General features: G+C 42.1%; 3 protein-coding genes across 4 annotated transcripts; 1 reads left to right on the top strand and 2 right to left on the bottom strand.

The window, feature by feature from the left end:
* Nucleotides 1–482: 482 nt before the first annotated feature.
* On the bottom strand, nt 483–35,217 carry DECR1 (2,4-dienoyl-CoA reductase 1). Its single transcript, XM_065399093.1, has 10 exons — nt 35,114–35,217; nt 19,112–19,314; nt 15,070–15,127; nt 14,853–14,939; nt 9,925–10,072; nt 4,925–5,024; nt 3,733–3,805; nt 1,677–1,823; nt 779–841; nt 483–674 (listed from the first exon to the last, which is right to left on the bottom strand). Exons 1-10 carry the CDS (start codon nt 35,183–35,185, stop codon nt 615–617), a joined length of 1,011 nt encoding a protein of 336 aa, XP_065255165.1. The 5' UTR covers nt 35,186–35,217; the 3' UTR covers nt 483–614.
* A 6,166-nt stretch (nt 35,218–41,383) lies between these two features.
* NBN (nibrin) lies at nt 41,384–101,211 on the top strand. The gene is made up of 16 exons (XM_065398709.1): nt 41,384–41,499; nt 45,304–45,437; nt 46,998–47,146; nt 53,420–53,579; nt 57,694–57,797; nt 70,924–71,041; nt 73,818–74,008; nt 76,248–76,345; nt 82,756–82,891; nt 83,368–83,649; nt 84,213–84,684; nt 87,753–87,824; nt 89,785–89,940; nt 91,148–91,261; nt 93,844–93,893; nt 101,041–101,211. The coding sequence occupies exons 1-16, from the start codon at nt 41,457–41,459 to the stop codon at nt 101,069–101,071; spliced, it is 2,310 nt and encodes a 769-aa protein (XP_065254781.1). The 5' UTR covers nt 41,384–41,456; the 3' UTR covers nt 101,072–101,211.
* An 11,446-nt stretch (nt 101,212–112,657) lies between these two features.
* Nucleotides 112,658–142,578, bottom strand: OSGIN2 (oxidative stress induced growth inhibitor family member 2). Of its 2 annotated transcripts, none has more exons than XM_065399806.1 (6): nt 142,535–142,578; nt 136,727–136,881; nt 129,353–129,489; nt 126,912–127,103; nt 118,302–118,393; nt 112,658–113,711 (listed from the first exon to the last, which is right to left on the bottom strand). In XM_065399806.1, exons 1-6 carry the CDS (start codon nt 142,576–142,578, stop codon nt 112,658–112,660), a joined length of 1,674 nt encoding a protein of 557 aa, XP_065255878.1. The 2 variants fall into 2 exon arrangements, with proteins under 2 accessions (XP_065255878.1, XP_065255877.1); XM_065399805.1 differs by lacking the exon at nt 142,535–142,578 and adding an exon at nt 140,978–141,027.
* Between the last annotated feature and the right edge of the window lie 1,601 nt (nt 142,579–144,179).

A 144,179-nucleotide genomic window follows, 5' to 3' on the forward strand; every position in this document is an offset into this window, starting at 1 on the left:
AAATATCTGAACAACTGAGAAAAAAACATTGAAATATAGGTTTGTCTACATGATGTTTTAATGTACTCCAGCTGGGATGTAAATTCTAGCGCCCATCAGTATGTCACGCACTAACTGACCTATATGGATCCTGCTAGCACGCACTAAAGGTTCCCTACTTCCTGTAGTACTGTTTGAAATGGGACTTTGTTAATGGAGATTAGGGAACTTTTAGTGTGCGCCAGCCGGGTCCCACATGGACCAATTAGTGCTGGTGCACACTAGAAATTACACCCCAGCTGGTGCACGCTATCACACCATGTAGACCAGCCCACATTAAAACAAGCTGAGAAGGGGAACTAATTCCACAGCATGGCATAGACATTTTTACTCAAAGCTGTAGAAAATTTTATGTACCTAATCAAAAGACTTCATTTGTCTATGGGAACAAAACAGTCAAATTAAGGGGTAAGTATAAATGACTCATTCAAAACATATTACAATTTCAAAATGTTTTATTAGAATTGTCAGATAAAATATTTAACAAGATTATTTCTTAATGTGTGAGAGATTTACAGCTAATGGTACTTTTCCAGTGATACTTTCTGTAAGGAAGATGATAAGACAAGAGTATTTTAAGAGCCTTTTGTTTTCCTGATTAATGCTTCCATCATATCCCACTGCTCATTGGTAACCTACATAATATAAGAAGAAATAGCATTTCACTTGGGTCTGTATACAATTTTATATAAATTTTTAAATATGTTTGTATTTAAATAGTATGCATGTAACTTATTACCTTTTTCAGATCATTGAACTCTCCAGCCATAGAAACATATTCTCCACCATCCATTCTAATAACCTAGGGGAAAAGGAAGCAATGCACTTAAGATTGGTGCTTTTTTATTAAGCTCCTGTATCATTAGCATTCACATATATCAGGGTTCCCCAACCTCAACTTGTACAAATTCAGATTTAAAAAATACACTCAAAATAAATGAATGCAACACTTTTTATAAGAATAGGCTCTGTGCTTTAAAACCATGCAGGGGTCTCAAACACGCGGCCCACGGGCCGAGTTATTTCCTGCGGCCCGCCATAGCTCCACTCACCTGCAGTCCTCTCCACCCCCCGCCTCAGCCCGAGCACTCCGCATCCCTGCTCCTCCCCGCCTCCCCACTCCTGGAAAGTCCTAAGCACCTCCTAAGCACCTTAGGTCCTAAGTCCTAAGCACCTTAGGACTCTCCAGGAAGGAGGGGGGGAGGAGCAGGGATGCCGCACGCTCATGGGAGGAGGCGGAGAAGAGGTGGCTGGGAGCTGCAGGGTACCCCCGCCACATGGGGCGGTTTGGAGCTCCGGGGGCTGCCAGAGGCAGCAGTGTACACTGCTGCTCCTGGCCCCCACGGGCAGCAGCAGACCCTGCAGCTCCCGAGTGCCACAGGCTGAAGTCACGCAGGTCACTGGAAGTCACGGATTCTGTGACTTCGCAACCTCCGTTACAAAATCGTAGCCTTAAATATAATCAACTGACTAGGTTAAAAATGAACCTAAGGTTTTCAAATTAGCAATTTCTTTTGCTTAAGTTCTCAAATACTCTACAGCACCTAAAGCTTCTTTAAAAATTCTCAACACCGCTAAGAACATCATCTATAAGCTTAATACTGCTGACAGCATGAACTAGAATAACGAAAACTTACTGCTCCAGTAACCCAACTTGCATATTCACTACAGAGGTATGTGGCAAGATTTGCAATTTCTTCTACAGTTCCCAGACGGCCACAGGGAATCCTCCCAATCATTTCTTTCTCAAATGTACCTGTTGGGTCAAGACGGGTAAAAGCACCCTACAGAATTAAAAAAAGACAAAAACATTCAGCAAAATGTTATGAGTAACTAGTAAATAAATTCAAACTAAGATCTAATTCCTGGTTTCAGACTTAATACATAATCTGACAGTTAGTAGGAGTGTTGTGACAATCACATGCTTATTAGTGGGGTGGGTTAAGAGAGAACAGGAGACAAAGGTCAAATTCTGGTGTAAATTCAGTCAACCAGTTACACCAGAATTTAACACAGCAGTTCATGGTGTTCAGCAGTGACCCTTCTACACAATTATAGAGCAGTAAAGAGAGGCTCTAGTAAGCGTCTTGTACACTTTTTGTGAAAACTTGCAGGATAAAGGTTTGAGAAAAATGGGACTGCCTCAGAGCTACTATAGAAATGTAGAGGAAACTTAAAAATAAACCAAAATCATACATAGCACAGAATAACCAAACTGAAAAGCAAGTATCCTTTAATCTGGTTGAATAGGAACAATGAACAGAATAAATCTAGATAGCTTTGGGCTTTAAAGTGCATTTGAATATCTGGGGACAGTGCAAGACATGGGTGAGCCTGGGGAGAAAAACCTCACTCAAATGGACTCTTTTACTAACAGGAATAAACTTTACTGAGCAAAATCAGAAACCTAAGAAAACATATGTGAAGTCAAGCAAGCATAGGGCATCTAAGCCCACTTGAGAGGAAGCCAAGGCCAAGAACTGTGATTAACATAGTTAATGAGTGTGAAACTGTGTTTTAGAGAAAAAAATTAATGTCACCACTTAGCACATGCAACTAGAACTAAAAATCGCTGTGAAGTGATACTGTAAACTTGAAAATTAATGTTTTATTTCAGTTTTAAATAATAAAATAACTTGTATTCAATCGTCAAGCATTCAGTATTGACTAGGGAGTTGCACACTTTGTTGTATCTGTAGGCCAAGCACCCTGTATCCACTTGGGGCTCCTTGCATTGCTCCATTACCCCTACAAGCTCCCTGTTTGTCAGCCTCCCTGCAAATCCCCCACTCCATCATTCATACCAGGGGCTCTGTGTGCTCCCCAGGTCTCCCTTCGCCCATGCCACTGTCTCTCATGCCAGGGGCTCTATGCATCCCCTATTCTCTCCCTCTCCCATGCTTTCCCTTTCTCCCTTCTTTTCCATACCAGGGACCTCCTGTTTTCCTCCCTGGGAAAAGTTCCCCTACCAGCTACTGAGGGAGTGGCACCGGGGCAGTGAATGAGAAGACTGTCTAGGACTGTTGGTGGTCTGAACCCCGGAAGGGGGAACACTGAATGACCTAGCTGGAGGGGTAAGTCACAAAGAAGATGCTGCGGGTCCTAGAATGAGAGGAGCTGCAGACCAGAGTCAGAGTGCTGGCATGCAAACTGTGGACAGGAGCACTAGCCTTGAGAGTTAATCCCCAGAGTGACCAGGATGAGGCGCTAGACCAGCGATGAGTGAAGCACTCCATGACAACATCAATTTCACTGTACACACACAAACCGAATAAAATATATTTCCATCAATTATCAAAATTTACAGATAGGCAAAGTAAAAGAAATGCTGCTTGAGAACTCTCTGGAGTTTGATTTAAGACTATTTATTTTGTATATTTTGATATGGTGACAACTTGTGTTAACAGTTATAAAGCTTTAACTTTTTAAATCTCAACATCTAATGTAATTAAATAATTATTGTATGACTGCCATAAGTTCCCACAATTGTGAAAATTTAAGAGAAAAAAATAAGAAAAGCTGAAAAAAAAAAATTTGTGCAACTGTGAAAATATTAATCAATAAAAATATATAAAATGCTTTAAAATAAACATTAATATTTTCCATCAAAATTATTACAAAAATAAAAATCAATTTCTACCAGGCCTAAGCACATGTAAGGTCATGTCTCACTTTTTAATGACAGAAATGTACCTTTGTTCTTATTGGACCTGGTTGGATCACATTGAATCTCATGCCATATCTACCCCATTCAGCTGCAAGAGACCTAAAAATTTATTAATAGAGTGCATAAATATTTCAAACAGCATGTTGCCTAATGTTATTCAGGACATAATTTAGAATCAAAACTGGAAAGTATATATGTCGAATTTATAAACACTTTAACATCTGAATCCTGACCTATGTACTCGTAGATTTTTTTGAAATATTTTCCTTTTTTTTTGTTATTGTTATTGAATTTTAATCTTCTCACACATGGATCTGATGTTATATGAATTAGCCAACTGACAAATACAGTAACACCAATTTGAAGTATATACTGCGTATAAAGCATACATTCATGACAATCATTGGGAGTTAGGTACCTATCTCCCTTAGGCATTTTAGAAAATCCCACCAGTATACACTTGTGGCAGATCTTCAATATAATTCTCAAACCAAGTGTTTTAGGAAAAATAAGATAACCAAACCCCAACTTCTAAAATATTTTACAAAGCAGAGTAAGCAGTGCAGTTTTCCTTTTATGAACAATATTATCTTTGCATATGCTCTTTCTTTAAAGGTGCTAAAACATCTGGTGTGGTAAATGAATAAGGTGGCTAGTCTTTGAAATACACACTTTTAAGTAATACACACTCAACTTGTATGAAAAAAGTGTACACAGAACAAAGCAGAAGTATCCCTATTTGCTTTCTGTTTTTCTGGAGAAATAATCACACCTGACCTACTTATATTTTCAAACATTTCCATTTGATTATCTCTACTGAAGTGTAGCGGCTGAACTGACTGTTAGTATCATCTATTCCCCTATAGCTGCTAATCACAGATGTCTTTGTTTGGGGAATGAATGTGGATATCTGTGTAATGCTATTAAAGGAATTATTGCAGATAGTCCTGATAAAAATCTAAGCAGCAGAATTCCATGGAATTGAGTAAACTTCTACCCTAGTAAGATGGCAAAAGTAATAAAACTGAAATACTTCTTTCCATGACAAGCTGTGATAGTAGCAACTGCTTTCTTGTTATGTAAAATGGAAGCTAAGGAGTTCATTCATGATCCAGTCAACTAGCTTCCTTTTGCCAGACTGACAGGATGTGGATAAAGAACCAATCAGCCCAATCTGGGAAATGTGAAGATAAAGCATTGGTATGCTCAACTACTCACTTGCACATTGCATCTACCCCAGCTTTGGCAGAGGCACTTGGTGACACAAATCCAGACCCACTCTCTGCATAGATTGTTGTAATAGCCAAGAATGCTGCCCCTGTAAAATGCAAGAAGATAACATTTTTAAACATGCCGGACGAGCTACAAATCTTAAAATTAACAATAACAAGTATCAGAACAGTACTGGTGTTTGCATCATCTCTGTTTTCAGGGATTTAACTTTCAGCTGTAAAAATGAACTCAAATAAGTTTGGCTCCAGCTGTTCTTTTCACTTTCGGTTCTCCCTATCCCTGAAATGAAAGTTATATTCCATATATTCGAATGCTTTTTCTTGGTGGTACTATAAGTCCCAATACTGCATTTGGAATTGTGCAAGTAGGCTTTTGCACCCACAGAGTCCCACTGAAGCTGAAATTATACCAGTAAACCCCTTCTAGTGTACACAAGGCAGGAGCCAGGTTACTATACTCATGATACTTCTTGCTGCCCAGGCCTTTAGGCACATATCTATTCTGCAATTAGAGCTGTAATTTCCAGCTTGGGTAGATGTACACATGCTAGCTTTTCTTGTGCTAGTGTTGTACAACCAGTGGCATAGATGCGATGGCACAGGCGAGTGCTTGGGCCAGCTGCCTGAGTACAATCCCATCTGAGACCCTAGCTATGGACTCTGGCGGCTAGCTCGAGCCACTGCTCATGCTGCTGTGGCTGCACTGATACTTTTAGCTTGATGAAAGCTAGCGCGGGGGTCATCCCAAACTGGGAATTATACCTCCATCTGCAGTGCAGGAATACAGTCAGTTCTCAGGCAGCTGTTTTTGCTACAGCTTCCATCAGTTCCCCACACTTCCTGGCTGAAAGGGCAGGACAGAAAACATCAATATGAACAATTATTCATTTCAGCACAGTTTTAAATGATTATGAATGGCAGTAGGGGTCTTGAGGCTGAAATTGAAGTTTATTCTAGTGCCCAGAGATCTCTTTCTTAGCAGATTACAGTAACTCATACTACAGCAGAAAATATACCCAAGTTAATCTTGACAATTGTACTAATCTTGCTATTAGTGCCATAATGAGGTCTCATAACAAAGACTGTTATTTTTATAAAATACATTAACAGACATTCAGTTAGAATAGCAATTATCAACATAAATGAATGATATAATATATTTTTTGTTTGTTCACTCATTTTCTTTTGTAATATTCAGTAACTCAAAATAGCTTGCCCAATCATTAGTGTGTACCTACTGTAGTTGAGAAAGGGAACAAAACATTAGCTGTAAGTCCCTGGTAAAGAGACTACCAGTTCCTTATGCTAGTGAATGTAAAACTAAAATATTAAAAAAAATACTATAGGTAGAATAATGATTTTAATTAGGATTGTTGCCCAATGGACATCACTAACATTTTATGTTTTGGGGATAGCCCATATACAGAGTAAAGTAACTCAGTTAAATATTTATGGTGAGAAAAATTCACAGGAGAATTAAAATAAAAACCAACAACATAAGCTAAATGGGTATTAACAGATATGCCTGAGGATATCCTGCAACAATTAGCCTTAGAGAAATGAAATTCTCCATACAGAGACTTTGAACAGAAAAAGAGACAACCTCCCCCCCCCCCAAAAAAAACCTAATTTTAAAATCTATTTTGATGTGGATATAAATTATGCATAGTTAGTAGACTTACAAGGAATAGGTTTATTAAATGCATGGTAAGTAAAACCAGGTGCCCCCAGCTTAGAAGCAGCAAGACTGATATTTACCAGGTATTGTTAAGGCTCATCAAAGTTTTATTTATATGTATTTCAGTTCACGCTTACAAGGTGTATGTGTAAATGTATCAGTTCATTAAAAGGCCATTATCTAATTGTTTTTGCTATCTCATGTGTTAAAATTTAAAATAATGTTTAAATAAAGAGGCAATGGACTGGCAGATTACTATTAGTAATTTGTATTACAGTAACACTTATATGCCCCAACAGAGATTGGGACCCCACTGTGCTAAATAGAATACAAATGCACAGTAAGACATTTCCTGCAACAAAGAGCTTAAAACTAAATAAAGCGTGTACTATTTACAAAAATAGTTTTAATGTAAATCACATTTTGGACCTAAAATACATCAGTGTCCCTGTAACAGCTGAGATGTATGCTAGCATACTATTATTAAATATTTGTTTACAGTAGCACTCACAATGTCCTATGTGCATCCCAAACATTCAAGAAAGAATGGTCCCTGCTCCAAGGAGCTCATAGTGTAAGGACAGGCAAGTAGACATAGGTTAGGGGAAGGGAAACAACAAATAGGGAATTTTTAAAAATATAAATATATGAGATTCACTGAAGGTAGCATGGCAGAAGTGGGTCTCTTAAGAGGGCCTTAAATGTGAACAGGCCTTGCATGCAGGGGCCATGAAGAAGAAAGCAAAACTGTGAAAGACGATGACTAACTGGTGGCCAAGGGTGTGGACACTATTAGAATGGAGAGGGAAGGTAGAGGGATGCCATGAAACTTAATAAGGATATATAGAGATGGAAAGAAGTACATGGAGCTTTGAAGGAGGCAAGAAGCTTAAATTTAATGGGATATGAGATGGGGAGCCAGGGAAGGTAATTGAAGAGGACATTGACAAGTTCCTATTGTGAGACAAGGAAGCTGACTTTAATGGCTGCAATGTGTATTGACTAAAGGGAAGCAAGGTATATGTTTGGAAGGCTAGAAAAGAAGCTACTGCAGTAAAATAGGCAGGACATTAAGAGGTCCCAACAGAAATTTGTCTGTGAGGATGGATCTTGGAGATGCTGAGTAGGAAGAAGATATTAGTACCTAAGTGTTATTGGACTGACTGTACATTTCTAGAATGCACTGCATGTGGCACATGAAAATACCATTTGACCAGAGACCGTAACATACTCTAAAGAGTCTATACACAGCTTTGTAACTTTAAACTATAGTCATCAATATACAGCAATGGCACAGCAAATTCAAAGCATCGTGGATACTTTTTGGAGTAAAGTTGTACTACGCTATTAAAAGGCTGCAATCTCAATAAATCTGACCAGATTCGCATTTTTTGTAATTATGACTGTAGTAAGAGATTTTTGTTCAGGTAAAATATAGGAACAGGCCTATATGCATGCTATTAATTTTCATGATCTAGATGTGGCTTCTTCCAGAATGCTTTTCCTATATCCTTCTGGAATAAATGTATATTTTGGGTAATGGAGGAAGAGAAATAGTCAAAAGATGAGGTGGCTCACATATGTAAAGTGAACTACTCAATATTCATGTACAGTGAAAAGACTATGAATTTTCATTATAATTATCACAAAAACAAAGGAAGATGATGTAACTCATTCTTGAATTAAACCTATATTCTACTGGCAATTTACTATTTTAAATGTTCCCCAGGAAAAATCCAATAGAAATTAAAATACCTTATTCTCAAGGATTCCCTGAAGCACAAAAAAGAGGCAGTTATATGCAGATACATTAAAAAGATCATAATGAAGCAAAATATATGAAGAGATGATTTTGGCTATTTAAAGACTAATTTTAAAACTACAATCTAATGAGCAGTAAATATGGTTTCAGGTACGAAAGGCAGAGCCTGACACAGTGATTGAACAATAATTAAGAACATATTTGGGAAAGTTTAATATTAGAAAGGAAACACTTTTTGCTGCTTTTACATAATTGCAGACTGTGTTAAAGCAACAAAAATCTGAAACCTTAGAATGAACAAATCCATCTGATCAGGCAGCTAGAGAAATGCAATACAAATAGGCTTTGCAGAATTCAATTTTTATTGTTTATATGTGACAGATCATATCAATGATTATTTTTAAGCATTTTTTATTTTTATCAATTGAAATGTTCACCGTTGTGTGAAATTATGGGGTGTGGTCAGACAATTTTTTAGTGACAGTAGATAATGAAATTCAAAAAGTTAAAGCTTCATATAACTCTTAAAACACAAATTGTCAACGTCACATGTCAAAATATACAAAGTAAATGTAATTAAATCAAACTTTTAAATTCTCAATCAGCATTTTGCTTATATGTAAATTTCTATCATCACTGATGGAAATACTTTTTGTTGGTTTGTGTGCGTACAGTGAAATTGACGTTTACCAACATTTACCTATAAAAAGCTAATCTATCTAAATACAAGTCAGGACAATTCTAGGCTCTTATCTAGTGTGAACTACTGACTCAATGTGCACCCTTGTGCCTTAATACATCTGGAAAAGTGATAATAAAAATGGGATCATATGGAAAACCATACCCAGGAACTTGCAGCTACTAGCCAAAACATCACAGCCTGGAACTTGAAAAATGACTGGAAACTGACTAGAAAGAAGACTGAAACCAACATGTCTACTTTTATTGGTGAAGTAGAGGGAAATGCAGAAAGTCTTCAAATGTAGTGAAAAGCAAGTTAGATGTTTGCAGTTCTTTTACTTTAAATAAATCTAAGGTGCTGATAGTAACACTAATGGTATTTTTTTGGGGGGGCGGGCAGGGGGGGAGGAATAACCTACCATGATTTTTAACCTAACTGAATCCAGTTAAAAGAATGCCACATAGTTCATTGCTTAATTAAAGGAAAATGGAGAAAGGACAGAGGAGATGAGTAATAGCACTATTTGTAATTTAAAGAAAAGTCTTGTTTTTAATAATTTACAGATAAGGTCCAAAACCTGCAATCAGATTTATGTAGGCAGCATCATTCACTTTGGATCTGATTGCAGGATCAGGTCCTAAAATAAAATTACGGATTCTGCAAGGTAGTGCTGTGTTGTATAGAGATGTTTGCACTATACAAAAGTTTCTTCTTGCAAACCTGTACAGCATTAAAACTCATTTATCAAAATGTTTATTTAAAGCATCAAAACTTGCTATTGTACACAAGTGTTAAAGCAAGGACAGTAAATGGTAATGAGATGTTACAATCCTTAGGTATTGTTTAGCTTTAAGTATAACTTACCTTTTTGTACTTTAATTAGTTCCTTTCCAATTTCCAGAGTTACGAAGGCAGTACCATTAAGAACAATATCAACTATTGTTTTCCACGCATTAGCAGAAAGACGTTCAGTAGGAGAAACAAAGTTTCCAGCTGCATTGTTTATCACAACCTAAAACAAGAGAAAACAAGCCGAAAAAGTTACATGGAAATTAGTTCACCACAGCACTTAAGAGGTATAAGAAACCTTTTGGCATTGCTAGAGATAGAAGTAAAAATGTTCCCATCAAATGAAGTACAGTTTAGACAGACACAGGAAATAATCCATCATAAACTGCAGAGGAAGGCCACCATATAGACTCATAGAATATCAGGGCTGGAAGTGACCTTAGGAGGTCATCTAGTCCAACCCCCTGCTCAAAACAGGACCAATCACCAACTAAATCATCCCAGCCAGGGCTTTGTCAAGCTTGACCTTAAAAACCTCTAAGGAAGGAGGTTCCACCACCTCCCTAGGTACCTCATTCCAGTGCTTCACCACCCTCCTAATGAAAAAGTTTTTCCTAATATCCAACCTAAATCTCCCCGACTGCAACTTGAGACCATTACTCCTTGTTCTGTCATCTGCTACCACTGAGAATGGTCTAGATCCATCCTCTTTGGAACCCCCTCTCAGGTAGTTGAAAGCAGCTATCAAATCCCCCCTCATTCTTCAATTCTGCAGACTAAATAACCCCAGTTCCCTCAGCCTCTCCTCATAAGTCATGTGCTCCAGCCCCCTAATCATTTTTGTTGCCATCCGCTGGACTCTTTCCAATTTTTCCACATCCTTCTTGTAGTGTGGGGCCCAAAACAGGACACAGTACTCCAGATGAGGCCTCACCAATGCCGAATAGAGGGGAATGATCATGTCCCTTGATCTGCTGGCAATGCTCCTACTTATACAGACCAAAATGCTGTTAGCCTTCTTGGCAACAAGGGCACACTGTTGACTCATATGCAGCTTCTTGTCCACTGTAACTCCTAGGTCCTTTTCTGCAGAAGTGCTGCCTAGCCACTCGGTCCCTAGTCTGTAGCAGTGCATGGGATTCTTCCATCCTAAGTGCAGGACTCTGCACTTGTCCTTGTTGAACCTCATCAGGTTTCTTTTGGCCCAATCCTCTAATTTGTCTAGATCCCCCTGTATCCTATCCCTACCCTCCAACATATCTACCACTCCTCCCAGTTTAGTGTCATCTGCAAACTTGCTGAGGGTGCAATCCACGCCATCCTCCAGATGATTAATGAAGATATTGAAGAAAACCGGCCCCAGGACCGACCCTTGGGGCACTCCCCTTGATACCAGCTGCCAACTAGACATGGAGCCATTGATCACTACCCGTTGAGCTCGATAATCTAGCCAGCTTTCTATCCATCTTATAGTCCATTCATCCAGCTCCTACTTCTTTAACTTGCTGGCAAAAATACTGTGGGAGACTATATCAAAAGCTTTGCTAAAGTCATGGAATAACATGTCCACTGCTTTCCCTTCATCCACAGAGCCAGTTATCTCATCATAGAATGCAATTAGGTTAGTCGGGCATGACTTGCCCTTGGTGAATCCATGCTGACTGTTCCTGATTGCTTTCCTCTCCTCGAAGTGCTTCAAAATTGATTCTTTGAGGACCTGCTCCATGATTTTTCCAGGGATTGAGGTGAGGCTGACTGGCCTGTAGTTCCCCGGATCCTCCTTCCCTTTTTTAAAGATGGGCACTACATTAGCCTTTTTCCAGTCATCTGGGACCTCCCCAATCGCCATGTGTTTTCAAAGATAATGGCCAATGGCTCTGCAATTACATCAGCCAACTCCCTCAGCACCCTCGGATGCAGTGCATCTGGCCGCATGGACTTGTGCTTGTCCAGCTTTTCTAAATAGTACTGAACCACTTCTTTCTCCACAGAGGGCTGGTCACCTCCTCCCCATACTGTGCTGCCCAGTGCAGTAGTCTGGGAGCTGACCTTGTTCGTGAAGACAGAGGCAAAAAAAGCATTGAGTACATTAGCTTTTTCCACATCCTCTGTCACTAGGTTGCCTCCCCCATTCAGTAAGGGTCCCACACTTTCCCTGACCACCTTCTTCTTGCTAACATACCTGTAGAAACCCTTCTTGTTACTCTTAACATCCCTTGCTAGCTGCAACTCCAATTGTGATTTGGCCTTCCTGATTTCACTCCTGCATGCCTGAGCAATATTTTTGTACTCCTCCCTGGTCATTTGTCCAATCTTCCACTTCTTGTAAGCTTCTTTTCTGGGTTTAAGATCAGCAAGGATTTCACTGTTAAGCCAAGCTGGTCACCTGACATATTTACTATTCTTTCTACACATCGGGATGATTTGTTCCTGCAACCTCAATAAGGATTCTTTAAAATACAGCCAGCTCTCCTGGACTCCTTTCCCCTCATGTTATTCTCCCAGGATATCCTGCCCATCAGTTCCCTGAGGGAGTCAAAGTCTGCTTTTCTGAAGACCCGGGCCCGTATTTTGCTGCTCTCCTTTCTTCCTTTTGTCAGGATCCTGAACTCTACATCTCATGGTCACTGCTGCCCAGGTTCCCATCCACTTTTGCTTCCCCTATTAATTATTCCCTGTTTGTGAACAGCAGGTCAAGAAGCACACTGCCCCTAGTTGGTTCCTTCAGCACTTCCACCACGAAGTTGTCCCCTACATTTTCCAAAAACTTCCTGGATTGTCTGTGTACTGCTGTATTGCTCTCCCAGCAGATATCGGGGTGATTGAAGTCCCCCATGAGAACCAGAGCCTGTGATCTAGTAACTTCTGTTAGTTGCCTGAAGAAAGCCTCGTCCACCTCATCCCCCTTGTCTGGTGGTCTATAGCAGACTCCCACTACGACATCACTCTTGTTGCTCACGCTGGCCACTAGGCTACACACAGGGCTGGCTCCAGGGTTTTGGCCGCCCCAAGCAGCCAAAAAAAACAACAACAAAAAAAGCCGCGATCGCGATCTGCGGTGGCAATTCGGCGGGAGGTCCTTCGCTCCGAGGCGGAGTGAGAGACCGTCCGCCGAATTGCTGCCGAATACCTGGACGTGCCGCCCCTCTCCGGAGCGGCCGCCCAAAGCACCTGCTTGACAAGCTGGTGCCTGGAGCCGGCCCTGGCTACACAGCCCTGACTAAGGAGGCAGCCATATTGACTCTGGCCACTAGGCCTGGCAGAGGAGGGCTGCCATATTATCACTGGCCATTAGGCTACGCAGCCCTAAGGGGGTAGCCATATTGACCCTGGCCACTAGGCCATGCAATCCTGCAGCCATTTTGACTCCAGCCATTAGGCCATTCTGCCTGAGGCTAGGGTGGTCATTTGGACTCAGGCACAGGGCTATAGCACCCTTCTCCCCTCCCCAATGGATGACGGGGTGTCCCCATGACATTCTCCCATAGTACTAGAATGAAAGCTATTCTGGACAGGTAACTTGGTAGAATTTTAGGTGGTCAAACTCAGAGATCTTTACGAATAGTTCAAACAATGACCCACAGATCTAATATTCCCTAAATTGCTAATATCAGTGTTCATTGATCCTGACTGTTATATCCCATTGAGGACAAGTGGGTATAAAAGAATAAATGTTTTAAACAGACTCACTGTCAAGTGGTTTTGTAACATATAGTACTGAAGCAGGATACAGAACTCCAAGTGAAAAAAATGTATATATTTTCTTTTTCTCATGAGATTTTTTCCCCTGACTTCTGACCTATGCTGTCTCCCTCCTCCGCTTTATCTCATTTTTGTCCTGACCACCTCCTTTATATCCCCTGCTCTATTCTCTTGCCAAGTTATTTCCTTCTTTCATTTCTTGTGCTTTTGGTATCTCTCTCCTCCAAGTTCTGCCCTCTGATGGCCCTACAACACTGCATTAAGCTATACCGGCAAAAGCAGTTTTGCCAGTTTAAGCTGTGTCCACACTTTGAGTGCTTTGATATGGAATACCACTACAGCTATACTGGCAAAGCCCTTCCAAGTGCCAGCCTGACCCTAAGTTTTTAACAGATATGCCCTGTCTCCCAAAACTGAACAGGCTAGTTCTCCTACAACTCTAACCAGCTTGGGACCTGTCTACTTCAGACACTGCCCATCTCCCTTTTCCATAATGCGACACTGGATACCTCTGGACTTAAAAGAGAGGGACTGGGGATAAAGAATCCTACGTGAACAGCCCTTCGCTTTGGAACCAGCTCCCTTAGCTTTGGTCCAAAATAGCCTTATTTGTTCATCTTCTGGGCACAGTGAAAGGCTTATCTTTTTTATTCAGGCTTTATGGAAGTTGACATGTTGTGAGTAGAGTTCTGATTTGTTTAGCTGACAGTGAGTTGCTGAGGGCTATGTGCAGGTTATTGGAGCGTGTTTACCTGCTAGGTTTAGTTGTTAATTTCTTTACATGTTCGTTTTCAAAATAGGTACCTTTTTTGTATATTTTGTATACACCAAAAAAAAGGCAAGGAAGGATGAAAGAGAGACAGTGTTACTGTTATTTCTGCTTTTAATTTGGAAGACACTCTGATAGGTGACAAGTGTCATAAGTACAGGGATAAATAAAATCATTCTTGTATGGCTACATTCTGCTCACTTCACTCACACAAGTAATTCCACTCTTATAGCAATGGAACTATATGAATAAGTAAGGGGACAGGATTTGGTCCATTTGGCTATTGAACCATTCAATAGCTACACAAAACTGAGTAGATACTCTGCGGATAGGCACTGTAGAAAACTAAGATAAACAGATAAATCACTAGTTTTATGCTGCACTACTGCTGTATTAGTAGCTGTCTTTTTCCTGCTGGGTTTCTGTATGCAGAGCTGCTTTTCTACGATATATCACTTTTGTTCCCACATACTATTCAGGGTATTTTCACCACTGAAGATTGAAGTCCTTGCATCATAACTATCATACTTACATCAGGATGTCCTGCCACCTTGATTAATTCAGCAACAGCATTCTTAACTGAAGATGGGTCTCTCACATCACACTGGATTGCATGAACCTATATATTAATGGAGAAAAAGGCAATTGTAAGACTTTCTAAAAGTATAACTCATGATATAAAGAATTTAAAAAAATTCTTTACAATGCATTAAAAAATAATAAAAATACAAACGTATTTACAAATGTACCTTGTTTCCTGTTTTAGAAGAAATTTCTTCAGCAGTTTGTTTCAAAACATCGATCTTCCTAAAAATAATTATAAATTTTAGCATGAATTCTGAGTTTCCACTAAATGCATCTATGTTACAAATCATTACACTTTGAAACATTAAAATCTTTCTATGAATTCCATTTGTGTGTTGGTGATTTTAGTGCAAAATTTACCTTTGAAATAAAAATAATTTAGGGGCTTGGTATTTCAATTTAGCTTCTGAAAAAACCTCTCTCAAGTAAAATGGAGCTTTAAAGAAATTCCAAGTTATGTCCAACAAAATAATCTTCTCTCATATTATCAGCTAAAAGCAAGTCAGACGGGACTTAAAAAAGAGATACTTTTGATAGTAAAACACCGCAGGTGATATTTAACAAAAAATGCCTTCATCCTGGGCACAATGAAATTTAGCAAAGACAAATGTAAGGTGCTACCCTTAGGGAAGAAAAACCAAATGCAAAAATACAGAACAAAGGATAACTGGGTTGGCAGCAGCATTGCTGAGAAGGATCTGGGAGTTGTGGAGGATCACAAGCTCAACATGATTCAACAATGCAATGCTGCTGCAAAAAAAGCAAACGCAGTTTTAGGTTGCATTAACAGAGGCATAGCATGTAAATTTCATTTAGAAATGGGAGGTGATAGTAATGCTCTACTCAGCAGTGGTTAGGCCTCAACTGGAGTACTGTGTCCAATTTTGATCATCAATGGATAGAAAGGATGTAGAGAAAGTGTAAAGTATCCAAAGGCAAATGACAAAGATGATCAAAGGGATGGAATGTAGACCATATGAGCAAAGGCTGAAAGAACTGGGTATGTTTAGTTTGGAAAAGAGGAGATGAAGGGGGGGAACATGACAATGGTCTTCAAATACTTGAAAGGCTGCCATAAAAATGATGAGAAAAGTTATTCTCTTGCCACAGAGGGCAGAACTAGAGGAAATAGGTTCAAACTACAGCATGGCAGATTTAGATTAAATCTCAGGAAAAATTTCCTAATGGTAAGAACAGCAGGACAATGGAACAGACCTCCTAGGGAGGTTGTGGAAGCTCCTTCACTAGACTTTTCAAAAGGAGGCTGGATAGCCATCTGTCTTGGACAGTTTAGACAACACAAATCCTCCATAACACATTTGGCACCTAAACGACATGTTGGCAGGGGGTTATAGTAGACTGTTCTATGATTCTAAGTATTTTATTTAGGGCTGTCAATTAATCGCAGTTAACGCCTGCGATTAACTGAAGACACGTTAATCGCATACCTTTGGGCAGGGAGGGAGGATTCAGCGGTGGCCCCAGCTCAGAGCGTCGGGTGGGCTGGAGGGGAGTGGGTTCCAGCCCGGAGCTCTGGAGGTGGGGAGGCATGGCGGTTGGGCCGGAGCCCCGCGCCCTGAGAGCAACTGAAGCCCGGTACCCTCACGGAGGCTGGAGCCCGGAGCCCACACGGGGGACTCGAGCCTGGAGCCCTGCACACCAAGGGGGGCTGAAGCCCAGAGCCCCCAAGCCTATTTTTGAAAATACAGGAAACCTAAAAAATATTTAAATAAATGGTATTCTATTATTGTTTAGCAGTGCGATTAAAACTGCGAAGAATCGCAATTAATTTTTTTAATCTCGCAATTAGTCACATTTGTGTTAACTTGAAGGATGAGATTATTTGCTCCTATTATGCGGGAAATCTTAGAAAGATCATTTTTAATAATGGGAATTATGCTAGGGCTGCTGTAAAATCCTGATGTTTAAAAGAAATACTAGCTATAGGAAATAATAAAAAAAAACTTGATAAGAAAGATAATTCTAATGATAAAATCACAATGGCCATTGCTGCCCATTTAAAAAGAAATGTGTTGACTTATCATTTTGTAAGCATCTAGATGATCATAGCCAACATAAATTTGTCAAGAATAAATCATGCCAAACCAACTTCATTTCCTTTTTTGACAGGGTTATTGGCCTAGTGGATAAGGGGGAAGCTGCAATGTGATATACCTTTATTTTAATAAGGGTTTTGACAGTCCCACATGACATTATCATAAACAAACTATGGAAATTTAGTCTAAATGAAATAAATATAAGGTGGATGCACAACTGGTTAAAAGACTGTATTCAAAGCAGGGTGGATAAAAATCAATGATTTTTTTTTTTCAATAAAAAAATTGGATTTTTATGATTTAAATCGGATTTTTTTGATAAAATGCTTTTTGAGGAAAAAACCTATCTGAAGACTGACAAGAATGTACTTTTATGTAGAAATCCATGATTAAATCAAGTCTTCCTGACTAGTGATTTAAATCAAATCCACCGATTCAAAGAGTAGTTATCAACAGTTCGCTGTCACACTGGAGAGGACATATCGAGTGGAGGTCCGGAAGAGGTCTGTCCTGGGTCTGGTACTATTCAATATTTTCATTAATGACTTGGATAATGGAGTAAAGAGTATGTTTATAAAATATGCAGATGATACCAGGTTGGGAGCATTGCTAGCAGTTTAGAAGACAGGATTAGAATTCAAAATGACCTTGACAAATTGGAGAACTGGTCTCAAATCAACAAGAAGAAATTCAGTAAAGACAAGTGCAAAGTACTACACTTAGGAAAGACAAATCAAGTGCATAACTATAAAATGGGGAATAACTGGCTAGGCAGTAGTACAGATGTAAAAGATCTGGCATTTATAGTAGATCACAAATTTAATGAGAGTCAATGTGATGCAGTTGCAAATAAGGCCAATATCATCCAAAGGAGAGCAATAAAACTGATAAAAGGTTTAGAAAACCTGACCTACGAGGAAAGGTTAAAAAAACTGGGCATGTTTTGTCTTGAGATAAGAAGACTGAGTGGGGACCTGATAACAGTCTTCAAGTATGCTAAGGGCTGTTTTAAAGAGGATGGTAATCAATTATTCTCCATGTCCACTGAAGGAATGGGCATAATCTGCAGCAAGGGAGATTTATATTAGATATTAGGAAAAACTTTCTAACCATAAGGATACTTAAGCACTGGAGAAGGTTTTCAAGGGAAGATGTGGAATCCCCGTCATTGGAAATTTTTAAGAACAGGCTGGACAAACACCTGTCAGGGATGGTCTAGGTCAGTGGTCCCCAACCTTTCTGTTGCAATAGCATATTCATGTTCCCAGAAGAGTGTGGCGGGCGCTGGACGACCAGCCGCCAAAATGCCGCCGAGAAGCAGCGTCATCGAGAAGCGTCGCCGCCGAAATGCCGCCGAGAACCGGCATCATCAAGAAGCGTCGCCGCCGAAATGCGGTGTCATCGAGAAGCGTCGCCGCCGAAATGCCACCGAGAAGCAGCGGCATTTCGGCAGCAATGCTTCTCGGCGTTGCCACTTCTCGGTGGCATTTCGGCGGCTGGTTGTCCGGTGGCTGCACTCCTCGGCGGCGGGTTGTCCGGCAGAAGCGCTCCCTTGTCAGTAGGTGGGCGCACATAAATGCCCCGGCGGGCACCATGGCGCCTGCGGGCACCGCATTGGGGACCACTGGTCTAGGTATACTTGGTCCTGCCATAGGGCAGGAGGCTGGACTAGATGACCTCCTGAGGTTCCCTTCCTGTCTACATTTCTATTATTCTATTTTTTGCCTCTCTTCTCCCCACCCATTGGATTTGCAATAGAGGTGAAGTGTACCTGGCTTTTTTTGTTTTACTATACTTTCTGATTGTGGACTATCATTATGACTTTAACTTGTATTTCATCTCATTGAAGGCTATGCAGCAGTCAAGCACAAGACATTACAGGTCTTACATAAATACTAACAATTTTAAATATATTTATATTCTGCAATGTGTTTGTGTATGTTTCAGAGCAGCTTTTTAAAATTTAGCACATCAGATTATAATTAAAATGGTACTGCAGGTTAAGAGACAGACCTAAATTACATGTCTGTAGCTATGAATAAAAATATGTATCTTTATGTATTGTTTATGAAGGAACAGGGAAGCAGATCAATGCAGCTTTCAATACTAAATTTAAAAAGATTTTTTAGGTTTGATTATTAGTATTTACCTGCTTGATATAACACATTCGGCACCTAAACTGGACAGAGCTGTTGTCATTCCTTTGCCAAGCCCAGTACCTCCACCAGTAATAAAAGCCACTTTTCCTTGAAAGGCATTTGGTGGTAACATCATTTTTTGAAGAGGTGGAAAGAAGCTAGCTTGAGGTACGTTGCTACTTTGACTTAATACATTTGATCCATGACTGAAAAACTGAAACAAAAAAATAAAATTATTTATTACTGCTTATATACATGGATTCCCACAACTATCATAAGAAAATTAAGTCTTCAGTCTCGGAATTATAATAATAAATATTTTCACAATTGACACAAATTCACTGTGAGCAATAATTTTATATTTATTGCATCACAATACACATGAATACTTTTAAACAAATATGAATATTAAAGTAATTTTAATTTTTAGGGTAAGTTAATAGACTGCAGTAATTTCCACTACATTTTCAAATGAAATAAATAAAATATGTTTTTCAACAGTTAAGTGATTTTTGTTCTTTTGAACATTGTGCCCAGTCCTGCAATGATTACTCACGTAGGCCCCAATCCTACACTGGGATTCATTAGTGTAGACCCATCAGCTGTCTGTAGATCCCAAAGCAGGATTGAAGTCTTAGACCCTGATCCTGCAAAGACTTCTGTATGTGTTTAACTATATGCATTGTGAGTAGCTTCACTAAGTCAACAGGACTACTCATGGTATGTAAAGATAAGCAGATGTATAAGTCTTTGCAAAATTGGGGCCTGCAGTAGTAGCTACCCAAGGCCTTGATCCTGCACCATTGAAGTAAATGGAATTCTCATTATTGGCTTCAACGGGAACAGGATCAAGTCCCATACAACTAATCCCATTGGTTAATGGAACTACTTGTATGAGTAAGGCTTTTATGACTAGAACCTTTATTATAGGTGGAGCAGGTATCACTGCCTATTATTAAAGTTGTCTGACACATCCCATTATAACACCCTTTTATGAGTTGCTTATAATTTTGCCAGTTTTAACAGTTTGAGATGAAAATTTTTATGCTGGGTGTCTGCTTCAAGCTGAAGGTTTTTGTAAAATTTCAGCCAAAACAGTTCAACTATTTCTGAGAATGAGACTAGGAGAAAATATGATTTTTAACATTAGAGCATGGACTTGAAATTTTGCAGGGGAGCGGCCTTTGTGTCAGGGATGTGCTGAATCACAGTTCACACATGCTCTGTAAAGACTTGCTAGAGCTTAACAACTAACATATCTGAAGATTCCATCCTCAATAAGCATGCTCCATCCCTTCACAGCTCCCACATTTGACTAGACTGTACATGCACCAGCCCCATACAACAACTGAATATGCTCCATCCCCTCACAGGTTCTGCATGTGACTGGACTGTGCATGAACCAATTCCATCCAGCAACTGAGCATGCTTCAGCCTAGGCTGCAGAGCAAAGCTGGACTTCCCCTGTATTGGCTGCTTCCAGCAGCTGGGGTGGGACCACAGGGCACCGAAACTGAGAGCAGGCAGCCTGTTGACCCCCAAGTGGCATGGAGGAAGAAGCCATCTGGTTCAAGTGCAGAGGGGACAAGAACCACATCTAAGGAATTATGGAGGAGAGCTGTGGGAATAGATTGAGAGAAGGAGCCTGAGTCAGGAGAGTAGGACTGGAGGCTGCCTGTGGATGTAGACTAGGGACTGGTTGGGCAAGGAGCCAAGGAGAGAAATGGGGTTGGGAGAAGACAGAGAACCAGTGCTTGGGAAGGTGGGGGGAGGAGGTGGAGTTGAGATCAGATGAAGAGACAGTAGGGGGAGACTGGGACTATCAGGGCAAGGAGCCAGTGGAGATAGGGAATCTGGGGTGGGCGGGAGTGGTGAGGAGAAGGGGCAACTGGAGGCCATATCATAATTAAAGCTAAGATTTTGTCACATGCATTTTTAGTAAAAGTCATGGACAGGACGCGGGCAATAAACAATAAATCATGGAAGCCCAAGCCCTGGCGCCGACAACCCGAGCCCTGGCACCCAGGGCCGAAGTTGCAGAGGTCATGTAAAATCAGGGAATCTGTGACCTCCGTGACTGACTCGTAGCCTTAATCATAATGCATACACACAAGATTGCATAGGCAACCTTAATTCTGGCATTTCCAACTTTTGAGTGTTTGACTTTGCAACCCTTAATAATGTCCTTTTAACATATATTTTCCAAGTAATTTGTATAACAAAGGATGTATTGTAAATACTTGTAGATTTTTAAAAATTAATCATCACTAAGGCAATGCATAGAAGATGGTCAGTCATCATTTATGTAGATTTCCACAGTTTTCTAGCTGAAAATTAAAGAAATTAAGTTCTTGTTCTTGTATAAATATCATTTTCATTATTAAATTACATTAAAACTGGTTAGTTTTAATAAACACATATTTTTAAAAACCCTCAAATACTCAGTTTTTTAAAATATGAAAATCAAAACAGTTTAAACTAGAAAATTAATTCTTGTGCTGAATCTCATGTTATCCATGGCAATGCTTAATGTTTCAGTAACCAACAAACACCAATTAAAATGAACTATGATTATAACTGCGCTTCAGTAATATGAATCCACTTTACAGTGAGTCTTAGAAGTCCCAAATCAGGATTGGGGACCCATCATGCTAGACCCTATACTATACCCAATAATCTCCTAAATTTAAAGCCTCTCTTATCTACTCCAATGCAGAAACATGCCCAGGGTTATGCCAGTCTTATGTAACCCAGATGGCAGGAAGACTATCAATGAGAGGCTGAAGTTGCCTGCTATCTCCCTATCACAGGGGAGCATGAAGAATGTCAATAGGGGCTCAGACTAGCCTCAAAATTGGGTGGTGCTGGCCAGTGGGGGCAGAACCACATTGGCTGCTCCTGGACCTACCAATGGAAACTAAAATTGCAGTCCCGAATAGTCCATGTTAGAGGTTAGATGACAGCTGTAACCTGCCTCAGCAGCAATGCTTTCAAGACTTTCTGTAAGACTGGTTCTGACCAGGGTGGATAAAAATCAATGATTTTAAAAAAGAATTAAAAAAATCGTTTTTTATTTAAATCAGATTTTTTTGATAAAATGCTTTTTGAGGAAAAAACCTATCTAAAGATAGTTTTAATTAAGATACATTATAGCTCAAAGAGATCTCATCATGGAATAGGGATTATAAATTCTAATTCTATAGTATGAGACAATGTATTCATGTAATGTTTAAGAAAGGTTTTGTAAATGAATTCCAGTAGTTCATGGATTAGGGACCCAATCTTATGGGTTCCAGGGGCTTCTGTATAGATTATTTAGGTTAATCTTTCTATCTACCCAATGGGACTCAGTGCTCAGTCTAGAAGATACCATCAGAGATGCTTAATTTTGCAGTTTTCAAACTGTGGATTTGTGTCTCCAGAGATAACATGCTTGTTAACAGCAAAAATGTTCTTAAATAAATAATATATAGAGGTGTGAAATAACAGACCGCAACCCTATTGTCCCTCTGCAAATTTGTGTACACAAAGTCAATCCCTTACCTCTCGCTAAAAGTGAAAGTTTCAAAAAGTTCAATGAATAGAAGATTGTTGGGGGCGGAATAGATCTGGACAAGGAGAAGAAGTCTGGAGATAAATGTGAGAAGGGAGGGACAGGCAGTAGAAACAAAAGTGAAACTGTTTGAGCAGCATATTCCAGAAGTCTTGAGGTCTTTCTGAGTATAGCCTTCATTGATTTGAGATCTACCATACCATTCTCTCACTAGAAGGGAAAACCTATAATGGCAGCAGGCTGTAAAAGAGACCCAATTTGGGAATATTTTAATGAAGTTCCTCTACCTGTGGGTCAGACAGGCATGCGTGCAAAATGCAAACAGTCCAACAAAGAAATGTAAGACCTGGTTGCCCGAATGAAACAACATCATGAGAAGTGTTCCCTCTCAGGAGGAAGCTACGTTGAAGAAAGGAACATATCTGAATATGCAGGATATTTAGGTTGGATAACTTTTTTATTTCATATTTCTTTCTTAAGGACTGCCTGTCTTCCTTCTGGACTATTCTTGAATTCTCATGTTTGAGCAAAAAATATAGTTGTTACTCTATGGTACTATCATTTTAGATGCAGTTGTGATAAAAAAATAAATAGCTGAAATAGATAGATCTTCCTTTTACAATTTCACCTTTAAAGCAGTACTGAGTGTCAGTGAATGCAATGAGTAATACTAAATGAGCAGTATGGTAATAATAATTAAATAACTGCATTGACTTATTTTGTTTTGGAGAATCCACCCTCAACATACTGGATTCTGAAGACTATCCACCTTCAAGATCACCATCATTTTCTATAGTTTCAGAGTTATCTGCCAATGATAGTGTTTCAGTCACATCATGTATGTCACATAGCCACAGTATATCACCTGTGGCAAAAAGAAAAAAAAAATCTCCATCATCCAGAAACAACCAGAGATAAGTGTTTGATAAGAACCAGCAGATTACAAAAAGAGGTAATTGATGAAAAAATTGCTTGCTTTGTTTATGCAACAAACTCTCCTTTCTGTATGATTGAGAACCCAGACTTCATTAACATGGTTCAGTCACTCAGGATACAGACCAGGATACAGTCCACCCAACAGAGCAGATGTCGCAGGCAAATTGCTTGATAAAGTGTATGAAAGAGAAATTGAGCAGTGTGCAAAAGGTCTAGAGGGTGAAATTGTTAACCTGAGTCTTGATGGGTGGAGCAATGTCCACAATGATCCTGTTGTATGTGCTTGTGTGACAACAGAAAAAGGGAATGTCTTCCTTACAGAAACAATTGATACATCAGGAAATGCACACACAGCAGAATACTTACAAGAAGTAGCAGTAAAAGCTATAACAAACTGTGAAAAAAAATTAAAATGTCTAGTACGTGGCTTGGTCACACACAATGCCACAAATGTATCCAAGATGAGAAGAAATTATTTAGAAGAGAGTTCCAAGTTAAGAACATATGGTTGCAGTGCTCATTTGATGCACCTCCTAGCCAAAGACTTCAGTGTTCCAGAAATAAAGGCTAATGTTGTTGAAATTGCAAAATACTTCTGTAACAACCACTTGACAGCAGCTGCTCTGAAAAAAGTGAGAGGAACCAAGCTATCTCTCCCAGAAGAGGTGCAATGGAACTCAGTAGTGGACTGTTTTGAGGACTATATCAAGAACTGGCCTAATCTGATGACAGTTTGTGAACAAAATCGTGAAAAAATAGATGGCACTGTCACAGCCAAAATTCTCAACATTGGGCTTAAGAGAAATGTTGAACACATGCTGAGTATCCTGAAGCCTATTTTTGTAGCCTTGAACAAAATGCAGGGAAATAGCTGTTTTATTGCTGACACTGTTGAAATTCGGAAGGAACTGAGTGAGATCTTAAAAAGAGAAATATGCAGTGACAGAGTTAAATTATAAGCATTAAAAAAAATGAATGGGACAAGCACTATCGCCAGCTCATCTTCTTGCAAATATTCTCAAATATTCTCAGGGTCAAATCTTAACTGCTGAAGAAGAGGAATTGGCTATGACATGGACATCCAGCAATCATCCCTCCATAATGCCAACTATAATAAACTTCAGAGCTAAGGGTGAACCACTCAAGAAATCTATGTTTGCTGATGATGTTTTAAAGGAAGTCACACCAGTGAATTGGTGGAAGTCACTTAAGCACGTGGATTCAGAGACTGTTGAAGTGATAATCTCACTTTTAACAGCAGTTGCTTTTTCTGCTGGTGTAGAAAGAATATTTTCTTCCTTTGGACTAGTTCATTCCAAATTGAGAAATTGTTTGGGACCTGAAAAAGCAGGAAAGCTTGTTTTTCTTTTCCAGATTATGAACAAACAGGAAAATGAAGATGAAGATGACTGAGTTAGCTGCAGAAGCCAATATTTTAAGTTTCTCATGTTGACCTGGCTGACATGGTCATTTTTTTTTAATATTTCATTTAACTATTTTAGTTAAAAACAATTTTAACAAAAACAAACCTGATTTTAAAAAACTTGAATGTTTAACTAAATTCAAAAATTCATATGCTTGTTTTGTTAAAATATTGTATGTTTGCTGTTGAAGAAAAAAATCCAGAATATATAACGTTGTTCTTTTAGTTAAATAAAACAATTTAAATGTCTGTCTGGTGATGTTCTCCTCCTAATAAAGCATGGCAAGAAAATCCTCCAAATATTAATGATTAGCCTATTGAATTGGAGATAGTTCACCTCCCAATGACTTCATAAATATCTGCTTCATTTACCTTCTAAAAATGAAACCTACATCTATTTCTGAGTTGTAAAGAATATATATTAAGGTTATAACAACCAACAAGAATGCACTTTTATGTAGAAATCCATGATCAAATCAAGTCTTCCTGACTAGTGATTTAAATCAATTTCATTTTGATTTTAAATTAAATCCACCCTGGTTCTGACCAGAAGAAAAAGTGTCTTTACTTGGTTATAAGTTTGTTTTAAAGAAAAGGAAATCTTATATTCCTGAAGTAAATCTGGTGATCGAAGTAACAAGTAAAAAAGAACACAGTGAGGCAAAGAAAAGAATTCAATATTATAAAGAAAGTCTGTGGCAGAAAATATCTGCACACTTATCACCATGAAAATCTAGATTACATACTAAAGTAAATATTCTGGGGCAGTTTGCAGTCTGCCTGGTAAATAATATCAAAATTTAGAACTCCTCCACAGCAGAGCTTGTGGAAATGTTTTTGTAATCATATAAGTTAATGTTTTGCTTTTTCAGTTAGCTATTTACTAGTTGTTTCATTTTGGCAAAGTATTTTTCTCTTTTTTTCCCCATACACAATGAATTAACCAAACTACAATAATCTTTTTCCATATCAAAGACAGTTTTACTATCTGACTGCCATCCACTTCCAGAACTTTTACATGAAGATAATAAAAGTCAAATGCTTTTGCATAGGATGACATTTTCACCACTCACTTCTCAATCCTAAGAGTCTCAACCTGCATCAGAACCAAACACCAAAAAACTATCATCTTACCTCGTTGGAAAGATCACGCACATTCAGGAAGCCTTCTCAAACAACATGGATCCACTCCACCTATCACCACCAGCCCACATGCATTCCTAGAGTTCAGTACATTCACTCATCAAGAAGTTCTGGACATTGCATGAGTGTCAACCTGAAACTTGTGAATCCAACCCATGATCTTCCTGGCTTGTGAAAGAGTCAAGAGCAACTGGTACCATCCCTGACTGAAATAAGCCAATGTCTCATTCAGAAAAGGAATCTTTCCTTCCTACTTCAAACATACAACAGTCCAACCAACACTGAAGAAACCTACCCTGGACACATCAGTTCTAGCCAACTACTGCCCAGCGTTAAATCTCCCATCCCCCCAAGAAAACTCACAGAGAAGCTAGCTAAAGGCCAACTACAATCTCATGTAATTGAAGCTAATATTCTAGACACAGCACAATCTGGATTCAGGCCAGGCCATGGAACTGAAATTGTTTTGGTGGCACTGATCTCGTCAATGGATAGGACAGACATCTATTCTCATCCTATAGGACCTCTCAGCAGAATTCAACATTGTTGACAATAAGATGCTCCTGTCTCACCTGAGAGAGGTGACAGAAGTCCAGGGTAATGCACTAAAATAGTTTAAATCCTTCTTGGAGGGACACATCCAATGAGTCGAGATAGGAAACTGCAACTCCGCCACTCAACCCCCTCACTTGTCAAGTCTCACAAGGATTAATTTTCAATCTGGTCCTTTCCAGCTTCTACCTGCAGTCACTAAGTGAACTATTCAGAAAACACAGACTTAAGTGCCAGCAATATGCTGATGACACACAGATACACATATAACCACACCCCTACCATCAAGATGGCCATGATGGATGCAAGATGGCTCCTGGATGCGAACAACTGGCTGAAGCAGAACCTGAGCAAGGCAGAGGTGATGCTAGCGGGCAGAAGAAAATATTTTCAAGAGTTTTCAGCCATGGTGAAGTCTCCTTTGGTTGAAGGTACATACCCACAATTGCTCAATTCAGTCTGATGTTTAGGAGTACTTTTAGATTGCTTGTTGACACTAAACTTTCACATAGCAGCATCCACAAACAACACTTCCTTGCCATCTCCAGTTGGTTGTGTCCCATTCTGGTGGACAATGACCTGGCCTTAGTTATTCATGCTTTCAGGATCTCTTGGCTAGATTACAGCAATGCATAATACCTGGGCATGAAACCTTCAGTGCTCAGGAAACTCCAGCTGCTATAGAAAGCTGTAATACATCTCCTCAGTAACATAGGCTACTACAAATACATTAAAACCTGTACTACCCTTAAAATCTCAAATCAAGTTCAAGGTTTCAGTCCTTATCTTCAAGACACTCCATGATTTGGGCCCAGGGTATCTCCAAGATGAAGACCATAGTCAACAACTTCACTCCTTTGACACAATGGACCTCTCTACAAAGAAGATAAAGCTCGTTTGTGTGAAAGACAACTTTCTTGGGGGCCAGACTGAGACTGTGGAATGAACTCCCCCCCAGGAATTAAGGACCATCACAAACTTCACATTTCTTTGACCTTGCCTAAACTAACATAAATACATAGCAACATGTATATTAAAAACATCCTAGCAAAATAAGACTCTCCACTGTATGCATTTCTCCCTCTGGGGAGCAGATGAGAGAACACACAATACATGGCAGATGGTAGTTACATCACTAAATGCACCACTGGAAAGTGATCAGATACTACTGTGATGAGGAGTGTGGCACACAAACCCATGTAGAATACAATGTTCTTGCAAAATCTTCATATTCAATGTATATTACAATGTAGCGAAGGGTTCATTGTAACTGCACTTGCAACAACATACTAAGCATTACGTTAGTGTTATCTCATCTGACTTTTGTGGTTTCTCAACCTCAGGAAGACCAATTACAGACCTAATTATTCTCTTACCCATTCCACTCAACAACAAATGGTGAACCTATGCCCTCTTATTCCATAGACAAATGTACTTAATATTTATCCATTATCTCTAATATTACTCCTGGGGAATTGTGTGCCAAAAAATTTAAACTGCCCAGTCCATCCCCTCCACCCCAGGAGCAATTTAAATTTCTATCAGCTGCTCCGGGCGCCCAAACCAACCTGCCTGCACTTCCGGGGAGGGATGCGTGATCACTCGTGTCTCTTCCCTTTGCTTCCCTGTCAGAAGTCAATTTTCTGTGGGGAAGGAAAGAAATCTGCGGAGGACATGAATTCTCCACACGCGCTGTGACGCAGAATTCCCCCAGGAGAATAATTTATCAGTGTCCATTTGCACATTGTACTGAGGCACTGGAAAATGTCTCATCAGAAGAAACATACTGGAAGGGTAAAACCTGGTAAAAGTCAAGTGGAGAGCTAGTGGCTGCTGCTTCTGGTTAGAGCCCTCTGAGCTCTGATCTGGTTTTGTTCACTTTTACACAGCTGTTTAAAGGGAGAGAGACAGATGGGTTTGTTTCAAGATTTGTAGGTTTCATATAAAACAGGTTTTATGAAACCTAGTACTATAGGAATGTTTGAGAAATTGTGCTTAAAATATTACCAACATAGGTAAGCTTGAATTTGAACATTCCACATTTTCCACCTACATATTTTTTACAACCCACAGAGTGCAGCATTGGGCTAATGTAAAAGCACTAATAAGTGAAAATAACTGGTCTATTTCTATTTTCTGAATATAAAACAAAAAGAAAAAAATCATGAATGATTAAAAGTATTTTATTTTTATAAAGACATTAATAACAATAATCTAAAATAATATTTTCTTGCTAATGTTACTATTTCTTTTTATTTGTAATGAGTCCTTTTAAATATAAGCTCCCAATATGATTTTAAGAAGTCAGTTTGGGCCATTTTCACTATATAGAAGTTGTCAACTAAAATATATTAACTTTAGATACTTTGTGCTCCCATTGCATGTGCACACATCAGCAAGGTGGAGTAAAACAGCCACCAGAAAGAAACTTTTATGTATTATAGGACATTAAGAAAAAATATATTGCCAATCCTATATATCCTTGCCTCACAGAGCCTACATTCAGATGAAATGACTAACATCTGATGACAATCAAAAGGCCTCCTCCACAAATTTGTGAGTAACACAATACACACTATTCATTCTTTTGCCAGGAGATATCCCATCACTCTAGTGGAGCTCTAGGCACCTAACCTAATATGGAGGAGCTCAATATTAGATTCAACGCTAGATCTACTATGAAAGCAAAACAGTATTTCGATATTTACATTAAACTGCACATTTCAGATATTCCTGCTAAAACTCAGACATCTCAGTAATATACATGAAACAACACAGAACTCTTTAGAGATGATTTTGAGAAATTCAAGAAACTCAAATCAAGATTTTGTTCAGAATCAACTGAGAATCAATAAAATTTTCCCAGACTGTGTGTTTTCTGAAGCACCAAAATCCTGGTAATCAGAGTTGTAACAGAATATCCCCGTATACAGACTTATTTTTTACATTTTTTCTAATGCATACCAGATTTTCAGATTTTTACCTGATGCACTGTCAATTCTTAAACTTTTTCTGGAAGAAATTATTTCAAAAATAATGCTAGCAAAGCTCTTTTTTTCTTTCCTTATGAACGCCAAAGCTTTAAAACGCTCAAACTCTCTACCTCACAAACTGCCTTCAATGACCACTTTCCTGATTTTCTTTTACATATCTTGGTTACAAAAAGCTAAGTGAGATGCTCAAAACCTAATCTAATATATATACCCTAAAAATAGAACATAAGAAGTGACATTTTGACCGTGAATCTTTTTCAGGGCTGAAAGGAAGAGAAATAAAACTAGACTAGCTGAATTTTAAAAAGGAATTTCAGAGAAAATGTGAAGATGGGAAAATGAAAGGCAAGTAGACTGGGAGAAAACAAAACTGGGAGAGTGGGCACATTTAGAACATGGGTTTAATATACTTTGGCCACATCCAGGCTTGCCAGCCAAACGGAAACAGTAACTGGTTTTGATTAAAGTATGTCTAATGCTTAGAATCTTAGCTCCCAACCAAATGTATATGGGACTTTCAAGTCTTATTGGGCCCAATGTTCAGAACTGCCTCCACGCAAGCACACATACAATTGCAGTAACTGCTTATGTCCAAACAGTCAGTTATACATCTATGTAATTACTTATGCATGCTAGCACCAACTGTCTTTGTGCCACCCATGTAACGCTGTGTGCAATCACAGTAAACACATGTACAGTTAAGCTTGTAAATTGTTCTGGAGCTCTTGGGTACTGAACAGAAAAGTTAAATAAAATAAAATGTTATTATGGTGGAGCAGTAGCTAACAATCAGAAACTAGAAAATGGTAGAGAATGTAAGAGTTGGTATAAGGAGTGTGAAATGTAAACAAGAATGGTCATATTAATGAAGAAACACTGGGTAAATAATATTTACACAAAGGTAGAAGTAGTGAGGATTTTGACAGATGACGTAGCGGGCTTGGAGAATCCACTACTTCAGACTCATTTATTAAGTTCAAACTTATTCATAGATTAATAGACTTTAAGATCAGAAGGGACTATTATGATCATCTAGTCCAGGGATCGGCAATGTTTGGCATGGTTTGTTTACCTGCCGCATCTGCAGGTTCGGCCGATTGCGGCTCCCACTGGCCGCGGTTAGCCACTCCATGCCAATGGGGGCTGCGGGAAGCAGCGTGGGCCGAGGGATGTGCTGGCCACCGCTTCCCGCAGCCCCCATTGGCCTGGGACAGCGAACCGCGGCCAGTGGGAGCCGCGATCGGCCAAACCTGCGGACGCGGCAAGTAAACAAACCGGCCCGGCCCGCCAGTGGGCTTACTCTGGTGGGTCGCGTGCCAAACATTGCCAATCCCTGGTCTACTCTGACCTCCTGCACAATGCAGGCCACAGAATCTCACCCACCCATTCCTGTAATAAACCCCTAACCTATGTCTGAGCTATTGAAGTCCTCAAATCATAGTTTAAAGACTTCAAGGTGCAGAGAATCCTCCAGCAAGTGACCCATTCCCCACGCTGCAGAGGAAAGCGAAAAACCACCAGGGCCTCTGCCAGTCTGCCCTGGAGGAAAATTCCTTCCCGACCCCAAATATGGCGATCAGCTAAAACCTGAGCATGTAGGCAAGACTCACCAGCCAGACACCCAGGAAAGAATTCTCTGTAGTAACTCAGATCCCACCCCATCTAACATCCCATCATAGGCCATTGGGCATATTTACCGCTAATAGTCAAAGATCAATTAATTGCCCAAATTAGGCTATCCCATCATACCATCCCCTCCATAAACTTATCAAGCTTAGTCTTGAAGCCAAATATGTCCTTTGCCCCCACTGCTCCCCTTGGAAGGCTGTTTCAGAACTTCACTCCTCTGATAGTTTATACTTCTTTATAGAACAGTTAGCCCCACAAACCAACTACCTTGAAAAATAAAATATTTAAATAAGTTAAATTAAGTCTATACACTAAACAAGACAAGGTATTAAAAATGCTGTCCAAGGCCATGTATAGGTCACAGAAGTCACCATGATGTTTGATGATGTGGGAAATAATACGCTTGAGGTGATTTCCACTTATAACTGCTTCAGTGTTTTCACTGAATTCATCTACAAACCTTCCTTATGTTTACACACTCTACTTCTGCTATAAAATATATAGTGAAGATTTTCCAAGAAGCACAAAGGAAGCTCTGATTACTTGGAAAAAAACTAATGGACTCCACCTATAGGTTATATTCAGATTAATTTGGATGTGATACAACAAATTCTGTAAGATGTGGCGGAAGTGTGAAGATAAATGAAATAGTAGTTTGAAGTTATGTGGTCTAAACCAAGCAAAAATGGACTATAAGAGTTTAAATGACTATACAGAGAATCAGACAAAATTAGCATTACAAAAAGTTACACAGAAAAATCTAAGAGAGAAGTTATTAAGGGAGACAGTCATATAGGGACTAGAACAGGAGACTGGGAATCAGGAGACCAGGATTTTTATTCCACGCCTGCTATTGACTCATTATATGACCATTAGCAAGTAACTTAATTTCTGTATCTCAGCTGTACAGTCTTTAAAATAGGAATAATCCACCCTGGTAAAGTGCATTGAAAGAGTAAAATTACTATTTGCTTGATAAATTGACAAATCAGGTGCGTACATTTGCCACAAAATAATAAACGTGTTTTTCTTTCTTTACTTAAATGCAGTAATACATTTAAGGTTTTAAAACTATGTGCAAAGTTTTCAGGGGATACATAGACTTGTAGGCACTTTATATAACTGTTCTATAGAGATCTGATTGGTCCTTCAAGTGAGATTTGCAAGCAAGGCTGACAAAGAAAAAACACCTAAAATAAAAGAGACCAGGATGCTTGAGCAGCTATATATTTTCCCTGTGCCAGAGCTGGCCTTGCCTATTCTGATCTAGCAAGATACTGAGCACATTACAGAAGGGGCTGAGAAGTTACAGGACAGACCCTCTGAATGGACAGCTGATTTGGAGAGTCAAAGGAGGACACAGCGTCCCAGGTACAACACTGGAATTCTAACTGTGGCATATTAAAGAAAAAAACCAATTAAAAAAAAGACAAAACTAGAAACCAATTAGAGTCAAAAGAGTAAAGGACTGAACACAGCAGCAAAAAATATGTATTAGTAAAAGACAAACATACAGCTGATTTCTAGGGGCAGGAGAACAGAACAGGCTCATTATAGGACAAGAGCAGCAAAGTTGTTCAGAGGAGTCACAGTAGTGGGAATTGTCACAAACCACAATGGTTTTAGGCTGAAAAAATCTAATACTCAGTTCTATATTGGGACACGGGTGCCAGACACTAGTGTAGATACGCTGCAATTATATAAACCATAATTTGCATGCAGATAGTGCAGTTTTCCTCAGTTTGAAACTGGGCTGATACAAGTCACTTTTTACATGGGTGAATGCAATGTTGTCTACATTAAGTGGTTTCCACCAGTGTGCAACTACATCAGTCAGCTACACCAGTACAAACAACCCACATGTAAACATGGGTTAAAAATCAAACTAAACTGAAAACATGCCCAGGAACAAGCTAAAAATAAGCTAGGTAACTGAAGGAGGAGGGCAGAGAAATCATGACGTTACCCCCACTTGTAGGAATAACACAGCAAGTCTTTTCTGAACAGTAAGTGCTGCGTCTGGACAAAACTCTTCCAAAACATGGTCTGCAAAAGTACCATAAGTAAACAGACCAATCTATTTTGTTGCTCTGACTGTAAACTGTAAGCTATTTTAGTTAAACTGTATTGAATAGTACTGCTCCCAAGACCAAAGGTTGGTAAAAGCCTTGCTGTGCACCAGCAATATTTATCCAGCTAGAGAATGGAAGGTTCCACTGACTGCTTGGGAGGAGGGGGATAAAAATTACACCATGTATGTATGGTGAGGTGAAGGTGACTCTGCCTATGGAAGTTATACTGGGTTGGTAGAGAGGGAAATGGAGGGCTTTCACTGTGTTCCTGGAGGAGAGAGGAGAGAAATGGAGTGTGTTTCCAGTATTGTAAACTCTCACAATTTTATCACAAGTCTCATGATATCTGTTGGCATTTTTTCTAAAGCCCTAGCAGCTACTGAAATCAAGACATTCCATGAGAATCCCAACTTTAATTAAAAAGTAAATTTCTAGCCCTCAAGGTGGCAGAGAAAAACATGAAACAATTAAGCAAGTGCACCCTAAAGGCTAAGAAACCAAGAGGCAAATAAAAAGAAACCACAACTTATTTATTTTTTTAAATTTCATTATTATAAGCAAATCTCATGATTATTTTAAACACTTGGTGGGACTGGCAATGCTGGAGGTCACTGTGTTTTAAGGGGAAAATGGAGCAAGGGTTAGCACTGCATCCAGAGAGAGGGGAGATGAGTTGGGTTATGCTGGTTCCTGAGATACAGTTACACAGTGTGCCCTGTGGGGAAGGAGAATGGAAGATGGGGATGGGTTACCCCATGCCACAGCCACAATAGCAGCATGCGTGTGCCAGAAGACAGCAAGGGTACACTGTTTCCTAGCCATGGGGGTAGCATGTGTGTGCCAGTGGAAGAGGCGTTACACACTGTGCTCGGGAAATGGGGGCAGCCTGTGGGTGTGGGGTGTGACATGCTGTGCACTGGCCATAGGGACAGCTTGTGGTTGTGGGTGCAGGGTGTGTGAGACACGCTGTGCCTTGGCCATGGGGGCAGCCTGTGGGAGCAGAGTGACACGCTGTGCCCCGGGCCATGGGGGCAGCCTGTGGGTGTGGGGTGTGTATGTGTGTGTGACACGCTGTGCACTGGCCACAAGGATAGCCTGTGGGTGCAGGGTGCGTGTGTGTGTGTGTGTGAGAGACACGCTGTGCCCTGGCCATGGGGGCAGCCTATGGGTGCGGGGGAAGGGAGGTGACACACTGTGCCCAGTGGATGCGGGGGGATGACACACTGTACCCTGGCCATGGGGCAGCCTGTGGGTGCGGGGGAAGGGAGGTGACACACTGTGCCCTGAGGGTGCGGGGCGGGTGTGACACGCTGTGCCCTGGCCAGGGGGGTGGCCTGTGGGTGCGGGTGAAGGGAGGTGACACGCTGTGCCCTGAGGGTGCGGGGCGGGTGTGACACGCTGTGCCCTGACCAGGGGGGTGGCCTGTGGGTGCGGGTGAAGGGAGGTGACACGCTGTGCCCTGAGGGTGCGGGGCGGATGTGACACGCTGTGCCCTGGCCAGGGGGGCGGCCTGTGGGTGCGGGGGGAAGTGACACGCTGTGCCCTGGCCAGGGGGGTGGCCTGTGGGTGCGGGGGGAAGTGACACGCTGTGCTCGGGCGGAGACGCGGGGGTGACACCGGCCGGCTGCGTCGACGCGGGAGGGGAGGGAAGCGAAGCATCGACTCCCCGGCCGGCCGGGAGCTCCGCAGGGGCGGGGAGGGGGTCGCCTTACCCGCGACGTGGGAGGGAAACGCGCGGCCGCACCAGCCCACTGGCCGCACCACCACCCCGCCCGGACCGCCATGGCCCCAACGCTGCCGCTCCCTCGGCCTCCGCCGAACTACTGGAATGAGGCCCTCCTCGCTGGGACCGTGGGCGCATGCGGAAGGGGCGGGGCTTGAGCTCAGCCCTGGCCCCGCCCCCTCTGGTCTCCTGTCTCCTGCGCGGGGCGGAAAGGACGGAGAGCCGCGTGCTCGCTCCAGGGCGGTGGGGCGGAACTGCCCCTCGCTGGGGCTGCGCGCGCCTCACTCACCTGAAGCCCCCCCAGCGGCTTAGCGGAGACGGAGTCAGGCTTGGGCCTGTGCGAGGGCGGCAGGGATCGCAGGCACTGGGCCGCGCGCTCCTTTTTTCACCCGTCACGGATAATTATTATATATTGGTGAAATGTTATTACCCATTTAAGAGCCAGCGGTGCCCAAGTAGCTGGCAGGAGCCTGATGCAGACTGGATCAGCCTCGTGTCCGCCTGTCTGGCCACTCCCAACCCTGTCTACACTTAGGCTATGTCCTTACTACGGGGGGTGTCGATTTAAGATACGCAAATTCAGCTACGCTATGACGTATCGGAGCCGACTTACCCCGCTGTGAGGACGACGGCAAATCGACCTCCGCGGCTCCCCCGTCGACGGCGCTTACTGCTACCTCCGCTGGTGGAGTAGAAGTGTCGATTCGGGGATCGATTGTCGCGTCCCGACGAGACGCGATAATTCAATCCCCGAGAGATCGATTTCTACCCGCCGATTCAGGCAGGTAGTGTAGACCTGCCCACAGACACAAGTTCTCTGATACAGGCACAGGCTGAGGCTCAGCCTGCGCTGACCTGTTCTCCTTCCACCACCGCAGCAGGGGATATTTTGGTGGGTCAGCCAAAGTGGCCTCCCATGCCTCCTTTTCCTCTGAGTAGCTGATTTCTAGAGCCCAACATGGATACAAAATCTATATCTGTATCTGATCCGCAAACACGGTACATGGCTATAAAGCGGATGTCCGCAGATTTGCAGGGCTCTACTGATTTCATCCAGACAGACTTAGTACAGTCTTTTGTTCCCATCCATTGTAAGGGGCAGAATTTGCTGACAAGAAAGCCAATTGATTGTCCAGGACTGGTGTGGAGTGTTGTGGCAGCCTTGTTGGTTCCAGAATATGAGAGAGAGAAGATGGGGGAGGTAATATCTTTTATTGGACCAACTTCTGTTGGTGAGAGAGACAAGCTTTTGAGCTTACACAGAGCTCGTCTAGTTCCAGTAAAAAAATATTCTCACCTATCTTGTATCTCTCATATTAAACTTGAGTAGGCAATAAGAAAACATTGGGTCAGTTCTCACAGGAGACTATCAATGCCTACCTGAGGGCATGCAAGTTGTCAGGGGTCCTCAATCTTGCCAACTTTTTACCTGTATCACATCAGTTATTGAGAAACATAACTGTGGCAAATAATTTTTTTTAGAATCTGGGATTCTCAAATCTCCTTGACCCTATTCAGTCTGGATATGTTAAAGAAAGTGCATTTGCTGATCTAATCACAGAAGAAGATAAGGTATCCACACTTGTTCCTTTAAATATGTCACCTATATTTGATACCACTGACTACGGGCTGGTCTACACTAGAAAATTAGATCAACCCTTACCCATGAAAGCTTATGCCCAAATAAATCTGTTAGTCTTTAAGGTGCCATCTCCTTGTTGTTTTTGTAGATACAGACTAACACGGCTACCCCCTGATACTTGGTCCCCTGAACAATGTAGTTAAGCCAACCTAAATCCCTGTGTAGACAGCACCAGATTGATGGAAGAATTCTTCCATTGATTTGGGTACTGCACCTCGGAGAGATGGATTATCTATGCTGATGGCAGAATGTCAGCATAGGTAGTGTCTAAACTGAAGTGCTACAGTGTCACTGTAGGGTTTCAAGAGTAGACAAGCCCTGTATGTTGGAATAAGGGTTAATTGAATCATTTTTCAGTGGCTCTACTCCTTTCTTTCAAGTCAAACACTGTAAATGTACTTGCAAGGATCAAGAAGGAGTCCCACCCTATTGTGAAGTATAGGTGAACTAGAATACATTGCAATGGACAAAGACCTTGATATAATAAGCATTATGGAAACTTGGTGGCATGACAAAAATTAACAGGATACTGTAATACTTGGTTACAAACTATACATGAATGCCAGGCTAGACCAAAGATGTGTCGGAGGAGTGTTGTAGCTAAAGGATTCCATAAAATCTAGAGAATTAAAAAAGAGAGGGCCACTCACTATGTATCCATTCTATAGGGTACAAATCCCAAGGTGTAAACATATTAGTATAGCTATACTACCAGCCTCTAGATCAAGAAAAGGAAATTGAATATACCTGTTATGAGAAACCAGATAGGCAACAAAATCTAACACAGTGATAATAAGGTATTTCAACTACCCACATACTAACTGGTCAAATGACACAACAAGAGAAAGCCTAGAGAAACAATTTCTTGACACTTCAGTGATTGTTTTTTTGGAACAGCTAGTTATAGAGTTAATTCAAGAAGTGACAGTAGCTGAGCCACATAATAATTAGATCCAACATCCAAGGAGCATACCCAAAAGTGACACAGTGACATCAAACTTTAGAAAGGAGATTTCAATAAAATGAGGTCACTCAAAAAAGGCCCTGAAGTTAAAATTAAATAAAGTAAAATACTTAAAAAACAAAGAAACAAAAAATAGAGTCTCAGTAGCCCAGGAGTAAACTAAGATTACTAAATGGGAAAGTTTAAGAGGCTATTCAAGCCAAACAGATATCCTTCTAAATTTGGAAATCTGAACCTAGTGAAGCCAATAAACAGCAACATAAATCATAGCAAGCCACAAGTAAGAGGGCAATAAGAAGGATTTTGAGGAGTAAACAGCAAAAGGTGTAAAAACAAACAACAAAAGATTCTTTAAGTACTGTACAGCAAAAATAGGAAGCCTGTGAAAATGGATCACAATGGCTTAAAGCGAGCCATTGAGGAAGATAAGGACACTGCTGAGAAGCTAAATGATTTCTTTGAATCAGTTCACTGAAGAGAATGTTGGAGAGCTTCCTATCCTGAACCTGCTCTTTTCTGGTAAAAGGTGAGTTACTCTCTGAGAATGATGTCAGAAGAGGAGGTTCTGAAATAAATGCATATTTTAAAAAGTAATAAATCAGGGCCAGAAAAGTTACATCCAAGAGTTCTGAAAGAGTTAAGTGTGAAGAAAATGAGCTGTTAACACAAATATGCATATTCTCATTTAAAACACCCACTGTTCTAGAGGATTGGAGGGTGGCAAATGTGCTAGGGGAATTATAGACCAGTATGTCCTACATCTGTATCTGAAAAATTGATTGAAATAATAATTAAAAATCCCCTCCCCCCCCCGAAGAGCATGATATGACAGAGTCTAACCGGTATTATTTCTGCAAAGAAAAATTATGTCTCACTAATCTATTAGAATTCTTTGACTGAGTCAAAGTGGTGGATAGAGAACCAGTCAACATAATTTATTTACACTTACAAAAGGCCTTTGATAAGGTCCCATACAAGAGTCAACTAAAAAAGTAGTAGGAGAGGCAACATTTTAATGGATCAAAAACTGTCTAGGAGACAAAGCATGGTAGATGGTTAATTTTCATCAAGACGAAGATTAACAGTGGAGTGCCTCAAGGTTCTGTACTCAATCCTGTTTAATATATTTATTAATTTCCTGGCAAGGGAAATGGGTAGTGAGGCAGCAAAAGTACTCCACTTTCATGTACTAAAGTTGCTGAGATTTCTGGTAAAAACTATATTTCCATATTTCTTTCTTTATGTTATTTAATCCCCATGTGTAATGGCTTTAAATGTGGTAAAGTGCTTTTTGGCCATGAAATTTTAATTATTTATTTAAAGCAAATACTATAAAAAGAGTATAATAAAAGACTTTTTACAAGATAAAAAGCAGTAAGATAAGTAGAAACAATATTACAAAAGAAAAAAAGTGAATTTTATTGCTGGTGAAATATGCTGAATGAACAATTCTGAAGTCTTCCATTTATCAACAGAAAAGATACAACTGACTGACAAGCTGAGTGCGTTTTTTCCCTGACCTGAAGGATCTAGAGCAGTGGTTCCCAAACTTGTTCCGCCGCTTGTGCAGGGAAAGCCCCTGGCGGGCCAGGCCGGTTTGTGTACCTGCCGCATCCGCAGGTTTGGCCGATCGCAGCTCCCAGTGGCTGTGGTTCGCTGCTCCAGGCCAATGGGAGCTGCTGGAAGCGGCGGCCAGTACGGCCCTTGGCCTGTGCCGCTTCCAGCAGCTCCCATTGGCCTGTAGTGGCCAGTGGAAGCCGTGATTGGCCGAACCTGCGGATGTGGCAGGTACACAAACTGGCCCGGCCCGCCTGGGGTTTCCATGCACAAGCAGCGGAACAAGTTTGGGAACCACTGATCTAGAGGTAAGAGGTCACACTCTACACCTATTCAATCCTGGGCCTCTGCTGAGGCTGCCAAGAAGGTTGCCAAGAAGGTTGCACAGTATAGGCTGGTGGTGAGCAAGAGAATGAATGGGGCATGTTCCTTTCCCCAACTTTTTTACTACAGTGCACTCCATTTATCAGAATCACTGATATAAGATTCAACCATGCATAGCAGGGATCGGCAACCTTTGGCACGCGGCCCGTCAGGGAAATCCGCTGGCGGGCCGAGACGGTTTGTTTACCTGAAGCATCCGCAGGTTCAGCCGATTGCAGCTCCCACTGGCCGTGGTTCGCCGTTCCAGGCCAACGGGGGCTGCGGAAAGCAGCGGCCAGCACATCCCTCGGCCCGCGCCGCTTTCCGCAGCCCCCATTGGCCTGGAACGGAGAACCGTGGCCAGTGGGAGCTGTGATCGGCCAAACCTGTGGACGCTGCAGGTAAACAAACCGTCCTGGTCTGCCAACGGATTTTCCTGATGGGCCACGTGCCAAAGGTTGCCGATCCCTGATGTATAGTGATCAAAACCACTGGGATAAAATCATTCCTATACTAACCTATATTCCACTGTAAGTATCAAAAACACTGGGATAAAAACATTCCTATACTAACCTATACTCCGCTTGTAAGAATTAAATCATCCGGGACAGATGTGATTCTTATAAAAGGAGTGCACTGACTGTACCTTGTTGATATTCACCTGTAATGGTTGTCAGTCTGTCCTACCCCCAATTTCCTTCGTAACTACATGTCTGTGCCTAGTAATGACAATTGGCAGGATGTTCTTCAGTAGGACCTCAGACCTGTGGAAACCACTTCCTCTCCAGCCGCCGCCGCCACGGGGGAATCCGCCTGCAGCTCCCCCCAGACACCTCAGCTCTGTGCAGCTGAAGAGCTGAGCTGCCCGAGCGCTACCGGCTTCACGGTTTGCCGGGCAGCCCCCAGACCTCCCGACCCTGCGCCCCCGGCCGGGCGCTTCCCCTCCCGGGCTCCGCTGGGGAAGCGTCTGGCCGGGGGCGCAGGGTCTGGAGGTCTGGGGGCTGCCTGGCAAACCGTGAAGCCGGTAGCGCTCGGGCAGCTGTTTCGCGTGGCTGGGAGGGAGGAGGAGGGGGAATGCGGGGCGCTCAGGGGAGGGGGCGGAGTTGGGGCAGGGACTTTGGGGAAGGGGTTGGAATGGGGGCAGAGTTGGGGTGGGGCCGGGGAAGGGGCGGAGTTGGGGCGGGGGTGGGGCAGGGAAGGGGCGGGGCCCGTGGAGTGTCCTCTTTTTTAAATGTTTTAATATGGTAACCCTATTCGTGGGTGACTACCCACATGCGTCTGACAAAGTGGGTATTCACCCACGAAAGCTTATGCTCCAATACATCTGTTAGTCTTAAAGGTGCCACGGGACTCTCTGTTATTTATAGCAAGTCTCTTCATAACCCTGCATAAGGCAGGTGTGCTGGCAGCAGTGCAGCGTTGCCTCCTTCCCCCCATGACCTGACCTTGGGCTGGCAACAGTGCAGTTGCTGATTGTGAGATTACCTTATGTGTTAGTGTACCTCCAACCATGCCCGGACTCTGGACTGGCAACAGTGGAATGTCCCCTGCCCCCACCCGTACTCCGGCTAGCAGCAGTGCAACCTCTTCCCTCCCCTCCTGCGTCCGTCCTGTCGCCGCGCCTGCGCGCAGTCAGCAGGCGGAAGTAGCTGTTATTCCCCTCCCAGGCGACAAGTGGCGCTGCACGCCCCGTGCCTCAGCGAGATTTGGTTCTCGCCGCGCGGGAGCGCGCACAGGGACACGCTCGCGGATTGCGGAGCGGGCGGCGCCGGCTGAGGAGGTCGGAGGTCTTTCCCCCTCCCCGGGATGTGGAAGCTGATGTCAGCGGCAGGGCCCGCGCCCGCCCCAGGTAAGGGCTGACCGCAATGCAGTGTTCCCTACCCCCAGCCCCTTGGCCGCTGGGCTCCTGCCCGCTCCCACCTGGCCCCGCTGCCCGGCGGGATCCGCCCCGGGTACTGGGACCGAGGCCGGCGGGCACGTTGCGTTGAGGGTGGGGCAATGGGGCGGCGCGGACTCAGGGGTCCTGGGGCGGGGGGCAGTGCCGGGAACCCCCCCCCAGTCACAGGTGCTGGAATTAGGGGCGCTGCTGCTGCTGCACCCCTTGGGTTGAAGTGGTTTCTATCAGATACAGGCTTTTCCATGTAGTTCAGTGGCTTTCAGCACCCCCACTATACACATTGTTTCAACCCCCACAGTGTGTGAGTGCAACAGGTGAGGGGCCCGCGGGGCTTCCAGCCCCTGCTGGCGGGGGAGGGGGGTGCACTGCAGTGTCTGTGTTCCCTCTAAATAAGGATTTTAAATTGCGTCTAATCTGGATGGTCTCCTAACCGTATCAGAGCCTGATTTAGTCACCTGAATGATAGATAGCATGTGGCCATGAGTTCCACAGGCTAAATATGCCTCCTTTAAAACATATATTTTACTCGTTTTAATGTGATTGCCTTTTCAGTTTTGTTCAATTCCCCCTTTATTATGTGAGGGTGTGTATAGGAGTGAATGTAGAAACATACCTTTTACTTCCATTTGCTTTCTCTTTGCCATTTATTTTATGTTCCTCTGTCACGACCCCTCTTATGTCTCATCTTTAAATATGCAGTGTAGTTATTACCTCATCCACCTTGTCTCTCTCATCCCTATATAGTTACTCTTGAGGTTTTTAAATATGAAATTATTTCTGTGCATTTGATCATTTTCATCACTTCTTTGAAGCCTTCTTTTTTTTTAGATGATGTGACCAGAACTGATCACAATATTCTAAATGGGGTTGTGCTATTGATTTTATGTAATATTTCCAGTTATTATTTTCTGTCATTCTTTATGCAGGTTAGCAGTTCGTTTGTATTTTTGACTGCTGCTGTGCGTTTGGGAGAGGTTTTCCTTGAGTTGTCTACAATGCGTCTTTTTGTTTGAGTGTGTAAAGTTAATTTAGGACCCTGTATTTTGTATGAGCGGTTCAAATTTATTCCTTCCAATATGCATTACATTTCTATGTGTCAACAATGAACTTTCTCTGCTATCGAGCTTTGTCAGGGCCCTCCAGACTTTCTTAATCATCTATATACTTGCCTATCCAAAATAACTTTTTATTTACTTTGACCATCCTAAATTTTGCCACCTTGCACTTCATCCACCTTTCCACTTCATTAATAAATATATTAAATAACATCAGCAACATATAGCTAGTGTATGCCAACAGCCAGAATTATTTTTTTTAACCACTGTGTCATTTGAGTCTGCTCTGAGCAGGAACTTTACCTGGGCTACAATGACAGTGCAAGAATTTGATTAAAACTTTTGTAGAACACAGTCTTGTGGCCTCAGTTATACTGCTTAGTTAGCTGATAGTTTAACTGAGGGCAGCAATTGTATTTACGAGAAAAAAGTTTTACTTCATGTTGTACAGTGAGAGAGGCTGGGTAAATTTCTTCAGTTGAATTAAAATGTGAAAAGGTTTTGGGGAGAAAAAATACTTTAAATTTTTAAATAAATTCTTGAGGAAAATAGTCCATCCTCTTTCCTAACTATGATCTGAATTTTATTGCTTGAAAAAGATATCAAATAGCTGGAGGCATGTAGGCTCCAGAAACGTCAAGTTGTAGAATACATGCAGCATGGGTAGCTGCAGTACCTGTGTGTGGTGGAACTATCTTTCTTGCATGCCTCATCCCTGACCTGACTAGGGTATTTTTCAGGGGGATCATTTATTCTTCATGCCTATTCATTCTTTGATTTCTTGACTAAGGAGTGGTTTGTACTAGAAAGTTTTGCTGGCATAGTTATGTCAGTTAGAAGTGTGGAAAAAGAATCATACCCTTAACTGACCTAGCCATGCTAGTAAAAAGCGCTGTTGTAGATTTTATTCAGGGAACTGGTATAAGCCATACTGGCAAAATAACTCCTCTAGGGTTGTTTGTTATACCGACAAGTGTAGACAAGGACTAAAATGGCCAATGAGGGAGACAATTACAATCTGCTTTGGTGATGGTACGTGTGTTGTGAAAACTTGCCACTAGGAATGAGACTGAAAACAAATTAATTTAATTTAGGTTCCCCAGAAAATTGTTAAGTTCTTGGTAATTCACTGGTGTAATTAAAACTAAGCATTCTAACTTTGATTATGGAAGAATGTAATAATATTAGGAAACTTAAAATTGCAGAGGAAAGAAAGACTTGCCTTTAATTTGGACAAATTCTGACTCAAATCCTATAGGATTGATCCTTGAAACTATATGGCCTTGAGGTCAGGTATGTTCTTTCACACTATCAATTGAGTCCTGAGGAGCTCAGATCTTACATTTTATTGCACTGAAGGGTTTTGGATGTGAGATGCTCTACAATCTTCCAGAAACCAATAAAATACATGTATAAGGTACTGTATTTCCAGAATTGGCAGTCTTAAAAGTATCTAGGGAATAAATACAGGGGTGGAAGTCAAACTGCTGGGGGTCTCATTTTCTCAGTTGCACCTGTTGCATACATGCAAGTGTTGGGCTGATTGGGTGCAGTTTTGGCACTGGCAAGTCACTTCTCTTCTTTTTCTTAGTTTTATTAGCTGTATAATTTGGGCTTCATCTTTTCTATCAGTCTCCAGTTGGAAGGTGACTGACACGATGGAGGTCCTCGTTCTTGAAGGAAGAATCTCCATTTTCTTGGCTACTATCACATATAGAAGGGAGTGTTTCTACTCTCTCAATCTTTTTTTTTTTTTTTGGGTCCTCCTCCCCTATAAACAATGTCAGTGCCTACAAGTGCTGCTGCTTTTAGTTTCCCAAACCACCCCAGAGTAAGTGTGTTTGGGTTAATTTTAATACTGGCAACAGGGTTCTAAGTAGTGCAGTGAAACTGAGTAGAATCTTTTTAGTAATTCTACTGCTCCTTAGGGAAGTGATGAGCAGCAGCAGAGGTACTGTTACTGTCGTATTTGAAAATTACCTGCACAGGGCTAAGGGCTATAAAGTGACTCTTTCCTTAAATGAAAGCTTGTGTTCTGTAGAAATTGGTGCCTTACCCCCTTTACTCACCCACCTTGATCAGGAAAAGTTTCTTTCTACTGGCAAATAGGTGAACATGTTTTTCAAGTTCACTCAAAATGTATGCGATTGTGCCATGTTGTCTAGATGACAAATGCCAAGAGTGGAATAGAACAATCAGTCAAAGTGGAGTGGATATTTATCAACTATGGTTTGATTTCTCTTGTAGATCATCCAGCATTCAATTAAAAAGTGGTAGGATTTTTTCATCTGAATCTCTTTTGCTAGTTGTCTTTCTGAATAGTATTCTGGAATAGCAGTATGATATACTTTTTTCCTTCATATAAAACCTAATGGTTCCCAAAAGTGGTACTGTACATTTCCTGTAAGTAGTACTGCAAGTTGTTGTTTTGTTAGCACTGTGATGCACTTTATTCTCTGGAAGATTGCCGCAGAACTATGAACTACTTTTTCTGTCACAACAGTGAGTCCAGCTCAAGTGTGCAGGAGCCAGTGAGAGAGAAAAAAAATGTAGCTGTAAAATAAAATTGCACTTCCAATCCTGCCCAATACACCTAGGATTACAGGACTGAGTTTATTATATCTTGGCAAAAGCTTTTAAATGGCTCACAAGTACTTATGTTTTTCTGCTGTTAAATATTTGTTAATTTTGTTGTTCTCAGCAGAGCCATATCGACTTTTGGTTGGTACTGAGTATGTTGTTGGACGCAAGAACTGCGCAATTTTAATTCAGGATGATCAGTCAATCAGTCGAAGTCATGCAGTTCTGACAGTCACCCACCCTGAAACTAACCTTGTAAGTATCCACTTTACTACATTATGGCTATATGACCTAAAACTGACTGGGTTTAGGGATACTCCCCCACCTTTAATATATGCTTCAATCTGAAATCAATTCCAGTCTTATTCCAACAAACCTACATTTTACGGTGGCAGTAGACGCATGCTATCTTTTTCTTGAATATTTCTATGGGCTTGTCTACACAGGGAAATTGACCAACAAAACTATAGCGCTGTAGTAATATCAGTATAATTCCCCCTGTGGATACTCTTATGCCCACACGGGGAATTATACTGGTGTAATTATACCAGTAAATTTCCCCATATAGACAGGCCCCATAAGGTTTGGTATTGAATTGTGACTCACTTCGCTTTCTGTGTTCCAAACTTGTGTCTTTGGGTATGTCTACACAACAACTAGACACCTGTTGCTGGCCCATGGGGCTTGTGTCATTGCTGTGTAGACTTCCAGGCTTGGGCTGGAGCCTGAGCTCTGGGACCCTGCAAGGTGGGAACCCAAGACTAGAAGTGTACACAGCAAAGAAACAGCCCCACAGCCCGAGCCCCAAGAGCCGGAGTCAGCTGGGACAGGCCAGCCATAGGTTTTTCTTTGCTATGTAGACATACCCTTTAAGGCCACACAGGTTTAACTCCCACTGACTTCTTGAGGTAGGTGAGTCTCACTTATGTAACTGAGCAAAAAAGGTTTGTCCTACACAGAAACACTTTTCCTGTTATTTCCCGTGATTAATATAACCCTTATGTAAGTTACATACTAACATTACAATTGGGGGGGGGGAGGATTGTAAAGAGTAAAAATGATCAATTAAGGTATTTGAATGTGAATATTCAATTACCTTTATGGTTTGTTTATTTGGTGACTATCACATATGTAAAAAGTCACCTTAGAATGGAGTTCTGTAATTTGAGGCACAGTAGTGGACCCTAGCTGTAGCACAGAGGCTCATTAAAGTCAACGGGGCTCTGTATGTGTGCAGGGTACACCTGCATGCATTGAGTTGCAGAAGTAGAGCTTTAATTCTGACCCACAACAAATACTTATGAATATCTACAAACTCTAAAGGTAATAGACTAGCTTTATATAAATTTCTCCATAGCTTCTAGACTGGTCACAGCGAAGGCAAAAAATTAGCAATGTTTCACAAAGATTTACTAAAAAGGAAATCTGTAGTGGTAGGAAATGCACCCCAACATCACTAGCACATCCTGATATTGGTACATGGGTACAGATGCATTGGTATCATGAGTACCATATAACAGAAGGTAGAGGTAGTGAATTATAGCAAAACAAAGTTGAATGCAAAAAATACTACTTCTCTTAAGTAGTTATGGAGAATTTTTTGTCTCAATTGTTTGTCATGGAAAGCAGGTGATAAACTTTGAACTGCATAGCTAACATATTTGTCCCAATATACTGTATATTTTTAGGACAGTAATAAGAGTATCTCATAATATGTGCTTTCATTTTATACATCTGTTGCTTCTTGTTCTTTAACAATATAAGATAATTTTTTGAGTACCTAATAAGACTTTACAAATTTATATTCATTTTCAGAGTCAAGCTCTCTCAGTCCCTGAATTGATAATACAAGACACCTCGAAGTATGGTACCTTTGTTAATGGAGAAAAAGTTTTGAATGGTACTTCCAGAACTCTGAAGTCTGGTGATAGAGTCAATTTTGGAGTCTTTGAAAGCAAGTTCAGGTGAGAACTAGTTGGATTGATTCTGAAATGCTGAAATAAAATTGCAGCTGCCAGTTGTAATTTTTAAAAATAGTACCACAGGGTGTACTTAAGGAGGTAAAAGAATAAAGAAAATAGTGATAAATTTCTATAAAGAAGGAAAATAAAGTGATATATATGTTCAAGCCGCATTCTTGTAGAAGGTTCTTCCTGTGAATTGACATTGAAACCTTTTGTGGTAAAAGATTAGCCCATAAGTGACTCTGCATCATAAGCATTAAGTGTCCTAAAATTAGCCCAAACAAAGAATAAAAACCCTATTTAATAAAACTGTTCCTAAAACATCCATGAGCATTTACAAGAGGAATAAAAATTGGGGGTTGAGATGAAGTTTGGCAGAGCCTCCTTCCACTGTTAGTGATGTGGAGAGAAAGGAAGTGAGGTAGCTGCAGAGCTGCACTCTTACACAGCCTTGGATTTAAGCGGTAAGGCAAGGCAGTGCTTTCCCTCATAAATATACAGTGGTACTCAAGGAAGAAATAAAGTAACTGATAATGATAACTTTTTTTTTTTTTTTAATGACTGTTAAATCGGTGTTAAAGGAGGTTGGAAGCTGGCTTAGTCTCTTAAATTGGACTCCTACCGGACTTAGTGCTACCAGTGTCATTAGTTTGTAGCAAAACAGAACTCTTCAGTTCTTATAACAATAAGCTATTTTAGTATATCGTATTTAGCAAATCTATTTGAAACATGTTTCAGAAACTAATGTCCTAGAACCATATACAGTCATGACTTTAGCACCAAAAAGTTGAACAATTTTAAGCCAAAGAACAATGTACAATACAGTCTTGGAAGATAGAATCGTAGGACTAGAAGGGACCTCGAGAGGTCATCTAGTCCAGTCCCCTGCACTCAAGGCAGAACTATGTAATAAACACCTGTCAGGGATGGCCTAGTTGTCTAACCTGCTATTAAAAATCTCCAATGATGGAAATTCCACAACCTCACAAGGCAATTTATTCCAGTGCTTAACCACCCTGACAGGAAGTTTTTCCTAATGTCCAACCTAAACCTCCCTTGCTGCAATTTAAGCCCATTACTTGTCCTGTCCTCAGAGGTTAAGGAGAATAATTTTTAAGAAAATAACTTATTACTGCAGAGTAAGCATAAGTTAGTAGCAATAATCAACTCCTCAGTATTCAAAATATAAAACTTTCAAGAGATGTCTTGGCACAGAGGTTCCCAAATACTTTTTGCTGTGATCCTCATGGGAGTCACACAACAGCCTTGCCAACTCCCATTCGTCTGAGGCAGCAGGTGACTCAGGAAAGGTGACTCATGCCCAAGGTGGCAGTAGGACTCTCTGGCTCCATCTTTGGAGGAATCCAGGGCAGCATGGTGTCACGGAGTCCCCAGGCGATGTTCTGGAACTGCTCCCCACAAAGCCAGTCAGGACTTTGGGGAGCCTCCTCTCCCTCAGAGCAGACTGTCTTCAGGGCAAGAAGCTTACACGGCTTCACCTCCTGGGTCTGACCCTGGAGCATTCAGCATATGCCCCTCCGTGTGCTTCCCACAGCGAGCCCGCCCAAGCGGGGTCCTGGGGAAGCCAGAGGGTCCTGCACGCACCCCCAACTTTGCAGTCAGACGTGACTTTCAGCCAGCCAGTAAAACAGAGGTTTATTAGATTACAGGAACACGGTCTAAAACAGCTTGTAGGTACAGAGAATGGGATCCCTCAGCCGGGTCCATTCTGGGGCCCAGCGAGCCAGACAACCCCGTCTGCACTCACTCCCCGTCCCCAGGCTGCTCCAAACTGAAACCCCCTCCAGCCCCTCCTTTCTGGCCTTTGTCTCTTTCCCGGACCAGGAGGTCACCTGATCTCTTTGTTCACCTTTAGCTATCCCCTTGCAAGGGGGGAAGGGCCCTGGCCATCTGTTGCTAGGAGACAGATTGTCGGTCATTTATGCACACTGGAGACTTAAGAAATGCATAGGGGAAACTGAGGCACCCACACAGTATTCAGAGGAAACATTAAGAACAGTCCCAGTTCGTCACACATGGCACAGAGAGGAGGCCTGGTCCGATCTCCACCTGCCTTCACTCCTTCAAACTCCAGAGGGTTTAATGTACATGGGGCTGCAGCTGGCCACGTGTCCAGGACAGGGCAGCAGGGAGGAGAGCACTCAGGGAGTCCTCCGTAATCTGTAAGGGGAGGAGGGGGAGAGCAGCAAGCTGCTGCTAGGGCTGCAAGTCCTGCCCCTGAGGACTCCCTGTGTGCTCTCCCAGCTGCTGTCCTGCCCTGGCCTAGACATCCGGCTGGCCATGGCTCTATACACCAGCTTGTTTCTCCTCCCTGCCTCTCCCCCCCCTCTCCCGCGATAACCATGTCATGCTCCTCTTCCCTCCCGCCCCCCGCTTCCAGTTTGAAAACCAATGGCTTAGCATACGGGTCCTGTTGGTTTTATCTCGGTTTATAATAGGTTTGGAAGAGCTCTTTTCATATGCTATAGCCCCTTTTATGGATTGTGCCACATGTGTAGTAGTGCATCATTCTGCATAATTCCCAGCACAATATCCAATAGTTCGACCTCTCCAGTTTCTAACTATAACCGTTGCTGGCTATTTATAATATTTTTTCTCATGACTGGATGTCGTTGCTCCGTTAATGTATGCAACTAAGCTACATAAGAAATTTGTGCAGCTTGACGTATCTGCCCTTTTTTGTTACAAAGGACAGAGGGAAGAAACTAGGAACATCTTCATGTGAAAACTTGCTAATGCATTCTCCCTCTCTTGCCATAGAAGGAGGAGGATTAGCCCTTTAACTAATATGTCAAGATATTCAGAGAGACAAAGTAGATAAGGTAATATATTTTATTGGACCAACTTCTGTTGGTGGAAGGGACAAGCTTATATTACCTCATCTACTTTGTCTGTCTTATATCCTGGAACCAACAAAGCTACAACACTGCAAACAAGACATTCAGAGGCACAGCCACATTCATGTAACAATCTTGTATCTCTAATAGCTGTTAGCCCTGATGCCTTCAAGCTATCAGGAGCAGATGTGCTAAGGATTCCTCCCTCCCTTCCCCCCCCCCCCCCACTGCAGAACTCTATTGCTTTCTCCCTCTGCACCCAGGAAAGTTAATACTGACAGGGTCCACAATAATTTGACTGCAAAAATCCCAGTATTTTGAAAATGGAGATGTACCTCTTGTGGAGTTGGGACTTCTTTTCTACACCCAATCCTCCTCCCAGTCCCAGGGTTTTATCCTCCTACTGTGGAGGCAGTGGCACTGGAACAATTTTTATAGTGGGGGTGCTGAGAGCCATTGAACCAAACTGTAAACCCTGTATTTAATGGAAACCACTTCAAGACGGGGGTGCTGCAGCACCCCTAGTTCCAGCATCGATGAGGGGATAAAGCCCTTAAAGAATCATATAATACTGTAATAAAGCGGGGGACAGGGGGGGAATTAAGAGTCAAAGCCAAAGAAGAAAATGCGTGTTTCTCAGCCAAGACTTAAGGGATGGGAGACTTGATGAGGAAGAGCGATGCAGATTCAGATTAGAGGAGCTGTATAGAAGAAGGATTTTTTCCAGTAACAGGAGAGAGAGGAGGCAGTGCTGGGAATGTAAAGGGAATGGACAGAAAATTGAACTTGTAACAAATTTAAAAAAAAAGATATTTCACACTTAATGGGAATGAAGGGTTCTTAACCAGTATACATTTAAATTTAGGCTGAACAAAATGAGTGCATTCTTTAAAACAGTGACTCGCAACCTTTCCAGACTACTGTACCTCTTTCAGGAGTCTGATTTGTCTTGCGTACTCCCAAGTTTCACCTCACTTAAAAACTACTTGCTTACAAAATCAGACATAAAAATATAAAAAAAAATTGCTTACTTTCTCATTTTTACCATATAATTATAAAATAAATCAATTGGGATATAAATATTGTACTTATAATTCAGTATATGGTATATAGAGCAGTATAAACAAGTCATTGTATGAAATTTTAATTTGTATTGACTGTGCTAGCACACTTTATGTAACCTGTTGTAAAACTAGGCAAATATCTAGATGAGTTGATGTACACCCTGGAAGACTTCTGCATACCCCCAGGGGTACAAGTACCCTGGTTGAGAACCACTGCGTTAAAAAAAGCAACATCTATTTTAACTTGAATGCACTTTGACATTTGTTAGTTACATACGTATTTTCTTTAATCAGTTGTGCTATTCAGTATACTTGGCATATATTGTTGATGCTATTAGACCTTAAAAGATCCACATATAAATTTTCTTCCTGACCTTCCAGTCTCCTTGTCTGCAGGGTAGCCAATTAGGAGGGCTGCCTTGGAGTAAGGATTCCCAGGGCTTTCAGGCTCCCAGCTCTTTGGCAGTGGGAGCTTTTGGAGTTTCTGCTCTCTGAGCTGCTTGGCTTCCAGACTCCCTGAGCTGCTCAGTTTGTTGCCAGCCGGGGTTCCATGGAGCTCAGGGAGCCCTGGAAATGTTTCAGACAGGAATTCCATTTTTCAGGCAGCTCTGTCCGCCTGTAATGTTTCACTTTAACTATTTAGACTAAGACTGTCGATTAATCGCAGTTAACTCACGTGATTAACTCAAAAAAATTTATCACAGTTTAAAAAATCGTGATTAATCGCAGTTTTAATTGCACCATTAAATAGAATACCAATTGAAATTTATTATAAATGTTTTTGTATGTTTTTCTACATTTTCAAATATATTGATTTCAATTACAACACAGAATACAAAGTGTACAGTGCTCACTTTATATTATTATTTTTATTACAAATATTTATACTGTAAAAATGATAAACAAAAGAAATAGTATTTTTCAATTCACCTCATACAAGTACAGTAATCTCTTTATCATGAAAGTGCAACTTACAAATGTACATTTTTTTGTTACATAACTGCACTCAAAAACAAAACCATGTAAAACTTCACAGCCTACAAGTCTACTCAGTCCTACTTCCTGTTCAGCCAAACAAGTTTGTTTACATTTACAGGAGATAATGCTGCCTGCTTCTTATTTACAATGTCACCTAAAAGTGAGAGCAGGTGTTCACATGGCACTTTTGTAGCCAGCGTTGCAAGATATTTACTTGCCAGATATGCTAAACATTCGTATGCCCCTTCATGCTTTGGCCACCATTCCAGAGGACATGCTTCCATGCTGATGACGCTCGTTTAAAAAAAAAATATAAAAAAAGTTTTAATTAAATTTGGGACTGAACTCCTTGGGAGAGAATTATGTCTCCTGCTCTGTTTTACCCGCATTCTGCCATATATTTCATATTACAGCAGTCTTGGACGATGACCGTCATATGTTGTTTGTTTTAAGAACACTTTCATTGCAGATTTGACAAAATGCAAAGAAGGTACCAATGTGAGCTTTCTAAAGATAGCTACAGCACTGGACCCAAGATTTAAGAATCTGAAGTGCCTTCCAAAATCTGAGAGGGACAATGTGTGGAGCATGCTTTTAGAAGTCTTAAAAGAACAACACTCCGTTACGGAAACCAAAAAAGAAAATCAACCATCTGCAGGCGGCATCTGACTCAGATGATGAAAATGAACATGCATGAGTCCGCACTGCTTTGGATAGTTATCGAGCAGAACCTGTTATCAGCATGGACGCATGTCCTCTGGTATGGTGGTGGAAGCATGAAGGGACATAGGAATCTTTAGCACATCTGGCACGTAAATATCTTGTAATGCTGGCTACAACAGTGCCATGCGAATGCCTGTTCTCGCTTTCAGGTGACATTGTAAACAAGATGCGGGCAGCATTATCTCCTGCAAATTTAAACAAATTTGCTTGTTTGAGCAATTGGCTGAACAAGAAGTAGGACTGAGTGGACTTGTAGACTCTCAAGTTTTACGTTTTATTTTTGAATGCAGTTTTTTTTTTTGGTACATAATTCTACATTTGTAAGTTCAACTTTCATGATAGAGATTGCACTACAGTACTTGTAATGGGGGAATTGAAAAATACTGTTTTGTTTTTTTACAGTGCAAATATTTGTAATAAAAATATATATATAAAGTGTACACTTTGTATTCTGTGTTGTAGTTGAAATCAATATATTTGAAAATGTAGAAAACATCCAAAAAGATTTAAATAAATGGTATTCTATTATTGTTTAACAGCATGATTAATCACAATTTATTTTTTAATCGCACAATTAATTGCAATTAATTTTTTTAATTGCTTGACAGCCCAAATTTAGACAATTCTCTTCTGTAACTTGTTCCTTGCAGAGTAGAATATGAACCTTTGATTGTCTGCTCCTCGTGTTTAGAAGTTTCTGGGAAAACTGCTTTAAATCAAGCTATTCTGCAGCTTGGAGGCCTTGTTGTGAATGATTGGTCAGAAGAATGTACTCATCTTGTCATGATATCAGTGAAAGTTACTGTTAAGGTAGGTTGAGTTCCTGTACGTTAATATATTTTGTGACTTCAACATGAAAATGTATGGAGTGAAATCCTAGTGCCCTATTGAAGTCAGTGGCAAAATTCTCATTGACTTCAGTGAGGCCAGGTTTTCACCTAGGAAAATGATTGTTTTCAAGTAAAGAGTCCTTAAAAACAAAATCAATATGAACATTTAAGTAAAATCAGAAGAGTCTGAACTGTTTATAGCAGTTAAAATATTTTACAATTGTCATCCACTTTTGTGCATGATGTAATTTTCTGGGCTTTATTTTTTCTGTTCACTGTGGTATTTGAAAATGCAAAAGAAGCAGACCCCTTAAATGTGAATCAGAGGAACATAGGAGTTACTAAACCAGAGGTGGGCAAACTATGGCCCGTGGGCCACGCCCGGCCCCTGAGCTCCCGGCCGGGGAGGCTAGCCCCCGGCCCCTCCCCCGCAGCCTCAGCTCGCTCCGTCGCCAGCGCAATGCTGTGGGCAGCGGGGCTGCGAGCTTCTGGGGCAGTGCAGCTGCAGAGCCCGGCCTGATCCGGTGCTCTGTGCTGTGCAGTGGTGGCGGCGTGGCTGTAGCGCCACCAGTCACCGGTGCGCCAGGCAGCGCGGTAAGGGGGCAGGGAGGTTGAATGGGGGCAGGGGCCCCAGAGGGCAGTCAGGAATGAGAGGAGGGGTTGGATGGGCCGGCGGGGGGGAGTCAGGGGACAGAGAGAAGGGGTGGTTGGATGGGGCAGGGGTCCTGGCGGGGGCCATCAGGAATGAGAGGAGAGGTTGGATGGGGCAGCGGGGGGCAGTCAGGGGCAGGGGAACAGGTGGGTTTCGGTGCCACAAGGACTCCTCGTTGTTTTTGCAGATACAGCCTAACACGGCTACCACTCTGAAACCTATCTCTGAGAGGTTTCTATTCTACACAGTTCCTGGGGTAATCCTTGTGTGCAGTGTGCATTTCCTCAATAAGACATTAACATTGTTTGGCCTTTTTACTGGGCGACGACCCCCTCCCCTAACCGGCCCTCCATACAATTTCCAAAACCCGATGCGGCCCTCAGGCCAAAAAGTTTGCCCACCCCGTACTATACCATACTCTTAAGGTTACAGTCCATAATATTAATTATCCTTTTGTCTGATAGAGGCCTGAACTTGTTACTTTAGAGGAAGTGCAAGAAACCCTGTAGTGAATGGTTATGGAATAATCTGGCCGTGGGGGGTGGGAGTTTCCTCCTAACCTGTAGTTAAAGGTTAGTTTCTACCCTCAAACATGAGAATGTAGGTCCTTTCTAGTTTGTATGAAAATCCTATGTAATGTCACTCTGGATGCTTTCATTAGACATTTATATAGATAAGACCATGTCTACACTACAAAATTTGGCTGACTCAAGCTACTTCAACATAAAGCTATTGTATATTTTATATGCTCGTATGTGTGCATATTTGGCTCTTTGCGTCTGTACTGCGTGTATTCACAAGGAGTGCTTGTGTTGATGCATAGTGCGGTGCACCATGGTTAGGTGTCCCAGGGTGCAACTTGCCACTGTCCAGCACACTGTCTTTTGGCATGTTTTGGCAATGCATGGTGGGGCAGAAACGAGTTGTGCAGGGGTGACTGGAAACAATGGGTGACGTTCCCAGCATGCAACTGTCTCGATCTCATAATGTCATCCATATACCATAATTTTTGAGCCTTTAAAAATCCTGCAAACCCGTGCATCCCTTCTCGCTCTCCGCCATCTCTGACAGAAGATGCACTGCTCGGCACAGTTGTCATGAATGTTGCAAACACAGGATGCACAGTCTTCTGCTATTGTATTTGCAGAGCTTCAAGAAGAACTGCATCAGTGGGGAACATGATGATTTCGTGGAGGACAGATTGCTGTGGGAAATAGCGAGAACCAATTCAGGGTTATTGGTAGCATTCACAGAGCAGCTGCAAATGGTGAAGCACCACTCTGGGCCTGAGAAATGAGCACTTACTGGTGGGATTGCCTCCTAATGCAGGTTTGGGACAAGAGCAGTGACTGCAGAACTTTCGGATGTGCAAGGCCACATTCCTGGATCTGTTTGCCAACCTTACCCCAACCCTCCAGCTCAAAGACACCAGAATGACAGCTGCACTGACCGTGGAGAAATGGTGGTGACTGCACTGTGGAAACTCGCAACACCAGATTGATTTCCCACTCACTGGTAGCATTTTGAAGTTGGAAAAGCCACTGGGCTATTGTCAGACAAGTGTGCAGGGCCATTAATTGTCTCCTATTATGCAGGACCGTGACTCTTAGCAACATGCATTACATAGTGGATGGATTTTCAGCAATGGAGTTCCCAAACTGCAGTGGAGTGATAGTATGAATATCCTTATTTTGGCACCAGCCCACCATGCCCCAGAGTATTTCAACGGAAAGAGCTACTTTTCCATGGTTATGCAAGCGTTGGTGGATTACTGGGGATGCGTCACTGACATCAGTCTTGGCTGGTAAAGGAAGGGTATGATGCTTGACTCCTTAAGAACACAGGACTGTTCAGAAAGCTGCAAGCAGGGACTTTCTTTCATGGCTGGCGGATTACCATTGGTGGTTGTACTTACGATCCCCTGGTGTGTGGAGTGGTAGTGGTAGCCGCTGCTGCCATATGGAATGTTGAGGTGGATATACGGAGTTGCTGTACTGGAGTTCTCCATGGACTGCAAAGGGAGGCGAGCCTGTGATTGTTGAATCTCTAGGCCCACAGGAGTCTGCAGCATCTGTATTTGCTGAAAGTGAAGCCCCATTATATCCTGGTGCATCTCCCTCTGCTTTTCCTGATGGGCCTCCTGAGTCTGTCTCTTGTCTGCTCTTTCCTTCTCCAGTCTGAAATACTCACCTTCCAGCCCAGTGTGGCACTGCCTTGCACAATCTAGCTGAACATGTTATCTGGAGTCCTCTTGTTTTTTCTCCTTGTCTGGCTCAGGCGTTTCGCAGATGTGGAGGGGGAACTCCTCATGGCCATAACAGCAGCAGCTACAGATAAAAACAGAGGTACCATTGTTAGTATAGCAACTGCTTGCAGATGATACTAAACTGCTCAAGATAGTTAAGACCAAAGCAGACTGTGATGAACTTCAAAAAGATCTCACAAAACTAAGTGATTGGGCAACAAAATGGCAAATGAAATTTAATGTGGATAAATGTAAAGTAATGCACATTGGAAAAAATAACCCCAACTATACATACAATATGATGCAACTTTGGTATACTCCAGGTGGGAGCGTGTTTGCTGCAGAAAGCCATCCTTGTCAGCTGGGAAGATGTAATATGAGCTGTCGGTGCTGAGCAAACAGGAAGTGGAATTTCAAATATTCTCAGAGCTTTAAAGGCGGAGGGGTGTATGCCTGTGTACCTGACTGCAGGGCAGCAGAGTAGAAACTGCTTACCAGAGTGATCATAATGGGCACCTCCACCTCCTGGAGGCCACTTAGGATGACGTAAGCAAGCACAGTATCTACACTGACACTGTGGCTCTAACTGTGTTGCAAAAAGCTCTATGCTGCTTGTCGAGGTGGTTTTATTATATCGGCATAACAGGAGAGTTAAATCGGTGCGAGGAGCATTGTTGTGTTTACACCTCCGCTGCTTTGTCAACGAAACCTGACTTTTGTCGACAAAACTGTGTAGTGTAGACAAGGCCTTAGAAACTTCAAACAACTACATAGAAAAGAGATGTTAGCAGTCATTTATCCGCCATTTGATATCTAAATATTCTATTTTGTAAATTTGCATGTAGGGCTCTTTTGTTGCGAAATAAGACTGTTTGTATAGCATCACTGATTTTCCTTTTTCTAATTTTTTTTTTAAAGATTGCTCGCCAGTAGGTTAGTAATAAAAAGGGTTATTCCGTTTAATGGCTTTTGTCAACATAATTACAATTATAAAGAATAAGTGATGGGTGTAAGAACAAAACTATTTGGTTTTTTTGTTTGTTTACGTTTGCCCGAGTAGAATTATCATGCACTTATGTAACACACATTCCACATTTGAGACCTTACATAAATATTAGATTTCAGTACTATTTTTTGGGTGACAGCATATTCTGCTTGAATTGTTAAGTATGGTAATGAATCTTTCCTTCTTTTCAGACTATATGTGCTTTGATTTGCAATCGACCAATTATAAAGCCAGAGTACTTTGTGGAATGTATCAGAGCCATTCAATCCAAGCAGCAGTTGCCAAAACTGGAAAGGTAAGTGGCATGTTTTCAGTATCACAAAGTTGCATTTAACAGGGCTTATGTTTAATTTAATATTTACATTACTTGAGTGCTAGATTAATCATCTTTTCACATTTTTAGCACCTATTTTCTGAAGTTATACCATTATATTACATATAAATACTTATTTACTCCTAAAACGAGAAGCCCCGTAAGCTTGTCCAGTTTAGATGTAACTGCCATGTCTTATTTCATGTGTAATAGTCTGTATTTTTCAGCACCATAGGATATTCTGACATCTACTTGTCGTAACATATGCATTTATATGGCATATAACTACCCGATAAAAGAGCTAAACTAATTTATAATAACATTGTTCTACTTATGTCTTCCAGAGTATAGAGAGGTTTTTACCTTTTTTTCTTAAAAGTCCTAATTCCAACTAATGTAAAGATGCTGTGATCAATTCAGTATTTTTTTGTAATTCACCTTCTTGCCCTGTACAAAGTGGAAAGAAGTAAAGTGTAGTACTGAAAAAAGTTTTGATTGCAATAATTTGAGTTGCAGACGACTGCTTAATTTGAAACATTTTACATTCTGGTAATTTTCTTGCCTCGATCCCTGAGGAGTTAAAAAACGTAATATATAAATGTGAGTTCTTGGTGTTCATTAGATGCTTAGAGATGCTACTAGGTCTACCTAGGCTTCATTTTCAGAGGTTGCCATAGAGATCTCTATGGTAATATAGTCAAAGCAGCATGTATACTCTTTTGGGAATAGATACATTAAAAATCTAATTTTCTTGTTTTAAAATAATTATATAAAGCTTATCTCAATATGAAAACTTATTTTTCCACTATTTTTTCACTTTGTAAGACTAGGTTCATTTTAAGCTTTGGTCATCAACAGAAATAACCCAAATATGTTCAGCTGCCTTTAATATCAAATTTTTGTGCTTTTGTCTGAAGTTAAAATAAGATTAATATGCCACTAGATAACAAGGGCTAGGTCATGATCTTATGTGGAAGAATCACTTTTTACCTTGTGTAACCAGATGATGTGCCAGTGGAGTACCTCATTTTACAAGATAAACAGGGTGCATACTGTGGCTCTATCACATGAATACACAATGCAAATTGCACTTAGTTCATGCCTGTGCATCTAAGATTGTCATTTGGTCTTGTATATTTCACGTTGTTAGAAATTTAAGAACAGACAGTGTCAGACTAGAAAAGACTAATTGTCCATTTTAGTCTGCTCTCCTACCTCTGCCTTCGGCTAATACCAAATGCTTCAGACAAAAAGCATTATGCACTTCACAGCTTGTTTACACAGAAGTTATTCTGGAATAAGATAGGGTATGAATTTAAAGTGCTGTAGTTATTCTAGAACAGTTCCATATATGGATGCTCTATAAACCTTTTCCTTGTTTAGCTTAATCTTAAAGTAAATGTGCAATAATTCTGAATCATGAAGATGGATAGATCTTGTAATTTTATGCTAGATAGTGTAACTATAGGTGCTGTTCTTCTATTACTAATTTTTAACTAAGCTGTTTGCCTCATTAATAGTCTGTGACATTAAACATCATAAGTGGAAGGGATGTTAGTTACCTTTGGCGTTGGGAGCAGTGCATTATGGGCAGCTATCCCACAGAGCACCTCTTCCCATTCTGGCGCTGTGGCTCGTGGGAAGGGGATGTGGGGGTGCGGGGCATTATGGGTCCTGTCCCAAAGCCCCATGATTCATCGCTTCGCATCCCAGCAATCCCTGTGCTTCCGTCCACATTTGGCACCATCTTTCAACGTTTTTTGAACTGCGCGCTCTGTCTTCCCTTTCGTTCTGTGGGAATGGAGCCCGAACTGCTGAGGAATATGCTGATGGGTCACGAATGGCAGTCGAGTTACTCCTTAAGCTACAAACTGACAGTGAGGGGTCCGACGTTGATGTTGACTCGCATTACGCTTGCGACACGAGATTGCTTGTGGCATTCACAGACATGCTCACCACAGTGGAACGCCGCTTTTGGGCTTGGGAAACAAGCACTGAGTGGTGGGATCACATCGTCATGCAAGTCTGGGATGACGAGCAGTGGCTGCAGAACTTTCGCATGAGAAAAACCACTTTCATGGGAGTGTGTGCTGAGCTCGCCCCCACCCTGCGGTGCAAGGACACAAGATTGAGCTGCCCTGACGATGGAGAAGCGCATGGCTATTGCAGTCTGGAAGCTGGCAACTTCAGACAGCTACCGATCGGTTGCTAACCAGTTTGGAGTGGGAAAGTCGACTGTTGGAATCGTGTTGATGCAAGTTTGCAGAGCCATTAATCGCATCCTGCTCAGAAGAGCCGTGACTGTGGGTAACGTGCATGACATTGTGGCTGGCTTTGCACAAATGGGTTTCCCTAACTGCGGAGGGGCGATAGATGGGACGCATGTTCCAATTCTGGCACCAGCCCACCTAGCCTCCGAGTACATAAATTGGAAGGGGTATTTCTCTATGGTTCTCCAGGCACTTGTGGATCACCGGGAGTGTTTCATTGACATTAACGCAGGCTGGTCCGGAAAGGTGCATGACGCACGCATCTGTTGGAACACAGGCCTGTTTAGGAAGCTGCAAGCCGGGACTTTCTTCCCAGACCAGAAGATCACTGTAGGGGAAGTCAAAATGCCCATTGTGATCCTTGGAGATCCCGCTTACCCTTTAATGCCATGGCTCATGAAACCCTACACAGGGAGCCTTGACAGCAGCGAGGAGCGGTTCAACAACAGGCTGAGTCGGTGCAGAATAACTGTGTATGGGAAGCTGGACCTGGCCGATGACAACATCCCCACGGTTATATCCGCGTGCTGTACCCTCCATAACATTTGTGAAGGGAAGGGTGAAAGATTCACTCAGGCATGGACCTCGGAGGTTCAACACCTGGAGGCTGAATTTGAACAGCCAGAAAGCAGGGCTATTGGAGGGGCCCAGCGTGGGGCTGCAAGGATTAGGGATGCCTTGAGGGAGCAATTTGAGACTGAAAGCCACCAGTGGTGCCCTGCACAGGAGTGAAGTGCAGTGGTTCCAATGTTAGTAGGAATCTGTGTTTGCTACGTATGATACTCTGATTTGCAGTGCCTGTTTCTTTCTTGGGCTAAGGTATCTTTTACTTAATGCAATAATAAAGAATGTTTTCAAAGCCAAAAAATTCATTTATTGAAAAGAAACACAACTGCTTGGGAAACAGAAAGGGCAAGGGATTGGGGAGGGGAATGGGAGAATCACAGATTTGCATATGTCCTGTTATCATACTGAGCCTTCCTGTCTGGAGTGCTGTGCAATGAGTGCTGCACTTCAAGCTGGCTAAAATGCATGGTGATGGGGGTTGAGTGCAGTGGGTATGGGTCATAGTTTGCAGGGTTGAGTGGAGAAGCTACAGGTGTTGGAGGCAGCTGGTGGCGATAAGAACCCGGGTGTTGGGGAAAGTGGGTTGGAGGTGACATGGGGGCACAAGGGAAAGAGTTTTGGGACAAGGGCTGGGGGGTGGAGAGGGGGGCGGTGCGGAAGTGCTCTGCCTGCATTGCTACGAGTGCCTGAATCGAGTCCACTTGGCGCTCCATGATACTTAGCAGCCGCTCTGTGCTTTGGTGCCGGCGATGCGCATTCTGCTGGCGGACCCTCCTTTCATTCTTCTGCCACTCCTGTGCTTTTTTGATTTTCATTAAAGGACTGCTGCATTACTTCATGCAGCATGTCCTCTTTGCTTCTATATGGTCACTTCCTGATTCTTTGGAGTCTTTCGGCTGTTGATAACAAGGATGCCTGGGATCTTAAGGTTGCATCTGTAAAGCCAAAATGCAACACTTAACAGAGGCAGCATTGTTCACACCAGACAGAGCAATGATTCGGCCGTACTTAAGACAAGCACAGTCTACACAATAGCAGAAATTGCCTGTCCCAAAGCGAGCGCACATAACCCACAGGAGCCCCAAAATGGTGAGTAAGCACAGGATCAAGGGGGACTGATTGTTTCACGGCTGTGCTGTCCTCTGGCGTTCTGTGCCTTGGGGAGAGCCAACAGCTGCAGGGGGCCCCTGTACTGAACACTGTCCCCATATTTTCCACAGGAGTTCATCCTGGAAGATATCTCGCTGCTGAGGGTGACCTGGGAAGCAAGGGAGGGTCTTCTACTATAATGCGGCTTCCACCCTGGCCCATATGCAGCTTGCCTGTGTGCAGCAATGGTCCCCCCCGCCCATCACGGCACAGTGGCGCTGACATGTTAGCCTTACTGGGACAAGGAGCACAGTAGCTCTGCCAAGGAACCTGCCCAAGTGGATTGCCGAACTTCTGCATGAGACCTTTGAAGAGATCACTGAGGCCGATTACTGCGATGTGAGAGAGTACATCAATGCCCTATTCTGCATCTAGGCATGCATGCAGCCCTAACCCTCCTTGCCCCAAGAGCCTGCACCGAACAATTTCCTTCCCAAAATAAAAGCCGCTTACCGGGCACCTCCTCTGGTGTTTGTTCTTCCCCAAGCACCGTCCGCGGCGACTGGCTACCTTCCTCCTGGCTTGAAAACAGCTCCTGGCTGCATGCATCTAGGGATGCCAGGCTGTCTTCCTCCTCCTCAGCACCCTCACTCCCACTTTCCTCCTCCTCCTGCCTTGTTGAACTGGGCTCTGAAGTGTCCATGGGGGTCTTCTGAGTGGAGGTTGGGTTGCCCCTAGGTATTGCATCCAGCTCTTTGTAGAAACAGCAGGTTGTGGGGGCAGCACCAGAGCAGCAGTTTGCCTCGCGGGCTGTCGTAGGCATTCCGCAGCTCCTTCACTTTAAGCCTGCACTGCAGTGCGTCCCGGTCATGACCCCTTTCCATCGTGTCCCTTGATATCTGTCCGAAGGTATCGTAATTCCTATGGCTGGAGCGCAGCTGGGACTGGACAGCTTCCTCCCCCCAAACACTGATGAGGTCCAGCATCTCGCCATTGCTCCATACTGGGGATCGCCTGGCGCGTGGAGGCATGGAAAGATTCGCTGAGAGCACTCCACACCTTGCTGAGCAAACAGGAAGGGGATTTTCAAAATTCCCAGAGAATTTAAAGTGCGGGTCTGACGGTTGGTCACCTGAGGGCAGGGCAGTAGAGTTCAAAGTGATGACCAGAGTGGCTAGGACAGGCATTGTGGGACACTTCTGGAGGCCGATCAGAGCACATTAATAGACCAGGACATCCACACTGGTGCCGTGGTGCTCCAGTCGGGGCGCAGCACGCTTTATGCTTCTCTTTGAGGTGGATTACCAGGAGCGCTCTAGCCATGGAGTCCGGGCGCTCTACGTGCCTTGCCAGTGTGGATGCGTCATGAGTTAGGGTGCCCAGGGATGCTTTAATGCGCTCTAACTCACAAGTTTAGCCAAGCCCTTGGTTGTTACATGAGAGAAAGTCCATTGATAGTGTAAACTGTGATTAGTGTACATTAATGGTACTTCATTATCTAGCTGTAAAGCTACTGTTAATGTGTGTTGCCAGTGCATATGCTTCTGAAACTGAGTGCATAATGACCATTCTAACTACAGATGTGCTAAAAGGTGACAATATAATTGAATGTTAAGTGCTCCCTAAAATATAATTTGACGGATATTTTCTCTTCCTAACATTTTTGTTAACTGTTAAAGCCCCCCCAGTGGAATTGAACTTCACTAAACATGATTGACACTGCAGTGTATCTATCATTTAACTTTCAAAGAGATTCCTATGCATCAAGCAGGATGAGGCAGCTCATATAATAACCAGATCTATATTTAAAATAATTACAGTATCTCAGAATGGATGATCCTTAAGATGTAATTTTCAGGGAGCTATTATAAACTTACTTAGCAGCTGCTTGTGTTAAATCTCCAAAAACTCCTTTTAATTTTCACAAATATCATATCTGCTTCCTTCCTACACCTCAAAAAAGGCAGAGGAGGGGGATTTGGCTGTATATTTTAACTAATGTTCTTAGGCAGTGCCAGAGGCCCTGTGGGAGAAACACTTTTCCACTGATCATTAGGCTAGGAAAAATCATAATGTTCAGAAGCCTGAGTCTATCAGAAAGCCAGCATGAGTGAAATTACCTCAGGTACTCCTGAGGGAATTCTGCTCCAAAAAAATTAAAAATTCTGTGCACAATATTTTAAAATTATGCAAAATTCTGCAAATTTTAATTGTCAACAAATGTGGAGGCTCTGGGGGAGCACCCTGGAGTCATTCCCTCCTCCCCTCCCCCCTCCCCTGCCCCCAAGGACACGGATTTGGTGTTGAGGCTAAACTCTACCCTGACACAGTGCAAGGGCTGGGTCTGCCCCAGAAACACCCTTGAGCCCTGCTCCGTACCAGGTGTGGGCAAGCAGGCTCAGCCTGGCACGATGCAAATGTGGAGGGGCTTAGTGTGGAGGGACCCAAGTGGGAGTGAGAGGGTTCTGTGTGGGGCAGTCTGGGTGTGGGTGGCTCAGTCAGGGGTCTGGGTGTGTGGGGATCTGGATGCAGGGGCAGTGGGACTCAGCAGGGGGGTCCAGGTGCAGCTGGTTCGGGCTCTGTGGTGTGGGTTCCGGGTGAAGGGGGCTCATCGGGGTAGTCCAGATGCAGTGGGATGGGGCTTGTTGGGGTTGGGGGTTCGAGTGTGGGAAGCTCAGCGAGGAGTGGTGTGGGTTCAGGGGTGGGGTGTGACAGGTTCCCCCGTGGTGCCACCTGGAACTGGGGTACCACTGAGCCCTCTGACCCCCAGCCTGGGCTCCCTCTCACACTGTGCTGCTGTGACAAGCTTGCACATTCATCAGCATTCACACAGGTAGGGACACACCCAGTCACAAGCAAGCTCTCTAACCACCAGCCTCCCAGAGCAGTACTGGCCTTCCCTCGTCATATCTGGCCAAGATATGGGTTTAACACCCAGTCCGCCTCTCCCTCAATGTGAAGAGGACCGTGCACACTTGTGGTAACCAAGCTGAGATTTTCCCCAGACACCTTAGTCAAATGCAGTTTGGTTTGGATTAAAACATAAAATGAGTTTAACTACAAAAGGATAGATTTTTTTAAGTGATTATAAGTGATAGCAAACAGATCAAAGCAGATTACCTAGTAAATAAACAAAACTGCAAACTGAGCTTAACATACTACATAGGTAGGGTATGAATTAGCAAATTCTCATCCTGAGTGATAAACAGGCTGGCAGATTCTTAAGGCACAAGTTGCCTTGGCTTTGCAGCTTGGGTTTCCCAGGTTGTCATACACAGGTTAGAAATCCCTTTAGCCTGGGACCATCACTTCCCCCTCAGGTGTTTCCAGGTGTGGTGTTGTAGGGGGAGTGAGGTACCATCATAATGTCATTTCCCCCTTTTATATCTTCTTCTGACTTGCTGGAAAGCTCTTTTGCTGTGACGTGGGTCAAACCATTCCCATTGTGTGGTGCTATCTCTGAGAGAACGAGGAGTCCTTGTGGCACCTTAGAGACTAACAAATTTATTTGGGCATAAGTTTTCGTGGGCTAGAACCCACTTAATCAGTTTTAGTCTCTAAGGTGCCACAAGGACTCCTCGTTGTTTTTGCTGATACAGCCTAACACGGCTACCACTCTGAAACCTATCTCTGAGAGGTTTCTATTCTACACAGTTCCTGGGGTAATCCTTGTGTGCAGTGTGCATTTCCTCAATAAGACATTAACATTGTTTGGCCTTTTTACTGTTGTACCTGAAAGGCTACGTGTGGGTGTTTTCAACCTCACAACATGTTTCAGTAACACATACGTAGACAAACTTAATAACTTCACATATGACGATAGCACATACAATCCAATGAGATATTACTGTGTAGCAGATCAAAACTTTTAGAATGATACCTAATAAGGTATACTTCGTATAAAACATATCCTAATTACATGACAGTGGTGAATATTGGGATGCCAGGGTGTCACGTAGGGGTCCAGATGCATGAGGAGTCAGTGGGTGAGCAGCTCCCATACAGTGACCTCTTCCCCTGTGGCTGAGGAGCGATGGGGCAGGAAGTATGGGGTGTGTGCAGAGCTTTCTGCATCCAGGGGAGGTTTCTGGGAGTGGATCTGACCCGACCTTGGCTGCTCCTTTCAGGGGAAGAGCAAGTCCCAATTTCCCCAGCCAAGCTGGGACTAGCCACTGAGCCCGATAGAAGGTAGGGGCCACAAGCCGGGGCATAGCCTCCCCCCCCCCCCAGCAGTGATTTACCTCTTTGCCAGGTGCTCTGGGCGCCAAAAATAACATCCCTGCAGTGCTGGGGAGGGGCATGTGACCGCCCTTGCAGCTTCCCTTTGCTTCCCTGTTAGACGGTTATTTTTCTGTAGGGAAGCAAAGAAATCTGTGGGGAACATGGATTCTGCATGCGTGCAGTGGTGCAGAATTCCCCCAGGAGTAATTCAGGCTAAAAGGGAAGGGGAAAACCCCAAAACTGACTTGTAATTAAAAATCCCAGTTCATTAGTCAACTCATGTGTCTTACCTGAAGATGAAAATTTGCCACCCACCTCACTTTCTTTGTAAATTCCAGCTAATGGCAGGAAAACAGGATAGTACCCCCACCAAGTCCATTACTCTACTAAATTCTGTCTCTGTTCAGGTAGTTATGTTCTGTGCTACACTTGGCTAATATGTTCTGCAAACCTACTACTCCTGATTTATATCAATTCTAAACTCTCTCTTCTAATATGGGGCTCTCAAGAAGTGACATTTGAGTAGAATATAAACCCAAATCTACTTCACCATGCTGTGCACATGCATATGTGGAATAACTTATTGATTACTCTGTGCTTTGTTCTGTCATTCTCTGATATGAGGCCTTGATGCTGCAAATATCTATGTTTTGGTGCTTAAACTGGAAGCACGTGAGTAGTCATACTGAAGACAATAGGACCACTTGTGCTTAAAGTTGAGCACAAGCTAAAATGTTTTCAGGATTTGGGCCTAAATTGTAGATTTTGGGGGGCAGTAGTCGTGTCTGTCTGTACTAGTATTCCACTGGACTCTGTAAAATAAATATGTTGAATCCGGTTTATCCATTAGGCCACTGGAAAACTGTTTTTCTGCTCTACATGTTAATGTGAGAAGCATCTTTTATCACCAGCCAGAACAGGGGAAATGGGTAGTTCTTCGAGAAGTGTCCCAGTCGGTGCTCCGCTTTAGGTGAATCTGCACCCCTGTGCTTGTAATCTGAGATTTTCAGTAGCAGTGCCTGGTTGCATCACACACGTGCTGTCCCGTCTCGTGCCAACTCTGGCGGTTACATAGTGTTTTGGGACCCCCTTGCCTCCCTCCTCCCCCCAGTTCCTTCTCTACCACCCTCTGCTTGAGATGGAGCATTTGGCAGCACCTCTGAGATTTATCTTTAGCCTATCTTAACTTTTGAATACTAATTAGTTAATTAGTAGTTAGTTTACTACCCTACCTCTTCCCAGTTTATTCTTAACATTTCTCGTAACTTAGGAATTTAAGTTTCAGTTATTAGGAAATCCCTTAGTATAGTATAGTTACCCTCCTTCACAGGAGAAACACTATTCTAAGGGGCATTCCCAGCTCCCTGGGTTTTAAACGTTGCCAGTCCTCAATCCTGGTGTCTGACGGGCACTCACATTGTGTCTGCTGTCTTGGCGGTACACACATACCACAAAAGTGCTCCCACTGCCACAATCTCAAGGCTCATGCCAGGAAAGCAAAACAAAGAGAAGGTTATTCACCCTGTGTAGTAACTGAGGTTCTTTGAGATTGGTGTCCACATGGGTGCTCCACTGCGCCCCTGCCCTTGTAAGCAGAGATTACCTGCATACAGATAGCGTAATCATAACCGGCAAATCATAACCTTTTCGTAAACACCTTATTTGACCTCCTTTGTACGTGATTTAGTGCAACTATAGGACCTTGGTTGCAACAATGATCTATATGGTCACAGTTCATGTCAATAACGTCACACCAACAAAAGTCAACATTCACACCTGTGCAGAGATTGGAGTTCATTGGGGCCTACCTCGATTCTCTGGAATCTATAGCCTGTCTGCCCCGGCACAGATTTACCACTAGTCAACCTAATATAATGCAAGCCATCACATAGACATTGGCCAGGACCTGCCTCTGACTAAGAGGCCATATGTCAGCAATCACATTTGTTGTCAAGCACGCCAGACTACACATGTGATGCCTGCCAGGCTGGCTCAGGACAGTATATATTCCGCACACAAACAAGCTTCTTACAATGCCAAGCAAATTAAAAAACTGTCTACACTGGTGGCCTCAATCACACAATATCTGTACAGGAGTTCCCTTCGCATGCCCCCACCCCTCCCTCGATGATACTTACAACAGATGCCTCTCTGCTAGGTTGGGGGGCACACCTGTGCAACCATACGATCAAGGGGTGTTGGTCCCCATTGGAAGCAACATTACACATAAATCTACTTGAGCTGTGAGTAGTGTGCAATGCATGCTCACGCTTCCTACCCATAATCAGAGACAAATCCATAAAGGTGCTGATGGACAACGTCGCTTGTATGTTTATATAAAGTGCCAAGGAAGGGCATGGTCGTACTTCCTATGCACAGAAGCGATGCAATGTATTGAGGCATCTGCCACAACATCGACATCTCAGCCTCCTACCTACCAGAATGCCAAAACACCATAGCAGATGCATTGAGCAGAACCTTTTCACAAGACCATGAGAGGGAAATGAACATCAGGGTACTGCTGAACATATTCAGATGCTGGGGGTTCCCAACTATAGACCTCTTTGCAACAAAACACCATGAGCCCATACTTCTGCTCCAGAGCAGGACTGGGACCCGTTCTCTTGTTGATGCCTGTCTCCACAAATGGGATACACATTTACTGTATGCTTTTCCCCCGATCCTTCTCCTAGCCAGGATCATACACACGGTAAGGACTGACAACTCCAGAGTCATCTTAATGGCTCCCACACAGTCCAGACAAATGTGGTTTCCTTACCTCCTGAAGATCACTTTGTACCCACCACGCACTCCACTTCTACCTCATCTCCTGTCTCAGGATGCGGGCAGGTTTACCACCCGAACCTAGCAAGACTCCACCTGAAGACATGGCTGCTCCATGGTTCCAAGAACGTGAAATGACCTATTCAGAAGAGGTAAGGGACTTCCTTTTAAACAGCAGAAGGTCTACTACACAATATACCTACCTTCACAAATGGAAAAGATTTCATACATGGTGCCAGAATAGTCAAACAATGGCAACTATCTTTCCTCTACCTATGGTATTGGATTATGTACTAGAACTCAAGAAATCAGGTCTTTCGTTGAGTTGGGTGAGAGTATACCTTGCGGCACTCACAGCATTCCACCACCAAGAGGGCGACTTCTTGATCTTCGCCCACCCTACCACCAAAGGTTTTCTCAGTGGTCTCTGCCACTTCTACCCTGAAGTACGAGCCCCCCACTCCATCATGGGAACTCAGTCTGGTGCTGCGATGCCTTATGGGGCCCCCTTTTGAACCCTGGTGACGGGCTCACTTCTCCACCTCTCCATGCCTTCCTTGTCATTATCACATCCGCCCGAAGAGTGGGAGAACTGGGACCCTCATGGCACCCATACACAATATTTTTCACAAATTTACCATATGACCCACACCCCAAGTTTCTACCTAAAATAGTTTAGTCATTCCATTTGAATCAACCCATCCATATCCCATCGTTCTTCCCAAAACCTCATGGGAACAAACAAGAAGCAATGCTTCATACCCTGGGCATCCAAAGGATGCTAGCATTTTACATTGAAAGGACAAAGTCTTTTAGAAAGTCACCAAAGTTATCTCTTTCCATCATGGAACGATCTAAGGGAGACGCCATATCCAAAGGCTGTCAAAATGGATCTCCGGCTGCACTGGCTTTTGCTATCGCCATCAACAAATACAAACTCCGCTGCAGACCCACACACACTCCACCAGAGCTTTCTCTACATTGATAGCCTTCCTCAACAACGTGCCCATTGTGGACATCTGCAGAGTAGCAACTTGGGCCTCTGCCCATACATTCACACAGCACTATGTCGTATAGCTGGACTCGACATCAGACGCTATACTGGGACTTGCGGTTTTATCATCCGCCCAGACTGCAACTCCGAAGCCCCTCCCTTCCAGAGAGGGGCACTGCTCTACAGTCACCTAAAGTGGAGCACCCCCATGGACACTCTTTGAAAAAGAGAAGGTTACTTACGCTGTGCAGTAACTAAGGTTCTTCGAGATGGTTGTCCCTGTGGGTGCTCCACTACCCACCTCTCTACTTTAGAGTTTTTATGCTAGAAACTGTGGTAGAGAAGTGGGGGTTGGTCGCACAATGCTATGTAACTGCCAGAGGTGGCACGAGATGGGGACAGCACATGTGCGACCCAACCAGGCGCTGTTACTAAAAATCTCTGATTACAAGGGCAGGGGCGCAGATTCACCTAAAGTGGAGCACCCACGTGGACACCCATCTCAAAGAACCTCAGTTACTACACAGGGTGAATAACCTTCTCTTTGTTTCGCTTGATGAAAAAGTGTGTGTGTCTGTCTGTGTATGCACATATTGCTGTTTAAAGATGTGTAGCACAGTCAGAGTTAGTACATGTTTTTCATCTCTTCTAATACATGTACCTTATCCCTGTTTAGAAGGATCACTTGTAGTAGTGAGTAGGTTGTGCAGGGATCCTTGAGACATGGGCTTCTGCTGAGATTGTCAATAAGGTATCTGTCATGGTGATAGTTTTTATGATGTGGTTATCACTTCAGTAGAACTGGCACTTAGACCATCAAGTCATTACTGATGGTAATGACCCTAGGTCACACTTGACCTGTGCCAGATTTAGGTAAGGATTATCAAAGGAGCCTGAGAGAGAGAGAGATGCCCAACTCCATTGAATTTGAAAATCTCTGCCTCAAATCACTGATCCAGAAATGAGAGGCTCCATATACTGTTATAAATCCCTTGAAAGATCCAGTCCCTCCTTTCCCCATTTTATAAGTAGTTATAACAGCAGTAAAGAATTACAATATATTTTGACGTCCTGCCTTCAAAGATTTATTTTGAAATAAACAAAGTAGAAATAAATTGCAGTAAAAGCTGCATAAAACATATAAATCTGAATTTTATAACTTTGTTTCCCCCCCTCATTGTAGTTTTTATCCTCCAGTTGATGAGCCTGGTATTGGCCCTGAAAAATTGGATCTGTCTATGCGTCATGAAAGAAAAATTATCTTCAGAGGCAAAACCTTTCTGTTCCTAAGTGCTAAACAGGTAACTGGTCTCTGGGTTGCAAAGATGTAAAGACAATATTGATCAAAGTATTTAAAAGATACTTTGAAACAGAAAACCTATGAAATTAGTTTTGTTTGTAAAAATGTACCAGTTAGAATTCAAATGTAACACCTTGTATGTTGATAGTGTATTGAAACTGCACTCATTCAGAAGGTATGTAATAGGGAGTGAAACTTTTGTGGGGGCCTGCCACAGATGTTCAAGCATCTGTGGAACTTGATCTTGATTCGGAGACGTTGTCTTAACCCATCAACAGAAATTGGACCTCAGCCCTTCAATCTGTGTCTTTTACTCACTTTCGTTTAAAACATTGAGTCATCTCCCTTCACCTACGGAAACTATCCACGAATGTCTGATTCCAATTGGCATGCTCTGAAAGTCCACAATCCTCTGAGTATAGAAAAACAATTGTGCTCATGCAGTTTTATATCAAGTTTATCGGCTGTGGAGTATCCTAAAACTATAGCAACTTTGCCCATATGAACTACTGGACAGTCTCTGTTTAAAGAGAGGGATCTCTGCTTGCAGAAGCCTGGATAAAAAGCTGCATTTTGTAACAGTTTTAGTTGAATACACACACAGCTGAAATCTGTACGTGAAGAGTAGGGTTAACCTATTCCATTTAGGTTGGTCACTAAAAATGCCTTCGGTTGGGTGCAAAAAACTAATTTTTTGGTCTTGGATTGCAAAACTGGGTGAGAGGGTTTAAAGGCTATCTTAATTGCTCCTAGTTGTTGCCTACCTGTACTATTGTATATGTGTGCCTCTTACTTTTTTAAACAAATGAGAAATATAAATGTTCATGGCACTTTACAGACATAAGACCCTGCCTCTTCCCTCAGGATCTTAGAGTCAGAGGCCCAAGTCCTGCAAAGGAATCTGCAAGTGCAGATCATTACCCCATGTGGATTCCCACTGAAATAACTGAATTCTGCACAGGAAAGAAAAGTCTGCATTTTCAGAACTTTTTACAGGATCAGGGCCCAGTTTGAGACAAGGTCTAATGAGAGAAATACTGATGAACACATGATGGCAACTGGCGGGGAGGTGGGCAGGAATCAGAAAACTTGCAATGGTCTCTTTTGATATTGTCTCTCTGATGCCAAACATGCTTAATAGAGATTTGAATAATCACTTGCACTGGTAGTATAAGCTCGTGTATGTAAGCACGTTGCTCCTGGGGGAATTCTGCGCCACTGCGCAATGCCGAATTTTGCAGAAATTAACATGCACGCAGAATTTCTTTTCCCCCACTGAAATGGGCTGCAGTGTTGCTGGCCGCCATTAAGGGCTGCTGGACCCAGCAGAGCCCAGCTTACACACAGAAGACACTGCCGGGGGGAAGGGAGCTAGAGGGTTCCTGGCAACTGCAGTTCCCAGCATACCCTAAGGGAAGGAGACGGCAGTGTGCAGGAAACTCCATGCAAGCCTGGGACCAAGCATCAGGCTGTTTCTCCCTCTGGATCCCGGGGATGGGAGGGCCACAGCTGGGCTCGGGGACCGGGGGGGGAGGAGGGCACTGTCTGGGCTCTGGGGTGGGGAGGGCGTTTGGGTGTATTGACTGGAGGGGGCACCATGGCTGCACTCTGGAGGGAAGGGGTTGTGGGTGTCTGGGCTCCCGGCTGGGCTCAGGGGGACGGGGAGTGTGTGGGGGTGGGAGGGGCAGAGAAATAGGAACTATGTTGTCATAGGGGTTTCTTTAACTCTCTACTCCTGGGGGAATTTTTGTGTGTGTCTGTATTGTTACAGACATACTTGCTGACAGGTATTTTGAAATAAATTACCAAAATAATAGAAACTGGTGTGATTATGTAGTGTTATTTCGACAAATAAAATTTACAGAATTTTGCAGAATTTTAAAATGTGTGCAGAATTTTTATTTATTTGATACAGAATACCCCCAGGAGTAGCACATATGCATTTTACTTAGAGCTGGCTGAAACTCAGGATTTCCAATTTGCGAGAAATTGCAAATTTTGAAATTTGGTTTTGTTCTCTCACTAACAAGATCCAGAAGAAAATTCATTTTGGGAACGCTGTCACATGGTATTTCTGAAACATAGCATGTTCCCTGGGACCTGGCAGCTGCTGACTGAAACGAACGTTCTTGACAGTTGCAACACTGCTGTTGGGTACTATTCACTATCGGTGGTGAAACTGACAGGAGTGTCCATTTCAGTCAGTAGCTGCCAGGTCTCCCAGAGTATGTCTACAGGGGGGTAAAAAACTTGGCAGCTGACCTGGGTCAGCTGACTTGGGCTTGAACTCCGGGGCTAAAAAATCGCTGTGTAGATGTTGGCAGCCCAAACCCAAATGTCTACGCATCAATTTTTAGCCCCATGAGCCTGAGTCAGATGACCTGGGCAGCTTCAGCTGTGCCATGGGTCTCTTATCCCTGTGTAGATGTACCCTCAGGGTCTGCAGCTCCAGGGCAGACTGGCCATGCCCACTGCCTCAGGACTGGGAACCCCGGTGCTTCAGAGTTCCCAGGCCAGCTGGCTCCCAGGGCTGATTGTTTGTCAAATTGAACCATTTTCTCAAGACAATGTGGGTTTGATGAACAGGCATTTTCCAACAAAATTCTTCATCAGAAAATTTCTAACTGGGTTTAGATTTCCTCAAATTAATATAGTTCTGATTCTAGAATAGGTTCTGATATTATTCAATATTATTGTTGCTTCAGTAAAAAGAATACTAATGGATCTGACTAAATTTAATCTGTTCATTAAATTGCATTTTCTTTCTTGATTTTTAGCATAAGAAACTGAGTCCAGCAATTATTCTTGGAGGGGGAGAAGCAAAACTGTTGCCAGAGAGAATAAAAGAAACTTCTTTACTGTTAGCTCCTGAAGTTTGTGTCATTGATGCAGGATTAACTAACTCGCAGGTCCCAATGTCTGACTCAGTGAGAAATTGGATTGATTCCATTATCGCCGTGTTACAAAGGTGAAATAGATTCTTTTACTTTAATAGAAATTTCAGAAAATTTTAGCAGTAATTTGGATTAGTTCTTTGTGTACGGATTAAAGATGGGATTTTTTTGGAGAGGGTGTCTATATTGCTCAAGAGTCTTACAATAATTTAATGAAATATTGACTAAAACTTTTGGGGGAAGGAAGGATTGTGTCGTCTTAGAGAATTTTGTGTAAGAACATCCAAATGAATCACAATTAATTGGACTTTGTTCAGTTAAAGTGTCAGTTTACTTTTTCCCTTGACCAACTGTTTGCTGTCTACAATATAAATAGGAAAGTCAAGTCCTTTCTTGTTCTACCATTTAAAAAAAAAAAAGCTATGAATAAAAGGATTGTGGAAAAATAGGAGAGAAAATCTATTGGTTAAATAGACACAAGTGCATTTCTCAACAGATGAATAGGAACTACTTTCAAAATAAACTCTTACGGAATACAAATAAGATCACAGGAGCAGGAGCTGTCCTATGTTTTTATAAAAAGAACAGGAGTACTTGTGGCACCTTAGAGACTAACAAATTTATTAGAGCATAAGCTTTCGTGGGCTATAGCCCACTTCTTCGGATGCATATAGAATGGAACATATATTGAGGAGATATATATACACACATACAGAGAGTACCCAGAAGTCACCTCCTACAAGACAGGCCCAACAAAGAAAATAACAGAACACCACTAGCTGTTACCTTCAGCCCCCAACTAAAACCTCTCCAGTGCATCATCAAAGATCTACAACCTATCCTGAAAGATGATCCCTCACTCTCACAGATCTTGGGAGACAGACCTGTCCTCGCTTACAGACAGCCCCCCAACCTAAAGCAAATACTCACCAGCAACCACACATCACTGAACAAAAACACTGACCCAGGAACCTATCCTTGTAACAAAGCCCGATGCCAACTCTGTCCACATATCTATTCAAGTGACATCATCATAGGACCTAATCACATCAGCCATACCATCAGGGGCTCGTTCACCTGCACATCTACCAATGTGATATATGCCATCATGTGCCAGCAATGCCCCTCTGCCATGTACATTGGCCAAACCGGACAGTCTCTACGCAAAAGAATTAATGGACACAAATCTGACATCAGGAATCATAATACTCAAAAACCAGTGGGAGAACACTTTAACCTGTCTGGTCATTCAATGACAGACCTGCGGGTGGCTATTTTACAACAGAAAAACTTCAAAAACAGACTCCAACGAGAGACTGCTGAGCTGAAATTGATATGCAAACTAGATACAATCAATTTAGGATTGAATAAGGACTGGGAATGGCTGAGCCATTACAAACATTGAATCTATCTCCCCTTGTAAGTATTCTCACACTTCTTATCAAACTGTCTGTACTGGGCTATCTTGATTATCACTTCAAACGTTTTTTTTTTTTTCTCTTAATTGGCCTCTCAGAGTTGGTAAGACAACTCCCACCTGTTCATGCTCTCTGTATGTGTATATATATCTCCTCAATATATGTTCCATTCTATATGCATCCGAAGAAGTGGGCTGTAGCCCACGAAAGCTTATGCTCTAATAAATTTGTTAGTCTCTAAGGTGCCACAAGTACTCCTGTTCTTTTTGCGGATACAGACTAACACGGCTGCTACTCTGAAACCTCTGTTTTTATAGAGGTTCACATTGGTAATAATGATAAAAAAAAGAATTTTAACAAACCTAATAGGTTAATAGTATTTAGGCCCACAGATCATCCACGTAGGAAAGAAAACCAGAGAACCTGTCTTGTTTCACGGGAGGCTGTGTGCATGGAAGAGAGGTGCCTCCATAGAAGTCAGATCGTGTCAGAAGCACTTGTCTTTCATATCATTTTTCTACTCTCCTCCTCCCCAGTGAATTAGAGCACACTTTATGGGAAGCACCTTAGTTTGGCTAAGTGTCCAGATCTGAACTGAGGTCAGGAAGGGAAAGGGGCACTGTCAAGATTACTAGGACTAAAAATGGACCTGCAGTGGCAATGGGACATTGAAGTTCTCACCTGCAAGGCTCATATGTTAAGATTTTTTCCCTTAAGCCTGCTGTTGGTGCATGAAGCATTTTGTACTGTATGATGGGATTGCTGCCATTTGCTACTCCGTCTTTGAACATGTTTTTGAGAAGCACATGTTTGTATAAAAGAACAGAGTATTTGAATATAAAAGCTGCTGATCTTTGGTACTTAATTTTCTAAAACTGTGTTTTATTTTTAATAGCAAGAATCTCAGAGCCATTCCAGAAGCAGAAATTGGATTAGCAGTTATCTTCATGTCTATGGAAAGATATTGCAACCCTCAAAACCAGCCTGGCATAGGTAATTTTATAAACTTTGTTATTCTGCGGGGGGAGGGGGAGGAGAGGGGTGTGTGTGTGTGTATATTTTGTTAGTAGTATTTATTTTGTATTACCATAGAACCTAGAAGTCTTAGTCATGGCTGATTATCTTAGTTTAAGCAAAGGAGGCAACATATGTCTTTGTATACAAAAGGGTCAAGTAATAGCTAATGGCCATTCTCTTTTCAGGCCTATATATGTTTTTAAAATAAATGTTCTTTTATTTTTTCCATATAGTATTTTTTGCTTTAATGTTTTTGTAATTTTTGCACCAAAGATTATCATATTTATAGATGTAAAGAAAAAAGCAGACACTGACTTAAAATCAGATATATTGTGCAGTGAATATACAAAAACGTATTAAAAGAATGTTTTGAAATCCACATTTTTAAATGGCACACAGGAACAATATATATGTAATCTGCTTATTCCATGCTATCCTGCACCCTTGGAATGAGAACAGTAGTGCAAAGCAGATGAAGGATGAACAGTAGAAAGTAAAAAGAATAAAAATAATAAGAAAGGAATGGGTTTATAATGCAGTTCCTTATTTGCACTTAAAGGCATCAATCTTTTTAAAAAACTAAAATAAAAATTCAGAACAGTAATAGTTTAGTTGGCCTGAAAATGTAATAGGGAAAAGTCTAGACTTCACAGGTTTGGTTTTCGGTGTTTTGTTTCCAAGCATTAGCATAAGAACAGCCATGCTGGGTCAGATCAGTGGTCCATCTAGCCCAGTATCCTGTCTCTGACAGTCGCCAGTGCCACATGCTTTTGGCAATTGGAGGTTTAGGGACACCCAGAGTGTGAAGTTGCATCTCTGACCATCTTAGCTAATAGCCATTGAGGGACCTATCCTCCATGAATTTACCTAATTATTTTTTGAACCAGTTTATACTCTAGTATATTGCATTGTATTCACTAATGCAGTAAGAATCTAAATCTATGCGAACCGATCATACTTTTTTCCTGTTTTCCAAATGTTTGGTTTTTTGGGAGGGGTGAGGGGCAGGGCATCAAGTTTGGGACGTGGCTTAAGGGATTAAAATAGTATGTGTTTTGTATTATATTAATAACCTAAGCTATATTTACAGGTTTAAATTACATGCTATTCTATGTAGTTTTTAAATTAAACAATAAGTCCTAAAATGGTAGGTATTTCTGGGTCACTGGTGTATGTTTTGAGTGCATTCAGGCAACGAGACTGAAGGGTGAGGGTGAAATCCTATCCCCACTCAAATCAGTGTGATTTCTGTCATTTGCTTCAGTGGGGCCAAAGATTTCATCCCACGTGCCTTGCACCACATAGTGCACCAGTAACCCCTCCTGATGAGGCTTGTTGATTCTTACATGTGTTGAAAAATGCACAAAAGACAGTTTAAAGAAATAAGCTAGTTTTGGAAAAAGCAAACAAACAAACCAATATTCCTTGACGATGAAACAGGAAGTTCATGAGGGAAAGTGGGGCACACAGAACTGGCACAGCCCAATAGGATTTGATGGTTGATGATAATGTTTCTTTAAAAACAACCACCACCTGTCTCTGGACATATGTGCATAAATTATATTAAAAACAATACAAAATAAGTTGACTAGTATTAAAAAAAACCCTAATGAGACTTGTCCCACAGTCAATTATATAAGTAGAGAGAGAGAGAGAGACAGTCTTCATCCCTTCAGGCAAATGCTTGAATAAATGGACTTTGTTCCAGGCCATGAAGGTCATCACACTTAAAATCTAATGGAGGAAACAATTCCAGAGTTCAAAGGTCACTAAAAACTGTCTTACCCAAACATTTAGTACCAAGTACTGTAAGAAAGCATGAGTCAACTTGTCTTTCGCAGCAGGGCAAAGCAAAACAATTAAAGTGTAAGCACTCACTAAAGAGACCTGCACATGATTATAGACAGCTCAGTGTGCAATGGCAGCAAATCCCCATTCTACCTTCCACCTCCCCACCCCACCCCCACCCCCACCCACAAAAAGAGACTATAGAAGAAAAAATACTGAAAATATAATACCATTATATAACATTATATAACACTTTGAGTGCTGTGTTCACTTCTGGTTATCTCATCAGAAAAAAGGTACAGCAGAAATGGAAGGGGGCCAGATGTGGGCAACAAAAATGATTTAGAGACTTGGAAGACTGCATATGTGAAAAGATTATAAAGATTAATACTGTTTCATTCAGTGAAGAGGTGATTAATTGAGGACATGATAGAGTGAAGTAACAAATGAGATTCACTATGTATACTGGGTGCTCCTTATTACTGTCTCACATGAAACAATAAAGGGACATCTGATCAAAATGAGAAGCAAAAAATTTAAAACTGAATAAAGGAAATAATTTCTTAGCTTGCAGCACTTGTTGCCATTAATGGCAAACAATTAGTAGGATTCAAAAAAGGATTTAATATTTATACGGATAATGTAAACAACCACATTTACGTTAGGATAAAAATGCATAAGGGATATAAACCGTCCTGCTTCATGGCGTAAGTCAATCATTGACCAACGGGGTCAGGAATAAACTTTTCCTTTAGCCGGTGTATTCCGTCATAGGATCCCTTCTTGCACTTTAGATGCAAGTTAAATAGTAGTAATCCTGAGGGGCCATAAATAACCTGAAAAAATAACTACCACATAATCAGTTTAGATTTCTTGTTTTTTGAATGTTGTGTTTTATGATATGTACGGCTGGGTCTTGTGCTATACCAATGACTGTTTAATATTAAAGTATTTATTATACTGATGAGAATACTGTGGACCAGAATCCTACAGTCCATCATTACTCAAACAAAACTGTCATTGACTTTCATTTCAGTGGTATTTTTGACCAAGAAAGAGTCCTAGGATTTGGTTCTTGAAGTTCATTGAATCATAGAAGATTAGGGTTGGAAGAGACCTTAGGAGGTCACATAGTCCAACCCCCTGCTCAAAGCAGGAACAACCCCAACTAAATCATCCCAGCCAGGGCTTTGTCAGCCGGGCCTTAAAAGCCTCTAAGGATGAGATTCCACCACCTCTCTAGGTAACCCATTCCAGTGCTTTCACCTAGTGAAATAGTTTTTCCTAATATCCAACCTAGACCTCCCCCACTGCAACTTGAGACCATTGCTCCTTGTTCTGTCATCTGCCAGCACTGAGAACAGCCTAGCTCCATCCTCTTTGGAACCCCTCTTCAGGTAGTTGAAGGCTGCTATCAAATCCCCCCTCACTCTTCTGCAGACTAAATAAGCCCGGTTCCCTCAGCCTCTCCTCGCAAGTCATGTGTCCCAGCCCCCTAATCATTTTCATTGCTCTCCGCTGGTCTCTCTCCAATTTGTCCACATCCTTTCTGTAGTGGGGGGCCCAAAACTGGACGCAATACTCCAGATGTGGCCTCACCAGTACAAAATAGAGAGGAATAATCACTTCCCTCGATCTGCTGGCAGTGCTCCTATTAATGCAACCCAATATGCCATTAACCTTCTTGGCAACAAGGGCACACTGTTGACTCATATCCAGCTTCTCGTGCACTGTAATCCCCAGGTCCTTTTCTGCAGAACTGCCGCTTAGCCAGTCGGTCCCCAGCCTGTAGCAGTGCATGGGATTCTTCTGTCCTAAGTGCAGGACTCTGCACTTGTCCTTGTTGAACCTCATCATATTTCTTTTGGCCTAATCCTCCAATTTGTCTAGGTCCCTCTGGACCCTATCTCTACTCTCCAGTGTATCTTCCTCTCCCCCCAAGCTTAGTGTCATCCGCGAGCTTGCTGAGAGTGCAATCCATCCCATCATCCAGATCATTAATGAAGATGTTGAACAAAACCAGCCCCAGGACCGACCCCTGGGAAACTCCTCTTGATACCGACTGCCAACTAGACATCGAGCCATTGATCACTACCCGTTGAGTCCGACGATCTAGCCAGCTTTCCATCCACCTTATAGTCCATTCATCCAATCCATACTTTTTTAACTTGCTAGCAAGAATACTGTTGGAGATTGTATCAAAAGCTTTGCTAAAGTCAAGATATATCACATCCACCGCTTTCCCCATATCCACAGAGCCAGTTATCTCATCATAAAAGGCAATCAGGTTGCTCAGGCATGAGTTGCCCTTGGTGAATCCTGGTTGTCTGTTCCTGATGACCTTCCTCTCCTCCAAGTGCTTCAGAATGGATTCCTTGAGGACCTGCTCCATGATTTTTCCAGGGACTGAGGTGAGGTGAGGCTGACCAGTCTATAGTTCCCCAGATTCTCCTTCCCTTTTTTAAAGATGGGTACTATATTTGCCTTTTTCCAATCGTCTGGGACCTCCCCCGATTACCATGAGTTTTCAAAGATAATGGCCAATGGCTCTGCAATCACATCAGCCAACTCCCTCAGCACCCTCGGATGCATTAGATTTGGACCCATGGACTTGTGCATGTCCAGCTTTTCTAGATAGTCCTTAACCTGTTTTTTCACCACTGAGGGCTTCTCACCTCCTCTCAGCAGTCTGGGAGCTGATCTTGTCTGTGAAGACCGAGGCAAAAAAGCATTTAGGACTTCAGCTTTTTCCACATCATCTGTCACTAGGTTGCCTCCCCCATTCAGTAAGGTTCCCACACTTTCCCTGACCACCTCCTTGTTGCCAACATACCTGTAGAAACCCTTTTTGTTACTCTTCACATCCCTTGCTAGCTGCAACTCCAATTGTGCTTTGGCCTTCCTGATTACACCTCTGCATGCTCAAGCAATATTTTTATACTCCTCCCTAGTCATCTGTCCAAGTTTCCACTTCTTGTAAGCTTCCTTTTTGTGTTTAAGCTCACCAAAGATTTCTCTGTTAAACCAAGCTGGTTGCCTGCCATATTTGCTATTCTTTCTGCACATCAGGATGGTTTGTTCCTGCGCCCGCAATAAGGCTTCTTTAAAATACAGCCAGCTCTCCTGGACTCCTTTTCCCCTCATATTAGCCTCCCGGGAGATCCTGCCCATCAGTTCCCTGCAGGAGTCAGTCTGCTTTTCTGAAGTCCAGGGTTTGTATTCTGCTGCTCTCCTTTCTTCCTTTTGTCAGGATCCTGAACTCGACCATCTCATGGTCCCTGCTGCCCAGGTTGCCACCCACTTCTACTTCCCCTATCAATTCTTCCCTGTTTGTGAGCAGCAGGTCAAGAGGAGCATGGCCCCTACATGTTTCCTCCAGCAATTGCACCAGGAAATTGTCCCCAACGCTCTCCAAAAACTTCCTGGATGGTCTGTGTACTACTGAATTACTCTCCCAACAGATGTCAGGGTGATTGAAGTCCCCCATGAAAACCAGGGCCTGTGATCTGGAAACTTCTGTTAGTTGTCCGAAGAAAGCCTCGTCTACCTCATCCTCCTGGTCTGGTGGTCTATAGCAGACGCCCACCACGACATCACCCTTGTTGCTCTCGCTTCTAAATTTAACCCAAAGACTCTCAACAGGCTTTTCTCCAGTTTCATACTGGAGCTCTGAGCAATCATACTGAGCTATTACATACAGTGCAACTCCTCCACCTTTTCTCCCCCACCTATCCTTCCTGAACATTTTATACCCATCCATGACAGTGCTCCAGTCATCTGAGTTACACCACTAAGTTGCTGTTATTCCTATCACATCATATTTCCTTGACTGTGCAGGACTTCCAATTTTTCCTGCTTGTTTCCCAGGCTTCTTGCGTTCGTGTACAGGCACCTAAGATATCTAGTCGATTGTTCTACTTTCTCAGTGTGAATCAGGAGACCTATCCTGTTGCACCTTCCTCCTTGTGTTTCCTCCTGGTATCCCACTTCCCCACTTACCTCTGGGCTTAGGTCACCATCCCCTGGTGAACCTAGTGTAAAGCCCTCCTCACTAGGTTAGCAAGCCTGCCTGCGAAGATGCTCTTCCCTTCCTTTGTTAGGTGGATCCCATCTCTTCCTAGCACTCCTTCTTCCTGGAACATCACATGGTCAAAGAATCCAAAGCCCTCTCTCCGATACCACCTGCGTAACCGCGCATTTACTTCCACAATTCAATGGTCCCTACCTGGGCCTTTTCCTTCAACAGGGAGGATGGACGTCTTGTGCCTCAAACTCCTTTAACCTTCTTCCCAGAGCCACGTTGTCTGCGGTGACCTGCTGAAGGTCGTTTTTGGCAGTATCATTGGTGCCCACGAGGAGAAGTAGGAAGGGGTAGCAGTCCGAGGGCTTGATCAGTCTCCGCAGACACTCCGTCACATCCTGAATTCTAGCTCCAGGCAAGCAGCACACTGCCTGGAGTTGTATGTTAACTATTGAATCTGTGTGGATTTATAATTAAAATCAGTTAACAGAAATAGTACTGTAATAATGGCTTATACATACACAGAGCCACAGGAAGAATGCTAACTTTTTAATTGTTCCATATGTTCAACTTGCAGCCAAACAGCTGGTTAGTCCAGGATCAGCTATTCTGCATCCAACCCTTTCTCAGAGTTCGACTGTAGATGAGACCATAATGCCTGTTACTACAAGTGATAGAGCATATGTAGCTGACACAGAACCAGAAGAACCATGGTAAAGTACACCTTGAAATAGTTTCCTAAGTTGATGTCTATAAATAAGGCTATTACCATGTCAGAGGAAATTTGAGCCAGTTATAGACTTGCCATAGTCAGTGGGGCTCAGCATTTGATGCGGCACTCCCTAACTTGCAAAAGTAAACTGTCCACAGTGGTCCAACTTCTGTCTTGAAGTGATAGGGTACAGCAAGAAAGCCAGCTGGGGCATCAGGTTTGACACTAGAAGATGCGATTGGTGATGCAGCAGATCTGATTGGCTGTTGTAACCATGTTCAGAATTCTAAAGCAATTTCATAATTATCTAGATCATCTAGTCATAGCAGGTATTAATATTAATTTATATAGCTTCCATAAGTGTTCGTTGTATACCACAGGTACAGCTGCATTACTGTGGTGCTCTGTAATGTGTATGCTCTTTCTACAATGATTGCCTGTATGTTTACTTAGTATTTTTTCCTCCCTTTTGTGTAGTATGGAGATAAGCGGAGAGGAGACAGAGAAAACTCCCAAAATGGATCGAAGAGACAAAATGTATTCACAGAATATAACCAGTGTAAAGGAGACTCCCAGCACTAGTGGCAGTGTAAATACAGGGACGGTATTACCCAGGATGCATAGAACGCTTGTGGTTGACCAAAAAAGTCAACCCCTCTCACCCTCTAAAATTTTAGGAGTTAATAGAAATAGAGAGAGAGCTTCACAGCAAGAGTCTAACTCCATTAAACATTATTTCCAGGCAGCTCCAAAGAAAAGGTATGTTCACGGAAATTCTTTTTTTTTTTTTTTTTTGGGGGGGGGGTATTTTTCATATTGTCAGATGGTGCTATTTTTGTTTTAGAAAGTAATTTGTTTTAGTTCAAGGGGCATACATTTTATTCCCAATGTAGATTTTACTACCTCACTAAGAAATTGAATTCCTCTATTCATTTTTTATTTTAAACTGGCCATTTCTAGGTATCTGTTTCCCCAAACAGAAAAGTGTATGCTAAGGTTGCTCAGATTCAAATCCCAACACAATCATGAAAAATGCAGAAAATCGTCAGTTGAGGCATATAAATAAAGATTGCCTTAACTCCCACTTGTATTATGCAATGTTCATGCAGGTGGTTCATCTCTGTAACAAACTCCCATGGACACCCAACATATAGCTAAGCACAGTGCACACAACCAAGTACTCTAAATGCGTAAGCAACATTACAAAATCAAAATGAAGAAAATCATCACTTGTGGATTTTTGGATTCATATTCAGTCATTGTGCGTTGTTCACTTACTGAGTTTATCATGTTGAAAAATTCTTTGTTTCTTTCTGGCTAAGGGAAAGGATTGAAGAGGGAGAAACATCTGTACCTAAACTGGCAAAGATGGAGGAAAAATCATCTCCTCTTTCCAGTCAAACCCAACCCACAACTTCCTTGATGTGGAAAAGTAAAGTGGAACAGACTCAAAAGGAACAATATACCTTGGACCTGAAAACAAACCTTTCGCCTGTAGATACAAGCCTAAAGCTTGCAATAGAAAGTAGCAAATCAGAGAAAGATAAAACTGTTACTAAAAATGTTTCCAGTGAAAAGCCTGCATCAAAGAAGAGAAAAGAGTTAGGTGATTTAGTTGAGGATGCAGCTACACTAGAGCTTGTGTTTGGGAGCAAAGAGCTGGATTGGGAAGCTGAAATGGGGGATTGTGGTGAGGAGCATGGAACCAATATGCAGAAAAAAAGACGTTTGGAAACGAAGGGGGAAAGGATTGAAGAAGAAAATGTAATTCAAGAAGAAGCCAATAGGATATTGGTAAGTAATGTTCTTTATTAATCACTTGTTATGGACCTGATCCTGCAAGTTACAGCATCATTGGAGGAGCCTGTGCAGCAGCATCTTGCAAGATTAGACTGTTAGCACAGAGACAAATGCAGCTTAAGAACAGATACCAGCTTTGAGCAGTTTGAATGCATTATATTAGCTCTCATGCCGTTATAAACGAGCAGTAGGTATAGTCTGGGGATTTTATGTAAATATTTTGATGAATGAGTTAAAATACACCTCTACCCCAATATAACGCTGTCCTCGGGAGCCAAAAAATCTTACCGCGTCATAGGTGAAACCGCATTATATCGAACTTGCTTTGATCCGCCGGAGTGCGCAGCCCTGCCCCCCCCCCCCCCCCCCCAGAGCACTGCTTTACCGCGTTATATCCGAATTCGTGTTATATCGGGTCGCATTATATCGGGGTAGAGGTGTATAGACTTCCTTGCTCTCCAGAAGTCACTATCCTGTAGCGTTTTTAGAGTTTATTTCCCCAGATGGAGGCACTTTGTAACTTTAAACCGGCATCAGTTATTTACACTTCATACTTTCTTTCTGAAGTTGTCAATTTGCTCTTGTTAAAGAAATACAGCCTTTGTAAGCAGAACAGCCAATCCTTTTCCTGTCCTGAAGAGAAGTTTTTTAGTACAGTGTGCAGTTATTGTTATTAACTGTTATGCTCCTGAATTCCCAGGAGAAACTGTGTCAAGCTCCTTTCCAGCCAGAGAATTTCTGTACCTGTGTGTTGGGTGTCAGCAAGATGATATATTGTCAGATCATTATGTATTCTTAGCGTTCTCACCTAATAGCTCTCAAATAGCTACGCCCCATATGTGAAACAGAGATACTAAGCTGCATAGACAGATGTCTGATCTGATATGGGGTTAATTTCTTCACTATTTTTCTTAAACTATAAGTATATTGCAGCTTAAATATTTTAGCAAACCTTATGGGTTTATGAAAATCACTGTAAGTGATGAGTATCTGAAACATTTTGGTTGAATGTAAACAGCTCTTGTGACTTTTTTCTCTTTTTCCCCCTTTGGAAATATGCCTCTGTTTGCCACAGAGATTCTTTCCTAAGTAAAGCACTATCCCATTTCCCCCCCCCAAACATGCTCTTCTGTATGCTGACTCCATATATCAGTCTTTGTTGGGCTGCCACAATAAATCAGACACACTTGTATGCACAATAGTAAATTAACTAATGTTGCTCGCCAATGAAAACTCCTTTTCTAGAGGTACATTCTGAAGTTTTGAAAGCATGCCACTTGGAAAAGCCAAGAATGTGGCAACAAAACTAGTCCCAGATTAGCATGCTGTGACCTTTAGCTAAACAACAGATATTGGACACACAGGTTACACAACTTTTTTTATCTTCAGATTGCAGAAAGAAACCAGAGTTTTAAATGTTCTTATTTAACATTTATATAGCACCATAAATGTATACAAAATTTGTAGAAATGTAAAACTGTTCTTACTTGGGTGACCAGATAGCAAGTGTGAAAAATCATGACACTTTTTTTTCCGCCAGGGGAAGGAGGAGGAAATATAGTTGCATATACAAGACAGCTCCTAATATTGGGAATCTTGTCACCCTAGTTCTTACCCTAAAGAGTGTATAATCAAAGTTAGACAATGTGAGTGATGGCAGCAGGCAAATGGAGGAATAAGGGTTATAACAAATAAAGGCTCATGTGATTGATTGTGTGGTTATGAGCTTGTGATTACTGACTCTTTTAAATTTGAGATTGAAGTAAAGTCCTAGAGGAAGAATAGAAGGCACTGGATGTTTGGTCTAATTAAAAATAAGTTACTTGGAGGAGGACAAGAGAAGATGCTTGGGAGAAGGATATTATTAAAAGCATAGGGGACAAGTGTGTGTATGTGGCGGTGTTAAGGGAGCAAGGATTAGGTTTAATTGACATAGTGGTAAAAACACCACAAGTTGCTGAAGCTTAATCTACACTGGTGGGAAAATGATCTAGTGTAGACATGGCTTAAGTGCTGTAATAATAATAATGGAATTTTTTATTTGCGTCAAATAACTCTCCACATTATACAGTAAAGAATCCCCCCACTTCACCTATATTATGGAAGGTCAGCACCGAAAATTACTTGTTTGTTGAAATAAAGGAAGCTGATGACATTCACCTGAAAGAGAGCACTTCTTAAGTTTCTTTAGACATAGTAACTAAAGAATTTATTATAAGCTTAATTCTTCATGTGGTAGACAAGTTCTTGCCTGATAACTGTGGCCTGGAATCCTTTTTTTGTTTGTGTCCCTTTTCAGAGGTCAGATACGTGTTTTTGGACACTTTCTGGAATCTGAGGGTGCAAAGTCTGATTTGTACTGAGATTCTGGTCATGTGGCTGAGGTAAAAGTGTAGACAAGGCTTTAGTTTTCTGGTGTGAAAGAACATGTTTGGTATTGAGCCAAAAATGACAGGGGACTTTTGATAAAAGGCAAAATTTTAATCTAATCTGACCACTTGGGCCACTGCAAGTAAACACTTTAGGAAACGTTGAGTTGATACTAGCACCTTCCCCACCTGATTTTTTCATAACAAACATCATTTGTGACATCAACACACCTTTATAGCAGAAATAGAAAAGCCTTAGAGAAGTTATTAGCTATTGAGTAAAATTGTGATGTGTAGTATTATGCTTTCCCTTCTTTAACTACAGGCTGTGAGGAGACTAGCCTTGATCCTAATCACAATTGCTCCCAAATTGACACTTACATTTAGTTATTTCCTGACCATGAACTCTGGGATATACTTTAAAATAGAAAACTAATAGTTTGATTCATACCTGAAAATTTAGTGATTTTCATAATCCTTACTGGTACGATTTTAGGAATTATGAATTCTTAAGGAAAAATACTTGTTTTCTTATACTAAAAAAGGTAATCTGAACAAACCAGGGACAGTGGTTTTATTAGAACAATGCATTGCTAAAGTATATGTCCAGGGTATTTTAGGGTTTTTTTTGTAAATATGCAGTCATAATTTACATTTACAATGATTGCTCTTTAAAATTGTTTGGTCAAACAGCAGGAAAATGAACTTGGCGCTGTTCCAACTTCAAAGAAGAAAATTGAGATTAAGCAAGAATCATCAGTTTTGGTAAGAAACTAGTCAAATGTAAGGAATACCTAGCATTAGTTAATACTCAGAAATGTGAAGGAAATGTATCAGTTTTTTGCTTTTAAAACTAAGTTCATATGTGTGCAGTGGACATAGGAGGGTTTGATGAATGAGGGCTTATTTAAACATAAAAGTTGTACCGCTTTAACTATATCAGTATATAGTCAAAGACGTACAGGTACACCACCAACTTCTCTTATGTGGATGCAGTTACATTGGTATAAAAGTGCTTATCCCATGTAGATTATTACCATAGGGGAAGGGAGATAAATACACCAGTAGAAGTCATCTTTTATATTGGTGTAACTGTGTCAATAATAGGGCTTTCAGTGGCATAAAATTATTACAGTAGAATAAATCACACCCTTAACCAAAATATTATTATTAACCTTGTTTATTATGGTAGTCATATGCCAAGAATAGGCCCTCGTGCTAGGTGCTGTACAAATAGTAGTAGAATTCCTGTCCCAAAGAGTTTATAATCTGAATAGCCCAGACAGACACAGGGTGGGTGAAGGGGTATAACACACAAGCAAAGTAAAAATATGATGGCAGCAAATGTCATATTGGTTCCATAATTTTGAGGGGTTGGAAGATCAGCTAATTAGAGGGAAAATGAAGGAAGAAGGGGCACTGAAAGAAAGGGTGTGTGTGGAGGACAGGGCAGGGGAGAAGTAGTTAAGAGAGTAGGTGTGGAGTGAAGATGACGTGAAGAGATCATGAGGGGAAGAGGGTTGAAGCAAACAGCCAATCAGCACAGGGCAGAGAAAGTCCAGTCAGAACCGTAGAAAGTTGTTTGAATGTCCAAAGGTCCCTGATTTGGCTGCTTCTGCAGCTGCTCCTATGGGCTGGAGTCTCTGGGTACATCTACACTGCAGCTGGAGATGCAATTTCCAGCTCGGGTAGGTGTATACACGATAGCTGTGATCAAGCTGGTTTGCTAAAAATAGCAGGGTAGCCATGGTGGTGCAGGCAGCATCACGAGCTAAGCGCCGGCATACAGTCCCCTCTGAGACACCAAGTACGTACTCAGTCGACTAGTCCAGTGGTGTGCAAACTTTTCCAGTCGCGCCCACCCCCTTACCATTAAAGGAATCTGTTGTTTCCAAACACTCACGCGCGCGCACACACACACACACACTACTGCACAGCCAAGGCCTCCTCTGCACCAGGCTTATTCTATCTTCCAGCCAGTCTTTCACTGCTAGGGCAGGGCCAATACCTTCTCCTCTGCCCCACCCTCCTCTGGTTTTCAGGGTGGGGGAAACCACGTGTGATGGTCTCTGGGGGCGGAGCCAGAGCTGGGCACGGAGCCTGCTGGGGGTGGAAATTGTCGTGGCACACTGATCCACAGGCTGGGTGGCCCGCTGAGGTGAGTCGGGGTGGAGGTGGCGCTCTCTCCCCACTTCCCCTATGGGGGCTGGCCCAGGCCCTACTGCATGGAGCTGGCACGAGCTGCCTGGCATCGCCACTTGCCCCCCGAATGTTCCTCTGGGTGTGCCCCACAGTTTGCACACCACTGAACCTAGCTCATGATGTTGTCCACACTGCAGTGGTTACACTGCTATTTTTAGCGTGCTAGCTTGATCAAAGCTAGTGCTTGTACATCTGCCTGAGCTGGGAATTGTATCTCCAGCTGCAGTGTAGACCCAAGCCCAAATCTCGTTCCTCCCTGCAGTTTTCCCCCCACAGCCACATGGCAAGGGGAGGAATCACCTGGGTCCGAGTTTCCCCAGAGTGGGGGTAACACTTAAGTTTAGCCTTAGTTTACTAGAAATCTAATTTTAAATTTTAAGCCTTATCTAGACTGTTATGTTCTGAGCTAATATCTGCCTTCCATTTCTAACCCGTCAAGGGTACATTCTCTGATCTCTTAAAAATAGGCTCTTAGTTTACTGAACAACTTGAAGTTCTCCTTTCCCCTTTTTCCTCTCACAAGAACACTGACGGACTTCAAGATGTCTCCAGCAATCTGCCCAGCAGACTCTTGTTGACTGAATTTAGATCACTGGTTGTTAGCCATCCAAGGCCAAATAGTCTTGTTGCTGCACAAATCAATTATAAGCAACTGAACAACTTTAAGAAATTCAAAAAGGTGAGTGCATATTTTAAACTGCCACAAGATGGCACTGTTTGAAATAGCTATGTAAGTGCTGCTAATACAATAGAAATGTTATTAGATGAAAGGCATTCTTAGAAATTCTACTTCCACTTATATTTTATTAACTTACTGTCACCATTGTGGTAAAGAGCAAAATACTGTGGCAATTTTTGTATTAATTTATCAGACAGATACCAGAGAAGGTTACCTCCCACCCACAGGCAACCCATGGGGGGGGGGGGGCATGCGGAGTCACGTGCCCCCCAGATTTGCTCCTTGACTTGTACTGAGCATGCTCACATGGACTGAGCATGCCCTCACCCGCGTCCTCCCCCCATCAGCAGGCACGGGTCGTCTCTGCTCCCACCAGATGATTACCTAGAGACCTGTGTTCTTTTTGGAGGCTTGTGCAGTTCTTACTCAAGCTGACTCATTAAATGATACTGTGATCTTGAACAGTATTATAACTTCAGGTTGTATCTCCTCTTAGGCTTGTTGTGTCACTTTCAAATAACCTATTGAGAACATATATTGGCTTGAAGTTTTACGTTTTGACTACGAAAATTTGGATTTCTAAACATACTACTAAAATGCATGTCTTATAAAACTAAGATCAACTGGGTTCTGAGAGTGACTTTTACAAAACTTTGTGTTCATTGTAGGAATATAGCTTCAGCCCAGAATTTAAAGAGAAAGTGCAGTGTAATCTAAGATATGCAATACACTACATTTAAGTAAAAAATGTAAATGCCTTTAAATGGACATGGTCATCTTGAAAATCACATTTGTATGAAAATATTGTACCTACCATAGTTCCAAGTAGCATTTTAAAATTGTTCAATAGAACATGCAATATCTTTGAATGTATCATCCTTTCCGTTCTGCATTACAAGTTCTTCTCTACATCAGACTGGATTAGAAACTTAAAATATCAGTTTCTGTTGTTTTCAAATGCATTTAAAATGTATTAGCTTATTAATTTAACAGATTAAAAATATAACTAGTCACAGGTCTTTCTTTGGGGGGAGGTTTGCAGGTGGTGTGCTATTTAAGTAGAACTATTCATTGCACAGATACTGTTAGACAAATTGGATGAAAGGTATTCTGCCTTTCATCCAATGTAAATTTACTAGAGGTGACTACTCTTGTTTTGCACGGTTGTCAGCCTGCACTATAACAGCAAACATTTCTTGTCCAACAGGTACCTTATCCTGGAGCAGGACAACTTCCACACATTATTGGAGGATCAGATCTGATAGGTCACCATGCCAAAAAGAATTCACAGTTGGAAGAATGGTTAAGGCAGGAAATGGAGGTAAGGAATTCTTTCCAGGCAACAAAACAACTGCAGTCCTTCCCAAGAACAGGGCAGCTCTGTACTAAAAGTTGAGCCTATATGCTGAACAAATCTGCCACTTAACACATCCAAAAAGGTGTTAGGGATGTGACCCAAATAAACAAAAGGGGTTCAATGATAAGGCTGACATTCTACTGATTCTTTTGGATAAATCTGATATGTAATATTAATAAAAATTTAAATAAAATGTTTAAATCTTTCACACTGTCGGTACAGAGGAGACTGCTGTAAAGGAAAAGGCACTGACCTAGGAGAAAGTGATTTTAATGACTGAGTAAAATAAACATTTTATTGAGGCTCAGCCCTGCATGAATTCTGAGTGTGGCTGTGAAAGTTTTTACATTAACAAGCTCAGCGACCTCAGCATTCAAGGTGCTCAGTGCAGCACTGCTGATGGTCTGCTCACAGACTAGAATGCAGTTGATATTCAGATGAAAAATATATAAGAGATGTGCATGTTGTAATCAGGAGACTGAATGTTGTGTTTTTCACTAGAGAACAGATTGCCATTTGTATGTAATTTATATCTTGCTGTAGCAGTTCTCAACTTTTTCATTTTGTGTGCTGCTTCTTTAAAAAAAGCTCCTCTCACGGGCCACATCCCATCCCAATCTCCCACTCCAGGTTCCATATCTTTCCTGTGGTATCAGTATTACTTGGTTAATTGGAAAGGTAATAAGACAGTATTAAGGAGAAAATGTGATAGGTGGGACTTCTTGAGTTTTTTACTCCATTCCCACTTCTGTATTTGCTGCTTATTTCCTCTCCCTGATTTTAGCAGTTGATTTCAGCGCTAGATTTTACCTTGCAGTAAAGCACTGCATAATCTCGCCTGGCCACGTTGAAATTTGTTGTCTTGGGTGCTTGTTATCCTAATTTGGCATCCACCACAAATTTACTCATTGTTGAATTTATATGAGGCACACCTATGAAGGACACGAGCAGTGGAGCAGAGAGGTTCTGACTCCTTTTTCCCCTCTCACCCTCCAGCTCAGGTAGCTAAAAAAGCCTTTGGAAGCCCTAAAATTAATCATAACCTGGATTCCAATTAACAAAGTATCCCCTCTTGAAAACAGCCATAGATGCTTTACTCCCATGACAGAAGCAACTCCGGTTAGAAGAGGTCAGCAGACCACAGTTTGAGAGTATGCTGTTACCCAAATTTTTTAAAGTTCAGAATATAGTTTGCGTAAAAAGGTACCATGCCAGCATGTTGGCCTAACCCTGAGAGATGCTAAAGCTCTGCGGCTTGTATTGTCTTTAGTTGTGGATGTTCAGCACTTCTCCGGCTCAACTCTTAAAAATTTTATAGCAACACAAGGGATCAAACTCATAGGACAGTTTAAAATGGTGAAATTTGCAGCTCCTTTTGCCCCTTCCCTTTTCGCCACCAAAGCATACATGTTACACTTAGATAGCATAGATTTTAACTTAGACTCACAACATACCACTTACGCACCCCTGTAACTCATCACTGTATTAGAGAGACTTAATTACTCAAATTCAAAGTTGGTGCTTTGCAGACTCAGTTGCTGAAAGATGATAGCACTGAATGAAAAAACTCTGTAGCAGGAAGGTATAGGTAGTTGTAAACTAAAGTAGGTCATCCATTACTTTAACTTGCATCTCCTTGGCATAAGTTACGTTAACTTACAGCTACTTGACACTGTGTAAAGGAGTCTGCCTTCACACCACCGCTGAACTAGTTTCAGAGTTTAAAACTAATTGTGACAAAACTCAAAATTGTGACCAATAGGTTTCTGCTTGTTGCAGTTTTAGTCTGACATTCCTGCTTCTGAAAGTTCCGTCATGACAAGTAATGTAAAGCCCTGGATATTTTTCCATCCCCTTCATTTTTGTCTGACACAGGACAGCTACACTGTGCAGTTAGCCCAGGTAATTGGCACCTGGGTCTGAGCATTTGAGTTAGCCTAGCCTGAGTATGAGCATTCCCACAACAAAGCTGTCCCTCTGTTACTGTGTCCTCATTATTACTGCCCTCATCCATGAATGTCTGGGGGCACAGCCTATGGGTTTTTTGTGCAGAAACTCTCTAATATTCTTTTCCAGTAAATTGTGGGAGAACTTCTCGGTCCTTTGGAGGAAATTGTGGGAAAGGGTTTTGTAGGACTTTCAGCACACGAGTGATCTTGCCTGCATCTTCACTGCAAAGTAGGCAAGTTCTAGCCTGAGTTAAACCACAGCTCTGGCTTTAATCCGTACCCCTACCCATGCAAGCAAGCATAAATTCAAAGTCCAAATAAGCACATGCTTGAGGGTTTTGTGTGTGGATGAGAGTGGTTTGGGCAAAAACATGTAAGAGCATGGGCTAAGACTAACTACAGTGATGACATTCCCACAAGTGTCTGATCGTTTTTCAGATTGGTTTCTGTAACTATGGTCTACTTTAAGAATTGAAAATCATAATCTGACATTCCTGTAAAACGCATTGTATGTGACGTATTCACAGCAAGATGTCTCAGTACAGGACTGTTGTGTTAGTATGAACATTATTGAAGAGATTTACTTTATTTTGTCAGGAACAGAATCGGCATGCAAGAGAGGAATCACTTGCTGATGATCTCTTTAGGTAAGGGATTTTTTTGTTAGTGCTTTTAAAAGGTCTGATATGTTATACATCACCTCACTTATTTTCTGGACAAATTTCAGTTTTCTAATTAAACCATGATGGCTAATGCTCCATTGGCGGCCTCCTTTCTTGATACCACATCTGAGTAGAACGTGGCATCCTCTTCTGCTCTTTCCTAACTTACTTTATACCTTAAACTTCATCAGTTCCTGGGCCATACATGACTCCTTTTAATGTAATGTTCAAAACTACTAGTCTTATTGGTAATTAGAGCCTTTTCAGATAGAATTGTTGCTGCGTCATCTCCGTCCTATAAACTCCACTTTAGCCCCTAATTCCAGGAACCTGGGCATTAAGTTTGAATCAAGAGTCACTTTCCTACTTGTGAGGATGCAGCTTTCCTTCCTGCTATCAGAGTTTGCCAGTTCCTGTCTCCCTATTGGTTGGAAGGTTTTGCTCTGGCTGAACCAGAGACTCCCCTTTCCAGCATAAACAAAACTAGTCCAAAATAAAAGCAGATTGCTTGGGTTATAGTGCTGTAATCAGAGTCTGGGGGGACCCTCTCCACTTTTCACAGGGGGGCTCATACCTTTTCAAACAGAGCTCCTAAATGGGCCTTTGCCCCATTCATTTCCAGGCTTCGGCCCTTTCTCCATGAAAAGATCAGTACTGCGCTTCCCTTGTTTCCTTTTTGGTAGAGAGACTCTCAGCAGGTCTTGCCATCTTCCTGATCTCTCTCTCCAGAATAAAGCAAGCCTTTTTATACCCAGCATGCTGTTAGAAGCCTACAGTTCCCCTGGTTCTGTGGCTCCTGATTGGACTACAAGTTACAGAATCCCTCTGTTTGGGGCAGGGCCCATGCCACAGGAGTGAGGTGACATCTCTTATCCTGGCTCAAGACATTGTTATGCTGCTGTATCTTGTACGTCTGTAAATCTACCCTGTGTAAAGCACCTTCTCTTCCATAAACCCTCTTCACCAGTTTTCTGCTGATATCCTCATTTTACTTTTACTCCTCCTCCCCTGTCTGCCCTCTTTAGAGACATTAGATTCTTCTTCCACACTATTCCTTGGCCAGTTCATTCTCTGCCTCTCTACATCCTCTTTTCCTAGGCATGAGTCTTAACCCAATCTCTAATAATAAACAAAAATGGAAGCCCACTGCTAGGCAGTCTGCTTCTCTTTATTCAGTTTTTCTCTTTAAAAGTCACTGTATTTTTCTGCACTGTTCCAACATATGCAAATTGTATGATATGTATTGTAAATTATATAGTTTACTTGTATGTTTATGTATAGATTGTAACCTGGAATGAAGTATTTTGTGATTATTGCTAGAGCTCTTTTTTCCCCCCAGTAATTACAAGAGTGACTCTCAATTCACACACATTCACTTAAATCCTTATTTGCAACTTCACCAACAATATGATTGTTTAGAAAGAATTAATTTTTCATTGCTCGTTAAACCTGCTACTGTTGGAACTTTTAACTAGGGGTGGCAGAACCCAGAAAAATTCCAGCTCTGATTGTTTAATTTTACAGTTGGCAAAATTATGCAAAAATCACAATTTGCAGAATCCAAATTCCTCTGTAAAAAAGAATAGAAATGCCTGGGCAGTAGAATAATGTATGAGTAGGGCCCTAACATTCACAGCCATGCAAAACGCGTCACGGACCGTGAAATCTGGTCTTTTGTGTGCTTTTACCCTATACTATACAGATTTCATGGGGAAACCAGTGTTTCTCAAATTGGAGGTCCTGACCCAAAAGGGAGTTGCAGGAGGGGTCACAAGATTATTATAGGGGGGTTGCGGTATTGCTACCCTTACTTCTGCGCTGCCTTCAGAGCTGGACGGCCGAGAGCAGGGGCTGTTGGACGGACACCCAGCTCTGAAGGCAGCGCCTTGCCAGGAGCAGCGCAGAAGTAAGGGTGGCAATACATAATATACCATACCACCCTTACTTCTGCACTGCTGCCTTCAGAGCTGGGCGGCCAGAGACTGGCGGTTGCTGACTGAGGGCCCAGCTCTGCAGGTAGCAGTGCAGAAGTAAGGGTGGCAATACCATACCATGCCACCCTTACTTCTGCGCTGCTGATGGTGGTGGCTCTGCCTTCAGAGCTGGGCTCCCAGCCACCAGCAGCAGCGCAGAAGTAAGGGTTGCAGTACCACACACACACCTTTTTGGGTCAGGACCCCTACAATTACAACACTGTGAAATTTCAGTTTTAAATAACTGAAATCATGAAATTTATGATTTTTTAAATCCTTTGTGAAATTGACCAAAATGGACCCTGAATTTGGTAGGGCCCTAGATATGAGACTAAATCTTGTGCTTAGTCTACAAGTATTATTGCAAAACTGAATTAAAGAATGCTGTTTGCCATAGAATGTTTGTTGTGAAGTGGTAGTAATAAGAGCACAAATCATCAAAGAATGCCACAATTTTTATCATCAAACATGTTAGAATACTTTCTTTGTTGCCTTTATAAAACACCCTTCACCATAGTATTCTACCGAGGCTGCAATTTATTTTTATGCTGCTTTTGATATTTAGTTTTAATATTTACTAGCGGTTCTGTGTACTCCCTAGCTACCACATCTGGTCCCCCTGTCAAAGACTCTGCATGTCCCTTCTTCCCACCCACCCTTATTTTTTCTTTTTCTTTGTCTGGGAGCTAATAGTTTGCAGTATTGTTGTACCCATCTTAGGAGATACTAGATCATTCACAATGTCAACATGTTAAAATCTACTGGGAGGATGGGCAGAGGTGAGGGGTGCAGTGGATGTTATGCTGAAAGATGGTGATGGCTGCCGTCAGCCAGTTCTTTGATCTCTAGAGAATTACAGAAGTTGCTGGGTCTAATAACCATATGCAAGGGGCTCACCCATTTTCCCTTCCCAATTTTCACCACAATCAATAGGCTGCTGCCCATTGCTGCCTAGAACATTCCCTGGGAGTTTGGAATTGATCGGATGCAAAACTCAAAAAATTACAGCATTATATCCATGTGTACTTCATGAGAGGCACTAAATTCCCCAGTAGCAACTACGTAGTATTGCCAGCTTCCAGAGATGAAACATCGAGTTGGACCCACAAAAATCATGATTGGCCCCAAAATCATGACATTTTAAAAAAAGATTATATTGCGTTTTTTAGGCCAGTCTCTTGATTTTTGAACTCCCCTACCCATTCCCAGGGTATGTGTATGGGACAATTAGTATTGCCCACTCTCCCACAAGTACCGGATAAGGTGATTTTGGCCCTGCTGCAGGAGCTCTCACTACCACATCTGCCTGTCTCCTGCCCAACAGTTAATCCTGTCCTCCAGTCCCCCATCAGTTCTCTCCCCACCCAATCCCCTCAATTCAGCCATCCCTCAGTTCAGTCCTCCGGTCCCCATCAACACCACCTCTATCAGTTCAGCTCCCGTACTCCAGCGACCCCCGCCGCCCTCAGTTCACCCTCCCAGCACTCATCCCATCTGCTCAGAACCCACCATCAATACAGCGCCCCCACCCTCCTCACTGCAATCTCTAGCCTCACCTCTGCTCTTTAGTGTTCTTCACCCTCCCCAGGCCTGGGAGACTGCAGTGGGGTCCCTTCTCCTACTTCCCAGGTTGGTAGGGGAGCAGCTGCCCTGGCCACACCTGGGGCGGCTGACAGGATTTCAAAGTAAAATTAAGCCTCACTTTTAGAACTCTTAAATGGCAGGAGGTTTTTTGTTTGGGGTTTTTGTTTTTGTTTTTTTCCCCAATTGATTCAATTGCTTATTTGAGGATTGGCCCTCCCCCTTCTTTATGTCCCAGGGCTCACTAGAGCAGCGGTTCTCAAATTTCATTGCACCGTGACCCCCTTCTGACAACAAAAATTACATGACCCCAAGAAGGGGGACTGAAGCCTGAGCCCTGCCACCTGTGGGGGGTCAAGGTCAAAGCCAAAGCCTGGGGGCTTCAGCCCTGGATGGTGGGAGCTGTAACCTGAGCCATGCCACCCGGGGCTGTAGCTGAAAGCTGAGCCCCACTGCCCAGGGCTTAAGCCTTCGGGCTTCGGCTTCAGTCCCAGGCAGTGGGGCTTGGGCTTCAGCTTCAGCCCTGGGCCTGAGCAAGTCTAATGCCAGCCCTGGTGACCCCATTAAAATGGGGTCGCGACCCATTTTGGGGTCCTGACCCATAGTTTGAGAACCGCTGCACTAGAGAGTTTGTACTCTCTACTAGTGTAGCTGCTCTTAAGCTGACAGGAGAGAGCTCTCCTGTCAGCTTTACTACTGCAGCCCCCGCGAGCGGTGGTAGCTATGTCAGCGGGAGAGGCTCTTCCATCGACATAGCATTGTCCACACCAGCACTTATGTCAGTGTAACTTATGTTGTTCAGGGGGGTGATTTATTCACCCCCTTGAGCGACGTAAATTATGCCAACGTTAGCTGTAGTGTAGACATAGCCCCATATGAAGTTTCTTTTCCCTGCTGGGGTGTAGCCACAGTGTCTCTTCTCCCCACTTGTTAGTTTGATAGCTTTGTTTATCTGATATGTAAATAAATTCTCATTGTCTTTCAAAGTACTTTGGAATTAACTGCCAGATAGAGAAACCACATTCCTTCCTTGAGGGTGGGGTAACTCCTGTTTGACTGGAAATATGAAAAAAAATCCTGACATTTGAGAGTTCTATTGAGAGATCATGTGTGAGGCTTAATTTTACTCAGAAATCATGACTCTCACGATCAGTTTACGAGAGTTGGCATGTCTAACTAGGTGGGTGAAGCCAGACAATAGTTACGCTCTCGACAACTCTCACAGGAAAATGATAAAAGACAAAAACACCTTGTCACCTCTGAGAGAATGATCACTTAGCAAAAAGTGTTCAATCTCTGACCTATCAGTCCTCATCCTCAAAGGAAACCTGCACAACGTTTTCAAAAGACAAGCTTGGTAACTTAAATTCATAACTTTGCTAGACACTGAAAATCATGGACTGAACAGAAAGAGTGGAATTTATGGCTTATTACAACAATCTGTAGCCCACAAACTGCCTGCCCAACTGCTCCCCACCGAACTGGAGGGGTAACAAGCCACTTCACCTTAAATCATAGGCACTGGCTTAATCAGATGCTGGGGGATGCTTGACCCCCCGCTCTCCCTCAGGCCCCACCCCTTCCCCCGCCCTTGCCCCGCCTCTTCCTGCCCCACTCCTCCCCCTCCTTCCCAGTTCCTCCTGCATACTGCAGAACAGCTGATCGAGGCAGGTGGGAGGTGCTGAGAGGGTTGGGGAGGAGCTGATCGACGGGGCTGCTGGGGAGTGAAGGTGGAGGCACTGATCTGCGCGGCTGCCGGTGGGTACTGAGCACCCGCTATTATTTTTCCCATGAGTGCTTCAGCCCTGGAGCACTCATGGAGTCAGCGCCTATGCCTTGAATGGTCCCTTGAAATATGTGTTAACTACTTATGCTAAATTATCTGTTACACCTTGTATTTAGCTGTTACACTAAGCACGTTTCCCAGACCTGAAGAGCTTTATGTATCTTGAAAGCTTGTCTTTCACCAAGAAGTTGGTCCAATAAAAGATACTATGTCACGTGCTTTGTCTCTCTAATATCCTGGGACCAACACAGCTACAACACTACTGCATACAGCATTATAGCCAGCCAGATAAGCGGAGAAATGCCATCAAGTTGAGTGTAGGGCTATGTCTACACTGGCAACTGAACGACAAAACTGTCTTTCAGAGGTGTTAAAAAAACACCCCCCCAAAAGACAAACGTTTTGTCGACGACAAGTGCTGGTGTGAACAGCTCTTTGGCGAGAGCCGATAAAGAGCAGCTACACTGCGTGCCTTTTAGCGACACAGCTGTAGCTACACAACCCTGTCGCTAAAAGCTGCGTAGTGCAGAAATAGCCAAACATCCTGCTCCACTCAGCCAAAAAGTATATGCTGGATCTTTAGTTTCCCTATCTGAGGGAACTAGTAGTAGCTGTGGGACTTGAATCGCATCAGTTATGTGTAATTTAAACAAAATGTGATTTCTTTAAAAAAATAAAATAAAATCCTGTTATAAAAAAGCTATTACAGAACACCTTTGTTATTCACCAGCTGAATTAGTGATTTGCAGTATACAGTATTATAGCATATTCAAACATGTAAGGAGCCTTTCCAAATTCTGAGTGTATTAACAGCATGCAGACTGTGATAGTTATTCACAGTTCATTTCCTTCCCCCACCCCACCCCACCCCCAAAAAAGGATAAATGAGTTGCCTAGGAACAGCAATGACCTGTAATACATTTCTAGTTAAGTGGTGATGTAAATTGGCTCACAAGTTGAGACATTTTCCTGTCTGAGAGAGAGAGAGAGAAGAAAGCTTAGTAAATGGAATCAGATTTAGGGGAAGTAAAACTGCCTGATCACTCGGTTGTGGCTGTAACGTATTCATCTGTGAAAACAAAGCAGGTTAGAAGCAAAGAAGCAAAGTAGCAAAGTTTTTTGCTTGTGTTTTGGGCTGGGGGTGGGAGGCAGGCCTGGAGAGAAAAAAGGACAGGGTTTGAATTCAAAGTATAAACACATTCCTGGGCACTAGTTAATCATTTTGTACCCTATCAAAAAAGTTAATTAAAAGATCAAGCGGTAGGCAGGAGCTGGAGAAGAATCAAGTGTGGGAGGAGAAGTGGAAGGAATTGGTAAATGCTTCTGTGAACTGAGCTGTAGCATATGACATGGTCACTATCGGTAACTTCATTGTTATTGAGAGGAAGTCCTTTCAGTATTAGCCTATGAAAATTCTTGCAGCAAGAAATAGCAGCTTTCATGGTGAAATATGTCTACAGATTTTCATTTGATTGCAATATTAAAGCATCTAAAAATCCTAGAAGATAGTAAGTTACCAAGTTACTTTTAACCAAAACCACTCTCAAATTCTAGAAATGGCACACAGTCCAGGTGTAACCCTTTTTATTTTACTGGCAATAAAAAACAGAGTGCTGCAAGAGGCTGAACACCCTCAACATCTATTGACTTAGGTGGGAGTAAGCGTGCTCCTGCCCCCATCAGAAAATGAAATGTCAACTTTTAACTGTTTAAATCAAACATTTAGCTTTGAATATCTGAAATAAATAGTTGGTATCTGTTTACTTATAACATTTTTTCCCTTTTACTGCAGATATGATCCTAATGTGAAAAGGAGAAGATAAATTCTCTTGAATTTACAATGAACCTACAGCAAAATCATCTTGACACCATGGTTGCTGCTTCCAGTGTACAATATGTATAGGAGGTTTAAATTCTCTTGTTATAACAATTGTTTTAAGTCCTGCTTTTATTAAAGGAAAACAGAATCCGTTTTACGTTGTTTTGGCATTTCTAGAGTCCACATTTCTGGTTTCAAGACTTAAAACTCCTTTGCTTCAAAGCAGTGCTATAGTACAACATTATAGATATTTAAGGCTTCACTTCAAGCTTTCTTCTGTCTGTTTGAGATACACTTCTGCTATTACTCTGTTGTTCTGAAAAAAGACCCAGTTAATTTGTTTAGCTCTTTGTGTAACAGTAATAATTTGCTGTACAATAGGGCTCAAAGCACAAACACTTAAACTACATAAAACAGACATGGTGGGGGCAGCAATCTCTCTTATTGGACCAACTTTTGTTGGTGAAAGAGATTACCTCACCCCCATCCCTCTTATGGCTCTAATAACACTGTAAACTACCTACAGTGGTTTAAAACAACCCTTTAATCTTAAGGTGACTTAACTTCAGCACCTGTTTGCATTTCTGCAACAGAACTGGCTCTGTTATTTAAAGTGAAACTTTATAAGCCTCTTTTAATGGGATGCAGGGTTTTATTTTAAATGTTATCTATGACTCTGCCCTTATTAGGTTTGAAATAGTAGCCACAGCAGTAAGGATGGTTGTGGATGGCAGAATTCTAAAACTTTCCTGCCCACTAGAGACAGGGATTTTATTCTGACAACTATGTTATCCAACTGGTAAACAGCATTGTTGTTAGTGTGCTCAGAATAAAATCTCTCTCCACACCAGGTGAAGGAAAGCCGGTCTAGAACCTGCTAGCTATGATTCGACTTGTAGTTAACAGGTCTGGTTAACTTTTTATTCACATGGTGCACAGCATTAGATATAGTCGAAGAAACTTAGGTCTGTGGATGGCAGCAGTGTTCACACTTGTGATTTATTTTTTGATTACTGTTAAAGAAAACTGTGCCCAACTTATTCAGAGTCAGAAAATGAGGTTCCATGTGTTAGCAAGATGGTTACTGCCACTTTGAAATGATCAATGTAGGTTACAGCTGTCCTATATAGCCAGCTATCAAACATACATTTATTTTTACATGCCAAGTATTCAGAGTTTTTTTTAAATACCCAGATACTGCTTTTTCATAACAGGCTTGATCTAGATTCCAATATATAACTTTAAGTCGGCAATAGTCAACTGCTACTCTTGTGAGAGCACTGGATGAGACATCATGAATACATTATACCCTAAGTATCTGGCTCTTAGGCCTTTGCCCCAACCACTGAATGAGAGATCTAACATAAACCCTTGACTTCTCTTAAATTGTTAAACAAAATAATCAGCATGCTGCTGTTTCCAAAGCTACTTAGAATTTTCAAAGTTGGTGTCTTCAAAGCTGAGGAGAACCTGAGCTTTTCAGTATTGTCATGTACCAAATTCATGAATGAAGTTACTGTACTGTTTTATAATGAAAATATTCATTTTAAACAAAACTTCAATGAAATCAGGTCACCTCAAATATCCATTTTTAAACTTTCATCATTTGTTCGGTTCCAGTAGGAATAAGTGTTGTACCAATTAGTTTGAAACAATACAAAGAATCAAAACCTGCTTACCTATTTATTGGGACCAATTGTGTTAAAAGTCATCACAGGCACTAGGAATCTTTTCAAAACCCACTTCACCGCTATTTCTCTAATCTCAGTAAGCCCTACTAACACAAATTAAAAGTATATAATGTATAGGCCCTAGTCAAACACATCTGCAGGTGCTTCTTTTAAAGCACATGTCAAGGGAACTATTCCCAAGTGTAAATATACTCGTGTGTGACTAAAGCATTTGGCTTATAAAGACGTCTGTTCTTTCACATTGTGTGGAAAAAGAAGGCCCAAGATGAAACTGAGAAGTTTTTTTTTTTTTTACATTTCTCCATTATCATTCACAAATGGCTTGCCCACTTCTTCCTCAGGACACATACAGCTCAAGCACTTTGAAGAGAATGCTAAGAATTGCTCAGCCTGCCAGTAGCTCTGCAGGTGCAGGGAGCCAGATTTTATTTATTTATTTTGTGGCTGTAATGAGCATTTATCCCTCTTTCTATTCCTCTTCTGGGAAAGTTTCCTTCTGCACAGGTTACTTATCTTCCAATGAGGAGAAATGCTGTTTCTTATCTTGACTCCTTGTACAAACAGAAAGGGGCTCTGTCCAAGAAAAATAAGCAGAAGTCATCCAAAAGCCACAAGACAACTTCTTCATTCTCTATAAGGGAAGGGGGATGCTTGTGAACCAAGGAAGAGAGAGAATAATTATGGACAAAGTTGAGGCCATGAAGAAAAGGTTAACAGTGGAGCAGTGGTAGTCAGGAGAACTTAGCTCTGCCCCGACCTGCTAGGGGACCTTGGTCAAGTCCATTCATTGCTCTGTGCTTCAGTTTCCCTACCTGTGAAACAGGGCTAATAGCCCAGATTCACAAAGGCATTTAGATACCTACGTCCAACATTTTCAGCACCACTGGTATTTTGCAAAACCCCCAGTCAGCCGCCATCTAACCTAGTAGGAGCCTAAGGGACCCAAGTGCTTAAATGCTGACACCACATTGTGGATTGGACCCCTAACTCAAGTTGAGCCCCAAAGCAGGATTCTCAAACCTATCTTGCTACTAGGGCCTGATCCCAAAGGCTCTGAGCACACCTAAAACCCTCTGAGCACACTTAAGATCTGATACCTGTCACACAAGACAACTGGAAGCATGCATGATTCAGAGCAGGAACTTGAAGCCAGGTGAATGCCCTAACCACCAGGCTATAGGGCAGGGGTCAGCAACCTTTCAGAAGTGGTGTGCCGAGTCTTCATTTATTCACTCTAATTTAAGGTTTCGCATGCCAGTAATACATTTTAATGTTTTTAGAAGGTCTCTTTCTATAAGTCTATAATATATAACTAAACTATTGTTGTATGTAAAGTAAATAAGGTTTTTAAAATGTTTAAGAAGCTTCATTTAAAATTAAATTAGAATGCAGAGCCCCCTGGACCTGTGGCCAGGACCCGGGCAGTGTGAGTGCCACTGAAAATCAGCTCGTGTGCCACCTTTGGCACGCGTTCCATAGGTTGCCTACCCCTGCTATAAGGTATTCTGAAATGAGTCTCAATCTCTGATGTCAAGAGCTGTTTGTATAAATAAATAGTCATTAGGTCACAGAGAGAGACTGACTATAGCCCATTGGTTAGGGCACTCACCTTGGATGTGGGAGACTCAGATTCAAGTCCCTGCTCCAATGAATATTTAATTATTTATACAGTAGAACTGCTCCAATAGGAGAGAGTGAGAGTCCCAGCCCAAAAGTTACTCACCTGGGAAGTGGGATATGCTCTGGAGCAGGTACTTGAACCCAGTTCTCCCACATCCCAGGTGAGCGCTTTGACAACCAGCAGACAGTGTGTCATCAAAAAATGTCAAAGCTGTTTGTGCTCTCCCCCGTCCCTCCTCGGGCAGTCTTTAGTGCTTGTGTTGTGCTTCCCCTCCACCTCTCCATGGGGGCTGACAGGTATCAGGTCTTAGACACGATCGCCAGCAGGGCCTTATCACCCACTCGCTAACACTCAGGTTTCTTGGCTGTTCTCTAGCCCTCTCATCTGCTGCCGGGGCCCCATCCCATTCCACTGCTCACCCCCTTTGGCTCCTTTCTCACTTTTCTTCCCCTCACAATATAAGCATCCTTTAGTCTCCCTCATCTTAAATACCCTAACCTTGACCTCACTTGCCTTTCCAATTATTGCCCAAACTGACAACTGCATTTTCAATCATTGCCTGAAATACCTATCTTCTACCCTCTTCATTCCACTGTCCTCTTCCTGGACAAAGCTGAGGGCTTCTGCTCTATCTTCACTCTCCTTTTGAGGACTTATGAAACTTTATGACCATCTAGTATCCCCCATCCCATCTCCTAGAACTGGAAGGGACCTTGAAAGGTCATCGAGTCCAGCCCCCTGCCTTCACTAGCAGGACCAAGTACTGATTTTGCCCCAGATCCCTAAGTGGCCCCCTCAAGGATTGAGCTCACAACCCTGGGTTTAGCAGGCCAATGCTCAAACCACTGAGCTATCCCTCCTCCCTTGAAATCCTGTCCACCATTGGCCTTCATGACTCCATCCTCCCATGGCTCTCCTTTGCTACTATGTTTATTCCCTTCAGCATGTCATTTGCTGGGTCTTTCTTCCCATTCCCCTCTCTTTCAGTAGCTGTTTCCCACATATCTGTCCTTTGTGCTCCACAGCCTGTACGAAATGTCTAGGCAATCTTACCCACTTTCATAGGCTCTGACCACCATCTTTGTAATTATGACTCAAATACATGCCTCACTACTTAGGACCTATTCCACACCTTGGCTCAGTGGTTCTCAACCAGCGGTACATGTACCCCTGGGGGTTCTCTGAGGTCTTCCAAGAGGTACATCAACTCATCTAGATATTTGCCTAGTTTTACAAGAGGCTACATAAAAAGCATTAGTGAAGTCAGTACAAACTAAAATTTCATAGACAATTATTTGTTTATACTGCTCTGTACACTATACACTGAAATGTTAGTACAATATTTATATTCCAATTTTATAATTGTATGGTAAAAATGAGAAAGTAAGCAATTTTTCAGTAATAGTGTACTGTGACACTGTATTTTTATGTCTGATTTTGTAAGCAAGTAGTTTTTAAGTGAGGTGAAACTTGGGGGTATGCAAGAGAAATCAGACTCTTGAAAGGGGTACAGTAGTCTGGAAAGATTGAGAACCACTGTCTTGGCTGATCTGGCAACTTAAATTGAACATGGCAAACAGTGAGCTCCATTGTTCCTTCCAAAACCTTTTTCTCTGTCACTGTTGATGGCCACCAACATCCAAGACTCCATATGGATTTTCAACACTTCCCTTTCTGAACCCTTGTAACCAAGCTATATTCAAATCTTGCAATTTCTCCATTTCAATATCTTCAAGAACCAACCTTTTCCTTGTCCAGATTGAACAAGAGGTTTGACAAACTCATATCATGACTTGACTATTTGAACCACCTCCTCTCTAACCTTAATTACAACCACCTTGGGTCCATTGAAAACACTGCTGCCAAGCTGTTTCCTAGTTGATCCTGTCACTATGCTTCAAATCCTTCCTCTGGTTCCCCTTTTTCCACTATATCGAAGACAAACATTTGGTCCTTACCTTCAAAGCCCTTCACAATTTAGCTCTTATCTACTTAGGTGCTTTTGAAAATTTTACCCCTAGTCTTTCATCTCGGCCCTTAGCCGCTCTCAAGCAACATCAACACAAACCGGCTCCACAGGCAATCAGTAAGCCAAATGGAATGGGTCTTCTACTCCAGACAGAGTGAGGGCAGCCCCAGGCAGACCTGTCTGCAAGCTGACAAAAAGCTAAAGGGATTAATATTTTTTCCAGGGAGAACTCAGATTCCTCTGGGATGCATATTCTATCACATCAGTAGCCACAATCTTTGCTGTGCATTTTCCACATTCCTCCAAGACACAACACAGTACAAAAATAAAGGGGGGGGGGGGTGGGACAGTGATTCTAGTAGCATATATCAGCTATGATAGCCCTCCTTTTTGGTCTCACCCCTTCCTCTCTGACCTGGGCTTAATATTTCTCCCTCTGTTTCTAAGCTGTTATCTGACTTGAGATATTCTAGACAAATTATCTTTACATTGCACTCATCTAGAAAGAAGTCTATGACCCAAGCATTCTTGGCACTGTAAGAAATTTTTCTAAGGGGAGAAATAAAAGATAACCCCAGGGATGCTGGCTACTATTCAACTGTTGCATGAGGATCTGTCCATAGGTCTCAACTCCTCGAAGGTGAAACTTTCTGCCCTCTGTTTTAAATCCAGATCTTCCTTGGCCTCTAGCACCCTCAAACTTGCCAAACCTCTTAAAGCCCTTTTCACAATTTCTCCTGCAAGGACCAGAATGGCATCTTCAACACTCTTACTTGGACTCCATTTGAACGCTAATGTCAACAAAGCCTTGCTTTCTCTGTCAAAACATGTTTCAGTTGCCATCACTTTAGAGTCCCAGATAGTATAGCTCTTTCAAGCAAGACACTTCTTTCAGGAAGGCAAAACAGTCCGTCTCCCAGTTTTATTACAAAAGTAAATGCTCCTTCTCTCCCCAGTTGAGGTAATGTGCTCCCATTTGTCAGCTCAGTTCAAAAACAGCCACAAGGGTGGAAACAGCACACCATACATGTCAGCAAGACTCTAAAAATATATCTAAACGAAGTAGTACCGAGAAACTCTTCCACATTGTATTTAGAGTGAAAGACAAAGTTTAACAAGTCTTCTGCAGCTTCAGGAACCTGATGGATTCACGGTTACATAATAGACAATGCAAGGCTTCCAGAAATGCAATATCCAAAGACATCTAGGCTTATTTGTCATGGAGCATGGCAACATGCTGGTCAGAACTTCAGCCTTAGCAGGGAGAGAGATATAAGGCTGCAGTACGGTCTTCTCTCCACTTTTGCCAGATCTACAAACTCAGTTTGCAAGCATCTGCAGAGACTTCCTTCAGGAGGGCGATACTCCAGTCTCTGGTCCCAATTCATAGGGGAATCTTTCCTAGGTCATCTTTCCTACTTTCTCTCCCTATTGTTCCTCACTGCTCATTGCTTGCCATCAGTGAAGATTATCCAGAAGAATGCCAATTTTCTTTCTTCCAGTTATGATTACACTAAATCATCCTATACAGCTGTATTCAGTTTACTTATCTTAGAGCAGGTTCCCAGTAAATCAATTCCACCCCCCCCCCCCTTGAGGTGATAGGTCTAAAAAAACCTAATCTCAAAACTGGGTTGAATGATTACATTTAGGATTTAAATTTTCTGCAACTTCAGATGAACTCTTCTGGTGGGTTGCCAGGTGAGTAGGTCCAGCATTCCCTTTAAAGCACATGAACTGCTTCTGGTCTGTAGAGAAAGAGGGTGCAGTTCAGTCAGGATTAGTGGGCACAACATTTATAATGTAACACACCAACCTGTGGAACTCAGTGCCTTAGGTGAACACCTTGGTAAAATTCAAGAGAAGTTTAGATGTATCTGAATAAAGAATTCTGCAGTTACTCACTAGTATAAAAGCTTTAGCCACCTGTCAGACCTCAGGTTTCAAGTTATAAGCCAATCTGCTAGACCCCAAAAGAAACTCTCCCCATGGTTTATTATTACACAAGTGCCTTTCTTTAAACAATTACCACTGTTAAACAGTCACATACTAAGTGCACCATTAGTGAGGTCTGGTATGCCAATTCTGAGGTTTAACTCCAAGACACTTGCAGAGATCAAATTATTTTAAAAACCTCATAGCTATAATTTAGCCTGAAGATATATCCAGTATTGCTTTGGATTATAACCTATTTCTGAACCAAAGGCAACTATAAAAATATAAATTGCATTGTTACACAATTCAGGTTAGTGCTACCCTAGTTAACTGTAATTTAATTATCAATTTGTAAAATAAGTCCAGGTCTTCTGAAAACACCAAAGATTAGTCTGTATAATTGACAGTTAACAGTTTTTTCATCAGGTGAATAAAAATCAGTTGCAAATATAAAACTAGCAGCTCCTAGCATAAAAGGAAGATTTCTCAGTACTGCTTCAATCAGTAAAAAGGCTGATTTACATACTGGTTAGCTAACATTTATTCTTCAAATTCTAGACATGCATACTGAAAACTATTGCTCTGTCCAGCCCACTAACCTACACTCAAAACTTAGTTGAACGCCTAGGAACACTGGCAGGAATGGAAGAGATCACTGTTAACTCTTTGGGAGGTGCTGCAAAACTAGAGCAATGGACAACAATATAAGACCCTCAGTAAAAAGCTGTGCAATTAACTCGTCATCATGTTGTGTGTTTATAATACCTAAGTAGCTGCTGCAGTTAAAGATGGGACTAGTCTTTATCTTCTACATTTTTTTGCTTTTGTGACTGTCAGTCCCTTTGTCCCATTTAATTATTAAATTAGAAGTACGTGAACACTCAAATTTGTGCATGAAAGATGGAAATGCTTTTTATAATCGGTAATATTATTTTGTGAGTTATCTACCATAAATGTCTGAAGCCCCTCCAATTTTGGATATGCCTCGCCACCATGCAAAAATATTGCAAGTTTGTTACAAGCGCAATTAGGTCCTTTAATAAAATGTTTAGCACATACCTAATGTATGCGACTTATGTAATAAAATCAAAATCTCGTAATTAGATAACTATGAATTGTGTATACTATAGTTTAAAATTTATACCTAAGTCCTGCTAAAATGACAGGGGAAGATTATACTTGTCTACTCCATGTTTGGTTATGCAAAAAAAAAAAAAAAATTGAAACCAATTATTCACAGAGCTCTTTGTTTTCCAGATACAAAAAGTAGTTAATAGTTTATGTAAATACTAATGAAACAAGAAATGGCTAAATTCAAATCATGGGGGCACGACTGGGAACAAAAGCAATTATTTAAAAATTTTGCCTTGTTTTATTCACATTATTATTTATGCTATTAAACTGATTTTATAAATTGCTTGTTTGTAATCTACAGTAACTCCTCGCTTAATGTTGTAGTTATGTTCCTGAAAAATGTGACTTTAAGCAAAACGATGTTAAGTGAATCCAATTTCTCCCATAAGAATTAATGTAAATAGGAGGTGTTAGGTTCCAGGGAAATTTGCGCGCGCACACACACACACACACACACACACTCTTAAACAAACAATACTGTACACAGCAATGATGATTGTGACACTTGGTTGAGGTGGTAAAGTCAGAGGATGGGATATTTCCCAGGGAATGCCTCACTGCTAAATGCTGAATTAGCACTCAGCTGAGCCCTCAAGGGTTAACACATTGTTGTTAATGTAGCCTCATACTCTACAAGGCAGCACAAATGGAGGGAGGGGAGACAGCATGGCAGACAGAGACAGAGACACACACCATGTGTGTGAGAGATGCGCATTGCCCCTTCAAGTACGCGGACTCTATCCTAAGTACATTGCCTTTTTAAGTAGGCCAGCAAGTTGAGATAGCAGCTGCTGCCAGCAAGCTCCCTCCATCCTGAGCCCTGTCATGTCCCGTCCCCCCACCCCCCGCTCTATAGAGATGGGGTAAGCGGGGGGCAGAAGCAGGGGGGAGGGGGGCACCCTGACATTAGCCCCGTTCTTACCCACCCCCTGCACAGCAAGCAGGAGGCTCCCGGGAGCAGCTCCAAGGCAGAGAGCAGGTGCAGCACATGGCAGTTGGGGGAGGGACAGCTGAACTGCCTGCAATTGATAGCCTGCTGGGCGGCTGCCACACAGGGAACTTAGGGGAGCGGGGAGCTGATAGGGGGCTGCTGGTCCACCCTGGTTCCAAGCCCCCACCAGCTAGCTGCAACGGGCTGCTCTTCCTACAAGCAGTGGACAAAGCAGGTGGCTGCCAAACAACGTTATTATAAGGGACCATTGCACAACTTTAAATGAGCATGTTCCCTAATTGATCAGCAACATAACAATGTTAACAGGGACAACTTTAAGTGAGGAGTTACTGTACACAACTAGGTTTCTAAATTGTAGATTCCTTAGCCTTCAATAGAAAATACTATGGTTTGAATGCCTGTGCCTCAATGCTTCCCCCACTTCCCTTACGCAAAATTCCAGATCCTACATAATTATACTAACAAGCCTAAATGTTTGCAGGCTCAAGCCCCAAGATTATTAGTAGGCACAGACAGACTGAGCACTATCCGATCTATTTGTGCCTATTACTGAATTAATGCAACTCAAGAGTCACGTGGCTGAGGTAAAAGAATATGTATATCACCAATTATGCACGGTCTCTAAGTATAACTGATGAAGACTCTTTTCTGTATTCTGTTCAGGTTCTTATATCTTGTCCATCATTGTGATCTTTTGGGGGTTTGAGCTTCATTTTATTAATGTACATAAAGGCCTTTTTAATCCAAAACTACCATTATATACGCCACAGTACACTTAAGAGCAGACATTAATGAACTGAATAAGACAACATGTCTTCTACCACATTAGATTTGAGTTAAAGTGCCTGGTAATGGATTAAACTAAAACTGAACATCTATCCAAAGGGGGTACACATGAGTACTTAACTAGTTCTGAAAATTATTTAGAAACTTTCAATTTATTGTTTGCCCCAGCTATAATGAATAACATCGGGTAGTGTCTATAGTAGTTTATTTATCTAAATACTTGGGCTTGAGACTCTAGGTGTCACCTTAGAGACCAGAGGTGTGAAATTTAGAATGTGCCGATTTACAAACTTGAGTTTGCATCCTTGTCACTCCCATAAGCAGAGAATGATGGTTTAGCAAGAACATGTCTATACAGGCTCAGTCATTTTGTATGGTGACAATTTTAGACCATGGCTTTTAAAAAAGAAATATGAGTGGTTAGAGACATCCTAGTTGTAATGTTATGCATTGCCTTAGAAAAGAGCAGGAGCCAGTGCTTGGATTTAGTAAGGGAAGATGGGAGTGTCTGCCCCCATCTCCACCAGATAAGAGATCCCATCCAGTCTTCTTTAGTGGTATTGTGAGAAAAATTGTTTACAAGTTTTACAGTTACTTCTCAACAATATTTCCTTTTCAAATAGATTTTTTTTTTCAAAAGTACATTAGGTATTCACTATATTGACACTATCATAAGAGCACTTACATCAGCACTTTATTATTTTACTGTAAACCAGAATATTCTTGGAAAGTTACATAGCAGTGTAATAGAGAACAGATCTCTATAAAATCCCTATATTATGGTCCTTATGCACTTATGGAAGTGTAGGCATACGCTTGACAAAAACATTAGTGATTGTCGAATTAGCAGCTACGCTTAAAGGAATGCTGTTCTTTCTTTTATCCCAGTACCAAATTATGATGGATCTGGTTTAACTGTTAAGCCAATCTTTTTCTGCTTATAGAAATCCTCTTTCTTTATTGTAAAGACTGTTTTACTAAGGGCTAAATAAACGTTTATAAAAATGCCAGTATTACTATGGCAAAATAAATATAATCCTTGTTCAAAATACGCACACTTGCTTTGAGACCAAAGATCATCACAAGGAAAGCTTTCTGCTCTTACAACGTAACTTAGATTTATACTTTCACGATAAGTATATTTTGTGTGGTGAAATACTAAGAATAAAAACCAGCACTCAGGCAAGACATTCTCTTTCCAGAGAGTAAGTGTGCTCTTTCATTTGAGCAAGAGACCATAGGCAAGTCAATGTAAGTTAGTCTCATTTGCTGTCTATCTGGAAGAAATTCCAGTTGTGGGACAGAGCACTTAAAACAGCAGACCACATTTCTGTCTTTTGAAAAGGGTGAAGTAATGTAGTGTCAGCATCCTCTACCAGGCAATACAAGCGTAACTTGTATACGTAACAAAGAAGAGGCTACTAATGAATTTAGCTGTCAATGAGTTGCTTGTTAGAGTATGCCTGTAATTCCATATATGAACGTTTATATGACTGCATGTTTTAGGGGACACCATCCCCGCCCCCGCCTCTTTCAACAATTAGTTGATGTTTCTTCTTTTGTCTTGTAGCCAAACATCGTGCAATGCTCAGTGCACCTCCTTTTAAAAACCGTACAAAATTGTCTCCAACCAGCGGGCCTAATGCAAAAAGATTGGCTTCCTTAGTGCACTCGTAAGTATATGGATCAATCTCAATAGGATTACCCTTGCATGTGATTGGCTGGTTTGGGTTATGACCTATCCCCTGACCGTGGTCCTTTAGAAAGAACAAATTAGGGTGAGAACCTATCAGTACTAAGGCTACGGAGAACTTGAAGATTTTCTTCAATCCAGAGGCACTCTGTAGGACACATTTCATGTCTGGCTTGAAGGAAAGTACACGGTGTTCAGGAAAACTGGTGTAAGCAGAATGCAGATTAGAGTCCACAGCGTGTGACTGAGTACACATCATATGATAGACCTTATGGTATTCAGGATAAAGCTTTTTAGGCAGCTGTTTGAAAATTAAACTTGGATCAGTAACCCTTCTACGAAACACATGAATTACAGGGATGTTATTGTTGTAAGCACACAGTACTGCGTCAGCTGCTGAGAGTCCAGCACCCACGATTAAGACAGGGTCTACTTTCCCACGTAGTTTTCCTTTGCCGATGGCAGCTCCAAAGTCAGACATGGAATGAAACACAAAGGGAAATTCTTCTCCTTCAACCTGTAGTCGGCCAGGAGAATCAAAAGTTCCAGTCGCAAGAGCCACATTCTCAGCAAAGAGGCAGAAGGGCACCTGAGAGCCATCTGTTGTTCTCTGATAACCTCTGACTTCCCAGTTTCTCTTGATCAATGATGTCTGTACATCTTCCTTTTCCATTTGCAAATGCTGTGTTGAAATATCTTCACTCACTTGGCTTTCATCTTCGTCATCCTGTTCTCGGTAAAGTCTTGAAACAGATGTTACGTAAGCATTGTCTCTGAAGTTCTTCTGGAGGCCCATGACTTTAACATACTGTTTATAATAACAAGCTATTTCCTCTGGCATAACTCTGTCACTCTTTATACTTCTGAAACAAAAACAAAAGGCTTCCAGTTAACATTTATGCTCCAATGGATGGGTCGAACATCACATTTGAAATATTGAATGTACAGATTCAAATTTAAGCAGGGTTGATTCAGCCCTTCACTCTCAACATAACTACACTGAGTTCAATATGTTTTATTGTATGGAGTTTGAAGACAAGACTGTAAACTGCTCTTTTGATGTCTGAGAGACAAGTGGGTGAGGTAATATCTTTTATTAGACTCACTTCTGTTGGTGAGAGAGACAAGCTCTTGAGCTATACAGAGCTCTTCTTCATGTTTAGGAAAGGTACTGAGTGTCACAGCTAAATACAAAGGCTTCTCTACACTGGCACGCTAAATCAGTACTGCTGTGATCGATGCAGCGGCATCAATTTAGCAGGACTGGTGAAGACACAATAAGTCAATGGCAGAGCGCTCTCCCATTGCCTTCAGTAATCCACCTCCCCAAGAGGCAGAAGGTAAGTCAGCGGGAGAGCATCTCCCGCTAACATAGCACGGTGTAGACACCGCGTTAGCTCAACGTAAGCTACGTCATGCAGAGCGGTGATTTTTTTCTCACCCCTGAGGGACGTAACTTACATCGACTTAAGTGGCAATGCAGACCAGTCCCAAGTTTGAACAGATAGTTTAGCATAAGTTGTTAGCACATATTCTAAGGGACTATTCAATGTGAAGTGGTCTGTTAACACCCCTGTAGTCATAGGACAAAAAGGGGAATTAGTGGGTTACACATTGTTGTAAAAAGCCATAAATCCAATGTCTTTATTGAGACCTGATTTTTTAGCGTGTAGCAAAGTTATGAATTTAACCTCCCAGGGTCATCTTTTGAAAGTGTTGTACAGGTTTCCTTTGAGGATGCGGGCTGATAGGTCAAACAGAGTCATCAACTTGTGAAATGTGTTCACCCACAGGTGACAGGGTAGTTTTATCATTTTCCTGTGAGAGTTCATTCGAGAGTGTAGTGATTGTCTGGTTTCACCCATATGGTGGTTATTGAGGTATTTACTGCACTGGATGATGTACACCACCCGTGATATGCATGTGTAGGACCCATGGATCTTGAAAGGTGTGTTGTGGGGGGGGGTGTTGATCATTGTAGCTGTGGAAATAGTTCTTCCTCACCCACCTTCTCTTTCTAATATCCTGGGACCGACATGGCTACAACAACACTGCATACAACTTTTGATTTCTGGTATACAAAACAAGTCAAGTTTGAAGAAAATTAGTTCTTTAATTTTAAAGATGGACCGCAACTTGAAATTTTCATGGCTTTTTTTGAGTAATTCAAAATTAGTCATTAGATCATCTGAAACAAGAGGACAACAAACTCAGTTCATAACTTTTAACATCACTGAAATGATTTTCTTCCAACTTGGTATGTTTTGGAGGTCTCATTGAGACTTCAAGTCAAATGTGAAGGCTGTGCTATAAAACTATATAAATTCCAGTTTGTTATATGTTAAGACAATTTATAACAAGATTACATTTTAAAGCCTAAGTACCAGATGTCAGAGCTAGTTGAGCTTTCAACCTAAACTCTGACTTCTCAACTCTAACTGCATTAAGGGAAGTGTTTTGCATAAAATATATATTTTATAATATATTTTCTACACGTTTATTTAAATTGAGAGATTTTGATTTAACTAAGAACGTAATGGCTCAGGCCAAAAGCTGCATTTTTCTCTGTGCAGTGTTGAGCCCTCAGTCAGTGCAACATAATCCTGCACTTACTCCACTGGTAAAAGTTCTTAAAACTAGAGCACTACAAAAGTGTTAATTTTATCTCCTCAGAGTGTTGCATAAACACTAACCAATCCTTACAACACCTGCAGTAGGTAGGAAGGCAAGTATTAGCTCAATTTTATAAGGAAACGGACATTGTTACTCAGTGTGGGGCTATGTAAGTTAGTGGCAGAGCTGAGGTTAGAACTCAAGAACTGTGGACTCCCAGGCCTACACTTGCACATCAATCTGTCTCAAATTATTTGGTTTCTAGGACTAACTTCTCCCTCATCCAAGAAAAAGTCTTCAGGTATCTTTATGAAGGCTCTCTTAGGATCCATGTATATCGTTAATTACAAGAAGAAGAAAAAAACCCGAACACCTACATTAGTAGAACTTTAAGGTTGCAATCTCAAGCATACAAAAGTTAAAAATGCCAAAAATAAGGTTTCTCATGCAACCATAATTTGTCCCCTTCTGCATCTGCATGACAGAATCTTTAATTACATTATCTTATTTTTTCCACACAACCACTACCTCACTCAGTATACAGGATGAATGGTGCTCATTGAATGGCAACTGTTCAATATTTCTTTTTAATCCTCCTCATTCTATGTGTGAACCCAACCTTGCTGCTGTTTTTGTTTTAATAATTAGGACCCTACCAAATTCACAGTCCATTTTGGTCAATTTCACAGTCATAGGATTTTTAAAATAGTAAATTTCATGATTTCAGCTATTTAAATCTGAAATTTCACAGCGTTATAATTATAGGGGTCCAACTCAAAAAGGAGTTGTCGGGGGGATGGGGGAGGTCGCAAAGTTATTGTAGGCGGGGTTGTGGTACTGCTACCCTTACTTCTGCAGGCAGCGGCGCTGCCTTCAGAGCTGGGCAACTGAAGAGTGGCGGCTGCTGGCTGGGAGCCCTGAAGGCAAAGCTGCCGCCAGCAGCAACACAGAAGGAAGGATGGCCTGGTATGGTATTGCCACCCTTACTGCTGTGCTGCTGCTGGTGGGCCGCTGCCTTCAGAAGTGGGCGCCCGGCCATAGGCGCCAACTCCGGGGATGCTCCGGGGCTGGAGCGCCCACGGGGAAAGCTCTGCACCCACCGGCAGCCAAGTTCCCCCCTCCTCGCCTCCTTTCCCCCCCCACCCCGTGCCGCGTCCCTGCTCCTCACCCTCCCTCCCAGCACTTCCCATCGCCTAACAGCTGTTTTGCAACGCTTACAACTTTCCGGAGGGAGGGGGAGGAGCGGGGACGCGGCGCACTCAGTGGAAGAGGCAGAGAAGAAGCGGGGCAGGGGCGGGGACAAGGTGGAATGGGGGTGGAAAGGGGCGGGGACTTCGGAGAAGGGGTGGAATGGGGGTGGGGCAAGGGCGGTGCAGGGGCGGGGCCAGGGGTGGTTGGGGGGGGTCGAGCACCCACTGGGAAGAGGGGAAGTCAGCGCCTATGCACCCCGCCAACAGCCGCCACTCTCCAGCCACCCAGCAGTAAGGGTGGCAATGCCACGATCCCCCCTAAAATAACCTTGCAACCCTCCTGAAACTCCCTTTTGGGTCAGGACTCCCAATTTGAGAAACTCTGGTCTCCGCCGTGAAATTGGTATAGTATAAGGTAAAAGCATACGAAAGACCAGATTTCACGGGGGAAGATCAGATTTCATGATCCGTGATGCATTTTTCATGGCCATGAATTTGGTAGGGCCCTTATCTTACCTTATCTATCTTATAGTGTATTAAATTCAAGCTCCTTAGCCTCACCTATTAGCCCCCACTACAGTCTTCCCCCCACCTACATATCTGATCTAATTTCTCTTGGTATCCCCTACCATTCCCTCTTCTGCTTCTTATGCGCTTTTCAACTCTTACTCCTATGTTCAGTTCTTATTCCCACTCTTTTGTGCTCTTTCATGCTGCCTTTTATAAACATAAGTCTCCTTTTCCTCATCACTCTCTTCCTTCAAATCTTTCCTTAAAACCTCTTCAAACAGATTTATCATCATAATTAATAATTCTTACACCTTCTATCTAGGAGCCCAAGTCTGCAAACACAACTGTGCAGTATTTATTCCCATGAGTAATTCCATTGATTTCATGGTAGTAAACACTTTAACACAGTAGCACTTGTAGGACTTGTTTATAAGCATAGCATGAATTAAGTGTGCTAGAAAGTGCTCTTTAATTAAAAAACAAGGCTGTAGAAAATAAGATGATATTAAAGGTTCATTTTTTAAGATGGGGATTTTAATCAGCACAATGTAACTACTCCAAATACTATATGTATCACTTAAGCACTGGGATGATTGATGCTCCAGAAATGTCTACAAAATACAATCCATTTTTTAAATATATCATTTAGCTCATATTTTATAATGGGCACTAGTAACTAATATATTTGTTTTGAACAACCACTGTCAGATCCACTTTAAAATGGCCCTGAAATTCCATTACATAAACTTCTGAGACAAAGAGCGGTTTAAAAGAAAAAGACAAAAGTGACTAATTTCATTTTTGGCATAATAGCAGGAGAAAACAAGTGAATGACCACATGCATGTGTTAAAAACTTTCAGTCAGAGACCCTGAATAACAAGATTAAATACAAAGCAAGTTCACCAATTTGCTTTTTGTACACAAGTTTATAATCAAAAAAATTTTCAGGTGAAACTATAATGACCAGTTTCCACCTTGTTAAATAAGTGTACCATTGTCTAAGGCACTCAAGGAATGAGAAGTGCCACTGTAATAATTAAAACTATTATCTAGCAGTTCTCAAATTTAAAAAAAAAAAGTTCTATTTACAGCAGTCACGTTTTCTGCATCTATCACTTTAAGAAACTTAGTGTCTTTACCTGCGTTTACTAGCTGCCCAATCCTTAAACTTCAGTCCTGGTAACTCCATCCAGTCTCCAAAACTGATTGTCAACATAGAATCTTCCATAGTCTATGGGGGAGAGGGGGAAAAATCAAACTAAATGGATCAGGTAAATTTTAAAATTATTTTATATGAGTACATTTCTTCTAAATATTGCTAAAGTGGTTCCACTGCACTTATCCAGAAATAAAAAGGATGATGATGTATCAGCATGTGGACTGCAAATAAAACAAGATTTCATGTTATAATTAGGAAATAAAGTATGCAGTTTGATCATGGGGTGATGCATTTTGATAAATTTAATGGAGAAAAGCAGAAGAATTACAGATGAGGAAAGTACAACTGGAAAGGAAAATAAAAGCAAGATATTGCAAGCATGGAACTAAAAATAAGAAAAACAACAAGTGCTGGGAGGCCAATAAAATATGAAATACAAAGTCCTAAATCTTTAGCTAAATAGTGCCTGGTAGCAATCAAGAAAAGGACAGGTGGAAAACAAAAGGAGGGTGGTAGAGAGCACCATTACATTATATCTCATGTTCAAAACTTTAATGAATAAGACAATTAACAGGCTCAATACAGTGGATAAGGTCAGAAGTCCCACAGGTAAGGGGAAGTTTGGGTCCCTAAGAATGAAGGAAACAGGATTACAAACTGTAAACCTCATCCTGCTCCCATCAAAATCAACGGAAAAAACCACTCAATGATTTCAATGGGTGATCAGACTCTGTACAAGATGTACATATAGGGAAAAATATTACAGCAAAAAATCAACAGAAAATATATGGCCAAGTATAAAAAGGGATCCTATTACCTAAAAGGGTGGAGCATTAGATGTGTTGAACATGATAAGATACAGAAGAAACTATGGACTGAAATACAGAGGACTAGCAGAGAAGCCTCTGTTTCCCCTCCCACCATTTGTCTATTTTGAGTATTGAGGTTGTAAGCGCCTTGGGGTAGAGCTTGTCTTTTACTATGTGTTTGTACAATGCGTAGCACACTGGGGCACTCAATATCAGTTGGGGCTTCTAGATGTTATTGTAGAACAAATATTAAAAAATAAGAAACCTCTCAGATAAACAGGATGAGATAAAAATCAGTTTTAGATGGCAATCTTATAGAATGACATTGGAAGATAGACTCTCTTTTGAGTACTCGAGAGAGGTCAGATTCAGGGCATTACTCAGCTGGAAAAGTGTTTTACCCATATATTTTTATTTGTCCCATTGAAGAAAGTGCATTGCATGGCTCTAGGAAGCAAAATCATCTTTTTAGTGTCTAACCTGCACAATCTTAAATCAGGAAGTGTGAAAGGACTCAACGTGTTTTAGAACGGAGGAACAGTGGAGAAATATATGTACTGAATTTATGAGACAGATGTGGCTTGGCCATTATTATTGATAAATATATGGATACATTGAAACAACGGGGTAGAAACAGCCAGCTTTATAATGTTAGGAAGCGAGAAAGGTGTTGCAAAACTGTTTAAGGATGTCCCTGAAAAAACAAGCACCTTGTCTTCCCTTTCAACAGCACTGCTCTTCCTACACACACTATTGCCAAGGGTTACCCTTTTGAGACATCCCTTTTGTAAGGTAGTTTTCAACAGTTATTTCCACTTTATTTACAAAAATAAGATCATGAAAGTTGAAATTAATTCAAGTGGTGGTTAATGAAAGAGACAAGTGAGTCCACATTTAGGCATAATAATCTTTTGCACTTCTACAGTGCCCTCCATAAAAGGATGAGTGCTTTGAGAAACAGATCCCAAATCCCATATAATCAAAGAAGAAACAATGTAAGGCACTACCATCATTATTTTATAGAGTTTAGATGATCTAATGGTCCCTTCTGGCCTTAGTCTGACCCGTATACCACAGGTCATTAAATATTGAGCTCAATAACTTGGATTATGAGAAGCATTTCAGTCCTCAGGAGACTAAACTATTGTGTGCTACAGGCACAGAACAGGATAGACTGAGGCACCATCAATGCCCTAGGCCCCTGTAACAGCAGGCAATTGATTAGGTGAGATATGTACAGATGATCTCTGCAGGCAATCCACACTCCATGCTGCAGAACAAGATGGAAACCCATCCAAGATCCCTGCCAATCTGACCTGGGTAAAAATTCTTTTTCAACCTCAAATCTGGAGATTAGTTTGAGCATGTGAGCAAGACACACCAGCCAACCAGCCAAGAAAGAGGATTCTCTGTACCGCCTCAAAGCACTGGTTCACACCAGTTGATGTCCTGTCCCATCTTGAGCCAATCCCTGATGCTTAAGAGGGGGCAAACAAAAAAACTAGCCCCACCCCAAAAAAACCAACCCCAACCCAGAATATTTAATTTGGCTAATTGTTCACTGGGGGGAGGGGGGGGAAATTCCCTCCTGATTCCTGCAGATGAATGACTGAAGCCGGGGACTTGATTATACTCAGTCTTAATACAGAGCTGTAAATATTATGAGCACATTAAGGGCAATGCAGAGCTCCCGTTCTCCCTATGGCCCATGAAGGAAGAATGAAAAGGGGGATTCAGACTCCAATACCAGAAGGAACCACCACAACCATCCAGCCCAACCTCCTGCATACTTAGGAGATAGAATTTCTCCCAGAAGATGGATTAAAGCATATATTTTAGAAAGATATCTAATCTCATTTTAAAGACTTCAAGCAATCCTGAGTCCACCAGCTTCCCGGTAAGCTGTCCTGATAGTCAAACACTCTTACTGCCAGGAAAGTGCATCTTATTTCAACACTGAATTTGTCTAATTACAAATTCCAGCCATTATATCTCTGTTATGCCTTAGTCAGCGGGTTTGAAAAGCCTCCCACATTATTAGATACATTTTCTACACGTTAAGTACCTAGACAGAGTGAGATCAGATGAATAGTTTGAACACGTTTAACTTTATATCCTAAATCTTGCTTTCTAGTCTCTGGATTATTTTTGTGGCCCTTCTTTCAACTCTTTCCAGTATTTCCACATCCTTCTTGAAGGGTGGACATCAGAATTAACCAATGCTGTGCACAGAGGCAAGAACACTTCCCTTTTTCTACTTGATAACCCCCTTTTTATACGTCCAAAAAATCACATTAGCCCTTTTCACCAGAGCATTTAACTGAGATCTCATATTGAGGTGGTTATCTACAATGACCCTCCTAAATGCTTTTCCAAGTCACTGTTTTCCAAGACACCATCTCCCACCCTGTAGGCATAGCCTGCATTCTTTATTCCCAGATGTAGTACCTTGCATTTGACCATATTAAAATATATTTTATTGGATTGTGACCATTTAACCAGGCAATTCAGCTCACTCTGTAACAGTAACCTGTCCTTCTCATTATTTAGTACTCCACTAATCTGTGTGTCGTCTGCAAACCTAACTGCCAAAGATTTTAGATCATTGTTTAGATCACTGATAAAATATTAGATAGCTCTGAACCAAGAACAGTTCCCTGGAGAACCCTGTTAGAAACAGTCCATCACTGATGACTCCAATAACAACTACACGTTGAGATTTATCAGTGAACCAGTTTGTAATCCATCTAATGTGTGTCCTGTTAGTTTCATATCATGCATATTTTTAAATCAAAATGTCACGATATTAAATCAAATGCCTTGGAGAAATCGTATAATATACACCTCTACCCAGATATAACGCTGTCCTTGGGAGCCAAAAAATCTTACTGCGTTATAGGTGAAACCGCATTATATCGAACTTGCTTTGATCCGCCGGAGTGCGCAGCCCCGCCCCCCCCGGAGTGCTGCTTTACCACGTTATATCCGAATTCATGTTATATCGGGTCACGTTATATCGGGGTAGAGGTGTATCAACACATTTGCCTTTATCAACAGGTTTGTTTGGCAAGATCTACCTTCCATGAAACCATGCTGACTGGCATGAATTATATTTTTAACTTCAAATTCTCTGTTAACCATTTTAGCTGTGATCACAAGATCACCTGGGGTGGGGAGAGTACTGAGTTGATGGTTGGTGGTGTATACACATGCATAAACTTTGAAATTTTGCTTTGACACCAAAACACCATTGCATCCCTGAATTTAAACAATAGATTAATTAGTTAATGGGTTCTACAGTATCCTAAAAGAACATGAGGTGAGATATGGAAAAGAATCTTAATAAAAGAAAAGTTATCCAGCCATATTTATTAGCAGAATAATATAGCCAGCAGGCAAGTTCCCTGTTGAACTAAGTTGAGCATTTCTTGTTCCTCTTCTGTTAAAATTTGCTTCCTGGCACCGAATTCAGAATAAACAGAGTGTTGAAAGTCTGATAATGAACAGGTTACCACAATCAATGATAACAAAATATCGGCCCATCAATTTTATCTGCCCTGAGCAATTAGGCTGCTGCTAACAGTAGTTCCCAAACAAGTGGTTTATGCTTGTGGCTTATGAAGAGCTGGCTGACTCTCTTGCTTGTTACTAGCTGCTAAACTGCATTACAGAGATAGCAAAATATATATGTATTTCATATATATATATGAAATACATGTAAAAGTAATATTAATAAAATAAGCAATTGCTATAGCTCACATAAGAATGTTTGCAATTGCTAGCAGAAGAGGATGTGGGACGTATGACAGCACATGAGCAGGGAAGTGGTCAGCAAGACATTTATTCTATTAGTGATCTAGGTTATAAAAAGGTTTGGCGATCCCTTTAACAGATATGACAAACATAGGCATATGTTTGAGACTACTGCATCAAATTTATAAATGTTATCTATACCTCTGTGAGCCAGGGAATGCATGCTGGATGGCTGGGGAGGGTTACCAAGCTCCATCTAGGAGAGGGGTGGGCAAACTATGGCCCGTGAGCTGCGTCCGGCCCACCAGCTGTTTTAAACCGGCCGCCGAACTCCCACTGGGGAGCGGGGTCTGGGGCTTGCCCCGCTCCGGCGCTTCAGCCAGGGAGCAGGGTTGGGGGCCGCTCCGCGCAGCTCCTGGAAGCAGCAGCATGTCCCCTCTTCAGCTCCTATGCTCCTAGGGGCAGCCAGGGGGCCTCCGCTCAGCACGCTGCCCCCGCCCCAAGCACCACCCCCGCAGCTCCCATTGGCTGGGAATCAATGGGAGCTGCAGGGGCAGCGCCTGCGGACAGGACAGCACGCAGCAGAGCTGCCTGGCCACGCCTCTGTGTAGGAGTCAGTGGGGAGACATGCCACTGCTTCCGGGAGCCGCCTGAGATAAGCCCCACCCAGAGCCTGCACCCCTGAGCCCCCCCCGCACCCCAACCCCCTGCCCCAGCCCTGATCCCCCTCCCGCCCTCCGAACCCCTCAGTCCCAGCCCAGAGCACCCTCCTGGACCCCAAAACCCTCATCCCCAGTCCCACCCCAGAGCCTGCACCCGCAGCTGGAGCCTTCACCCCCCCATGCCCCATCCTCTGCCTCAGCCCGGAACCCCCTCCCGCACCCTGCAGTCCTCATTTCTGGCCCTATCCCAGAGCCCGCACCCCCAACCAGAGCCCATACCTCCTCCCAAACCTGGAGCCCCCTCCCATGCTCCCAACCCCTTGGCTCCCCACCCCCAGTCCGGAGCACCCTCCTGCACCCCAAACCCCTCATCCCTGGCCCCACCCCAGAGCCCGCACCCCCAGCTGGAACCTTCACCCCCTCTCACATTCCAACCCACTGCCTGGAGCCCCCTCCCACACCCTGAACTCTTCATTCCTGGCCCCGGAGCCCACTCCCCCAGCCAGAGCCCTCCCCCCCCTCCCCCAATTTCGTGAGCATTCATGGCCCGCCATACAATTTCCATACCCAGATGTGGCCCTCGGGCCAAAAAGTTTGCCCACCCCGATCTAGGAACTAGAATCAAGGTGGGGGAATTTCTGCAGATGCTGGGACAGGTAAATAAATCGAGAGAAGTACCACCCTTTGGGGTGAATTGCATATACTGATACAGACCAGGTTCAAGAGACCCAGGAAACAAAGAAAGAGCTTGTGGTATTAAGAGCCAGCATGAACTGACTGGGGGAGGGGCTCATTTTGATCCAGCAAACTGATGTGCCTTTTTAACCAAGAGGGGAAAAAACTCTGCTGAAGGGTTTGAAGAACTGGAACCTGATAAGGTCTCTACAGAAAAGATGATTGATAGTTAGTAAGCTTACGCACGCATTTAGACTTTTTGTTGCTTAGGATATGTTTTCTCTGTAATGCTTCTGTCCTAAAAATAAACATACTGTGCTCTGCGTAAGGCTGTTTGGGTCACTGGTGAACCAGTGTATTCGCCCTTGCTAGAGCAAGTGTGAAACTGCAGATGCTGAGCTAGGTCAGACCTGCTGTGATAATCAATGAATTGCCAGGGGCTTCAACCTAAAGCCCTGGTCTGGAGGGAGAGGGATGTAGGTCCCTGCCCAGAGAGAGGTGACTGTTAGAGGCCCAACACCTAAGGGGGCATTCCTTGAGCAGATCATGGAGAGAGTCAGAGGTGCAGTTACCTGAAATTATGACACAATGTGGTAGTGGAACAAGCAACAGCCGCCGCCTTGTCTTCTGGTAACCTATACTGCTTCTTCCATCTGCTGCAGTCCTTGTCACCTAATGATGACTAAGGATGCGACTTTGTCATGGAGGTCATGGATTCCTTGATTTTCCATGACCTCTGTGACTTCTGAAGCGGCCGGGGCTGCCCGAGCAGCTCAGGCAGCTCCTGGGTCAGTCACACCAGCCGCTGCTGGGGCAGTCTCAGGCCACACCATCCCCTCAGCAGCAGCAGAAGTGTGGGTGTGGGAGGGGGTTCAGGGCTGGGGATTGGGGTGCAGGAGGGGGTGAGGGCTCTGGGCAGAGCTTACCTTGGGGGGGCTCCCCAGAAGCGGCAACATGTCCCTCCCTCAACTCGTAGCTCTGCGCGCTGCCTCTGCGCGCTGCCTCAGCCCGCAGGCACCGCCCCCACAGCTCCCATTGGCAGCGGTTCCCGGCCAATGGGAGCTGCGGAGCTGGCAGCGTGTGGAGCTAGGAGCTTAGGGAGGGACATGTCGCCGCTTTCGAGAAGCCGGGTAGGGAGCCTGCCAGCCCCGCCAATCCCTCCCTCCCCCCCAGCACCAACGGGGGTCCTGGGCTGCTCCCACCCGAGAACCCACGGCACCCCCCTGATTGCCCCTGAGCATCTGCGCCCCCCCGTGCCCCCACGCGCATCCAGGCAACCCCCCGGGCCACCCCCTGCCAAAGACCTGCGGCCCCCCCTCCAGTGCACCCTCCCCACCCCCCCAAGCATCCACGGCCTATAGTACAAGTCATGGGCAAGTCACGGGCTGTGAATTTTTGTTTACTGCCCATGACCTGTCCATGACTTTTACTAAAAATACCCGTTGACTAAAACATAGCCTTACTGATGACACAGAAAGCATCTTCCATAAAAGCTAGGGCTTCCCTTTACGGTAGGGGTTTTCAAAGATCCTCAGAACAGTTTTTTTATTTTTTATTTTTTTAACTTTTAAACATAAAAAAAAATTAAAAGTCCAAGACTAATCTACTGTGCCATGGATATGAAGTATAGTGAATCAAAACTGGATTCCATAATGCCTAAAAAGGATTCTGTCAAGACTGAAAACTGAAAGGACAGTTTCACTTTCTGATTCCAGTGTATTAGTACCATGCTGTTTGGGTTCACAAAGCTACAAGGATATAGATAATTTTAAATCCATTTGATATGTTTACGATATGAAAAAAATTGAAAAAAAACCCTTACCTTTTCTAACAGTTAAAAATAACCTGCAATCACCAAACATGGGATTTAACCTAAAAGGATTATATCCTTTTAAAATTACAGAAAAATTTTGTAAATTACTCGTCTATTACAAGACACAGACAAAATACAGAATCCCAGGATATCAGTATTAAAATTCTGAATCAGACTTGCAGCAGTTAGGTCAGCAATGTAGTTGGTTTTTATTAATCAAAATTCTGTGTGTGGTCTGGCAGTGGAGCATAAAAATATGCAAACATACTAGGAACACTTCCATTTTAATAAGTTCACATGCAGGAGTAACAGGGCCTGTGGAGCTGCTGTGTACCTGCAACAAAACCTCTCAAATGTTCTCTCATTTCAGTCCTAAAGTTATCTATGTTTCACACAAATGTAGTGTCCCCTAACTTTTACTGCTGAACATTATTTACATCAAAAATAAAGAATCATGACAGTGAAGTAACAGAGTTATTTATGCTAGTAAATGAATCCTGCAGCATTTTAAATTTCCTGAATATATTTTAGGCCCTCATTTTGGGTCTTGTCAAACATTTGGGCTTTGGTAGATCAGAAGGCTGAAGCTACAATTCTCATTAACATCTACAAATCAGCCCCATACTAAGAAAACCCTCAAATACAAACCCAACAAGTTAGAGGAATATAAATGAAAAGTATCAGAGGGGTAGCCGTGTTAATCTGTATCCACAAAAACAACAAGGAGTCCGGTGGCATCTTAAAGACTAACAGATTTCTTTGGGCATAAGCTTTCATGGGTAAAAAACCCATTTCTTCAGATGCATGGCTGATGCATCTGAAGAAGTGGGTTTTTTACTATGAAAGCTTATGCCTGTATAAATGAAAAGTTTACTCACATGCCAAGCTCCACCAGGTGGTCCTTTGCCAAGCACTATATGTGGGATATAATGATGCTGTTCTAGCTTCCAGTGCAGAACAGGTGGATAATCATAGCCAAAGTCAGCATCTGGATGAAGCAGTGTATCAAAAAGTACTGCAACTGGATTGGAAGAACGTCCTTCAAGACCTTCAGACAAGTATTCTAAATCCTATATTAAGAAGAAAGATTTCCTAGTTGATGCAACTGTTACCATACAGTATAGTTTTAATGTGCAGACAGAATTTCAACTGGAAATCACTATTGCAAAATCAAACTTAAAGGAAAACTGCAGTAATTAGTTATAGTTTAGTTAAAATATTTACTATAATGGTATATTCAAAGCAATTTTAGATACAGTACCTCTCACTGTTTCAGTATCGCCATAACTGAAAGGTATTGCTGTCCCTCTCAATAGGAGCTCACATTTTAATACATCAATAGCTGCCAATATTTGAAAACTATCAATAGAGACATTTGAGAAAGAAAAGCAGGGGGACACACCTTTTAACTCAACTGAAATACATTTCACTAGGAAAACCTTTTAGCAGGACAGAGTAGATTGATACTTTTAAAAAAAGATAAAGGACAGTTCCTCTTAATTAGGGATGATTTGCATTCCCAAGAAGAGTCAACTCTAATAACATAAATTAGGATTGTACTCATTGTTTGAATATAAAGAAAATTAACAACTTTTAAAGTTACCAGTTAAATCCTATTAATAAAAGGACAAGTCAGCCATATTTTTAAATAATAGAGGTTACCATAAAATGAACAGGTTCCCTAAATCACACTCTCCATCATTGTGTGGTTATACTTACTCCCCCGCTGCGGAGGGGTTGGACTAAATGACTTCTATCATGTCAAGAGGTCAGCCTCCTGTATGAATGGCTATTCCCGAATTTATTTCATTTCAATACTATTTATTCTTTTTTACTAGTCTTTTTAGATTAATTAGAAACTATTTTACAATGTAGTTTTCCTTTAACAGATGCTTTATAAAACTTCCTACCAGGGGTAAGAAGTGGGTGCCGACGGGGGGGGGGGGGGAAGGGGGCAAAGACGTTAAGGTGCTGCCGCAGCAAAGGACCCTCCTTAAAGCACTGCCGCAGCAACGCTTTAATGTCATTGCCCCTTTTGCCCACCCTGAGCCGCCAACTGGGGGAGGGTGGGGGGTGCAGGTGCCCTGGGGCTGGTGATTTAAAAGGGCCCAGGGATCCCAGCCACCGCTGTTGCTACCGCGGCAGCGGCCGGAGCCCCGGGCCCTTTAAATCACCGCTGGAGCCCCAGGCTGACACCCAGCCCTGCCCCTTCTGCCCGAGGCCCCACCCCTTCTGGGGGCCCAGAGCTGGGCCCCCGTACCGGTAAGTACTTAATGTTACTTTCACCCCTGAATCCTACAAATATTTATATTCTTTTTTCAGCATCCACCTAACTGCTATGTCTTCAAAGCCAGAAACATCAGCTTAGCAAAGGACTTTGCAACTAACCAAAAGAAAAACTAAGACTTTAGACACCATTTTGTTGACAAGGCAAGGAGACATTTTATTCTCCAAAATCAGATTGAAGCCCTGTGGGTGCAAAGTCACAAATACACAGCATTTATAGCCAGCAGCAAAGACAAATTGCTTTCCTGCCAAAATCAAACCTGGATTCATTGAGGCCTACAAAGTTGGCACCTGAGTGATGTTAAAAACAAACAAACTACTTCATAGTTCAAATTTTCCAATTTTATTTCCTCTACCCAGATTATTTCTCCCTCCCTATATTAGATGAATTAATACACTGTTACAGTGAATTATACATACCAGTACATGACTAAGAGCCCAGTCACTTACTTACTGATGGACATAGTGCATATCATCATTAAATTAAATTCAGACTATAAATAAGCAGATGTAAAGAGCACTTACTTTGAGATGAATAATTTTACAGCATAACTGAAATTAGCCCAGTAAATTCAGTGTTATTTTTGTGCAAGTGAAGATGCTGAATGTTGATTAACAACTTGTTAAATATTTTAACTGTGACTGGATAAAGTATGCTGGATCTCCATAAAGTAGCTTTCTTAAATTTCTGAATTAATAATTATCACTTATTTAGCACTTTACACATTCAACCCCCTTTACAAATATGATCTTCATTTTACAGGTGAGAAAAATGGAGGGAGAGAGATCAGGTGACTTGCTCAAGGCCACAGTGGGAGTTGCCGGCTCCCACTACTATGCTTATACCGTACCTTCCTCAAGGAGTAATAGTGTAGGTCTTGAAGAATTCTTTGCAGGTTAAGAGCATGCCAATGGCATTACATATCTTAAATGACTATAAAGGATCTTAAGAAGCTCATAAAAGGAAACAAAGTGTTTACTAGTTTGGTCTGTTAAAGGAAAACAATTAGATGAAGTGTTAGTGAAAACTTACTTGGTCAACAATAGAGAGATGTCTAGCTTCTTCTAATTTACTATGCAAAATGGGATTTGGATGTACAGCTTCAAGAGACAAATATGGCCTATACCCAGACAGCATGTAAGAAAGGCAAATTCCCGAAGGTCCATTCCCTATTAAAAACAAAAGTTAAAACACTTTAACAAACATTTTAAGAAGTCTTATTACAACAGCTAAGGTATGTATATTACCACAGAAGTAGTAAAATAATTATATTGTAGCAATGTCCCAAAATGTGCTATGCATATAGCATACTATCCCTACTCAGAAAAGCTTACAGGCTAAAATCTTCACATTACAATAAATCCTAGCACAGGGGACCTTTTCAAAAACAACCCTGCAGAATGCTTTTTGGGTGGTGGGGGAGAATAGTTGGTTAAAAAGAGAAGAGTACGAGTATTGTGAGCAAGACACGAGAAGTCATTCTTCCGCTCTACTCTGCGCTGGTTAGGCCTCAACTGGAGTATTGTGTCCAGTTCTGGGCACCGCATTTCAAGAAAGATGTGGAGAAATTGGAGAGGGTCCAGAGAAGAGCAACAAGAATGATTAAAGGTCTAGAGAACATGACCTGTGAAGGAAGGCTGAAAGAATTGGGTTTGTTTAGTTTGGAAAAGAGAAAACTGAGAGGGGACATGATAGCAGTTTTCAGGTATCTAAAAAGGTGTCATAAGGAGGAGGGAGAAAACTTGTTCTATCCTTAGAGGCTAAGATGAACAAGAAGCAATGGGCTTAAACTGCAGCAAGGGAGGTTTAGGTTGGACATTAGGAAAAAGTTCCTAACTGTCAGGGCGGTTAAACACTGGAATAAATTGCCTAGGGAGCTTGTGGAATCTCCATCTCTGGAGATATTTATTTAAGAGTAGGTTAGATAAATGTCTATCAGGGATGGTCTAAGACAGTATTTGGTCCTGCCATGAGGGCAGGGGACTGGACTCGATGATCTCTCGAGGTCCCTTCCAGTCCTAGAATCTATGAATACAAACATGATATTTAAGCCAGTCTCAAACTTTTTGGGGTGGGGGGAACTCCTGATAAAGCACAAGCTTATGAAAATCTAAAACCAGAAGTATGCCAGTGTAGGTCAATGTAGGACTGATTAAAATAAAAAACTCGGTCACTCAAAATATAACACAATATACATCCAATCTGGCAACAGAATTTGATAGACAGTGAGTTTTGTCTACTTGCCCTTCTTTCTATGGTTAGCGAAGCCATTTAGTGACGACAAATATGAACTGGTTTGAAAAAGAGTAGAAAAGGAGCGCACCACAAAATGTAACAATATCAAAACAAAGGTGTCAATTGCAAGTTCAATTGCATCAACTTTCAAGCTGATTTATAAGACATTTCTGCCCTGTCAATACTATAACTAGTAGAATCAGTAGAACTGATTACAACGGAGTTGTTTGAGAATTGGTTACAATAGGAGAGAAAATTGCAAAGTGGATGAGATTTAAGTGTCTCTGTACTCAAGTTAAACATCAGAGCCAGTCAAATACTACATGCATCGCCAGTGCCCAGCACTATAGGACCTTGATTTGGTTGTCATCTAAACATTAGCATAATACACTATACACACAGAAATACTATGTTAAAAGAACATTACTAAGTTTGCAAAGTCAACCCTCAAAAGTTATGAGAAGCCAGAATTACGGTTGCCTATGCAACCTTAATTTGGTCCCCTATGCATTTGATATAGTCTCTAATTACATGATTACATATTATTTTTTCCACAGCATCCCTGCCTCATCTAGTATATAGGATGGATGGTGCTCATTTAATGAGCAACTATTCAATATTTTGTTTTATCCTCATTGTTCAATATGTCCCTTATTTACTGTACACTATTCAAACTTTACTCTGAAGACAGAATTATTAGTTTCCTCATGGATATTATAATGAGTGCCATATAAATGCCCAAGTGCTTCACATTTAGATCCACTGCACAGACCTCTGCCACTTAAGCTAATAGAGTAACTGACAGCAATAGAAGATGAGTAGTATCGGCCTATAATTAAATAACAAACCTGGTTACGGAGACACTCTGAGGTTTCATCTACACTACAAGAATGTCCCCCATGACTGGGTCAAAGATTTAACCAATTACAGGGAAAACAAAGTCCTGTGCACAACATAACACAACTGGGCCCCCTGACTTTATTAACATTGTAATGTAGATGGACCTCGGATCATTTTCTGATCAAATGGTTTTAAATAAAATATATATTTTTAGATGGTAAGCTCTTCAGGGCAGGAATCACATTTTTCTACAGTGCCTATCATAATGGGGCCCTGATCCTCATTGGGGCATCTAGGTATTACTGCAGTATAAATAAATAATATACATTTTAATTTTAAACTCCAACCACCCCTTCATCTAGTTATATAAATATTGGCTGATTGCATAATGGTAGAAGTGGGTCTTGGTCAACAGTAATCTATGATAAAAGAACCCTCACTATCATAAATTAAGACATTGTAGTGCAAATAGCCATCTTTGTGAACCAATGAATGTAAAAACGGTTATTGCAAACATTGTTTTTTGGATGAGAACTTAAGGGAACTTGTGTTTACAGGAGAATGAACTGCATTTTGTGCAAAATAGACTGAGTTCAAAAGCTAAGGTGTTTGTTTAGCACAGGAAGTATCCAAGATCTGGGGGGAGGGGAGGACTATCTTGAACTTTGGCATTTGCAGAAACTTGTTAAAATAAATCAAATTCAAAAGTGTTCTGTTCCCTCCCAATCTCTTGGGGATCAGGAACAGGATGAAGTATAGACATTGGTTTCTCCATGAGTGGAGAACCATCTCTATTGTCCCAATCTGAAGGAGGAGAAATATTGCCTCACTTATATTTATATTTGCTTTTAGAGGTGTGTATGTTAAATTCAATGATAAAATAAGGTAGACATACCCCTACCTGTTCTGATTAATTCTATTTAGTATGTGTCTTGGACTTTGTCCATCACTCAGCAGTAGTAATCTTTGATGTTACTTTTAATGAAAGTAGGTGCAAAGTTTTCAGACAGGAGTATGATTTTCAAATTGATGGTGTCCCTTTAGCGATATTTTAGAAACATTTATTGAAAGACTTTTCCCCAGTAAAACACTTTTTACAACAAGAGGGAGTTTGTTAAATGAAGATTTGTTTCATCTTCTGAGTTTTCCCCTCTCTCTCTACCTTTCTTCTACTTAATAAATGCCAAATAAATATTTGTATTTCGCAACACACTAGCAAAACCAAGTCCTGGCTACAAAACTGTGAACACGAAGCACTACTAATACTGTGGCAGCAAAGAATAAAAAATGAGTAACTTAAAAGTAAGTTACCCTAAAAAAATCTCTCCAAGTCCCAACAGCACTATTTGTCTGAGTAAGTACTATCTGCATGAATAAGGATTTGCAGGATCAAGTCCTAAATTACACACAAGACAGGGAAAGATGACAGACAAAGGTCAGGGGAGATTAAGGGAAGGACAATATAAGGTCAAGATAATTGTGTAATGAATACATCATGTTAGTCGTTTAATTATTAAATTTGTGCAGTGGGAAGACACTAAGGCTATGTCTACACTTGCAGAGTTTTTGCACTGGTGATAGGGAGCCAGTAAAAGAAAGGCGCTGGTTTGTGTTCTCACTTACTTCCACAGGCATCAGATCATGTTCACATTTGCAGCACTTCCATCGTGGATGAGAGCAGCACACTGAGGGCAGCTATCCCACAGTGCAGCTCTCTCCATTTTGAGGATAGGTCTTGAGGGAAGGGGGGGGGTGATCGTGGGGCATCCTGGGTCCCTGCACAGCCTCCTCTCCCCAAACACTGATCAGCTGCAGTAGCTCAGCATTGCTCTAAGCAGGGGACCATTTGCCCTGGGGAGCAGCCATTGTCACCAGGCCAGATAAGTGAGCACTTGCCAAGAAAACAGGAAGGGGAGTTTCAAAGTTCCCAGGGCTTTACAGGGGGAGGGGCAGACGTCTGTTTACCTGGCATCAGAGCAGCAGAGCTGCTGGCCAGAGTGGTCACCTAGGCACTGTGTGATATCCTCCGGAGGCTAAAACCTGTGTAAACAGGAAGAACGTTTCTTCACTTGCACATCACCGCAAAAGCTTGCGCCTCCCCGGCCCTGGCCCAACTCCGCCCCCTCCCTGCCCCTATTGGATCCCTCCCCAAATCCACACCCTGGTCCCGCCTCTTCCCCAAGCGCACTGTGTTCCTCCTCCTCCCCCCTCCCTCCCAGGCTTGCCGCACGAAACAGCTGTTTCGCGGCGCAAGCGCTGGGAGGGAGGGGAGAGAATCAGGATGCGGCGGCTGCTCAGGGGAGGAGGCGGAGCGGAGGCAGAGGTGAGCTGGGGGGGGCGGGGCGGGGAGCTGCCAGTGGGTGCTCTGCACCCACCAATTTTTCCCCATGGGTGCTCCAGCCCCAGAGCACCCACAGAGTCAGCGCCTATGCGCAAAAGTATCACCAGTAAGAACTGTACGCCTCTCATGGAGGTGGTTTTCTGTTTGCGGTGAAACTTCTGAGTTTCACCGCAAAAAATCGTTGGCAAGTGTAGATGCTCCCATGTTTTTTGTGCAAAAAAGGGACTTTTTGCACTTTAAATGGCAAGTGTAGACATACTCTAACATTGGGAAGCTAAAAGAACGATGGGCAATGAATGAGGGATGGGAAGGAAGACTGGGAGATTACATGGCATACATGATGAGGGAGATCATTTCAGTCACAAGAGGTAGCACAGGAGAAAGCATAGAGGCACTTGGAGAAAGATCAAGATGAAATACAGTGAACAAATTTGCCATTCTTTTATTCTGTCTTACTAAAGTATTATTTCAATTTTTTTTTAAGACTTCTTATTGGAACAGGTGCATATTAGAGATAATAGGCTGTCCACTGAGGGGATCAAGTTATAAGATTTCCAGTTCTAAAATATATGATTAAAAAAAGTGTTCGGACATATTTGGGATAAAAACGTTTATTTTTCACTGGAAGAAGTCATGGCTGCTGCATTTGATGTGGGCAAGTAGAGGAGTTCTGAAGGCAGCAGCAGTACTTAGCACAGGTATTTGCATAATGCACAATTATTGAAAACCAGTGCAAGTTTTGAATCAGGAACCATATGGCAGTCCTGGACCATGACTAGCAGAAATGCCAGGACACTATCTCTTCCTGCAAGGTATGAAACTCACCATAGCAATAGAAGCCTCTGTCATCTCCAGGTTAACATATTATTATGGGCACTATGTTTGGCTAATAATGATGCATCAGATGAGATAGAGTTCAGCACCTTTCTTTGACAATTCAGCAGTAGAGAAGGATCCCAGAACTCAAGCTCCAGCCCAAGCCTGGATATCTACACTGCAACTGTATGGTCCCATAGCCTGAGTCAGCTGACACGGGCCAGCCACAGGTGTTTTATTGCAGTATGGACATATCCACAGGATCCACTCCTGAAGAATTTATTTCTTCTAGCAGTTTGTCATTTGGCAACCTTTATAGTACAAGCCTTTAATAAACTGTTTTATCAAGTCTACAGTTTAACAACTTAAACTGATTATCTTGTGAAGAATCAGTTTTATGGTGTGATGATTTTAATTGCTAACGGCACCTGTTTCAGAAAAAAAGTATGAATAAATACAGTTCAGGATGGATTTAAAAAAAAAATCAGTGATTTAAAATAAACACAAATTGAATTTTTAAAATTTAAACTAGATACAAAAAATTAAGCAGTATATGTTTTCTGCCAAAGTTTTGAAGAAAATCAAACCAACAGGTTGAAGTCACTGGCTTAGCACCTGGAACCACAGTCTGCTGAAGTGCTAAAACGGCTTTTGACAGCTGTAGGCTCTTCTGCAGGTACAGAGAGAATATTTTCTTCATTAATTTCAGCTAGTTGAGTTCCATGATTAGTTCAAAGCTAAAAACCAACAGATGTTGACAAAGCAGGAAAGCTTGTTTTCTCTTCCAGTCTAATAATAAAAACTATTTATAAATAATAAATTTATTTATTTATTTATATATAATAAACTGGGGGGAGGGATAGCTCAGTGATTTGAGCATTGGCCTGCTAAACCCAGGGTTGTGAGTCCAATCCTTGAGGGGGCCACTTAGGGATCTGGGGCAAAAATCAGTACTTGGTCCTGCTAGTGAAGGCAAGGGGCTGGACTTGGTGACCTTCCAGTTCTGAGATAGGTGTATATCTCCATATATTTTTTTTTTATTTTTTTATTTTTTTTTATTGTGAGAGGATGAGTTCTACTAGTTCTGAAGTATCAAAGGACATGATGACAAGAAACAATCCGTTGAATTCACTAACTGCAGATATTGCTTCCTTAGTTTAATACATCAGTTAGTTTTAAATGCAAAACATGTTTTGATAAGCTTTTTTTCTTATGTATACAGCACATTTAAAGTAGTTATTTTAACTACTTAAAAAACTTTTAAAATGCTGTTTTGGTATTTTTAATTGAATTCAAATTTCCATACCAGAGTGTGACACAAATCACAAGTAAAAAAAATTAATCAGCTAGTAAATAAGAAATTAATTATTCACCATTTTCTAATATAATAAAAAATATCAAAATTAGGAATCTGAATAAATATAAGTTAAGCTATATAATTACTCAGATGTCTCTATAGATAATAGTGTATCTTCCTTGCAAAAAGAAACATCACATTTAGCATAGAGGCAATTTTTAGTTGCAAAACCATGTTAGGAGAATAAGTAAAAAGTAAAATGCAAAACATGATTAAAAATCAATTTTAATTGATTCCTGCTTGCTGATTTAAATGATGATTATAGAGAGTTAAATAATCAATTTTGATTTAAATCAATCCACCCTGATACAGTTATTGAGACATTATAAGTCTAACTGTACTGTACACAAATTGTCTAACTGTAATGTTTGCATCTTCCAGTCTAATCCATTCAAACAAAGCCTTCCCCATGTCCAGTCTTAATGACATAAGTAGGACTTCCTGCAGGCATAAGGGTGTGCTCAAGTATATCAGATTGCAGAATTGAGGCCTAAATCTCTACTGAACTCAAATCTGGTATCTGCCAACAAACTCATCATCATCGCCCAAACATTGCTGCCTCAACATCTTCCAGTAAAATAAGCATTTTCAGTTCAAATACATTTCAATGATAACCAGTCATTTGACTTAATGACAACATGATGGTAATACTGTTAACTGTACTAATTGTATCAATCTAATAAACACCTTCACCTTGGAGATGGGTTATCATTTGGCAAACATCAACTTATTTAATTATAAATGGATTTGCATTCCTGGTTCTTAAAAAGTAATGGTAGTGCCAGAGAACACAAAATAATCTCTGGAAATAACTCACCTATTATTACTATTGGCACAGTCAGGAGCGGGTCCCCAGTCAGAGTGGTTTCTTCTAGTAAGGGCATTCTTTTATCTTTCCTCCCAAGGTTGTCACCAAAATGCTGCACTAAGGAGCTCAAAAGTTGTCCTTCGCTTTCAGGGCCACTGTAATTTCTATTTGAGAAAAAACATCAGTTGAGCATTACAGCACATTCTTCAAAAATTAAGTCGCTATTAGATCATTGCCTTAAAACTGTTGAACTGATAAAAAACTTTGATTGCGTTACGCAAAAGTAAAACAAACACTAATCAGTTCACATACAGAATTTTATTCTTCAGTATAACTTTTCCCACACCGAATATTGCTTCTTTGCTACAATAATGGGGAAAAAAAATTATTTCCTCCAAAAAAGACCACAAAAGGATACAGGCGGCAAAAAGACCACAAAAGGATACAGACCACAAAAAGATACAGGCGGCAGAATAAAATCTAATGTGTGTCTCATTCAAATTCAGTGTCTGATTATAAATCTAGTGATTTAAACTATTGCTTTCCCCACACCCTTTTTATAGCTCAAATGTAATAAGTATTTGGTTCTTGGCAATAATTGCCTACCAGGCTTTCAGCAATGCCAAAGCTTAGGTCAGACATTTATCAACCTATAAATATGATATTTAATTACAAAGGTTGTTTTTCCCTAAATTGGTCAAAAAATTAAATGCAATACTTTCCAAAGTTTTACTAGACATGTAATTGATAAATTACTTACATCTGGGGTAATTTATATTCAAATTACAACTCCAGTTCAATGCAAAAATACCTTATTAAAAATAATTAACAGACTCTCTAATGAACTCACAGATGTTCTGAGTTGAACAAGAACAATTTCAATAGACTGTTTCTGCTAATTTCAGTCCCAATAATATATAATCCCTTTAGATTCAAAAATTCACTATTTGTTTTACAGTGGCCAAGTGTGAGATAACTACCTCAAAATAGGTCCTTGTCCCAAGAAGTTTATAGACTACTTGGATTTCTGTTAGATTAAACAAATAATTAAGCACTGTACAAACTACTCTCTTCGAATCATTTTGTGGTGTTAATGGACCACATTCTTTACTGGTATATCTAAAAGGACACTGGCAGGTTACAAGTAATCTGAAAATCAAGTTCTTACCTATTGTAGGGCACTTCAGATTATTTATGCTATGAAATCATTTAAAAATATAATTCACTTTTTTAGGACTGTGTTTAAGGACAGGGACACCAAAACTCCAGTATTACCCCTTCCCAATCAGGCAGGTACTCCCAGATATTTTAAGTGAATAAAGTTGCTGACTAATTAAACCATATCCATTGTCTCCTGTCTTTCTTCTGGCATGGCTGGACAATGCTAGTAAGTGCCTCTCCACCTATTTTCCCCAGAAACTAGAGTAAAGAGGTTCACTGTCTTACTGAGTCTACTAAAACTGACAATTACTGTTATAGTATCACTAGCCTACTGTGATGATAGTTATTTGCTTCCTTAAAAAAATGCTTTTTTGCATTTCACTCAGCTTGAAAAGTAAAAATAGATTAGTTTCATCCCACTCTTCCTCCAAGAGCATATTTGTTCTCAAATGAACTTGCATAGTTCTGCAAAGTTTGATTTCCAAGCACTGTAGCAGACTCAGTTTAAACAAATAACTTTACATTGGAATATTTAAAAAGAAAATCATGAGACTATTTTTACTCATTTTAAATGCTGCAAAAACCTGTTTTTACACATCTAAATTGTGCACCTAAATCGACCAGCAGTGTCTCTTTAAATCTAACTATTCTTTGTCTCCCCTATTATGTTCTTGGCATCCATAATGTTAGAAGTAATAAGGTGTCACCGAGACGTGTTTGTGTTCATATTAAGTGCATAACATATTCTTTAGTTAGGCAGCAGTATCTTGTATACAGATACTCTTCTCTAAGATTCAAATATACTGCACTGTACCATTTGGTTTGAAGTTCTAAGTTCCCAGCCAAAATTGAAGGACTGCGGTGTCCTTGACAATGTGGATTCTTCTGTAGTAGGATGCAACACCATATATTCACTGTGTTTATCCCATGATAGAAACTATCTGAGATGTGTTTCTTCTTGGTTCTTTATCAGCCAGGTAACACAGAACAGTACATTAAAATTAAACTAAAAGCACTGTTCTTTAAGTATTTAACTGAATCCAACTTTTAATTTATATCCTACAGAAAAAAATCTTCGTTAACTTTGAGTTAAGACTGTAGGACTGCACCAGCACAAACCACGAAAAGAAAAAAAAAGCAGCTAAACAACTCAACACATTACCGACACTCCACTCATCAGTTCCCCTTTCCAATTAACTCCGTCCAACCACACTCCATATATCTCCATCCACATCTCGAGCAACCAACATGTAGCCTAATGGCAACCATACACATAATAAACCTACACATAATATGCAGATTTCTACTCTAATTCCTACCTAACAAATAAAACCAAATTCAAAGCATTCCTGCTAACCTTCTCTCTGCAAAATTTCATTCAACCCCTTAGAATCTCCAAAGCCTTTCTCGCTATGCCTGTCTCCTCACATCCCCACTCACACCCAGATTCCTCTCTCTCCCTTACAGCCCTACCTGGGATATCAGAAGTAGTTGATGGATATGATCAGTCAATTACAAAGGCTCAAAAGTCTGATTAAAAGAAAATAATTGAGATTAATTGTGAAATTTCAAATGTGATCTGCATCTGGTCTGTAGCATTATTTGAACATAAAAGACACATTTGGAGTTTGTAGGGACTATGAATGTTTAGCTAGAGGTACCAAAAGAAATGTGAAGAAAACATGATAAATTCAAAAGTGGGCCAATTAAAAATGTATCCTCTACTTCAGTTAGTATATTTGATTAAAATATTACATAGAAAATTACTTTGTTCTCTGAAGAGTTATCGTGTCAGGTCCGGAGACTAAGTTTAATCATTACAATGTGAAACAGCAATTTTAGTCCTACTTTAAGTGAAAATCTCAATGAGGTCTTAACTATGGAGTTACTAATGCCATCTTCTTTCTAATCTTAAACCAAATATGAACGCAAAGCCCAAAACAATTTTTCTGTAACAAGGATAACACATCATTGTAGCCTTGGTAGACAACTTTGGGAGCGGGGGAGATTTGCTAACATGACTATGGCTCTTATCCTGAATAACTAAAAGTGGGCACAACGGTTTGTCAGTTACAGAGTCAGGGCCAAATAATGTTATCATGGTCATAACAAAGGCATCTAATAGTATGTTTTCTTCAGATAACCAAATTTAAGATTAGCTTCCTTATTTATTGCAAGCTAATACTTTTAGGTTTTTTTGTTTTGATTTTTTTTTTTTTTTGATTTTTTAGTTATCAGTGCAGAAAAATTGTCAATAGAAAATCTAACTTTTCCCCTATTTATATATAATCTAAGTCAAGATTTTTTTTCCAGACCAAATAATATCAAATTCTTCTGTAGCATCTATCATTTAACTGGCCGCAGCATGATTTTGTAGGAAGCATGCCTTACACAATGCTATAAATTTTAAAATAGTGAAAACTTAATTTAAGCCACCCTTTCTTCAATAGACAATTTCCAATTTTAAGTGATTCCTATTCCAGTACAATTTTTAGAAAAATACTTCTGCTAAGCCCACCCTTAGGTGGGAGATAAAATACAGGTTTTACTCTCCACTAAAATATAGGCTCAAATTTAAATTTTGTAAAAACAAGCTTTTAAAAATGTTAACACCAATAAAAATGTTTTTAAAACAAATGTCCACTGAAAACAGTTGTTCATTAAAGAAAATCCCATTCAGTGTTTGAAACCCAGACACTGCAGTACTAAGAATCCAGAAATAAAAGGGAGAATCAACAAATGTGAAAACTACTTCACTGATTTTCACTGTCCAAGTTGAAATAGAAGAGAAGTATACAAACAGCATAAGTAGTGACTAGTATAATTTTTTCCCACCTTTCAATTCTTTTACTTTTAATCTAAAGTGCTAAAGTAATAAGTAAACAAATGTTTGTTTATAACAGGATTTCTAAGTTGACAGTGTCTCAGTCCATTCAAAGTTTAAGACTACAAGAATACCGCACATTAATTTTTCCAACACCCATAGTAATTATTATAATCCCTACTTTACAGTTGAGTAAATGCACCAAAACCTTGTGCACACTGAGCCAAAGGCACTACAGCCTTGTCTAAATTGAGCTTTTTCTTACAATCTCTCACCGTCTAGACATGCTCTTGAACAAGGTTAAATGACAGGGCTGTAGAAACATCAGCAGCCAGTCTACACTAATGCGCTCACCACTGCTAGCACCAGTGAAGTTACAATGGAGAGAGAAGCTTGAGAATAAAGCTCAGTGCAGACAGAGCTAGAGTTTAAGTGATTTGTCCAATCACACAATTTCTGTGGCACATTCAGGAACAGAAACTAGATCTCCCGACTCCCAGTCCTATGCTTTAACCACTAGATATATTTTTCCATATATACAAGACAAAATAGGAGTAGGGGTGGACAACAAATAATAGCTCCCTAAAAAAACAACAACAATACTTTATGGTTAAAAAACTACAATGAGCGCCAAATATTCAGCAAAATACTCCTGAATTTGCATCCTTAAAAATAGCATGCAATTATTTTCTGCACACAATCTTAGGCAAGCCCATTTTTGTGTACATATTTGACCATGTGTGATTCCACAACCAGAAGAGCCCCCATGTCCTTCCATTGCCCCCTATTCATATCCCCCCACAGCTGTCTCCTCCCACCCCTATTCGGCTCATACTCCATCCCTGTTCCTTCACCTCCATACCCATACCCACATCACAGCCATTCCTGTCACAACACCATCTCCCTGCTCCCTACCCGCAAGATGGTCTTTCCCCTTGCAACCCCACCTACCCGCCCCCCAACACCCATCACAGCCATTCCCTTCACAACCCCACCTTCCCCGCCCCAAACTATCCCCATCACAGCCATTCTCTTCGTGACCCCACCATCCTGCCCCCCCCCACACACCACTACTCTCATCACAGCCCTTCTTGACCCTGACATCCCACCCCTTCACCACCATCACAGCCATTCCCCGGTGACCCTACCTCCCCGCCACCCACATCTCTACCCCGATCATGGCCATTCTCTTTGCAACACCCCCATCCTCCCCACCTCTACCCGCATCACTGTCATTCCCCTTGCAACCCCATCCCCCCAAACACCCATCCCCATCACAACCATTGCCCTTGTGACCCCACCTTCTTGCCCACCTTTACCCCATCATGATCATTCTCCCCACCACCTCACCTCCCTACCCCTCCATCCCCCACCCTCCATTACTGCCATTCCCCTGGCAATCCCACCAACCTGCCCCCCCCCCATCCATCATGGCCATTCCCTTCACAACCCCACCTTAACCCCCGCCCCCACTACCCTTATCACAGCCCTTCCCATCGCGCCCCCCACCACAGCCATTCCCCTGGGGACCCCAGATCTACCCCCATCACGGCCAACCCCATCTTGTCCCCCGGATACACCCCTACCCACATCACGGCCATTCCCCTGGGGATCCCGCTTCCCCACCCCCATCAGTGCCATTGCCCTCGCGACCTCAGCATCTCTCCCCGCGTGTCGTCCCCCCCTCACGCTTCCCATCACTGCGCCCCGCCACCCCCCCGGCCTCTCTCAACCGGCAGCGGGACTCGGCGTGCGGCTTCCGCACGGGGGCGGGCAGGCGCCTGGCCCCACAGACCGGCGGCCCCGCGGCTGGGCCCCGCGTGGGGATTCACCTGAAGTGGCGGGCCAGGGAGCAGCGGCAGCACCACACCGGCATGGGCGGGCGCGGGGAGCCGGCTGGCGGCTGAGCTGAGCGGCGGCGGGTCCGGGCTGTGCTGCTCCGCCTCCTCCTGCTGCCGCCGCCGCCGCCACCGCACTGGGGCCCGGCTGGCTCGGTGCCTCCTCCCCGCCCGGCGGCCTCAGGTCACACGGGGGAGGAGCCGGAACCGGCGGGGATGGGGACGCGCCTGGGCGGGGACTGCCGCCGTCTCCGCTGTGGATACGCGGCGGGGGGACGGGCCGCGGGAGGCGAGACAGCAAGCGGCGCGCAAGAGCCTGATCGCGGGCCAGAGCCGGGGTTAGGATGGGAGAAGTGATGGAGCCTCGGAAAAGGGGTATTGAGCATCCCGGCCTGTGCGGGTGAACAGCCCCAGCCCCGGGCGAGCTCGTCCCTACGACCCGTCACAGCCCCAGGCCTTCTCCCACCCTGGCCCCAGACAGCAACACGCCCCAACCCCTTCCTTCTTCCACCCTGCCCCCAAACAGGAACACCCCATAGCCCCTTCTCCCACCCTGCCCCCAAACAGCAACATCTCCAAACCCCTTCTTCCACCCTGCCCCCATACAGCAACTCCCCCATAGCCCCTTCTTCCACCCTGCCCCCAAACAGCAACACCCCATAGCCCCCTGTCTTCCACCCTGCCCCCAAACAGCAACACCCCTCTCGCCCCCCACAGAGCAACTCCTGCCCCTGGAAAACAACCCCTCTCTGACCTCTCAGATGCAGCACCACCCCTAACACCATTAACAGCACTTTCCCCCCGACACAAAATAGACAATTCCCCCATTGCTTCCTGTGCCACACAGGCTGTAACACCCCCATAACCTGTCACTTGCAGGAATACCCTTCTTCACACAGCCCACAGATAGCAACTCTGTTAGGACCATGGCAGCCAAAGATAGGAGCATAGCAATCACTGTGCCTCATCAGGCCAGGAACCCATGTAGTCCAGCATTCTGCTTCCACCAGCGGCCTGCATCAGATACTTGAGAGGAAGATGCAAGACACTCCATAATGGACAATTATGGAATAACCCGCCTATTGGAGAAGTTTCTTCCTACAGCCAAACGCTTATGTCCTGAAACACCAGTGTTGATATAAAAATATTGAAATTACAGTGCCTAACATGTGACCCACCAGATTTCTGTGAGCTGTAGTGGGGCTGCAGAAAGTCTGTATTCCTGGCCTGTGCATGACTGACCAATTCTTTGGGCCCTGCTTAGGTTTGCCAATTATGGTTGGATGTATTCCAGGAGGTTTCATCACATGACATAATCTTTAATTCCTGGAGACTCCAGGACAATCCTGGAGGGTTGGCAACCCTAGCCCTGTTGAAGTGTCTTGAGTGGAACCCATACATTTAACTGCTGGATTTTGTCCCAGATAATTTAGAACCATTTCTGCACCAAAACGTTTTGCATAGGGTTAACCTTTGTAATCATGTGATCTTATTGGTCCTCTGGTTCTCTCTTTCTCTCTATTATTAGTAGCATGGTAGAGTTTAGGATCCTTAGCAGGGTATGTATACACTGCAGCTGGGAATGCGCCTCACAGCCTGGGTGGGCATGCTCACACTTATTCTGCTTGAGCTACCCTGC

This window comes from Emys orbicularis, chromosome 2 (assembly GCF_028017835.1).
Source record: "Emys orbicularis isolate rEmyOrb1 chromosome 2, rEmyOrb1.hap1, whole genome shotgun sequence".
Classification (NCBI taxonomy): Eukaryota; Metazoa; Chordata; order Testudines; family Emydidae; genus Emys; species Emys orbicularis.

What these genes read in the sequence shown, in the direction of transcription:
- DECR1 (XM_065399093.1), bottom strand. Translation starts at nt 35,185, where the DNA reads ATGGCGGTCCGGGCGGGGTGGTGGTGCGGCCAGTGGGCTGGTGCGGCC. An exon ending in GGGGTAGATGCAATGTGCAA is followed by an intron (nt 3,806 to 4,924) that starts GTGAGTAGTTGA and finishes ATAAATTTTTAG; the next exon opens with GTCTCTTGCAGCTGAATGGG. An exon ending in AGTTCAATGATCTGAAAAAG is followed by an intron (nt 675 to 778) that starts GTAATAAGTTAC and finishes TATATTATGTAG; the next exon opens with GTTACCAATGAGCAGTGGGA.
- NBN (XM_065398709.1), top strand. Translation starts at nt 41,457, where the DNA reads ATGTGGAAGCTGATGTCAGCGGCAGGGCCCGCGCCCGCCCCAG. An exon ending in ACAGAACCAGAAGAACCATG is followed by an intron (nt 82,892 to 83,367) that starts GTAAAGTACACC and finishes CCTTTTGTGTAG; the next exon opens with TATGGAGATAAGCGGAGAGG. An exon ending in CTTGCTGATGATCTCTTTAG is followed by an intron (nt 93,894 to 101,040) that starts GTAAGGGATTTT and finishes CTTTTACTGCAG; the next exon opens with ATATGATCCTAATGTGAAAA.
- OSGIN2 (XM_065399805.1), bottom strand. Translation starts at nt 141,027, where the DNA reads ATGTTTCTACAGCCCTGTCATTTAACCTTGTTCAAGAGCATGTCTAGA. An exon ending in ATCTCTCTATTGTTGACCAA is followed by an intron (nt 127,104 to 129,352) that starts GTAAGTTTTCAC and finishes TTCTTAATATAG; the next exon opens with GATTTAGAATACTTGTCTGA. An exon ending in CACCTGGTGGAGCTTGGCAT is followed by an intron (nt 118,394 to 126,911) that starts GTGAGTAAACTT and finishes TCTCCCCCATAG; the next exon opens with ACTATGGAAGATTCTATGTT.